This window comes from Glandiceps talaboti, chromosome 5 (genome assembly GCF_964340395.1).
Source record: "Glandiceps talaboti chromosome 5, keGlaTala1.1, whole genome shotgun sequence".
NCBI lineage: Eukaryota > Metazoa > Hemichordata > Enteropneusta > Spengelidae > Glandiceps > Glandiceps talaboti.
The window spans coordinates 10,727,609-10,871,787 of record NC_135553.1 but is presented as its reverse complement, the minus strand read 5'-3'; the positions used below and the strand labels follow the sequence as shown (position 1 = coordinate 10,871,787).

At 34.7% G+C, this 144,179-nt stretch overlaps 3 protein-coding genes across 3 annotated transcripts in view; 2 read left to right on the top strand and 1 right to left on the bottom strand.

Moving 5' to 3' along the window:
• The window catches only part of LOC144435930 (glucose dehydrogenase [FAD, quinone]-like), a 20,803-nt gene extending 13,940 nt beyond the window's left edge, over positions 1–6,863 (top strand). Inside the window, exons 7-15 of the mRNA XM_078124573.1 lie at positions 1,448–1,564; positions 1,788–1,880; positions 2,442–2,507; positions 3,036–3,086; positions 3,351–3,445; positions 3,723–3,912; positions 4,712–4,764; positions 5,501–5,668; positions 6,318–6,863. Coding sequence (XP_077980699.1) covers positions 1,448–1,564; positions 1,788–1,880; positions 2,442–2,507; positions 3,036–3,086; positions 3,351–3,445; positions 3,723–3,912; positions 4,712–4,764; positions 5,501–5,668; positions 6,318–6,450 — 966 coding nt within the window. The 3' untranslated portion in view covers positions 6,451–6,863. The remainder of the gene's footprint in view (positions 1–1,447; positions 1,565–1,787; positions 1,881–2,441; positions 2,508–3,035; positions 3,087–3,350; positions 3,446–3,722; positions 3,913–4,711; positions 4,765–5,500; positions 5,669–6,317) is intronic.
• Positions 6,864–33,460: 26,597 nt separating this feature from the next.
• On the top strand, positions 33,461–40,577 carry LOC144435876 (uncharacterized). Its single transcript, XM_078124515.1, has 8 exons — positions 33,461–33,623; positions 34,439–34,677; positions 35,271–35,334; positions 35,588–35,718; positions 37,456–37,574; positions 37,772–37,904; positions 39,764–39,860; positions 40,449–40,577. The coding sequence occupies exons 1-8, from the start codon at positions 33,545–33,547 to the stop codon at positions 40,499–40,501; spliced, it is 915 nt and encodes a 304-aa protein (XP_077980641.1). The 5' UTR covers positions 33,461–33,544; the 3' UTR covers positions 40,502–40,577.
• Positions 40,578–42,063: 1,486 nt separating this feature from the next.
• Positions 42,064–139,523, bottom strand: LOC144435341 (uncharacterized). Its single transcript, XM_078123937.1, has 89 exons — positions 139,511–139,523; positions 139,014–139,130; positions 138,246–138,587; positions 137,767–137,844; positions 136,710–136,823; positions 135,925–136,038; positions 132,367–132,480; positions 131,930–132,043; positions 131,392–131,505; positions 130,427–130,540; positions 130,095–130,208; positions 128,311–128,427; positions 127,867–127,980; positions 127,633–127,746; positions 127,263–127,376; positions 126,827–126,940; positions 126,382–126,495; positions 125,900–126,013; positions 125,630–125,743; positions 125,241–125,354; positions 124,529–124,642; positions 123,701–123,814; positions 122,910–123,023; positions 122,146–122,259; positions 121,623–121,736; positions 120,993–121,106; positions 120,372–120,485; positions 119,462–119,575; positions 117,881–117,994; positions 117,465–117,578; positions 116,404–116,517; positions 110,198–110,311; positions 108,677–108,790; positions 107,871–107,984; positions 107,301–107,414; positions 106,149–106,262; positions 105,672–105,785; positions 105,136–105,249; positions 104,606–104,719; positions 104,123–104,236; positions 103,547–103,660; positions 102,899–103,012; positions 102,257–102,370; positions 101,643–101,756; positions 95,815–95,928; positions 95,492–95,605; positions 93,494–93,610; positions 93,071–93,184; positions 92,461–92,574; positions 91,816–91,929; positions 91,221–91,334; positions 89,575–89,688; positions 89,051–89,167; positions 88,553–88,669; positions 82,088–82,201; positions 81,646–81,759; positions 81,168–81,281; positions 78,099–78,212; positions 77,427–77,540; positions 77,039–77,152; positions 75,913–76,026; positions 75,015–75,128; positions 73,891–74,235; positions 73,022–73,135; positions 72,469–72,582; positions 72,014–72,130; positions 71,409–71,525; positions 70,599–70,712; positions 69,876–69,992; positions 69,222–69,335; positions 68,368–68,481; positions 67,874–67,984; positions 66,718–66,831; positions 66,014–66,127; positions 54,650–54,763; positions 53,861–53,974; positions 53,319–53,432; positions 52,673–52,786; positions 52,266–52,379; positions 51,401–51,760; positions 50,815–50,934; positions 50,303–50,416; positions 49,602–49,718; positions 48,919–49,032; positions 48,132–48,242; positions 47,415–47,531; positions 46,355–46,471; positions 45,141–45,254; positions 42,064–44,684 (listed from the first exon to the last, which is right to left on the bottom strand). The coding sequence occupies exons 1-89, from the start codon at positions 139,521–139,523 to the stop codon at positions 44,524–44,526; spliced, it is 10,794 nt and encodes a 3,597-aa protein (XP_077980063.1). The 3' UTR covers positions 42,064–44,523.
• Between the last annotated feature and the right edge of the window lie 4,656 nt (positions 139,524–144,179).

The window sequence follows — 144,179 nt, the reverse complement described above, 5'->3', positions numbered from 1 at the left end:
TCTGATGAACCAGTTTTTCAGCAATGCTCTCTTCCCCGGTGTTATTTTGTCTATCCACTGAATCCTGATTGACGGAATCTCTCTGATTTGTTAATTCAGCCTCACCATCACGCTGTATGTAAGGACAGTTTTTCTGTATGTGACCATTGTTTTTGCAGTGGAAACATCTGACTTCATCAGTAGAAATGTAAATTTGATAGTTCTGTCCACCATAGAGAATATGTAGAACACCGCTGATATTGCTTTGTTTCATAATAACGAACACCTGGCGTCGAAAGGATTTCACATGTCGGAGACCTTGTTTTCTACAACCAAGTGGAATAAATCGGAAACTTGTTGAAATCACCTTTCCAAATTGTTCTAGTTTTTCAGCAAGTAAACTGTGAGGAAGGAAAGGTGGAACGTTGGATAGTATTACCTTTGTAGCTGGTTTAACCATCGGTTGGGGCTGGACAAATTCATCGCTTATTGTCAGTCCGGTTGTGCATACTTTATCAACTAAATCAATCGTTTTCAGAAAAACAACCACTGATTTGTTCATTCTTGAAGCAGCTAGTATTTCATTTTCATGTACCAATTCAGCTATCTTTTCCACATAGTTATTAACACTTACACCTTCTATGCTCTCCATCTTTACGGCATTCTTCATGGTCAATTTAACCAAGGTGTGGTCATCACCATTACCATAAGGCGGCGCTCGCACGGCCGCCATATTGGCCGATTGAGAAGGTGACAATCACCAAAAAACAATCTGCAAAAATCTCAGCAATCCACTGATACTTGGCACTGATAATCCTCCAAAAAGGTGCAGTAGACAATAACTCCTCCAAATGTTGAAAATTGTGGCAAGGAAAGTCCAAACTACCGGAAAATCCAACAACGAACTGAGAGCGACTATTAGAACTCCTTCTACTACTACAAGAAGAAGAAGAAGAAGAAGAAGAAGAAGAAGAAGAAGAAGAAGAAGAAGAAGAAGAAGAAGAAGAAGAAGAAGAAGAAGAAGAAGAAGAAGAAGAAGAAGAAGAAGAAGAAGAAGAAGAAGAAGAAGAAGAAGAAGAAGAAGAAGAAGAAGAAGAAGAAGAAGAAGAAGAAGAAGAAGAAGAAGAAGAAGAAGAAGAAGAAGAAGAAGAAGAAGAAGAAGAAGAAGACGACGACGACGACGACGATGATGATGACGACGACGACCTTATTATTATGACTACATTTTATTGTCTGGCTCAAAAAATTATTTCGATTGCTAAATCGTCCTGTCTGGTCATCGTCTGGCACTCCACTCTTGAATATCTCTCATGGTGAGGCCGAGCTAGGCGATAATGATCAGATTTAGTCTAATTAAACACTACCCGGTACATTTTAATATGCGGTAAAGATTTCGTCGGAATCCTTAAATTATTCTGAAATCCCCTTTTATATATGGTCTCTCAATTGTTTTGTTTGATTTCATCAGATTGTATTTGACGGAAAAACAGCCAAGTCTTTGAAATTCCTGAAAGGTGGCATCGAAGGTGAAGTGCTTGTTCAGAAAGAGCTCATCTTGTCGGCCGGATCCATTGCTTCTCCTCAGGTAAATGTGTTCTTTGTTCCCGCAAACAGTGCACACGTATTTTGAATATTTAGTATATCCATGTATAAAATGCCCAAGATCTTTACATTTTAGAATATAGGGTTTACGGATTACGACGTCGACCTAGTTTACTAATCATTATGATAAATGTAATATAACATCTTATTAGCCAATGTACTATGTTCATTGTTGATCATTTTTCAATTTTTTCATTTTATTTTAGTTGTTGCTGTTGTCCGGTGTAGGTCCTAAGGAACACCTAGAGGACATGGGCATACCTGTACTATGTGATCTCCCAGTCGGGGAAAATCTGCAGGTAATTCATTACACATTGAACATATTGAACAATATTAACCGATCTTTGTCAGGTGTGCTTGTTTGAATTTTGTTTTTCTTTGCGTTAATTTGTTTGTTTTTGTGGGTATGTTTGTGTGTGTGTGTGTGTGTGTATGTACGTGTGTGGAGAGAGAGACAGACACAGACAGACAGACAGACAGACAGACAGACAGACAGAGGAAGGCATACACGTACCCGAGTGAGTGAGTGAGTGAGTGAGTGAGTGAGTGAGTGAGTGAGTGAGTGAGTGAGTGAGTGAGTGAGTGAGTGAGTGAGTGAGTGGGTGGGTGGGTGGGTGGGTGGGTGGGTGGGTGGGTGGGTGGGTGGGTGGGTGGGTGGGTGGGTGAGTGAGTGAGTGAGTGAGTGAGTGAGTGAGTGAGTGAGTGAGTGAGTGAGTGAGTGAGTGAGTGAGTGAGTGAGGGTCAGAGATCAGCAGTGTATTAATCAAACTATATATTCAAGAAAATATTTTGAAATTGACAGTTGGCATACTTCTATACCTTGATATCTGATATCATTCATAAACATTCATTATTCCCAGGATCATATATTTTCAATATTGCGATTCAATCACCCAGACACAGACGATTCTGAATCTGCTGCTAAGGTGAGAACCATATTGTATGTGTTTGATGCTGACTTGTTCCTTGGCAATTAAAAGAGAGAAGTAAATTGTTTCATGGCCACTAACATGTTACATTAGGTCGCATCAATCAGAACTTGACGTATTTAAGCTTTTGTGAAAGTGATATGTCATTGTAAGTCCGACCTATTCAACAATCGTCCGAAAATAGTCCCAATGATCGAACAGATGACAGTTATCCTATGTGTAGATCATAAATGAGCATGCAGGCAGTGTTACTAAATCATTACCGTATAATAGAAAGGGAGGGCACATTTTATTTAAAAGGGCACATTTTTATGCGCAATGAATGCTCCCTATCCGACGTCGTTACCAACTGAAGAAATGCCAGACCAGGCACTTACTGGTACGTATTGATATGTAGAAACTTGGTTCTGCTGATGATAGGCATTTCTGAAACAAAACATGGTGGCAAACAATTATACAAACTTGCGGGGATCGTAAATGTGTAAAGCTAATGTCTGTTTGATGTCTGGGTACTTATTATTCCAGGACTATTCTTCAAACACTGGGTCAGATGTTGATGGACTTGTAAGAGTTAAGGTGCGTATTGCTTTATACGTAAGTTACACATTTCAGGAAATGTTTCTCAAAATGAAAGTTTTGAGTAACAGATACTTACTAAATATCCTATTAATGAAATAAATCAGGTCATATATATGCACTTAATTATTTCGTGAAAATATTGTAATAATGTTATTCTGTAATCAAACACAGCTAACACAAGGTTGCGTTGTTTACATGTATGTAGAGGTATATATGTAAACAAAATGCTCATGATCTTATGGTTTACCATTTCCACCATAGGAAGATGCACCTTGGCATGATATACAGGTTATCTATGTTCCATCCTTTTACTTCAATGGTGCGGACGAACAAGAACGATGTAACATAAGCGATAAGTAAGAAACAAACGCGTATGTTGTAATATATTGATTGGATGGGTGGATGGATGGATGGATGGATGGATGGGTAGATAGGTGGATGGATGGGTGGGTGGGTGGGTGGGTGGACGAACGGAGACGGATGGATGGATAAATGGTTTGATGTATGTACACATATATAAACAAATTGATGGTCTGATTGCATTACGTTATTCATATCTCCGTATGCATTGTTGATCATGATTATTCTTGGAATTGACAACACTGCACTGATTGATTCAATTAATTCTTAAAGATTTAAAGATGCACTCCTGCACAAAAGTAGAGAGGAAATGAAAAAGAAAAAAGGCATGATCATTTTTGTTGGGTTGATGCATCCAAAGAGTGTTGGGAAACTGTGGTTGAAGAGTTTGGATCCTCTGGAACCGCCATTGATGGATCCACGTTATCTGGAAGATCATGAGGATGTAGAGACGATGATTGGGGTACGTTTAGACGTTAGGGAATGCATATATATTTAACATTCCAAAGAGGGCTGGTGGATTTTCCGGAAAGGTAAAACATAACCGCATCTCATGCAAACAAAATATTCCTTTCACGGATGGGAAGGTGTTGAAGAAAATCGTTTATCAAATGCTTTTTTGTCATTACAGATGTTATTACAAAATGATGCATTTAGGTATAAACTTCTTCTTAAGTAAATGTTGTCCTCAAACACTTGACACCATACTTACGGTTTCAGTTTGACAGAAAAGTGAAATTTGTCCATCATTTCTATGATGACCTATCACAGTCAAAGTCAATGGTGTCACTAGCACTTTTTGCTAGTACCTTTTTACATTATATGAGAAATTCCCAAATTAGCATATCATATCCAATGTTACAAATTTGCAGTTGTATATGTTTATCATGTAAGTGGGGAGAGGATATAAAACAAACAGGAATCTTAGGGGTCAGCTGTTTTATAAATTTTGTCAAAAAAGTACTCTGTTATCTGAGAGTATCTCTCCCCAACATAACTGGACATTTCTTTCAATTTTATTTCTACCATAGACAGTGGGGATATTGTATCACTGTATAAGACCAGTTTTGATATTTTATCGCTAAATATGATAGCTGTTTCTTATATCATGACATATTATGTTATTTTCTTTCTAATTCGACAACTGGAAATTGCAAGTCCTACTTGTGTGTTTACGACTGAAATAAATGTGGCAATTTGCGTACTTGGCATAAAACATCCGTATCCGTAATACAATTTCCAATACATTTGCACATTTGCAGGGAATACGTATCATTCAAAAGTTGGCCGCTACACAGGCATTTAAGGATGTGGGGTAAGTGGTCAAACACAAAAATAATAATAATAACATTTTTTTCAGATTAAAAGGAATCAAGCATATAAAATATATTAAAAGTGCAAGCCATGAAATGCACACGATAGGTCTACAGAGCTTACCTATGGCAATGCTAAGGCTTTTCAGGTTGACATCTCAAGACCCCCCCCCACACACACACACACACACCCACACACACACCAAGTATAATTTTGGTCACTGTGGATCTCGCAATGTCTGTAAGTTTTTAATTTGACTTGTTCTGGCTGTCATGATAACCAATTACTTATAATAATATCTAACTTTCGTGATACCATCAAACCCAGCATTTTTAAATACCTAGGGGCACATGAATATTATGTGTCACTATGACACAGTTTGGCAAAGAGGTCGAATTATAATGTCAAATTTTAAACAAAAACATGTTTTCGCTAATGGACTCGATCTACTACTTTGATGAGACTACTTCCAGTAGTAGTCTAGACCATTATTTATATATGTAATCTGTATACCGTTTTGACTTGTTTAAAAAATAGCGCTTGTTTTCCAATTTAATTGTTGAGTTTTCAAAATAAGCTTACCAATTTCCTCTTCTTTCACTGGCAAACTTTTAGAGTGGCCATTCGTACATTTTGAGACATAGTAAAGACAAACGGCAAAACACGGGTGGGAATATCAACACTTAATACATAATTGTGACACTCTCCAAAGAATGTTTTCTATTGTATTCTTATAGAATAACTCATGCCTTCTACAAGTTTGACAACTGTCCCCACGAAATCGACAGTGATGGATATTGGGAACATGTCCTTCGACACATTACCTTGACAATTTGGCACGCTTGTGGAACTTGCAAGATGGGAGCTAAAGACGATCCAACAGCCGTTGTTGACCCTTCATTGAGGTAGGTCCAATAAGGTCTAGCAACGTTATAATCATATGATATCGTTCTTTCTTATTCAGTTTGATGCAGTTTGACAACCCATATACGTCATTTGGTCATGGTGATTCCTCATGCTTCATTGTTTAAGGATGGCTAATAGTACCCGCCAACTTCATTATGCACAAGAGAGAGAGACAATACATCACTGAATAGTTACAGATTTTCTATTTTCATGTGGTTTCGCGAAAAACAGACTTGCGTCCGGAAGCAGTCATGAAAATTAAGTCATCCCACAAGACGCTTTTATCAGAAGGATTTACAACGATTATTATTATATGCACAAGCAATATTATTGGCTTTGAACAGAAATTATGGAAATTATACCCTGGTCATTCTGCATCATGACAACACGTGTCTATGTCACCAGTTCTTTGATGCTCGGAATATTAGTCAAATCGTTACAATATCGCCATGTTTTGCAATAACTGACGTACTATCCCCAGCATTTTCTTCATTCAGGCCAGAAAATACTCGTGACCTAAAGCACTCGGCACTTCTCGTCTATCGACACTAAACAAGACCTCTTACGTCAATCATATTTCCTTGGTTGAACTGAGAAAATATTGGGGAGTAATATCTAATTGTTTAATTTCTATCCATTTATCTTTAGTGTGCGAGGTTTGGATAACGTTCGTGTTATCGACGCATCTATCATGCCGAATGTTCCTGGTGGTAATACCAACGCTCCTACAATAATGATTGGGGAGAAGGGTGCAGATATGATCAAACAACGCAAATACTGAACTGCTGATTCTTTTCAACCAGCGTGACTGGAAGCTAGAATATGATAGACATTCATGAATTACCGGACAATTAATATCACAATAACTTTCATTTTCTAATCTAACACTAATTCTCGTACGATAATGATTGCCGAGAAGGATGAAGGCATGACCAAACACAAATAGTGATACTGTATTTTCTTCAACTAGGTGGATGTGGAAACTACCATGCACAAGACACCCGTACCCATACACTAAGTTTATTATAGGCAATTCAGGATAACAATATTTTTCTCACTTTGTATCAATTACTGTATAACTTGATGATAGTTCGTAATATTCCATTGATATCATGTTCAAAAGTGATCGTTTGATACCTTAAATACATATCTTCAGTTAATGCTAGTTCAATCAAGCTGTTTTAATGTGAAATTCGCCGTATAATACAAAACAATATATGTATGTATGTATGTATGTATGTATGTATGTATGCATGCATGTATGTATGTATGTATGTATGTATGTATGTATGTATGTATGTATGCATGTATGTATGAATGAATGAATGAATGCATGTATGTATGAATGCTTGCATGTGTGTATATATATATATATATGTGTGTGTGTGTGTGTGTGTGTGTGTGTGTGTGTGTGTGTGTGTGTGTGTGTGTGTGTGTGTGTGTGTAATAAATGCCGTCCGGGTCAATACACGGGTCAATAGCGTCGGCGTGTATTGCCCGGATGGCTTTTGTCTTGTAATCCGGGAACTTCAATTGTGGTATCATGTTCTTTCAAATATATGTGTGTGTGTATGTATGTATGTATGTAATGTACTTTTGGAGACTTTAAATTTGACCTTTGACATAAACCTTCAAACTGAGTGAAACAAAATAACTATGATAAACTTAAAAGAAAAGACGGTGAGAGTTGGCCTTGTAACAATTGAAAACAAATGCCAAATAAAAAATAGTGTGTTTCTGATAACAACTCGCCCGACCCTAGTTTAAGCCCCAGACCCTAAACATTTGTTTTCATGTAAAAACTTAGTTAACAATTTACGTCTATTTCCATGTACACCTTCATGCCTCTGCTTCATCTGTGGTCACTTTTTAAAATATATTTCCAATATCGTGAACCAAATCGTTGTATCTAATATAACACAATACTTTCAAAATATGTGCAAAACAGACAGCCAAATCTATAATCACTATTATGTGACATGACAACAGTCGACAAATATGCCACATGTGCATACAATCCACAAACTAAAACAAATAAAGATAATGTAGTATGAACCATCAGTCTTGCATATAAAGTATAATAAACGCAGACTACATCATTGGCTACAACATGTTTTGACTAAATTCAAAAATATAAAGGTCCAACAAGGCTTTATAAACCACATATATACAAAATAAAACTATATCTACATAACATCACACGTGGAGAAAATTCCAAATTTTACAGAGCCCCCAAAAATGAAACATGAACCAATAGTCGTATATATCATAAAAACTAATTAAATTTACTCATTATCATGTAGTAAACTCCAAAGTGACTAGTTCGTCTGCCCCGGCGACATTTTGAGAGACCCGTCTCCGGATTTTGGGGTGAAATTTAGGGGTTGGGAGCGGGTTTTCTTTGGATTCCTTTTGCTTTGTTGACATTGAGTTTATTCATGCTATTTCCTTGATTGTCCTGTGGTAATAAACTATTTTGTTGCGTCGTTGCATGTCCCATGGAGACACTGGTAGGTTCAATTGCTGTCCTCAGATATAACTTCGCTCGTGCCATCTGTAAGTTGCTTGTTTTCTGGAGACACTTTAATAGGTATCCTGTCTGCGACGTTTTTGTCCTCATAAGCTGTCTCACCAGGTTTTATGTTCTCGGTTGATTGGCCATCATATCCGATGTCGTCTTTGGCCATACCAAGTTTATTGTTGCTCATAATGATGTTTTGCTCCGAAGTTACTTCAGGACTTTCTTCATTTTGAGGTACTCCGGATAACTTGCGAACATTAGTGATGTCTTCTTGGGTGACGTCAAGTGTGATATTGTGTGTATCTTTCTTCTCTGACGGAATTTCGTGACTTTCGCCAATTTGTGATGAAACCCTTGATGATGCTTTTGCCGTGGGTACTTCATCATGTGCTCGTGCAACACTTTCTTTCCGTGAAAAGTTAGAAGTACTGCACTGTGGTGTACCATTACTTCCTGTATTTTGACCTTTTGGTGGCACTTGCTTCGCCTCTATTCCACGCATTTTGTCTATCATAAGGAATGCACCAAAGCAACTCACCTGAAAGAGCAATAAAACAAATGTGTAAATATTCATAAACCATTCTTCATCATGTGACTAGTCGTCTCAATTGTGTATCTGTTTTCATGAAGCGAGACTACCTGAATGGATTTAATATACATTCTACTTCAGTAGTATAATTTAGCCTGAAGTACTCGTCTACGTAATATACTGTACGAATAGACTATCGTACTACTAGGAGCAAGCTCCTATGCCTATATGCATCAATACTAGATGTCACTGCCATCAGTGGCGGCCATATTTGATTCCTGATTTGTTGCCTTCGACATGTCAACAAGATAGTGGCATGCATCGTTTCTTAGTAAATAATGTAAACATACACGGTATTACTTTTCGCCATAAAATTTTACAAGTGTGAGAAATGTTGAATAAACTATATAATGTTGATTAAATCAATGAAAATATTTAATTCCTACTCAAAAATTACTAGTTTACACTCGTTGCCTAGCTCTGAGGGTACTGGTAGACGTCTATTACGATAAGGGCTGTTACGTAGCAACTACTTCCCAAGACTGGTAGCCAAGGGAAATAGTCGGTAACAGCACAATGGGTAATACGTTCTTGACGTCTAATACTAGTGCCTGAATAAGACCAGGCAATGAGTGTTTTTAACGCATGGGATTTTCGAGCACGTAGTCCTTTGTGTAAAGTTTTAGTCCAATGTGCTGACCACAGATAGAGGTGATACGGGTTTTGATCTATTCTGTTTGACGTCACACAGGTAAGAACTTGAACGTATTTAGGATTTACTCTTTAATATGACAATTTTAACATTATCATAGCACATACGATGACACGTACATCGACATTGTCGATCAAGATATGGTCTCCATCTATATCACCATGGTAACAGTGGCAATCATGAAGAGTTTCAAGACTAATTGATAAATCTTGTAACATTTTATGTACAGCTTCTTTGTTTGATAACTTCCAGTCCGTGAACTCTGACATCCTGATGAGTGACATATCACCGACATCGTTGAATAATAGAGACCAACAGAGTCTTGATTCCTTCAACATTGCGATTTGTACATATTTAAATGTGCCGGGCAAATCTAAAAAAACAAACAGACTACGATTCTTATAGTTGGACATTCACTGTTAAAATACATGTAAATACATGAATAGAGCATCACAATAAATACGATTTCTAAAATAATGTTAATACAAATAAGTAAACATATTCTACACATGAACAGAAGCACAAATCAGTAATCCTTCATTTTTTTAAAAATATTTGATAACGGTCGACTTTTTCAAAACTTAGCTTATCAAAATCACAAAAGAACCCGGGGATCATATTGTTTGAATAGACAGTACGCGGTGATTCCTTTGATGTGAAAAGGCGATTTTCGTTGATTTGTTGGTAAATTTTGTAGGAAACGGTTTTAAAAGAATTTTGAGACAATGCTTCAGAATTTCACTGATTTGTAATTTACCGTGTTTGGGTTCAGACATGACGCTGTTTATACATGTCGCCATACACCCAGTTGTAGAGAATCGTATTATTGCAATAGCTGACATTGGCGTCAAGACAATAATTTAGACGTGCTTTTACATAAATTTACGTCATCTCGTTTCAATAGCTTTTGCTATCATTTTTCCTGAGAATAAGAGACTAGTGATGACGGCATCACATTTTAGATAAGACGGAAGAATGTCATGACTCTACATGTTTTAGTATTTAATAAGATAACGTGTCTGGAAAACAATTGTCCTCAAGGCGTCCCTTTGTTTCAAATTCACGGACCTACGTGTCATTCACGTAATTTACATATAGTCATGTTTAGACAATAGATATTCCAAGTTTTCCTGTAACGTGATTTGTAAAATTTAAGACACTCGGCTTCTGGCCTTGGGGTGAGGGACTCGACTTCTGGCCTTGGGGTGAGGGAGTCAACTCGACTTCTGCCCTTGGGGTGAGGGAGTCAACTCCTGGCTCTGCCCTTGGGGTGAAGCTGTGAGGTTTCAGGGCCTTGATAAATAAAGTTTATGTTCCAGTTCATACCACACATATCGTCTCGTATGCAGTTTATCCTATAACAACAATACTGGCTGATCTTGAAAGATTTGATAGATTGGCATTTTCAAGGTAAAATGTAGAAGTAGAACTCGCTCTAACGTAAATCGCTTTCCTATGATACGTGGGCCCGACGTCACCATGTACGGTTCAAATTAGCTTATGCTTACTTACGAGTCTCTGTTACTAGACCCATACTACAATTATCCAATGTATTTTTATTAATTACCTTTTTGATCATTCTTCTCAGGTACAGGTATGTGTAAAATAGTTCTAACGATCGAGGTCACATCAATGAACTTGAATTCATTCGTCCAGAAGTAATAGATACATGGGTTGGTGACAGAGTTTAGTGGTAAGATAACAACCGCGATCACCGGATAGATAATATTTTTCAACTCAACTCCAGCCACACCAATAAGACTGATTGTAATGATTGGTATCCACAACATCAAATATGTGGTGATGATGACCATAATCCTAATTAGAATTTGATATTCTTCCCGAGACTTACGGCTTGTCTGAAGAGCTCCACGACTTTTATTTGTAGCTCTTTGTATAATAGCGTAACATACAGTTGTCGAAAGTATGAAAGCTAGGTCCAAAATTGTGAACATTGTAATCGAGTATTCCCAGGCATAGGGGTGGTCATGACGAAAATGTAACGGCAAACACACTTTGTTTTTACCATAAAAAGAGACGCCGAAATGTGTTATTCCGGTAACGGGTAATATTATGATGAACAGCAACAGGAGAACCCAAATTGACACAATGAGAGATGCCAATTTTCGACTTACACGAATAAGCTTCATTGGATTAGAAATTACTATTGCCCGTATCATAGTCATAAGAGCTACAGTGAACAAGGACATTTGACTAGAGAATGTAACCAGCATGCCAATAGTAGTACAGACAGGACCTGACCGCCAGCGTTGGTCATGTACAATGTAATCGTTGATGAAATACTGGTCAATACTCGCCAAGGTTATCACATAGACACCCATCAGCAAATCGGCAAATGATAAAATCAGAATCAAGAAGGCGTCACATGACTTAAGAGCTTTTCTGTGCTGTTCCTGTAATCTCCATATTATACAGATCAGGTTCAAGCAAAATGACAATAGACCTATTAGCCACCCAAAAACACGTATTGCTATATGTGATAGAATGTCATCGCATGACAATAAAATGTTAGCTTTCGGCAAACAAGTGTGTTTACTATCTTCTTGAAACCCAGCGATACAGCAAAACGAATAATGATCTGAGTACCTGATAAAAGAAATTAATAATTAAAATCGTTAGCAAGTAGCGTATATCATTCAGAGTGAAATAATAGGATTTTGTTTTTGCGCCAAACAGATCTGAAACCAGATATAAAGTAAATTCCTACCGCAAGGAGCTGAAAAAAAGTCTTTTGTGTCTTGTGCCTACACGCATTACATTTCCCAGAAATGTCCAGGACATTGGAATGTGAATGAGTGTACTACTGTACAGAACACAGTGACTAAATCTTGACAGAATATGACCTCAAAATGTTGTAATAACGGTTCTGAATGCGTAGCTAGTGGATGTATGTGAAATGTATTATGAATTCAAGTACAAGGCTAAACGCAATCCCGAACGAGTGTGATTAGAATTGATATTTATTATTTATTGATAGTTATTTAGATATTTGACAGACAGACAGACAGACAGAGACGGACGGAGGGACGAACAGACAGACAGACAGACAGACAGACAGACAGACAGACCATTAACATAACATCCCCTTACGGATTAAAGTTTTGAATAACATAATTGTCAATACAAATACTAGTATAGTAACTTACAAAATGTTCAATTGCTCTAATCTGACAAATACGTCTTTTCCAAACTGAGTGATATCGTTACTACGGATGTCCCTGTAAAATAATTTTACGTTGAGAATGTAAGAATGAATTAACCCAGTTTTGGTTTTACTAACAGAGAAACACCACAACAACAAAATAACAATAAGTCAACTATATGCGCGAACGATGTTGATAAAATTGGAAATATTCAGCTGACAAAATTCACATCTGCCTTTTGGAAACAAACTTCCCTACATTTAATGAAAAGGGTCATGTTACTTATATCTAGCAGTAGGGTGCTACCATACACAGTTGTACCATGTTTGTATTACTTAAAGCAATATCAGCTTTTGTCGTCCTGTCATTGAAGGAGTAAACCCATGTTGCGGTGACGGAAAAACGTTTATAGTGAAAGGATTATTCTTACTTACAGTAAATGTAATCTTCCTAATCCAGTAAACATATCTCGACTTAAGGCAGTCAAATTGTTTTCCGATAGGTTCCTGTCATAGTGCCATTTTCATAAAAAAATATTAACAATATTAGCAATACCATCGGATATTCAAAATAAGACAGAAAACATTAGGACAACCATCTTTCTTACATTCACAATGAGTTTGTTTTATCAAGACAAAATGTACAGTATATTATAAAACCACAACTTACTAGTAAAATATTAACAAGAAATTGATTCTAGCTTATGAAACACTTACAAGTGAAGTAGATTCCTGAGGTTCTGAAATAAATTTATTGGTAGGTTTATCAACCCAGTCGCGGAAAGATCTCTGCAAAGGAATGGCCACAGATTATAAGTAAATAGAATGTACAATCCTGACATGAAACTTAAAATATCTCAAAGAACTGGAATTAGCATTTCACTTGAAAGCAAATAAAGAGGCATATGCGCATATAAGGGGAAATCCAGTGATATATTTGTTAAGATGTTAATACATGTTAAATGATGGTTTAAATACATGATGCATATGAGAACAATTTCTTTTAAAACCACAATTTCGATCCAAACTTAGCATATATGAACACTTGTTTCTGGTACTTTTAATAGACTAAAATGATTTTGGATCGACCATCTTATTTTTGGCAGTGTTTTATTTTCCAATCGAGTTCAAATAGTATTTCGCGGCCAATTTCGATTATTATATTACTCTGACCACCATTTCAAAATTAGTACAGTGACTTTCTTTTCTTTGATTTTAAGTGACAAAGGGTTTTGAACACGAAGGTAACAACTAGTTTAACATTGCATATATTGAAAGCGCATATTATGTCAAGAGGGTATCAGGGTTTTGTCTACAACTAGCAATGTTACTTACAGATATCCAAGAAATTCCAGCTTCTGCAGAAATGTCTCCATCAAAGTCATGTTGGATTTTAATTCTATGTTTGCCATGGTTCTGAAATTATGCATGTTAAAAATGAGTAACACACTTGTCACGAATTTACCAAATGTGTCTTTGGGGACGCTTTCCTTCTATGTGACTAACGGAATGTACTGTCGCTGACAGCGGAGCTAATAAAGAGGAGATAGAGACACAAGTATCTATAGGTCTTTACAGCATGTATGTATGAATGTATGTATGTATGTATGTATGTATGTATGTATGTATGTATGTATGTATGTATGCATTTATGTATGTATGTGTGTATGTTACTGTGTGCCTTTACATGATATGTATGTGTACGTATTGATGAGGAGACAGTTCCTTAAAAGCTACTTACAGACTTCGTATAGAATACGGAAATTCATGTAGAGATGACGAAAGATTGGTGCAAATCACTTCTAAGTCGCTGAATTGACAACCATCGAAAGCTGTAACTTCTGTAATAATAAGACAAAACAAATATTACCACTTTGGCAAGACATGGCAACATACAGCAATACAGAGTGATCATTATATTTATTATGATGTTAGAGAATTAACACGTTAAATTCACTTATAGTTTACACAATTATAAATAACTGTTCACCACCTTCAAGACAATGTTAACGTTTGACTTCAGTATATTCTTTCTTCTAATGAATATATAATGACATATGTATTTTGCAGTCAGAAAAGTAATAACAATCACACAATTAATGTTACGGATTTTGCTGAATATTGACGCTCACTTACCGCAGTACAACTCATCATCGCCATAAGGGCATTGGGGAACGCTGTCACAGACATACGTTCCACCAACACATAGTTTACTACCTCGACATTTGTAGGATCCTATAGGGCACTGGAAACCTTCTATAGAAGGAAACAAACCTAAACTGTGTTATTCATTCACCGTATTGATAATGGAAATGACAACAATATGATGCCTAAACAGACCATTATACAAAATATCATGATATAACCGATTAAGTCATGGCAAAAGTAATTTTTCTGTTTGAAGCATGGTTGTCTTATTATCTTGGAAAAATGTGCCTAAAACGTGCATATACTACTGACAGTCATCGAACCGCAGATACACCACTGATACTCCACAACTGATAAAATAGAAAATATCAGAACACTTGAAATATTACCACAGACCATGGAATCTTCGTCATCTTTCAGTGGACAGTCTGCAATATCATTGCAGTATCTGTGCAATGGGATACAATAACTACCTTGACACTTGTACTGAAAAGGCTTACATTCCTGTTGTTCTGTTAAGCAAATAGAAACAAATCCATCATACCTTCAATCTTTTCAATTCCAAAGTATATTTTGCTACTAAATTGCAAGAGATACCGTTCATGTGAATGACTGTTACATAGTAACAAAACTTTACAGAACTTATCTAGAGCCAAAATTACTGACGTCACAGCCCTAGTTTAACCAATCAATAAGATTCAGTACTTTTAATCACACATTATATACAGGAAATGTAATGTTTTCGTAACCTTATAGACTATTGTAGAAATTAAGATCAATTATGTATATAAAAATAAATTTACATACCGCATTTATTCAAATGAGAAGCATCTCTACAACCAATGGGATAACCATAACCATCAACGTCATAGGTGCACCATTGGTTACTCTCAACACATGCCCCACTATCGCACTGTACCATGTGAGCAGGGCATTGGGAATCCTCCGTCAAAATCACTGTACATGGACAGTAATATCGTAATTTTAGTCAATAATGAAAAGTGTTGGCGTTTAACATTTATATTGTTAAAACTTAGCGGCAACACCATGCAATTTTAGCTAGTTTTGTGCTGCATTCCTTCCATTTTTTTCAGTTAGAACAGTTCTTATTAACATATACTTACTACAATTTTGTTCATCATCTGACAACTGGTCTTCACAATATACACAGTCACTTATGCCATCACATGCCACTGATGGGGCCAAACAAGAACCATCTATACATTTTATGGCATTACATGTTTCTGTTAAAAAATGTGATTTAAAAAAGTGGTATATTGTTAAATGGGAACAAAGGTGATGTTGATTTTGTCGGGAATTCTCAAATTTCCATATTGTTCAAATGGTACATCTCAAGTATATTCCTTCTTGTGAAAACAATGACTAATTACTGACGTGTAAGGGCGCTGTCTTTTTTGCTACTTTACTGAGTTACATATTAGTTGTAGCCATTTTGTTCAGTTTGTTTATTCTGCCTGTGCTACACAGAGGGAGGAAGAAAACCACAGAAGTTATCGAGCAGTTACATTACAATGTGCAAACAGTTGATAAAGAAGTTGATAAATTAAGTGCAGTTAATTCTACAGAATACCATCCGATCGATCACGTGGTTATGTCACCATGCGATCGTGGACTGTAATATTTTGTATCAGATTATATCGTACTCGTTTCAGTACAATCCCACTCATCAGTCCTGTCCAAACAGTCGAACTTAAGATCACACACTTCTCTAATGGCAATGCATTGTTTGTTTTCACACGCAGTTGTGTCCACTGTGTCATTACATGGCGGATAATCTAAAGAAAAGATAAGGTAATTCATCTACTACTTTAGTGTGTTTGTAACATTATTCATAATATATAACGCTTGCAATGTTGTAATAATGCCACTCAGCAATCTTTGAATGTTTTTTGCCATGTGAATTATTTGGTAAGTTACAACAATCTTTTCATAACGCCAATTCATACATTGAATTTTCGTAATCTTTAGGTATTAATTAAACATAAAGATGACATTTTAAAATATCGACTGACGAACCACAGTGCAATTCATCTGTTGAATCTAAGCAGTCTTCCTGAAAATCGCAGTACTTTGAGATTGGTATAGTTTGACCATTATCACATTCGAACCACTTTGAGGATGCATCATCTGTAGACAGAAACACGACACTGATAGTGATGTACTGGGGCAAAAAATTGTTTTATCTCCTTGGAGTTTTGATATTGATAAATAAATATTCACCAGTAAATAAAATACACTAGTATTTAACTTATAGGCAAGGCGACAATTATAAAGACATCTCTTCTATCACAGGAAAAAGACTGTCGTTTTACTCCCAGACCCTGAGTTTTACCAGTATGACTATTAACTTTTAGATCTTTATATCTCACCGCATGGAAGTGAGTCCTCACTGCTGTAACACATGGTGGTGTTGTCGCACAGGTCACTATAGTGAACACATTCTCCACTAGAACACTGGTGCAGATGAATAGGACAGCGTCTTGACACTGTGTTCAGGTAAAGAATATGGTATTGTACTATATTACCTTTATTGTCTTATTAGGAATCTTATCAGTTGTACATTGCATCAATATGACATTTACATGTACCCCAAAATAGCTTGTTTAACACACGGTACAGTAAATTTTCAAGTGATAATATATACAAAAGCTGTTAGTCTGTTACCAATAAATAATTTTGCAATATTGATTATTCTACTGTTTTTTTTTGTTATTGTTGTTGTTTTGTTTCAAACAAACAGGGTGTAACAAGAGACAGACAGACAGACAGACAGACAGACAGACAGACAGACAGACAGAGTAAAATGGTAGTAAGAAGTACCATACTGATTTATTATTTTAATGTCTATTTAAACATTAAATGCCACTGCACACAATAGGTATATAGCTGGATATCTACCTACATCAGATAATGTAACAATATACCTACCATTTCCTATAGTCTTTGATATCCAGTATTCGTTTTCTGTACAAGGTTTTAAAAAATATGAATATACAATAAATCATTTACAAGTAAATTATAGAGTGTGAAGACGAACATTCTTTAGAATTAAATGCACATAGCCTTCAGTGCAAGCTCTTCCCTAAAGGGTAAAAACACCTAGCCTATGATTTTCCTATCACTGGAATAGGAAATTCAAGACTTAGATAAGGTTTATTCATCTTGAGACGGTATGTAATAATACCGGATTTCGTGATATCAATGCACTGTGTGCTTCAATAGGTACACTGCCTTGTTTTGCTACCGTGTGGTCACAGACAGGGTGACATTGTATCGATGTATTATAATAATATTAAACCTTTACGCATAAGCCAAGCAATGAAACTCACTTGTCCCGGCTGTAGCCTGTTCAACTCCGACTTGCTGTCTACATACAAAGCGATTTGTCAGGGCGGAGTCACATAGTACATCATTCCAGTGATTTGTGGTGTAGAGGTTCGTTAGATAAAGAGCAACACAGTCCTTATATACACTACCATCTGGTTGTGACCTTTAGTCAGAAATTATTTATTTATTTATTTATTTATTTATTTATTTATTTATTTATTTATTTATTTATTTATTTATTTATTGATTTATAGGCCAATACTTCTCATAAAGTAGACTGCTTTACTTTAGTAATAGTTGAATGTACACGTTTCAAGGACATTCTAAACTAAACCAACATACTAAATCATAGACCCTCCACTAGAAGATCTATGACTAAATAATAGATGTTTACATTTCACTTGAAATATTATACAACAATGCCGACTGACTGGCTATGTAAGGATAATCTGCATGAAGCAACGTGTATTATACATATATTTAGATTAGATCACAAACTGTTTTACATGTATTTGACATCACTGGGTGATACATTTGTTTTTTCTATGATGTCTCCACTCATTACGGAGATGTCATCCAGGCGGGTTGGAGTATATTACATAAGGGAAAACAACGATGGATCTTTCAGGTCATGTAGTAAATAATGTTAACGAAATATAACAGATCAGATAAAGTTGATCAACTGTTTCAGAGAATTAAACGTATTCAGAATCCCAAATATTGTTATCAATTGTTGGTATACTTTGGCAAATCAGGTTGGTTATTACTATGGCAATGTGGATTTTCTGTTTCAACAATCTTTCTGTTTGCATACAACACCTTCACTTGACAAAATCACTTGTTTTCTATTTTCGTTATACCATAATCCCTGCACATTTCACGAAAATATATCTTATGGAAATTCCAACAGAAGTATTCGCTGACCTGTCGGCACTCCAATCACTATACAGAAAGCGACGACCATCAGTCCACTCATACAGTCCTTCCAGCTTGATATCTGACAACCCTTTTGGAGTATGTAAATATATTTCATTAGATAGAACATCAATTGATGTACTAAAATAAGATAGGTTATTATTTCAAAAGCTTGGAAACAATGTAGAATACTTTGTATCTACAATTGGGCAATCTAACAAATATAACGCAAATATATGACAATATCACCTCAATAATGACACTTCTCAATATTCCAAACTCACCAATGTAAATCCATTCCATGGCGTTCTCAGAGACGAGATAATGGATAAATAGTGCTTCAGCTTGAGAAACTATACTTGCGAGGGACCCTTTTTCAGCAGCACAAATCTGCTCTGCTTCCAACCAAGTGGTTTTATTGGATAATTCAAACAGCATGTAACATCCATCATTGAATAATTCCCAGCCAAAAGTACAATTATAGTCTGTAGAGTAAAAGAGTTGTGATTCTAACTTTAGATAACAAAACAACTAAAATTGTCCCACTTAACCTCAAAATACTGCTGATTAAGAAGCAAAATAAAAAAGCTCAAATCTCGTGTAAGGATTAAAAATACATAACATATACCTGTGTTATTATCTAAGTGTGCCATTCTTTCGTTCACTGCATTGTATTTATAGTGGGCATAAAATCCAATACTGCCGTCAACTTTCCGATCTGATATGAAGATAACAAGCATTTCATTAAAATCAGAACGTAGTACTTCAGGTGGTCTATTACGATTGCAAAACCTCCTTCGTTGCTTGTCATCAATGTATCGTCCACTGTAAACCTCTACTAGGTCTGATAAACAGTCTCGTGTTGCCCGCCCAATATCAAAGTGTTCAAAGAATAAACTGATATATGAACCAATGTCTGCCTGCAAAATCCAGGAACATCTCATTGCTGGTGGATAGGGTACAGGATAATCTCTGGTAGTGAGTATCCCAGATGTGAAGTTTGAACACAGCATGTTATTCAAACAAATTCTTGATACGTCTTGACAGTTCTGAAGATCTGTAGGAAAGACGAACACTATTATAATATTAAATATTTGAATGTAGTTTTTTCTCATTATTTGAGTAAGAACTGGGCACCCATTTCATCAAACCCATCGAAAATACTTTCAATATGGTACGTACACTACGTCCCAGCGCACCAAGATTGTGTTCACTACCTGAGCATTGAATGAAAGAAATCTGCCTGAGTCTTTTTGCCAGTTACTTTAACCTTTTTTGTGGACTAAACATACCGTGTTACAATTTTAGGGGATTGTTATAGTTGTGGAAATTATATCTAAATACGGTAACATTGGGCACGACAAAATTAAAATCTAGTGTGGCAGTAAAAATTCAAAAACCATATGATATGATTTTTAGGGCTTCAAACGACTTAAAATAAAAATGTTATCGCTGGAAATGCAAAGGTGGAAATGTTGAAACTATTGATTGTAGGGCTCCGATTTTTTGTTTACTCGAATACTGTGTCACATTTCCAACAGAAACATTGGCCACATTATTTTACTCACATGATCGAGTACTAAACCTCACTCAGGTTCATTTTTTAAAAACCTGTTGACTTTAGATTTTTTATTCATTATCCAAAGCATTATGTAGTATTTACTGTCGCATGGATTTACCCATTATAAAATGTTTCCAAAAGTGTTATATTTAATGTCATTGTCGAATATGTGTACGCATCGTTCATGCAGTATAGGAAGTAATTGCAAATGGCATTCTATTGTAAACTACATTTAACACTAACAGTACAAGACGCATCCGATACAGGCTGAATCGTATGGCAAAGTGTTTCTTTTGGCTTAAGACAGGCCATGGTTGTCAAAGGGTTGGATGCAGTGTGTAACGGATTAAGTTGGTACTGGAGATGAACATCATTGTCAACAGTTTCTACATAGTTGTTACATGTTTGATGGGGCAAGGCTTGCTATTACCATAAAAGATAACGAAACAACTTTAAAATATGTATATAAATATTACAATATCAAACTATGAAAGGAAAATGGTATAAAAACATAGGACAAAAACATAGAAAATCTTAAAATGGATCTGATGTGGTTGACTTTGAATTTAGTTGTAGACCCAAAAATGGCATTTCAAAATGTTGATTTTAAACTAGTAATTACCACTGGTTATATAAATATGGTATTCCCACGAATAAGACTGTCTTATAGTCACTTTGTCCTCTTCATCATGCATCCAATGTGGTTTTACTCCGACAAAACATTGTCTTCGCACTTCATTGTACAGTATGAATGTACATCTTTGCAGTTTCATTCGATTGAGACAAAGTATAGCACAAGCGTCACGACTAGATGGATTGGAGATAACACCGCTTAATTTTCCAGTCACTATTCGGTTTGTAGAATATACGTTTTTCCAAAACACTGCTGCGCCTATGAAAATTTAAATTTAAATATAAGCCACCCTTTTCTCCCATACGAATGCGAAGAGATTGCAATCAAGGCTATTCCTCAACTACATCAATAGTGACAACCAGTTGGATCTGAAATTTCCCATAAGGTATTGTGCATACCATTGCCAGTGGAATGTATGTATTAAATATAGTTTGACTTTAGCCAGTCGTTTATGATAAAATTATGAGTCACATCAAGCTGACACCACGGACAGACAGACAGACAGACAGACAGACAGACAGACAGACAGGCAGACAGACAGACAGACAGACAGACAGTAAGTTTTCTGTATTCGAATATTTCAATTTGAAATGTCACTTTTTACGGTCAACAATGACTAAACATCCTTTAAAACTTCGAATATTAATTATGCTTACTATATGTTTATGAATTATCATAAAATTACAGAACATTTCAAATGTTTTGAATGTAAACATAATTAGGTCAATGATCCAACCCCCAGTCCCATCCCCATCCCAACCAATGTACTACAGTGTACTGCTAATTGAAAGAAAATTTAATATTCATCCCTCAAATAGCTTGCAATGCACGGCATAGCACTATGTATGTGTTACTTTCATCACGAAGCGGGTGTCCGTATATCCGTATATGTACTGTAGCCATGTATTTAGAGAGGGCCTGTCCACGTAACATAAGATGGCGTGCAGGTTGTGGTGGGCAGATAGAATCAATCTTTTCCTGCATCGTGTACATCTGTGAAATAAAACAATCATATTGCTTTGAAACAAAATCTTAAAACTCAAGCCACTTAAAGCATAACAAAAACAAACTGTGGTTCCGATGACGCTCAATTTTAGAAAAGGTGGGTAGTAGATTTTTATCTTATTTTTATATATATATTTTTGTTTCGTGAATGTCTACTTATGTTTTCCGTTGTTTTCCATATGGTCTCTGTGTTAAATTGGTTTCTTCTCATCAGATGTTAAACCATTACAGATTATTGGAAACACAGTTTTATAATTATTGTCTTTTTAAGATGACGTCAGTTTCCACTAGTACTTCTCGCGAGACTTTGCGCGAGTTTATTAAGTTTTCTTGAATACATAAAAAAGCCAGTGAAAAACTAGGTGGCATCGGGTAACCGGAACCAAACAATGAAGACCTACGTCACCAGTATTTTGAATAAAGAGAAGTATTAAAATATAATAATGAGATTAGCCGTCCGATGACAAAATGGACCTTATGGGTCAAATTTTCGAAATTGAGTTTGATCCAATCTGTTACCTCCTACTTTTACTGTCGTTTGTTCTTTTTTGGTGTGAAGAAATAGCTATATATACAGACGGCTAATTAGTTACATAACAAATTGTGTAAGTTATGCCTCCAAAATCTCAACAACAACAAATTAATGTAATTTCATTACATGAAAATCGGGGCCAAAAGGTCTGCCTGAGACAATATATGTGGAAATCACTTACCAGCATATTTTTACCAATCATGGCATTTTAAGCCTACTGTATATTATATTGGAACCATCTATCATGTTTTACTTCACTTGTGTTACAAAAGGATGTCTGCGACTCACAAATGCCATGAGCATAGACATTTATTTCCTATATTTTATTTTTTACCGCGTTTTGTATCTATTTTGGCAATCTTCACATTACATTATGATTTTGATTACCATGGCTACTGATATTGACAAAATGACAATTTTATTGAACGCATCATAACAAACAAACCTACTAGTAGACAGACTAGATTTTAGAAAGGCGAATGTGTCACTAAAAAGTTATTGGTATCATATACATAACTTAGCGATTATTATCAATATTACAGAATATATTGTGGCCCAGGCATGTGTTTGCAGACGTCTGTCGGCCGTCCAAAAGGTCAGGCCTTTCTGCAAGCAATGTTTTGCAAACCCATATCCGGACTATAAAGCTATTGAGTGTTAGCTCTATTAGTGCTGCATGTATTTACCTGGTTTCCATCAGCCTCATTGGGGTAGTTCCATTTCAAACCATCCACACTAAATGACATTGTGTATGTACCAAATCTAAAGACGTAGTCCTCAAAATACACACCTTGTAGATATACAGCGCTAATAGTGATAATTTTGGAAAATGTCACATGAGTAAATGATTCGGTTACACCGATATTTTGACGCCATATTAGCGTTTTTATATCGTATCTTCCCTTGTGAAAAAATTGCACTTCCTTTCCAATAAAGTCCCGTCTATATGCTATGTCAGATTTCAAAATGTCGCGTTGATCAGCACTTGCAGCAAATAGATGATCAACAAACATTGCCAAAGTGTTAACAAATACCGCTTTACACATATTCTCAACATCTGTAAAAGAAAAAAAAACATTACATCTGTCTTAAGATATCCAATGAAGTCGAGTTTAATTAGGTTAAATTTGAACAAAGAAGTTGTAAGTCATGGTCAAATATAAAGATACTAACAAAAAAGCGATTATATCTGATATTATAGGGACAGATACTTGAATTAAGTGCCTATGTCTTTATTGTTCTGTACATACTTTTGGATTTTTCTACTAAATAGGACCACAATCCAGTAGTGCTAAATGGAGGAACATGATGCATTTAGGAATGTCCCTTGTTCTGTATCACTTCGTACAAGATTTGAATGACAAACTATCGTAAAGTTCAAAAATAGCACAGTTTGCAAGAAATGGTTTGATTTTGGTAACTGACTCTTCGACATCACCCGAAATAGCCGACATATCATTCCATGAACTGAAAAATCGCATTATTGATACCGACACTAATAAAGCATCACTTTCGGCATGTTTCAGAGATCGTATTCATGATCATGGCACACAAATTTAACCCAATAATCTGAGTGAAACAACCAAATAAGTCCAACGTTCAAATTTTAATAACTAAACACTGGGACTTAATAGCAGACAATGAGATATTAAATTAATTGTATCCAAAAAGACCAATCATAGCACAAAACGAAACAAGAACCTAAAAGACAAATTGGTCAGTACTAAATTAAATCATTCCGAATCTAAACATCTAGCGGGAAAACACCTAGATAATAGACATGTAGAAAGACTGGCAACTATGACTGATGAACAAATATGGGAATGGTAATTCAGTACAACAACTGCGACTGATGAAGAGGCCATAAAGCTGGTTTCGAAACGTTCAGAAAGAAGGATCAACTATTACCGATCCGGGGACGTATCACCAACAATTTACCTACACAAACCAACTCAAAATTATGAGGGTTCCAACCTGTACGTCACAACCATGTATTTGGTTATCTCTAACCTAATTAACTATCATACAACCTGGTTGAATTATGTCCATGTTCGGCGCCCCATCCCCCCTCCCATAACTGTTTTATTGATTCAATACCATTAGGTTATATTATAAAATTGGTCCTGAATGCCCTTTTCTACCATTTTCTTTAGTGTGTAATTGCTGTTCAAACTTACCTGATGCAAACACACAGAATACGCCAGGATATGGTCTTAGGTCTAGTATTATATTGTGCTTGTAGGCAAGATACTCTTCATAAACTAGTTGTGTTTGAATAGCCAGGGTTACAGTTACTAGATGATCCTTTGTCCAGTATCGATTTAAGTCTTCTTGAAAGTATACACCAAACTTCAGAGCAACTTCAATGTCTTCGAGTGTTGCTATTGTAGCATCGAATCCTTCACATGCAGTTTCGGCCTCTTCAACATTTACAAAACTGCCCTTCACGATGAATGCAACAGCTGAAAAATGTCACAAAGTGCAAGGTTATAGTTATATACACAGTTTTGCAAATATATCAAAATTCACAATTCAAACGTGTTTTGTTTGAAAGTTATACCTCTAAATGGCTCCCCTATGACCATATTTCACAACCTGTTCATGCCTTGCAAAACTTTGTATCTTATAGACTTTGAAGTCAATTGCCAATGTTAATCTAACAAAGTACTATTATAATACCAGAGTACCGTTGAATTTTAAATTGCTAGCAGGCGGGTTACCATATATACAATAGTATAAATAAAAATCTTTGTGTAACGTGTGGTGGTACTGATAAGGCTATCAACATTCTAGCGTTTATGTTGGTGGGGGAGCTTTGAAAGCCCTAAGGGTGTGTTTAAAGTTTTGACCAAAAACCTTTCTCCTGAAACCTCCTGCTTAAAATATATGATATCACAACAATATAAAAATAATGCAAAGTAGCATAGTTGATGTCTAACACATCTCCCTTAAAACAATAATTTTGAGATAACGATATTAAATAAAAATCCATTCACTAACTTTTGGTTAAATATGTGATTTACCTGATAATATAAACTTCTATCGGTATTGATACAACTAAAAAGATCTGAAAAAGTAATGTTCTTACCGACTTCACATCTGGAACCACTATAACCTAGTGGACACACACATACATAACCATAAAGTGGTATGCAGGTTCCTCCATTATAACATATATTTGACTTACAAGCTTTAAAGGGAGGTTCATCTAAAAGTTATAATGATAATATTTATTTATTTGATTATTACCATAACATAACAGAGTTATTATGTACACTGTATAACTGGAAAGTACTTGTCCAGACGTGTATACATTACACTATGCTTAATATTTAGGTTGACTAGTCTCTCACGTTTTGTGAACATAAATGTATATTTTATATTCCGGTTCGCAGTACTGGATTTCAATTAACAACCATCATATATACTAGGATGAATCGTAAGCACATGTTTAAACCTCGAAAATAAACAATCCACTTTTTCCCTTCATAATTAGAACAACCAACAATGGGCTAGTCAACCGGGCGTCTATTTATTTCTATATTGTACACACATGGACGATTTGAAAGAATTGTGTTCAATAAACTTTGACGATGCAAAATGCTATGTTAATTAGTAGTAGTACAGAAATGGGACAAGGGAAGTGTAAATGCATCCACGCTATCCATATATCCCATATACTTCTGTCTCTATAAGCAATCAAATATGAGTTTAAACGTGGCAAGTTATTTTAGCAAAATGAATAATTTAAATGAGCATATTCATTGACATGCCATGAAAGAAAAGGAGACAACAAGAATTAAAAAGATAGTAACATTATTCATAAAACGTATTAAAAACATAAAGACAAAGAGGTATAGAGCGGTGTATTGTAACACACTTTTAATTCATCACAAATAATGTTTTTATTTCTACAAATGCGTTATCACTTTCTCAGCGGAGCTCTCATTGGTTTTCTGAATATGTATATACACATTTAGGAGTCCTTTAGTCTATTTGTTTCGATAGCCCACCCGACCACCCCTACCCCACCCCCTTCAAAATTACACAATTATGCAAATTGATCATGCATTGTTCGATGACCAAAGCTAGGACTACTTACGGCAATGTTCACCTGGGAAACCGATATCACAGTTTTCAGCCCTGCCACTTTTCGTAAAACAAACTTTACCGAAGCGACAGAAATTGTCATCGAATTGACCAATCGTTCGATACACTTCCTTTTCTGAATTCGTCAGTCCAAGCAACTCATCTGGAACTGATTCCCAGTTAACGCATTCATCTCCATCGTTGGTAATATTGACAGTTCCACGATAATCTTCGCCAGTTTCTCTCCAATAACATTCACCAGTACCACCTGAAATGCCATGATTATCCATATAGTTAGCTGACTGATAAATATTCCAAATTTATTATAAATGCATATTATGTTTTGCTTTTGTCAAGCTATTTGTATTTTACCGTCAATGCCTAGTCATAAGTATGAATATCATTGATATTTTCGAAATTCTAACCAAATCTGATTGAAAGTTGAACTTTAAGTTGAAGACATACAGCTGTTGCTTCTCCATATATTGAAACGTTACCATACATAAATGTATGCACCGCACCACATACATGCATGCATGCATGCATGCATGCATTCATCCATCCATCCATCCATCCATACATACATACATACATACATACATACATACATACATACATAGTATGATACACACACACACACACGTACGTACGTACGTACGTACGTACGTACGTACATACATACATACATACATACATACATACATACATACATACATATAAATGCAATATAATGGACATTACAATATATAACTGATGTATTTATTGTGAATATTTACCGTACGATGTATAAACTTCTATTTCCAATATATCGACAGTAAACAACATTTCAAATGACATCACTAATTCCAGTGATATATGGGTATCATACCATGGAAATGTTTGTAGCCACACCAATTCTCCCTCATCGGTTTGTGTTGTAAATGAATCATCATAGACCAAGGGTAGCATGGGTATATCAAGCAAACGTTCCCAGCAAATAGCAGTAGCGTGTTTTATAAACACCAAATGCTGCACTCCAAACATACGATTCGCTGTACAAAAGCAAGCAAGTTTGTTTTTTTTAAATGAAGAACGAGGTCTATCGGAAATACAATTTATCTCTCCGGCAAAGCTAAGATGGTGAAAATTAGTTTATGTCGACAATGAATGAGGGAGTGTTTCCTTACGAGTGATTTTCGAGATATTCACATGAAAAATGGTCCGATATCATAATAGGGCCAACCAGATAGATAACGTTCTAAAGCTTCATAAGTTATCGCGTATTTGCCGTGATATTTGCATTCAAATGCATGCATATAATGAGCATACATGATCCCAAACCTGGCAGTTTATGAAAAATGGATAGGTCAGTTAATTATTATTACTTTTTCCCCAGTATTAGATCAGGAGTATAGAAAATAGCACCAATGGTGTTGTAGCACAAATGAATTTGGCTGTTGCTATTGGCGTGGTCTTGTTGCTAGGCATATTTTGCTTGCATTTTTGGAATCTGTATTCACTTTTCTACCCATCCCAGGTTTCACCTTTGCAATACACATCATAATTTGGCTGTTACTGTGGCCCCTGTCTTGTTGCTAGGCATATTTGCATACATTTAAAAAAAAAATATTTATGCACTTTACTAACCGCCTTGTTTTTCCATTAGAATCCTTATGCTGTGGATTACAATAGGCTTGGCGAAGATTATGAGTATGTCATGTAGCTTCGGCCGAAGCTGAAATGGATACGTGCAATACTTCAGATATGAAAATGGTGTCCATGTCGCGTGGTGTGATTCTAGATCTCGACTTTGAAAAGCAACTTCAGCGAACGGCAACAGCTCCGCTAATTTATGGTCTGAATTGACATCGGAAGGTATCTCTGAAGGCGCTGCTATCCTTCCATCATTGAATGAATGTAAACGGTTTGTTGATATAAATTTTGATTTGTAAGCAATATTGTATACATCTGTAACAAACCATAAATATTTCCCACTATTACCCTCGTTCAGCCGAGGAATGTATAAGTGTCGTAGTGACCATGCATGTGTATTGCCATTTCACTGACCAGTTTGTTCATAATGCAAATAGATGCAATTCACTACAGTATCTCTACATTTTAATAGCTTTTTGGCAAGGACATCATTTTCATCCACAGAAACGTCTTCATTGCACATCTTCATTACTATCTCACACCAGGTAATACACTTACAAAGTGCAACATTCTGTGATGCGTACAAATATAATGGAAGTCGCAAATTTAAAGTGGCAACAGTTTAACAAGCAAGCAACAAAAATAGAAAATCGTTACAAATAAAACATAAGCTGACAAACTAGAATGTAAAACACGTAACAAAGGAGATCCAAATTTCAACCCCTGCAATATGGGAAGGGGGTTGTGGGTTAGAGAGCCCCCACCCCTTTGAGAAAAGATTCCATTCAAAGCACCCAGGGCCTAGGGCGCTAACACAGCTCAGGTAACCTACACTAGTATAGCCCGTTTCAAGTTACGGTTCACCAGCTGTGTTTGATACAACCACATGCAGAAACCATTATAAAAACTGTATATGCTACGTTTTATTTCACAACATCAAAATGTAACAAGAAACTGCGATGTGCAGTGTCTCACGTGTATTGGTTTCTGCATGATCGATTGTATCAAACAGAACAGGTAACCGGTAAAAGTAACTTGAAACAAGCTGTAGACCTATATTACTTTGTTTTGATTGACGTAGACAAACACTGATTGTTGGAAATACCTGTAGATTTAAGCTGTACAGTTGACGCATGCAAGACCTAAAAATCAATAGTAGTGAAGCGTATCTGTGCAATTGTGTTATCATTACCTATTTTCGACTTTACGTAGCACACTTGTTGTCTAATATCCCAGCAGCAGTTCGATAATTCACATCTCTGTTGTGTGAATGCAGACACAGGACATGGTGTTCTTTTCTTCGGTGCTACCCAGCAACGTGAACCTATATCAGTTGAGGGAAAGAAGAATACTAGTAATGTCTTCTGCAATTGAGTTTACTATAATTAAAACATGGCCATGACCGTCATGGTGTAACAGACAGACAGCCAGAGAGAGAGAGAGAGAGAGAGAGAGAGAGAGAGAGAGAGAGAGAGAGAGAGAGAGAGAGAGAGAGAGAGAGAGAGAGAGAGAGAGAGAGAGAGAGAGAGAGAGGGAGAGGGAGAGAGAGAGAGAGAGAGAGAGAGAGAGAGAGAGAGAGAGAGAGAGAGAGAGAGAGAGAGAGAGAGAGAGAGAGAGAGAGAGAGAGAGAGAGACTCGGGTATGGCTTTACAGCTGTCGATTTTTTTCAATTTCTTTACAAAAATATAGTAAGATGAGCTGGAAATATGATTTAAGGAATGTCCTAATAAAATATGAAACAGATAATTACCTTTAATTTGAACACTCTCAACACTTCTCATGACTACAAATACGATGCATATTCCAAACAATTTCATATTACTACGTTTAGTTACATATATAGTTACCTGTTGGATCAACGATTTGAATATGTATTAAGTTAACTAATATAAACAAGATATGCCAATATGTCAAGTATTTCTACAGAATGTTTTACCCAATGAAGACCCATACCTTGCATAAATCCACGCAAAAACACTGAAAGTTTACTTTGAAATTGTAAAAGTGTTACTCACTGCTTCATTGCTACAAAACCAACAGTTTCAGTTGCTATGAAGATTTCGTCTCTTTTACTTTTAATACTTATTTTTTTTAAACATGATGGGCACTCTTGTTTATATGATCGACTGGAGGCAGATATCATGTTGTCTGCACTTTACTCTACCTTCTATGCCCATATTCTCATAGATCATATCATATTACATATATGATATGTATATGCGCAGCTGAGTAAGGTAAAAAGCCTATAAGCTGTCCAAACATTGTAGTATGGAAGTTTTGTTTTCATTTGTCCTTTATTATTATTAAAAGAAATTTGAGGGTTCATGGGTTGTTGCCAAGGAGACCTACCATTTTCACAAAGCTACAGTTAAGACAGTAGTATTAGGCGGCGATTTCAAAATTTTCATATCATTTCAGGCTTTCAGCTCTATTTTTGAACATTTGCATTTGCATCAGTAGTTGTATTGTTTTTCAGGAGTCATTTCAATGTTTTTATGTTTCATTTCCATTTTACACTAATCTTGCTTCAATCACGTGACCAGAGTTCTTTGCCTACCGCCATGTTGAATTTTTGAAATCAAGGATCACAATGGAAATAAGTTTTAAATGTTTTGTTGTGTTATCCTAAATAATAATATCCTAAATGTACGTTTTTACTATATTTTATTGCCAAATAAATTCAAATTCAAATTCAAAAAATCTTAACTCCTGATCTTGATCTACGTAACACCATAAGTTTAAAAACTTTTATTTTCGAGGTGCACACTAAATGTTAGTTTTATTTTCGAGGTGCATGCTAATTTTATATTTGATAATGACGTTTTGTAAAGCATAATGATTTATTTGCTAAAATAAAAAAAAATTCGGTTAAACAGTTTTGCCACATCTTGTACATCCATTGAAAATATCAATCAAACACCATTTCTAAAAACGGACGTGGTTGTCAGGGAACCAAAGCGCTTAAACCTTTACTGCCCGAAAGGATATACAAATACACACATGTTAACTTTCTAAAACACCTGAGTAAATAGAAAAGTGATGTTGCCAAGGTTTTGCGTCTTTGAAAGCACATAAAATCTACTCTTGTTTAATAAATATTCCATTGTGGCAAATGCTTGAGGATTTTTCATTATTATTTTTTTCGATATCAATATATCATAAAGTAACAAAACCCTATTATCACTAGTAATGACCAAAATATACACGACGACACAATTAATTCATGAAAGTTGCAGTTCATTTTTTAAACAAGAGTTGCAAAATAAGAAGGCAATTTTTTCAAGTCATATATATATATGAATCTGAATGATAAACACAAGACTATTATTATAATTAAAAAAAAATAATTGAATCTAGTGTACATAAATTTTTAATCAAATTGTTTTTGAGATATTATCTTGTTTATAGATATCAACCCTTAGAATAGAAGCCATAAGCCAAATGGTATCTTTTCGCTCAAGTAGTGAAAAGTGAAGTAGTAAATGTACAATATATAGATATATAAGGTATTTAGCGAGAGCAACATAACTGCCAGCACTTTTTCATGCCTGTACTAAACGGCTATCATGGTAATTAAAAAGAGTGTATACAATCTTGTCAGGTTAATTATTCCTTACTTTTTGAGTGTTTTTTTCAGGATTGGCTACCTGACTACTATAAAGGTCGTTTGTTAAAAACATGAAAGTCCCAAACATTGACATATTCGTTAATTTCATAGAGTAAAAGATGACTAAACTAAAACATCTTGTTCAATTTATGTCGTCTTTTCGATTTGGAAGTTTCTACCTAAATATATATATGATAGAGATATTTCAAATGTAGTTTCATCGACAAAGAGCAACCAAATGAATTACATTGTCAATCACTGATAACAAAACTACTTACCCATTATTAAATTGGCTCACACGAAGCTAGTAGTGAAGCAATGTATTGCTTCCATTCATAGTTCTCAGACAGTTCTAAGGGAACAGAAGAGCACGGTGTTAACCACACCCTGATACTCAATCTGATTTTACATATGTCCGTCAGGGTAGGGCCTCGCATTAGATATCAGATGATACATATTGATTTCAAGACACCAGCATTCGTGGATGCCTCGCAGCATGTATGTGTATCATTTGAGCTTATATCGTGAAATTGTATATAGCACTTGCAACTGTTCCACGGGAAATCGTAGAAGTATAAGTAGGGTATTTCAAACCACTTGGATATGATTGACATTGCTCCCAAAATATACATATTGAAGATTAATTCTATTGTTTGTTATTATAATGCCAGCCCTGACTGTTTTTAAGTGCTTGATATAAGGGTCACTGTACTTTATTCTGTGACAAGATGACACAATGCAACTCATGGCATGCAATAGCGAGAAGTCATTTCTAACAAATAACTGTTGCTTAAAGGTGGCCATGGTGCAGAGTTGTGACGCCATACCATATGTATTGGGTGTATCAAGAGACAGAGTTTATGTTATATTTGAATGTATATTTTATAGCTATTTGTTTATAGTTTATTTTATGCACATACATTTTTTTGTTTAAGAGCTCGCACAGTGCCCGCAAGCGGCAGCATAGCGACTCAATGACTAGTACGCATGCACGTCCTATATGCTATGCGATGTTTTTTGGTGGTTTTACACAAGGATGTACGATGTGCAATCTCCATGCCAAGGGTGCTATCTATGATATCATTGTGAGGCAGCCACTCACAAATGAATCTACCCAGCTGTGCGAGCTTAGGGGCTTTGGCCTAGTTATGATATTAAATGTATCAAATGTATGGACATTTAAGTACAGGAGCGTGGCTCGTGATTTTGTTTAGTTGAAAACAATGTGACCCCCTCCTTTATTCACTTGGTAAAAATGATGACCCCCCCCCCCCCATCCCCTTCTTTGCGTCCCAAATTAAGGTGCCCCCCCCCCCGGCCGTAAAAACTGATCGCTCCCTTAGCACGCCAGACTAAAAATCACCCTGACACTGAGGGCGCTGTTCCATGAACGGAAGTAGCAGACAGAATTCGTACCTGACTTATCACTTGACGAGTTCGACTTTTGACGTGGATTCCGCTCCATATTCATACACCAAGATGGCAAATGGCAGTTCACGAAGCTGGTCGACACATATGTTGGAAGTGGTCAAATGGTGCAATTCTTTTGATTTCCCAGGTTAGATAGTATTTTCAAATGCTGATTGTATATGTGATTGAAATGCAGTACTTTTGGCTCGTCGTGTTGTTTCTGAACAGTCGCTAAATAATGTTTACGTTTTCGTATCAAGTTGTCGGTCCGCCCACATATTCTATATACAATACAACTATTATTACAACTATTTGTATCTATTAAATAATGTATGGTCTATCTAATGATCGAAAACCGTTCAAAAACAACTGCGCTGGCGAAGTGTTCAGGGAGTTACTTTTTGTTGTCAATAATGTGTCGATCTTTCAGATTCCAGTGGGATTTCACACACGCGATTATGCATGACCTTGACCGCATTCGTGCATTTTTTCATCGCATACAATACATTCATTGCTTAATGTACTATTGTGTGTCTACATAGTAGTTAGTACACAATAAATTCGAATTTTGATAGGAAATGTATAGGATTGTTGTGACCTTATACAGTTAAATTTTAGATACAAAACTTTTCATAACTAAAGGTATATGTATACATAATGGAGTGGGGGGGGGGAGTAACTTGCCTTTCACTGTGTCAACAGTAACATGTCAGGTTTGTAGCCTTACTGTCACTGCCAGTGTTGATAAAGACTGCCATCAGAATTATTTGTCAAAAACGCCTAGTCTGAACAAAATGCAAATGAGAAGCCCTAACACACTAAATGATTCACCAGACCAAAATGAAAATTGGCTTTTTATCTATACTACATAATATATGCGATTTGCTAGTTGCACCTCATTCTAAGAGACAAAGTGTTACTTATGAATGAATGTATAACTTCTATAAAAAAAATATTATGCAGGTTCTGTAAAAGACCAGTGCATACCTTTCCATATAGACGGTCAACAAGTGGGGGTAATATCACCAGATGTAACAGCACAGCTAAAGAAATTCCCCGAAGTCTTTCTTATAACAGAAAAAGTTGTAACATTATCCCCTGAACTGCGAACTTATCAAGAAAGATCTGCCAAGGTACATCATGTTCTTGAAACTCTTCGAGAACAAAGTGTATTTATTGCTTTGAAAGGTTGGAGAAATGAGGTGAGTTGACCAGCTTGACAAACATTAATAGAATCTTTTTCTTTTGTTACATCAATGCAAATATAATGTACATATATGTTGACTTTCATAGTTGTCTGCTCAGTCATGAAAAGACTTATAATTTATCACTGAATCACATTTTCTAGTGATGCAGTAGAGCTGTAATGTAAATGGATAAAAAACATGTCAGTAGATAAATTATGCCCTCTGAGGCTCTGTAGTGCTAGTGATGGGAGTCGAACAGTGATATAAATGGGTGAAAGACTTTTTAATGGGTCCTTCCAATGAATCATGTATGTACACACCTTCTGGTGATGCAGAAGGGCTGTAATGTAAATGGATGAAAAACATGTCAATAGACCTTTTTGATAAATTACGCCCTCTGATGCTCTGTAGTGCTAGTGATGGGAGTTGAGTAGTGATATAAATGGGATGAAAGACATTTCAATGGACCCTTCCTTTGAATCATGGTAGCTGATGGAAATATAGAAAAATGGTTGAAATTTTCCATGTTGATACATTGGTAAAAGTTTACTGTTTATTTCTCTTGTTTTGTATTTCTTTGTAAAAAGTGATCTTGCTTTGTTTTCTAGAATTACAGAGTCCAAGAATCATTCAAAAGTACACCCCTCATGGAGATAGAAAGATCAGCTGCAAGTAGGTTCATATTTCTAATTCCAAAGATGTATATGTGGATGCTAAACACGCACTTATTTTGTTAATTTGCTTCATAGTTATGTTAGAAACTACACCACATTTCTTTGTAAGTAATTTCATTTTGTGGTAATTATTCTGATTGTCAACAAGTTTTCAAAAATTGGAAATTAATTTTTTTTTCTTTTAAAAAATCAAATTCTAAGCCAAGATGTGATCACAGGCTATACTTATTATAATCATTGTCTCCTGTCAGGTCTGTTTGGTATTATGCAATATGGAGTTCACATCAATGGTTTCTGTAACCATCCAGATAAAGGACTGTGTCTATGGATAGCAAGAAGATCACCAACGAAACAGACCTTCCCTGGAAAACTGGATAATATTGTAAGTTTCTAATCAGGTTCTAATCTCACATTGTTTAGCTTTTACGCAACTGCAGTCCACACTCTTAATGAAGTAAATTAAGTTATCTGATAGCGCAGCAATCTTGAGTTAGGAGTCCTCTACACTATGTTATTTCTGCTATTATGTTGCTTTTGTAAACTTTTCAATGCATGCAAAATCAATACACATTTCATTGTATATGTACCATTATATTATATCATGCTACTGTATGTGCCATTCTGATTGGATAATAACGGCTGGCAGTGGTAAAATGGGCCCCTAAACTAGCATATGAATAGTACATACAAGCTGAATGTGGATACCAAAGGGGGGGGGGGGGGGGGGGGGGGAGAGGGGGGGGTTGACTATTAGGAAATAAATAAATAAACAATATGTAATATATCAAACCCAGCTGATTTACTGTCTCGAGCTTTCTCCGATTCAACTGATTCAACGCCGAGACATCTATTTTTAGCAGTGTACAAGATTGTATTGTACTTATGCAAATATCCAAACAAACATGTTACTTTCTTTGACCTCTTGCCCCGTTTTCTTTGTTGCTAGTTTTCAACGCGTTTTCGTTATGCATTATATGATGTAAATAAAGTAATTTATCAATGCAATGCAATGCAGTGTATGGTTTGTGTTCATGCAGTGTGTGTGTGTGGGCGACATGAACATATCCACTCATCAAAATATGCTCGTTCCCGACGATCTATTACCGACGATCTTTTTCTGTATGTGCGAATTCGCCTTTTCAGGCATATAAATAACCACAGAATCACATTTAGAAGAAATAGACACATATTTTGATATAATATAATAGCAATAACCCCCGCCGAAGGCGGGTATACACTCAAATTTGGTACAATTCGCTCGATATAGCACTCGCCATTCGGCTCGTGCTATATTGTACCAAAATCTCGTGTATACCCGCCTTCGGCGGGGGTTATTGCTTAAGTATATATATGTGTGTGTGTCTGTGTGTGTATGTATGTGTATATACATGTATACATTATATACATGTATACATTTTATATATATATATATATATATATATTTATATATTTATATATAATATTTAAATATATTTATATGTATATGGCAATAAAACAGTCATATTCAAGTTGATCAATATCAGATGATTTAATAAGAGTTGAACAAAGATAAATGTAATATAAATTTTGCATGCATAAATTTGTCTTTGTTTGAAGAAAAAAAAAATACTACAATAACTATGTGAATTAGAAATTCAACCAAAACACACATTATAATAAGCTGAGAGCTTTCACTTTCAAAGTGTCAGTCTATTTTGTTCACTGTAAGATAAATGGCGCTGTGTACCGGTATTTTGATCATGGACTCTGGTATCAATCTTCAATGAACATGTTATCTCTAGTTAGTCATATTTTGAAGTCAAACATTACATGATACTAGAAACATATTAAATAAATTTGAAGCATTTTTCATGTCAACAATTGAAGTAAATCAATTTTTTGTCTAGGTATTGACATACTAAGGCTATTTACTTGTAATATCCCTGTACATCAAGAATAAAAGATTGAAAGATTGAAAGTTTCTTTACTCTCATCGGATCGTAGACTAAAAGTTTCACTGTGTTTTGGTCAGAGGTATAGGGTTAAAGGAATGGGAACCCAGCTCACTTTAATGATGAATATTAAATTTTGCATTATATATGACATAAATTGCATCATACCTGCCTCTTTCCCATACAAGGCTGCAGGAGGTCTCCCAGCAGGTGTGCCAATACTTGAATGTCTAGTGCAAGAATGTGGAGAGGAAGCAAGTATTCCTGAGTGCATTGCCAGGACAGCAGTCCCTACAGGCACTGTCAGGTAAGTGGCAGACATACAACCCGCGAAAAAAACACTGTTGCTTTTGCTTGCACATGGTTGGCAGGAATGAGACAATTAAGTTTCATGCAAAGACATACAATGTAATTTGTGTTGGTAACTTATCAAAGCATAAGCACCACAGAAGCCAGGATATAAAAAAAGGGCATTTTTGTTATATACTTTTTTTTCCTTTTCAGTTGTTGCTATGTAGATGAAAGAGGAATCAGTCCAGAAGTAGACTTTGTCTATGATTTAGAATTACCAGTAGATTTTCAACCCAAGATATGTGACGGTGAAGTGAGTGAATTTCACTTCTGTACTGTTGAACAGGTAAAGACACTACACTATGACGCAATTAGTGAGAAACCAGGGTTATATTTTCAGCACAACTGAACTATAAAGGTTCGTGTTAAGCTGTCTGTCTCTCTGTCTCTCTGTCTCTCTGTCTGTAACTGTGTGTAAATACCTTGAAGTCAAAATGATATCCCATTTATCATACCATACAGAAATACTTGCATGGTATGCAGTTGAGCTTCAATGCCATTGACACTAGTTAATATATTAAAATGATAATTAATAAGTACATGGAGTGATATGGGAATTGTTTAGCAGTGCTGTTTGGGGAGGGGGGGACCCTCCATACACATCAAATTCGCAGTATAATCCTGTTAGAGTACCACTCCTAACCAATTTAAGAGATTTAACAGCCAGTGACAATTTTAGGATAAACATCTTAGTTGTTTCGTCCTTGTAACATACATTTGCCCCAACAATGTCTTGTTATTGAATCAAGTAAACCATACTAGCCAATCAGATTTCTAGATTAAACCAGTACTGAGTCAGACTATCCAATCAGATCTCTAGATTAAACCAATATTGAGCCATACTATCCAATCAGATCTCTAGATTACACCAGTATTGAGCCATACTAGCCAATCAGATTTCTAGATTAAACCAGTATTGAGCCATACTAGCCAATCAGATTTCTAGATTAAACCAGTATTGAGCCATACGAGCCAATCAGATTTCTAGATTAAACCAGTATTGAGCCATACTAGCCAATCAGATTTCTAGATTAAACCAGTATTGAGCCATACTAGCCAATCAGATTTCTAGATTAAACCAGTATTGAGCCATACTATCCAATCAGATCTCTAGATTAAACCAGTATTGAGCCATACTAGCCAATCAGATTTCTAGATTAAACCAGTATTGAGCCATACTAGCCAATCAGATTTCTAGATTAAACCAGTATTGAGCCATACTCGCCAATCAGATTTCTAGATTAAACCAGTATTGAGCCATACTATCCAATCAGATCTCTAGATTAAACCAGTATTGAGCCATACTAGCCAATCAGATTTCTAGATTAAACCAGTATTGAGCCATACTAGCCAATCAGATTTCTAGATTAAACCAGTATTGAGCCATACTAGCCAATCAGATCTAGATTAAACCAGTATTGAGCCATACTAGCCAATCAGATCTCTAGATTAAACCAGTATTGAGCCATACTAGCCAATCAGATCTCTAGATTACACCAGTATTGAGCCATACTAGCCAATCAGATTTCTAGATTAAACCAGTATTGAGCCATACTAGCCAATCAGATTTCTAGATTAAACCAGTATTGAGCCATACTAGCCAATCAGATCTCTAGATTAAACCAGTATTGAGCCATACTAGCCAATCAGATCTCTAGATTAAACCAGTATTGAGCCATACTAGCCAATCAGATCTCTAGATTAAACCAGTATTGAGCCATACTAGCCAATCAGATCTCTAGATTAAACCTGTATTGAGCCATACTAGCCAATCAGATCTCTAGATTAAACCAGTATTGAGCCATACTAGCCAATCAGATCTCTAGATTAAACCAGTATTGAGCCATGCTAGCCAATCAGATTTCTAGATTAAACCAGTATTGAGCCATACTAGCCAATCAGATTTCTAGATTAAACCAGTATTGAACCATACTAGCCAATCAGATTTCTAGATTAAACCAGTATTGAACCATACTAGCCAATCAGATTTCTAGATTAAACCAGTATTGAACCATACTAGCCAATCAGATTTCTAGATTAAACCAGTATTGAACCATACTAGCCAATCAGATCTCTAGATTTGCACCATCAATATACTGGTATGATTTAATAATAAATAACATATTCATATTTCATACACTACAGATAATGGAAAAGCTTGTTAGTGGTGACTTCAAACCTAATTCTGCTCTTGTAACCCTAAACTTCTTAATGAGAAGAGGAATTCTTCTTCCAGATTCAGGTATGCATTTTCTATTTTGTTCAGGATATCAAGTCCTTTTGCTTGTCAAGTTTGTAGGCATAGTTACCCCAGTTGTTATTAAAATATTTTAGCAAGATTAATGATAGTAGTCTAAAGCTATCACTAAGGTACTATGTACTTATTTTTGTTCAGTTTTAACATGGAAGATGCATACTAATTTAAAAACAATTTAAGTATATGTATATAATATAATATAATTAGTATATGAGAGGGGATTAATGAGTAAATACATGAATTAATTAATTAATTAATTAATTAATTAATTAATTAATGAGAAAGATTGGATGAATAAATGAATGAATGAATGAATAAACGAATGAATGAATGAATGAATAAACAAATAAATGAATGAATGAATGAATGAATGAATGAATGAAAGAAGTCATATACCAACTAAAGTTGTTAAAATGACTTTCACCATCTTATAAACAGCCTTGAATCTCTTTAATGGTAACTTCAAAGTAATTACCTCATTGACCTATAGGTATAGGTCCATTCTCCTCTATAAAGTCATCTTTCTTACATGCATGATCTCTGACTTGACTTTACAATTTTTTTATTCTACAGAACCAAACTACCAACTGTTTATGGAAGGAATGCATAGGGAAATACACTTCTAATGCTGGGCTATGACATCATGTGTGTGTGTGTATGATATCAGTGAATATATCATCAAACCAAGCATTCATGTATAACACATGAACTGTAGTGTACATATACAGTACGGAAGTGGAAAGGCTGGCTTGAAAAATAGATGAATCTCGTTTTATATCAACAACTGAGAGAATACCAGCAGATGATTCATAATTGCCTAAAAGACATGCATTGGCATGAATATTTTACCAATGTTTAGAGTAAAGCATTTTAACTTCCTTTTAAAACATAATAAACTCATCTCATCTCACTTTAACATCTAAATAACACTATGTTAGAAGTTAGAAGTTTTACATGCCAATGTATCTACACACACACACACATACACACACACACACACACACTTACACACACACACACACACACACACACACACAAAGTTTTAAAAGTGTAACAGTAATAGCTTTATCTTTTAACAAATGAAAATAATAATAACTAATATTCAAATAGAACAGAACTGACCTAACAATTAGGGCATCCATACTTTTAATAATTCTGCCTTACATCGATGGGTCAGTCTGTTGGTCGATTAAAAATTAAAAAATGTTTTTAAAAAAGTAAGTGTATATGTTGGTGATGCTTTCTCATTTCATAATCATACTTTAACAGTCTGAATAACATAGAAATTACCTATCCCTGTTTGGTTTTTTTAATATTGCAATACTCGCCATCATTTGACTGTTGCTATGGGCATGTTGTTGCTAGGGACATTTGCATACAATTGTGGAATCGTTATTCACTTGCCCATCCAGAAATGTTATCTTTGCATATTAAACATACTTCCATTTGGTTGTTGGTGGTCATGGTTGTCAGTATGTTATGAACATTGTCTGCGGAATAACAACTCCAGAAACATCTAGTCATTTACATACATATATACATACATACATATATACATATATACATACATACATACATACATACATACATACTACATGCATACATACATACATACATACATACATACATACATACATACATACATACACACACACACACACACACATACATACATACATACATACACACACACACATACATACATACATACACACACACACATACACACACATACATACATACATACATACATACATACACACACACACATACATACATACATACATACATACATACACACACATACATACATACATTGTACATACACATATACATACATACATACACGCATACATACATACACACATACGTACGTACGTACATACGTACATACGTACATACATCACACACATACACACACACACACACACACACACACACACATGCATACATACATACATATATACAACACACATTCATTTCATTGCATGCAGGCAGGCACACACACACACACATTTATGCAGAAAGATTGACCCACACATACCACAACTAACAATTACATTTCTTTGGTTGTAAGGTGCCAAAGGCCCCCATCCCAATGCAAAGATAGTTGAAAACAGATACATATAAATGGCAATTTTCTTGAATAAAATTTTATTTCCAGTTTATTAAAAAAAAAAATCACTTGAATATTAAGATACAATGAGTTACTTGTACTAGTGCAAGTCAAACTAAAATGTTACGCTGGTTTATCATTAACAAAACTTCCATTCCTGTATATTTTAAAACGATCAAATAAAAACATGACAATGACTGCTCTAAGTAATTGTTGACGTTTGGAAAGAAAAAGTTACGACCAAGATTATCGTCAACATTGGCCTTTTATTTTAGGGGTTATAATTAATTTCTAAATGTATGCTGATTCATAAAACAACACTGAAGTATATTCTACAGTTGAAGCTACAGAGCTACAAAACCCATGCTGAAAGCCAAATCACCGATTAATGATATTTTCACCAAATTAAATACAATACCTTATACAATGATTTATTTCCCCAATTCACAAAGTTTGACATGAAATCAGCCAGTTTATATATACAGTGTATATTTACCTCAAAAAAACTTTACATATTAAATACACAGAAAAAGTTAAATATATTCATGAAATTGTAATAATGCTGTTTATATGGCATAAATAATACCACCCTCTACATATTAATGTTAAAAAAATTGTTTGCTTTTATTTTGTCTGGCCCTTGTGGGTGGATTCTGTACATTATTAAATGATGACCTAACACAGTAAAATTAATCATATACTGCCCTCTATGCACTAATATAACAAACCTTTTGTTTGTATTTTAATAGTGCATGTGTGGCTGAATTCTGTATATATATATGTATTATCAATCTGATTAAAATCCGGTGAATTGTACACTTCACGATTTCTTTTTTGGCTGTTACGTTTACTGTCGTTTGTTCTTTTGTAGTTACGAATAGCCAATCAGAATCCATCTTACAATATATACACTCAACGTTTGAAATTGAAAGAAAGAGAACCATCAAACAATAATGATAACATCATTATCTGTCTGTTCTCATACCCTTTTCAAACAGAGCGCTCTGAAGAACTATACCTGTATGGTTAGGCACATTGTGTGTTCTCATTCATCGAGTGAATTCACTCAGCACTGAGAATTGGTATGGGAACACCTATGGTGTTGTGTCATAATATGTACGTAACAAGTGCTTACAAAAGAACAAACGACAGTAAACATAACAGCCAAAAAGAAATCACGAAGTACAGTACTTCGGATTTTAATCAGATTGATATATTAAATGATCAACTAAGACTTCGAAATCATAGTATGTTCATTGCCCAGCAATTCACAACTGAAACTGATTCACTGAGAGCACACAATAATAGATGAAAAAATTATGACAATACTGATATTTGGAAGCTGAATTATACTGTGTAATACTGAAAGTGACTAGATTAAATTACATTGCTTCTTGCTACACTCTACAGATGACCCCGGGTCAAAGGTCAAATCTACCAAAGGTCAAATCTACCAACTTTGACAAGCTGCTACTCAAATGTATAATGGAGCATAGCATCTTTGGAAGTTTTATTAGAAAATTCACTTTCAAATTAAGCCACATAGCACACACATTCCAATGGCAATAGTTACATAAAACTTGGGTAATACATTAAGCGTAGGAAGTTTGTTTTCTTGTTTTAGTTAAAAATGTTGGAATCATTGCTTGTGTAAAGTGTTCAAGTATATGTGTCCTGAACACATTTGTTAAAAAAAAATTGTATTTTTTGATTATCACAAAATTTAATTGCATAGTTATTCAAAATAGTTGATATTATGATGTACAGCATCATATGCATATGTACTTAAGCCACAGACTTTTATGAAGTTTCTCCATGACTGGGGCGACTTTATCAATATCAGTTTGTTTGTTTTCCATGACTGAAATTATTGTCTACACATAGAGAGAGTTGGAAGAACCAGCTGACATTTTTGTTATTTCAAATCATCATAAAAATTCACAATTCTTTTACCATGATTCAAGATTGAAAGAATTTCTGATGTCATCTAAAATTTGCAGGCATTATCTTTACATTTATTTAGGTTTTTACCTGAAACTTCTGTAATACTTTGAGGAGATGACAACCACTACAGTTCTTATAAACCTCCAATTACTTCTCCCTGGATAACAATTTACTTGCAGTAGGTCTTTTAAAATAATTGTTGACAATGAATGCATAAATAAATACATTGTATCAACTTGGTACGTCTGACATTACACACTAAGTATTTTACTATGATATTTTTCGTCAACTGATTCATTACCATTTTTTCGGTACTGTCAAAAATTACTTGAAAGACCTGACACTCAAAAACTGTTCTCCCAATAACAGTAAATGGGAATTAGGAAAAAGATCAGATTGGCAGCCTTTAGGGCACCACAATATCAACTATCCAAGGTTTTGGAGTATTTCCATTTTTTTTTTATCATTTCCATTTTTAGGCACAGTGTGAGTCAATATCACTGGTATATATTTATAAAAAAAGGGAGAGTCAATGAACTGAGACCCTACCTTACTGTAAACAAAACTAGAAAAAGAAGTACATATTCTTTAATAATTTGATGGTTTTTTGTTTCTCCGGACACAGACCAGGATAACAATAAAAATGATTATGAGGGCACAAAGTGCTACAATTATTGCAATCCACCATGGTTCTAAAGCCAGATTATCTGACGCTGCTGCAGTATTTCCATTATCCACACTAGTAGGTACTGTAAAGGAACGATAAACAGAAGTTGGTTAAAAATTTGCAGACTAAAAAATATGAGCTTTTAGTTGTATGCAGTGTTTTCAGTTTGACAGAGGTATCTGAATGTTTCAAAGAATACTGATACAAATAGCTGATGTACGTTAAATGTGTAAATGTATTTTTGGTACCTAGTATGGAAGTCTAATATGTCATACACACTCCCCCCCCCCTCCCCTGCCCATGCATTGATAGTTATTAACTACATGTATGTCTATGTATCCTTGTCTTCCTTTTGAATTTAAGCTATTTGTCTAGTTCTCTCCTTCCCCATATTTGCTCCCTCCCCCTAATAGCTGATGGATATCAAATTACTGTATCCTTGGCTTTTAGTGAAAGTTCTGTTTTGTCTGTGTCCCCCCCCCCCCCCGCCCATTGACCCTGTCCTAACATCTGAAATATCAATTGTGTCTTGACTTACCAACTTCGCAATTAACACCAGAGTAGCCCTGTACACAAATACATGTATATCTGCTCATACCATTGATACAAGTTGCACCATTCAAACATGGATTACTCTCACATTCATTGATGTCTGTAGTAAAAGAGAAACAGGAGATCTTTCAATAGTGAACAAAGCAGCTGGTTATCGATACCATAAATATGCTGAAATTACAAGAAGCCCTGTTTACCTGTACTTGGCTGTTTATGTCCCATTTTACTCTGTTTTAGAGCTTACTATTTTTAGTTTTCAGCTCTATGTTTTCAGTGTTATTTTGCACTCAAACTTTTTACATTTTAGTATACGAATCCTTTTCTGATTCCACTTTATTTGGAAGTCATTTTCTCTGCCACACTGCACTTCCATTGCCTGTATTTTTACCATTTTATCCTCAGTATTTTTCTGTTTTTATTTATATAACATCTTCATTTTTCCTTTTACTGATTCAGCCCTTGGGCTACAAACGTTGGGTCGTATTTAATAAATGCATAAAACCCTGTACCTCATGTACATGTTTGTACTTCTCTTTCTTGAACTTTTATTTAAAATTTACCAGTCAAAAACACAAACTTAGCAACAATAGCTCTTACATTACTTCATTAATAGAATACATTGAATACACAATAACAACTAAGAAAAACTGCTCATAATGATGCACCTGTGGATCAATTTTTTGGCACAAATATCTTTACAGTGTTTATGTTACGCGCACCCTTGTATCTGTTGAATAGATATTGCTATGATCTCACTCATTTTATTATGAGTGTATCAATTAAAACTTTGAAGGTGCTGAAAAGTTTTCTCCGACACACTTTCAAAATGACATAAATTCGCAATCATATTACATATGCTCATAGCAGACAGCAGGATGCAACATATATATATACAAAGACAAAATACAACTTATACAAGTCTGCAGTGCTTGACTGTTGGCGTGAAGAACTTGCGTCTATAATACAGGTTGCATTCTGCTGTGTGCTCTGTCGTTAAGTAAGTGAATTCCTATCTGTGTGATATAATTGTGGTAGGGAGAATTTCCCTGGCACCTTCAAAGCCAGTTTTTTAGTTGTCAACCATTTGATAAAACAACATTCAGCCCACAGCAATTTCTATCAAAATACTGCAACAGTTGATTCTGTCCAAGCAAACAATCAAATGAAAATATTAAAAGAAACCATCTTCTTGTGACCTACCTGTCTGACAATTATCACCCATCCACCCTGACAGACAACTGCATTGATAAGAGTTGGGGCCAGTATCAGTACATATACCATTATTCATGCAAGGCCTTACTGCACAATCGTCATCATCTGAAATAGTGAATAACACCAACAAACATGCAAAGTGAATACATTGTGCAAAAATACCACTCCCACCTGACAGCAAATTCAGTATATATAGTAACTACCTCTATATTGACCTTGTGTGCTAATATATAAACCCTCATTTCTGTCACAGCGTTCATTGAAAGCCCTACAGTCTAGTCTGTGTGTATTGTTTTTAACATTCATCACTTTCACCATTGAAAGTGGAAAATGCTCTTAGATTACCTAATTAAGCATGTACATGTATGTGTATGTATATAATAAGTATGTATGTGTATGTATATAATGTATGTGTATGTATATATATGCATATTCATATTCATAAACATTACTGTTGTTCTCACATTTGCTGAGCCGATGATGCTCTGTCAACAGGGTGAAATTTAGTCAGAATTTTTTGTAATATTTTGAGTTGAGTTTTGTTGCAACAATCCAGGGTTTGTACATGTTTTTACATAAACCATATTCCAAGTCTGTTTTTTTTTCTCAGAGCAAACATTCAACACTTTGATTCTCCATGGCACTTTATACTTTACTGTATTGTGGTTTATATGAAAAGTAACTTTAATTTCAAGAATTCATAATTTGGACTTGCATTTTGTCATTTCTGCATTTAAATCAGAAAAAACACCTATTTTATATATTTTCTCTTTTCACTTTTAGAAAAGCAAAGTCTAATGTCTGAGAATTTTTTATACAGGGAAAAGGATGGTGGTGTTTTAAAGTTACCAGTGACTGCATACCCAAACAAAGTACCCCTAAACATCACCATCCTCATTCACTGGTACATGCATCACCTGTGTACATCTATGAGAAACTAGAGTCACTGAATGTAACTCCTGAGAAATATTGCAAAGTGAAAACACCTTATAAAGTACATCTTATCTCTGCAATTATTTCATATATTATTATCATCATTACAACATACCTGTTTGACAGTTTTCACCGGTGAATCCAGGTACACATACACAAGTGTGACCAGTAGTTCCTTCTAATACACACTGTGCACCATTCAGACATGGATTTTCGTTACAGCCAGAGCCACCTGTTAGTAACAAAATTGAGAGTTACGGTAACTGATCACAAAGAAATGTTAAAAGGCCTACTCTGTATATAACTTGGGGTCAGATTAAAATAACGTTCATTATTCTAGATGACTTTGATCATGTAACACACTCACAGAGTGCCTATGAAACTCAAATGAACTACTCTAAATATATACTGTACACTTAGATATTTTCACTACTAGAAAATATTACAATTTTAGTCTTCAGCAAGTTCTCAAAGTCTAATTTTAACTTATTACCAGACTAGTACATTGTGTTCATGTACAAAAGGTGTTTTAGTCACTACTTATTTTGACTTTTTGTTTTCCAGCAAAAATTTGTCTTTCAGTGAAAATTTCCGGGTTTGCAGTACCTTTCACACGATAATAACATCCCATAAGATACCCATTTATAGAGCTGGATAAAGTGAGGCACTGAGCTTATTAAAGATTGGTTCAAATCTCAACCACAGATTAAGTAAATATGCATCAAACTATAGTAGTTGGGATCGAACTGACCATGTACCTGAGATTATGAACCAGCCACTAACAAACCCAGGACAGAATACTATTTACAGAAAGCAATCAGATATCACTAACCTCCTTCACAATTGGTGCCAGTGAAGCCAGTTGGACAGGTACAGGTATAGCCACCATTAGCTGTGCTGGTACAAACACCACTATTCACACATGGGCTACTGTTACAACCAGCTACAACATAAATGCAATATTTTATTTTTAGTTTAAATTTTTTTTTTAAATTCTAATGAAAACTACACTATAAAATCACAACCAGCAAAAAGAATGCAACATAATGTTTAACTGTTGAAGTTGCACAAGATGAGTTCATAAGTTGTTTTTTTATAATTGACTTGTTTACAAAAACTTCTTATCCATAAAACCTTGTTTAAACTATTCCTGGTATAAGGTCATGCTGATACATGCTTTCAATTATTAGAAACAATGTTCTGGTCTTGTTAGCACAGTTAATGACATAATACCTCAGGAAGGGTTTCTTTGACTGTTTTGGTATTGGTATAATGTATAAAAAATAAAAACTATGCCATTGAACTAGCTTGCCATAAGCAGAATCTTTTCAAAAGCCAAACCGTGTTAAAACAAAAGCACTGGGCCAGTGCCCATGTGAGGGCGCTAACACATATTTAAAAAATATATATACTACAGCAAGCTTCAGAATCAGTAATTCAAAAACTACCCCAAAACAGGCATAAACATGCATTGTGTCCGTTTAATTCTGTTGTCATTGAAAAACCTCTTTGAAAACATTATGCTTATTCAAAAATTCACATAACAAAGTTCATCTATGAAATATTGACCTCTGACCTTTTCGGTTATAATAACCACAGAGAAAACCATTTATACTTACTTTCTTCACAGGTAGCACCTACAAAGCTTTGTGTACAGAGACAGACAAACTGGTTTATGCTGTCTACACAAGTACCACCATTCCTACATGGATTACTGGCACATTCATTCACATCTGGAATAGATAAATAGCAAATATTAACTATTTAGTAATTTCGGCAGCCTTATTTGAAAGCTCGCGAACTTAACAGAGATTTTGTATGAATGAATTCTTTTGATTTTCAGGAGTTTTCAATGAGTGATTTTGCACAAAGTTTCTATGATCGAATACTGTTTTTCTTTTTCAACTGAATTCTTTCCAGAAGTTTTACATGTTTGATCTTGCACTAAGTTTCTTTGATCATAAACTTTAATCACTTAGGCTAATCAATAGATAAATTGAACTCCTCTTTCCGTAGATTAACTTATTAAGGTTTCATTCAACTGCTATGTAACCACTGAGCAATTACAATTAAACTGGGAAATTATATATGAATGTTACTATGACTGCTTTTGTGTTCCATTACGATACTGAGAATAATTATAATTAAGATACCTTTTGGAACAAAAATGTTGCCGTACATGTGAAAGGTGTACCGCAGTTTTGGCCATATCTCATGGCTGTGATTCACCACCAGGGTGCGCCCTCTGTAGTTGAAAATTGGAACCCATGTGAATGTGATGTGAAAGTTAACAAGTACTTACTTATTTCACAGACAGTGCCAGCATAACCTGGAGGGCAAGTACAAGTGTATGCTGTACCGAGTTCATTACAGGTTGCACCATTAAAGCATGGGTTGGATACACAGCCACCTAAAGATGCTGTCAAAAAACAAACAAATATATAGTGTCTTTTCATTGGCAGAAAAAAAAACTTGTACAAACACTAAGATATGTAGATGTCAAAACAAAGTGTGTGTTTCATTGGCAGAAAAAACTTGAATGAAAACTAAGATATGCACATGCTACAACAATGGCATGTAAAGTGTGTTTAATTGGCAAAAAAAACTTGTACAAACATTAAAATTTGCAAATATCATAAAGCATTGGCAGAAAAAAACTGTATTGTATGAACACTAAGATATGCAGATATGTCATGACAAAGAAATGTAAAGTATTTTTCATTGGCAGAAAAAACTTGTACGAACACTAAGATATGTAAATATCAAAACAAAGCATCAGGCATAAAAATAAACATGGTATGAACACTAAGATATACAAATGTGAAAACAAAGAAATACACGATAGTGCAAACATTTGTATGCATTCTTATTTTTTGACGTGCTCGTGTTACTGTACTTACTAAAGCATGCGTGGTAGCCTTGTGTTATTAAAACCTGCCCGATTGCCGAGTGATCAGACAACACTGTCATACAGATAGTAGACATTAGGATGAGGTGACTTACGTGTCTGACAGAACTGTCCAGCATAACCCTCTGTACAGATACAAGTATAGGTGTTCTCAGCAGGCACACAGGTAGCACCATTGATACAGAAGTTATTCTGACATGTGTCAGTGCCTAAAATAATTCAAAAAAAATATTATAATACATTTCTCTGTGTTGGGTTTATTTTATCTCATGGGCTGGTCAAATACCATTCAAAACCAATTTTTGAGGACAATAGTAAAACGGTTAGCAATTAAATTTATCCTAAATCTCTGTGCTTGCAGAGTTTTTACAATCCATCAGACTGAATATAGGAAAAGTTTTAGATAATACTCAAACACAGTGAATTTAAAATTGTGTGTGTGTGTGTGTGTGTGTGTGTGTGTGTGTGTGTGTGTGTGTGTGTGCATGTGCACGTGTGTGTGTTGGGGTGGGGGTTCACGCTACTACTTTTTAATAACTTGACCTTGTTCTGAAAACCTATTATTACAAATACAATTCGTCTGTAAGTGACAAAATAATTGCTTTACCTGTTGGAGTCTCACAATTTGTTCCAGCCCAGCCTGGGGCACAGGTACAAGTGTAGTCGATACCATTTGAGGCAGTCGCACAGGTAGCTCCATTGAAACATGGTGCCGCAACACAGCCGACTAAAATAATAGAAATATAAAGCAATGGAATGTCAATGAATAAAATTGTGTATTAAAATGACACAAAGTCAACTGTATTATCAGCTGTGAAGCATTGTGATGAAAATAAACTGTTACAATAGTTACTGATTTCTAAAATATTTAGGCTTACTTGTCACGATATATTTCTAACACGTCTTTGGAGGATATATGATTTTCTGTAAATCTATAATGTAATACCTATGGCTCTACTGATCCAAGACCATGGGATTCAAAAATTTGGAGTTAGACGATAAAGGTCTATTTAGGATAAATATTCAGGTTTGAAAAACAATTGTCTGGCAGACCATCAGAGAAAAATTTGTTCTGAACAAACGACTGACCTATAACTCAAGTAATAAAGTAATGGTAATGCAAGAGACTAGGACTGAAACATGGGCCTTTAAAGAATGATGTCTCACTAGATAATCACCTACAATCAACATACCTGCTATAACACTGTCCATGACTTCAATCATAAAACCTCTCTCAGCTTTCTCACTATCGGTTTCAAACACTACCCACATCTGATTACTAGATGATACAAAATTGGGAGGGAATTCTCTGCCCGACTGACGTATCCGACGTGTGGTGGTGTCTGCTGGATTGTGACCATTTCCAGCACTCAGCCAATCATAATGTAATTCTGTTGTAAAGTCACGGACAACAAACTGGATTTTCCTTCCAGAGTTGATGGAGAATAGCCAGCGACAGTAATCGTTATCATTGTAGCCGGATGGATAGTTGGGAGAACGGATTTCAAGACTACCCTCATTTGGAATGTGATATTCAGCTATACATCCAAGAACTGTAAATATGAACATATGTCATGTTATCAAGTTTACAATTGTGCTACATGTCATGATCACCACATTACTTTAACCAGGAAAGTACAAGGAAAGTACTCTGTAAAAAGTGAAAAATTCCCTTACAGTTTATCACTACAGCTGTTCCCTACCAAGTTGCTGTTGATCTTTCTTCTGTTTTAAATCCAGGGTTGTCTGCACACTAGTAATTGTTTAGTAAAGTAAAGTAATGGCAAGACAGTTGCACTAAGCACTATGAAAACCTTGCAATAATATGAGGTGCTTTTCTCAAACTACCTGGAAAATAACTATGTACTGCAACTGAAGTTACTTAATATGATGAATTCCTCAATTCTGATAGTTATGTCATCTCCAACCCATCACCTTCATCCCCACCCCTACTTTACCACTCTAACCACCATATATACATACAACAGAGTTTTACGTATGGAAGCTCTCTTTTATTTTTGAACTGAATAACTTAGAAGTGCATGTACAATGACTTACCAATTTCACAGTTGATGCCACCAAATCCAACTTGACATTGACACTCATACAAGTTAATAAGATTTTCACAAGTACCGCCATTCTGACATGGGTTACTGGCACATTCATTAATGTCTGGAAAAATGAACACATAGACAACTTTGACCTGGATTCTTAGCGTACACAACACTCCACTTCTGTATGTTCACTTTTTAAAAAAAAAACTTTTCATACACTAGCATCGGACTTTAAAACACCATACACTTAAAAGGCATATTCAGATTTCACAGTGAAACACACTACAGTATCATGTATTTGAACAATTCAGATATCTGTCCATCCAAGAAGTTGTATTCAGTATTGCGAGGAAAAACAAAACAAAATATATTGTGGACTTTGAGGGCGCTATTCAATAGCTCATTTCCTACCTGCTTCACAGTGAACACCTGTCCATCCAGGGAGACAAGTACAGGAGTAGAAGTTGACAAGATTATTGCATACACCATTGTTTTGGCAGGGACTGCTGGCACACTCATTGATATCTGAAAACACAAGCATTACAATGTTCAGTTTCATATTCACCTGTCAATGCAATAATGCCATTAGTTATCATGCCAGGTATTACCCAAAAACATCAAATTTGCAATATTGATAAGTCATTTTTGTGAGGCAAGGGTTTGAAATACCCAGAATGAGATATCATCAGTAACCAGGAGAACAAGAATCAGTCAATGACAACAACATATGTGTTTACAAATATACCGGACAGTTTCTCTCCACTGTTTACAAAACACTAATTCAGTTGAGCAAAATAAAATTGTTCACTTTAGAATACTTTTAGATGTGATCATGATTTACAAAACTTACATCCGCACACATGTTTAGTTGCTGTTAATGTTGAGCATGTAAAAGATTCACAAAAACATACACCTTTTAAACAATCAGGCTTTAGACAATGAGAACAACTTTAAAAAGAGTCATTCCTACATCAACTCTATCTATTGCTGGTTAGAGTGATTAATAAACAAATCCAATTCTTTAGATTCGTATTTATAATTTTAGAGTTTTACTTACCAAATTCGCATTCCATTCCGGTGTAACCAGGAAGACATGCACATTCATAGCCGTTAACTAGATCTGTGCAGGACCCACCATTCTGGCATGGGTTACTTCCACATTCATTCAATTCTGAATATGGGAAAATAATGTCAATGGTCAAAAATATTAACCAAAGGCTGAAGATCGTGCTAGGGATTCTACAGCACTTTAAAACTGCAAAACATCTATTAATCAAAAAGGCATATCAAAGAACCACCCACCCACCATAGCACCCAACACAATTTACCATCACTCCCCACCTAAGATCTACTTGCATGCATACTTGATGGTCGAGTGTGGTAGTTTCAATCTGTACTGCATTGATCACTTGTTTAGTGCATTTCAAATACCAACACAACCATGAACATTGTGTGTCCATTGCCTAAAACGTCTGTTGTATCTATTATTTCACGGAGTCATGTTTTAGAAAATTATCACTTTCAATATGTTGTCCTCTTTACACAATTCATTGAGTCAGTAGGAAAATGTGTTCTGGCTTGATTTGTGATGACACTTACCTTCTTCACAGTTGGTACCTCTCCATCCATCAACACACTGACATGAGTAGTATGTTTGATAGTTGGTACATGTGCCACCATTCTGACATGGTGCAGATATACAAGTCTCAATAGCTGAAATTCACAAATGATTCAATCTAATTAACTTTCTTACAAATTTTAAATACATTGATTTAACTCATGCAAAGTTTTATTGTATCGAGTTACCTGTTTTACAAATTTTGATTGCACAGAGCTAACTTTCTTACAAATTCTAATTGCACAGACTTATCTTTTTACAAAGTTTGATAACATATCAAAGTAAATTTCTACCAAAGTTACAGTTCCCTGATTTGTAGGAAAGTTTTGATTAAGTACATGTATGTAACTACTGTCTGCAAGCATGTAACTACTGTCTGAATCAGAGATAACAATAATTGTTATTTATTATACAAGATGAAAATATTAAGTTAACACTTTTCCTACAGTATTCACCTAGAATTGTTTTCAAAAAAAGGGTGCAAACACGTTAACACTTCCTATTCGTTCACCAAAGCCTACATGTATGTTGTGCTTTAGCCATTCAGTGCTACTGAACAGAACAATTTCACTAAAGAAATTTGATTGAGTGATTGATTGATTGATGATCCCTGCAATTGCCAATTAGAGACCAGAAAGAGGGCATTTCAGTGGAGTGTATACATGGCAAACCCTATTGAAACTCAGAGCAAATGTAGCTTAGACTTATACATCCTAACTACCAACACATTCTAGTCAGATATACTACAGACAGCTTATTTGTTTACTTACCAATCTCACAGTGTGTTCCAGCCCATCCAGGCAGACAACTACAGCTGTAGCTATCTATCAAATCATTACAGGTAGCACCATTCTGGCAGGGAAGGCTAGCACACTCATTTATATCTACAGACAAATGGCAAACAAATTATAGATTTAGAGAGAGAAAAAAAACAGCCATATTGGAATATGGATTCATTAAACAAAATAGGTATACTTACCTTAAAGTTTATATTTTAGTATTGAAATCAAGTGAAAAATTTCGATTCAAATTCTTCAGTCATATTGAGATATTTTGAAGTCCACCCTAGACAGTGGAGAAGTCTCCACTGTCTATGAGTCCACAAAGAACTTTTATTTCATGGGTAATTTTCAATTTTCGAATGATTTGTTCATCAATACTATTTTTAAAACAAAACATTACAATTCTGCACAGCAGATGAAACTTGAGTTACATGTCAAACAGAAACAGAAACAGAAACAGCAATGAAAGCTCACAGCCTCTGGGTTCAGAGTATCAAATGAAAATTTGCACTCACAAGAGTCAAACAATACCTTGGAAGTCAAAATTTGGAATTCGCTTCCAAGAAATGTACCGACTTTGTGAGTAGAAGTAAACAATAATATTTATGATACAGCAAATCAAATAATATGCATATACCACAGAAATGAACAATTGTGATGGGGGAAAAGGTAGTCGAGAAGACTGCTGTGGCTGTGATATTTCATTCTGTGGACTTCACAACCACTGCAGCTCGATTTATCAACAACAGGCCTTTGATAAGGTGTAAAGAAGAGAATACTTATACTCATCAGCCAAAAGAAAATCAGTTCTGATCAATAAATACATACTTATATTGTATTTCACTTGGTACATGTATGTCTTTCATTTACAATATAACATGTATACACATCAGGTATAATACATTGTTATTAGAGTGGCCACTGGGTATTTATTTTGGAATTTTTTAATTTATAAAACAATTTTATAATGGCTTTCTACTTGAAAAAGCAATGTGAAACAACATTAACCAAGTCTGTGTTTGTAAGTCATTACATTGCAAAAACTAAAAAATGTGCTAAAAAAGTTTGTAATTGTACATACAATAACGAACATTGTATTAGTCTTTTGTAATTTACTTTACGAATACAGACTTGGCATATGTTGTTCCACATTGACTTTCCAAGTAGGAAGCCATGATAAAATTGTTTTATGAAATAAAAATCCCTGCAAAATAAATACCCAATCCTCATCCATATGGCCACATTAATATCAGAAATGAGTGAACAGACTTGATTTGGGGTTTAGGCTTACAAAATGCCCACAAATGTCTAGTATGAGAAAGTAGTGGATCATTGAAAACACGATGGCGGACAAAGCAAATATCTGTCATGTTTTCAAAAGGAGAAGGGGGGGGGGATGGGGGGACATATGAAGAAGGAAATATATGTTATATACTTTTTTTCAATACACACATAAGAAATCAATATATGTATATCAAAAAACCACTCTAAATATTTAAATAAAAACAAAATAATAAACACTAAATGTTATTGGAATCTCACAGCAATACAAGGCAAACTTTGAGGTTAATTGCAAGGAAAATATTAAAGTGTACACCATTGTTATACCTATTTCACAGTTTGTTCCAGTCCAACCAGATAAGCATTGACATTCAAATGCATTTATCTGATCTACACAGACACCATTATTCTGGCAAGGGAGACTGGCGCATTCATCAATGGCTGCATGTCAGGGAGTGGAAAGTTAATATAGTTTAGCATAAAGTGGACATCCTCAAGAGATAATCTCTCAACTTGCTAGGTTTCTGATTTAGAGCCACAAGATCTTGAATTACCAATTGAGTTCTTTAAATAGTCAAATTGCAAATTGTTGATGAAGTAAGTTTGATGAAAGGAGAGTTCCTCTTCCTCTATTTACCTCATCACTAGTTATTTACCTCATCACTAGATAGTTGACATGATGGTTGAATCCATGGATAAACCATTTTGAGATAATGAAAGGGTTATGCAGACAACCATAAAAAAGTCAAAGGTTTGTCACTACAGGATATTATCAAAATATCATCAGCTTTCATATCGCTTCATATACTTTTAATACATTTAACTTGTATCAAGTATGAGCTAAGTGCCCAGGAGACTTATTCTACATACAATACATTAATCCCACATGAGTTCCCTACATTTAAGTCTAGCATGGAACATGAACGCCAAACCAATCATTTTTTTCTGTTGGCATCCATATTTAGTTTAATTGCACTGTCAGACATCAAAGCTGACATGCATTTCACACACAAAAAAAATTGTGTGTCATTTCCATTCATTGCTTTAAGCATGCATACTTTTATTTGGATATCTATACCTGCTTGACAAAAAGAACCAGTCCATCCAGGCATACAGTTACAACTGTAGCTATTGAAGTGGTCAAAGCATGTACCACCATTACGACATGGAGAACTGGCACATTCATTGATGGCTGTGAGTATTAAATAGTTGTGTAGAAGTCAGTATATGAACGTTCCTTCAACCCAAGACAACAAACAGAAAGGTGTCGCATTGAGCATCACAAAAATTTACTAAATAATGTATTAATTATCACTTTTATAAAATATCTTATATATGGCTCACAATTCATATGATATCAAAACTGATACCAATCATACAATGTCTTACATAACCTTAAACTTTCAACTAAACAATCAGTCACATATCATATAAACAATCTAATGGTTTAAGGCTCATCTCAGATTTGGATTACTTTTTGAGTGAGAAAAATAGTTGTCTGGTAGAGCTAGAGGAAAAGTTGGTCTGGAACTAAAGAATAATCCTATCGTATGTCTACAGCTCCAATGACAAGATTTCACTAAATGCAAAAATCTGAGAATAAATAATGCAGCTTTAATAAAATACCTTAAAGTTTATATTTTTATCAAAATTGGTTGATATGTAAATGTAGATATGTAGCATATAACCATCAGATTGATCCTGCCCAGAGCAATAGTCTTAACTTTGGGTAACAAATGACTCGATAGATAAGACTGTAGTGACCAATACCTGTTTGACAGTGAGTGCCAGTATAACCAGGGATACATGTACAGAGATAGCCACCATGGAGATCAGTACATGTACCATCGTGTTGACATGGTTGGCTTTCACACTCATTAATATTCACAACTGAGTCATCAGGGTTAAACATCATATACAAATATGGTTACACAGTGAATTTAGGAATGATTGATACTAATATAAATTACTTATTATCAATATGAAGATTAGAGAAACTTATGGAAATATTATCCATGCATAATTATTGGTTTTCATTTAAATTTACAAAAAGAAGAAGTCATTCAATATTATATTTAGGAGTGTTAGAAATTAATCAAAATAATGAACCAGATTTGTTATCAAGATACAGTTTAAAATTAATTTTGTTATATTTTCATACATAAATATTGGTTTTAAAATATAAATTTGTAAAAATGGAGAAGTAATTGAAAATTATCTATTAAAATCACTCGATAAAAGTTGAAGGATATCATCAAGTGAGAAATTGTATTTTACATTTTATACATGCTACTGATTGAAGGAAATTGAGATGTTCTTTGGAACCACATTTATCATAAAGTTCAAGGTTATCACATGTATTTCACTATGACATTATGTGTTATTTCCATGCATACTGTTCATTTTATAGATTATATAAACTTTCAGTGCTATTGCTAATTTTTATGATGATTGTCAAAATTTGTTCAGTTGATATCACAAAGCAAATATCATGCTAAATTTTCTAAGCTTGTGTTCATATTCTGTTAAAGCCATGCATGTTTTAGAAGAAGATAGCTAGTATAGAAACACAGAACAATCTAAATTTGCTCAATTTTAAAAAGTAGCGAAGGTTGCAGTATAAGTGAATTATTTACCAATTTCACAGTTAGTTCCAGTCCAATATTGTGGACATGTACAAGAGTACATATTAAGCATATCAGAACATGTTCCATCATTACGACAAGGCTGGCTATCACATTCATTGGTCTCTATCAAGTAAATATGGACATTGTCAGTTTGAGGAGATATACTTTATGATAGACTATATAATCAATATTCATTTGTCATGAATAGTTTTCATTTGAAGAATACATTTCACAAAAGTTTGTCAAGGTTTTAGAAACTTTTTTGAGTTGATTTTTGTGAAGAACATCTACTTTCTGTCTTCTTTTTATCAAGTGTGTTTTAGTAAAGATATTCTTGTAACAGCTTCTGCAGATGCAACATGAAATAATACTATGTCAGGCCAGGACATATAAAACTTTCTGAGTTGAGTTTTGTTAAGGAAAATCCACTTTTCTCAAATTCCGTATTCTTGTTTATCATGTATGTTTTTTTAATAAAGTTAGACTTGTTCAGCTTATGTAGATACAACATGAAATAATACTCAATATTCAGAATGGTAGCTTTGATATATCAGGCTAGGGCATTCGAAGTTTTTTTTCTCTAAATATTTGTTTTTGTTTGTATTATTGTTGTCATGCTGTATACGAAAAATGTAACAACTTTAAGACGTAACGAAGTTCAGAAGTTCTCCTAAGGACTTCCAATATACTACAATGCCAACTTGATGTTATCGATTACAATGATCAATAGACCTTAGGACATTCTAATTATTAGTACCGTTGAGTATGAACGAGTATCAAAGATCAGAATTTGACTGAAACTTGAAAGTGTATTTACTGTGTTTTAACATAGAGAGAAGGAATACAAACAATGAATGTGTACCTGTCTCACAATGTGTCCCAGTATATCCAAGCACACAAAAACAACGATACTGATCCACAAAATCTTCACATGTCCCACCATTATAACATGGACTACTTCTACATTCATTGATTTCTAATTCACATCTTGTGCCAGTATAACCAGACCGACAAGTACAATAAAACTCATCGATTAAATCGTGGCAAGTTGCACCGTTCTGACATGGGTAACTGTTGCATTCATTAACGTCCAATTCACAATGCGTTCCTGTATAACCCGATACGCATGTACAACTGTAGCCATTCATTAAATCAAAGCATGTCCCAGCATTGCGACATGGATTACTCATGCACTCGTTCACTTCCGATTCACAAAACGTTCCTGTATAACCAGACACACATGTGCAATCAAAACGGTTGAGTAAGTCATAGCAAGTTGCACCATTTTGACATGGAAAACTGACACATTCATTGATGGCTATTTCACAATGGGTTCCAGTTAACCCAAGCAAACATGTACAGAAGTAACCATTGTTCAAATCGGTGCATACCCCATCACTTTGACATGGATTACTCGCACATTCATTGATTGCTTGTTCACATATAGTACCAGTATACCCTGGTACGCATGTACAGTAAAATCCATTCAGCAAATCATTGCAAGTGGCACCATTCTGGCATGGCAAACTATCACATTCATCGATTTCTAGTTCACAGCGTGTTCCAGTATAACCAGAAATACATGTACAGTAGTAACTGTTCAGAAGGTCATGGCAAGTGGCGCTGTTCTGACAAGGGTTGCTGTTACATTCATTTACAGCCTCATCACAGTGAATTCCAGTGTATCCAGTTGTACACACACAACCGTATGCATCATGAAGATTCAAACAAGTTGCACGATTCTTGCAAGGGTGACTGTCACATTCGTTAATATCTGAAGAAAGTTATTCATGAACATCATCAGTATATGTTTATAGGTGTATATAAGCTCGTAATCTCTATAATTATATAAATTAGATTAAGTGAGATTATTTCTAGAAACAGGTTATTAAAATTTGGATTATGTCCATTATGAAATTTTAAGCAGAAAGGTTGAACCCAAGAGAGTCAGCACTCAGTGGAGTTCTTGAAAGACAAGTTTATAAAAACTTAAAGAACTACCCGTATTCCATATAAATTTATAAATTTAATAAATAAAGGTTATTGTTATTATTATATATTCAAATTGAATAATTCAAAGCTTATATAGATTCATAATACTGTCATATTTTAATTTTATTTTTTAGGTACATGCAATGATATAGGTACCAAAATACTAACCAAGATATAGGCCAATATACAAAGAAGGAATTGGTGTCACTTATTTTGATCTCATGCTACCATGACTACCATCTGTACAAGTAGACCTGTTATACTAGCATACTAGGTATTTTTTAAGAAATCTAGAAAGAATTTACTTCAAAGTGCACTTACCCATTTTATAAATATAAAAAAAAAACTTACAGTAGAAAGAGCAAAAAATCTGGAAAGACTTTACTTCAAAGTGAATGTATCCATTTTAAAAATTTAAAAACAAACAGTCGATATGAATAAATGTAATCTAAGCCAAGTATATGGGAACAGCATTCCATTACTTACAGAGAGATTGTGATTATAATCATTTTAATACATGAAAATTTAGGAGATATTTATCATTTTTGTGTAATATCACGTACAAAAAATGCTTAGCATCCAAACAAATTTTGATTTGTTTATGACCAGAAGATTATTAAATATTTCAAAATATGACCATGCTTATCACAAACAACATTGTACCTGCATCACAGTTTTTACCCGTCCAGCCAGGTAAACAGTTGCAGTGATAATCAAAGACCAGATCACTGCATGCAGCCCCGTTTTGACATGGTTGACTGACACACTCATTTATATTGATAGCTGTACCAAGTTAGAAAAAAGATTAGCATGAGTGGTTAGTATAGAAATATTACATATCGCACTGATGATTCATAGGAAAGTATGGGAAAACCAAACATTTTATACTTTCTCTACAATGTACTTTCTCTACAATGCTAGTCAACAAAAGTGACCATAGTTGTTCTTGCATTAGATATCTTGATAAAAAATGTAGCAATATTAAATTGAAAGCTTTTAGATTGCCACTCCATAATGCTGAAGACTCCAAGACAGTTTATTGGCCATAGAAATCTCAAGTGAACAGATTATTAAAACTCCTCTAACCAACTAAAAGTCAGATTTTGGTAATATGATACAGAGTAAGTGAAATATAACCAGTCTCTTTTCACAGTATTCCCAGTGTATTTAGAGTTGAATTTTAAGGATTTGTGATGAGAACAGTGAATTTGATACCTATTTCACAGTGAGTTCCCATCCAATGAGTTGGACAGCTACATGTATAACCATCCACCTGATCCTGACAAGCACCTCCATGCAGACATGGAGAACTAACACATTCATTGATTCCTGATAGGAGAAAGTGAAAGATTCAGTGCATGTAGGGGGTCAATTAAAAGTTAAATTGGAACTAATCCCCTTTGAGGTCATGATAGTAAGAAAGAAAGTTTTAAGAACTACACTGGAAGAATTACCATATAGGGAGATAACATAGGATACACTGTTGTCTCGGTTGTGAAATGGGATGAAGATCTATAGTGACCCAATTATCATATATTTGAACAAAGATGTCACACACACACACAGTGTATCTCTCAGACTCTCACTCTAAATTACATTCACTCATGCACTCTCTCAGGAGAAGGTAAACTTCAAGAAAAATGGCTGCATGGATTGAGAACAACAATAACTGTCACCATTAAGAGGTAGATAATCTATCTTCTCCCAAAATGTAGTATTAGTAAAGTTAACATTTAGTCCTCATGATATACATATACATGAAACATTTCTACTCTATAAATGCTATTCCTACAAGAAGAAGAGGGAGAGATAGGCACCTAGTTGACAGTTATATCCTGACCATCCTGGTTCACAGTTACATGTGTATTGAAACTGTCCATCAATACAAACACCGCCATGTTCACATGGCCCACTGGTACATTCATCAACATTCATTTCTGAGGAGTGTTACAACAGAAAGAAAGGTAGACAAATGGATAGATAGTTTGTAAGGATTGAAGCATACAGAATAAATTCAACCTAGGAATATATTCAGTATTTTTTCTATAAGGAAACAGTTTATGGATGAAACAGTCTGGGAGAAATATTGCTTGAAATTCAAGAGCAAGACTGGTCAAAATAATCGCAGAGAATTTAAATTACTTGCAGGTTTAATAATATAGCAACTGTTTAGTAAGCTAGTATATATGTGTAGTGGGTCCTTAATTTGGAGGAGAAAGGTGAAGTTCATTGGCAAGAAACTTTTGTAACACCACAGAAAATCATCTAAAATTTATTTACAGCATAGCTTGGCTTCGTTATTGGCAAAATATAACACAGTTTAGAATAGATTCTAAATAATCACATGATTGTTTCTGCTATCATAGAAATACCATGTCTGAGAACAGTGAAGGTTTCATGCAATGAAAACAGTGGTAGAATAGGTACATGTCTACATTTGCAAGCATTGATTTGAAGGAATGAACACACGACAATATTTGACACAAGGTTTTATACCTATATCACAGTGGGTTCCTGTCCAGTATGACAAGCAGTAACAAGTATAACCATTTACCCTGTCCTCACATGTCCCACCATTTTGACATGGGGAACTCACACATTCATTGACACCTGATCAAGTTTTCAGAAGAGAGTAAAGTTAGAAGTTTGTTAATATGAAGTACAAACTAAGAATTTGTTACCCATGCTGTCATGTTCATTAGATGGAACATTAAAAAATATGAGAAATGAAATGTGATTGAATATGTTAAGACATTTGAAAATTTTACTAATTTAACTCTAATTGCCTTCATGATATAATTTAACTGAATTGTATACATGCATAACTGGAATGACATGTACGATGTGTGTGGAACCATTTATCGAAAAACCAATGGTAATATTAGCTTAACTTTTCAGGACGTTTTGTGATAGAATAAGATTGATTAACAGTGAGAAAAAAAATAAATCAAGAAAAATTGTTTGCACATTTGGATTTAGTTGTAGATGCTAGTCTGTAATGTACCTAGTTGACAGTTATTTCCTGACCATCCTGGTGCACAGTTACATGTGTAGTGATATAGTCCATCAATACAAACACCGCCATTCTCACAAGGCCCACTGGCACACTCATTAATATTCACCACTAACGAGTGCATGGGGTCAAAGAAATTATGGAAGATTAGATATGTTTAATATAAGTATTTCACATCACACTCAACAGATGCAATTAATGCATTACAAGATGGTGACTGAAAAGCCATGGTAAACACAACTTACAGAGAAATAAAAGCAAATGGGAAACCACTTCAAATAACAAAATATTAAAAGTTTAAGACAAGCAGTAAATAATATACAAAGTGCTATACATAGCAAATGCACACCAGACTGAGACAAGTTCAAATGCTGACTAAAGCATATATTTACAAAAACAGAATCCATAATGATCGTTAAGCAAAAACAGACCAACAGTATTCATCCGCTGGGTAAATCAAATGAATAAAGCACAACCAAGCAGTTAAACTTAGTTAAAGGTATTCAGCTTTACACTTATCCTGGTCAACAGAATATGCAAAAGCTCCAAATAAACATAACCTCACCCAAAATACAAATCTCTGAAATCAACAGCAACTGTAAAGTTAGCTTTCTATGGCAAACACATTCAGAATTGATGTGTATACATCATCAACAAAATATGAAACAAAAGGCATCCATGCCTTTGTACAGCATAAAGTTCCAATTAGAAGCAGGTTTTTTTAACACACAATGTCATCATGCATTTGACATCATGCTGTTACTGTATGTAATCAATGTCTGTAGGGTACCTAGTTCACAATTTGTTCCTGTCCAGCTGGGTGGACATATACAGGTGTATCTATACACACCATCCTGGCATGTACCACCATTCATACAGGGACCACTGGCACACTCATTGATATGTATCACTTGGACAGCATTAAATAGGAATAGAAAGAAAGACAGAAAGGATAGAAAAAACAGAATGATAACAATTTGGAGTTAGTATAGTTTGGAGTTAGTACAGTTTGAAGTTCTAAGTACAGTGCAGAGTTGGTGCAGTTTGTATACTTCTACCAGGTCTGAAAGCACAACATTCATGCAGGTTTCCATAAAGTTCAAAGTACTACTGAACAACAACTCATTTTTCACTTTGTTCTTTCATACAGGATTTACAAATGTACATTTTGAACAATCACTTCAGCATGCATGCACAAGTGAGGTATTAAAGTGATGTACATCTGACCTATCAATTACTGCAACCTATGAATTCTTAATATATGTACGTACTTGATGCATTCAGAGAGTGGCTGTAGTTGACTGTTGAAAATGAAGCAACTTTTCTCTGAGAATGTCTAGATTTATCACATCACTGACAGGCATAACATCCAACAGTGGGTAAAACTCAAAAAGTGCAGAGGTTTACAATCTACCAGCAAATATGAGCAAGGACTACATCTATGCCTATGTACATGATATATGAACCATGAACGTTTCTAAAGCTATATGCCACACCTTTGTTTGCCATCACACAAATGGAACTTAAAATGAGCGAATTATCACAACAAACACCAGGAAGCATTCACTGGAAGACAACACCAAATCAACACAATATTTCAAATAAATACAAGTTGCTGCATCACCATATTCCTGGATAGTTGGTGAAGGTATTAGTACCTTGTTGACAATTCTGTCCAGTAAAGAGAGAAGTACAGTCACATCTGTAGTCACCAGGACTACTACTGGTGAGATCTGTGCATGTGCCACCATTGATACATGGCTGACTAAAGCAAGCTAGTCCTAGTGATAGGTATATAGATAGGTATACAAGATATACTGGAACGTCAATTGAAAACTAAGAGTTGTAATTCTCAATCTGATAAATCAGCCTAAACTGACTAATTACACACATAATCCACTATCTGTAACATTTGTTTTATGCTTTTGACATAACATCAGGAACAAGTCTATGTACTACTACTACAACTTCCTCCAAAGAAAATCATGATATTGGCTCAACTCCTTTGTTTTGAAAACTGTAGCCAATAATGAACATTATAATTTTTTCAGAAGGAAACATTCCACATTGATTCCAGATGTTAAATCATATTTCCTAAGCCATGTCAACACAGGAATTAAACATGTCATACTACATTTAAAGTAACACTTTAAATGCACTGGTTCATTTTTTTGCAGACAGACCTGGGTATGATGCCAACATTGATTCAAGTAAATCAATCTTCAAGCATTCTTATAAGTCTCTTGAAGATTCTTCTCAGTTGCTCTGTGAAGATAATCATCACTTGCAATAAATTTGTCCTGTGAAATGAACTTTTAAGCCTCGATATGCTTTAGGTCACATATGACAGGGAATATTTAGGAGATTTAGAAGTATTGGGACAAGTTGGGCATACTTTGGGGAGATTAGCCCAATTGAAGTGGTTAGGGAAAGACTTACTTAATTCACAGTTTGTTCCAGTCCATCCATCGGCACAATCACAGGTGTAGGCAATGAACAGGTTATTACAGGTGGCACCGTTTAGACATGGGTTTCCACTGCATGCATCAAGTCCTGTAATAAATGGGAAAATAATGTTATGTGATGTGCAATTATTGACTGTTGCTTTCATTATCAAAACTAGTAAGTCAATGAAACTTCAGGTCAACTGCAGTAGATCCTCAGTAAGTCACAGGTTTGGGGTACATCAACACAACCTCAACTTAATTACCAAGGATGATGATTTGGAGAAGTGATAATTATAATACATTTATTAATTAAATTACAGCTGATTGAAAAAATTACTATAATATGTAAATTTTCTATTCCAACTGATGTCAGAAATATTCTGAAGGATTTGAATGCAGAAATGCACAGAGTGAAAACAGACTTACAGATATATGGTAAATCATAAGATTTCATGTTGGTGTTCATTATCCAACCCGTAGTGAAAACTAGTGAAAAGAACACTCTAATGATACACATGCTAACAGAAGTCTTGGTAACAGACATTGAAAATTAATTGCACATTTCTCTAATTACTAACTAGTACAGTTTAAAACATAGGGTATAGATGGGTGTGTCAGTCACATGTTTTCTAGGATTCCTGGGTTGTGATTTGTATAAATATGATGCAGCTCATCAAAAGATTTTATAATACTTACGGCTTTCACAGTTGTATCCAGTGTACTCAATTGCACATAAACATGTGTAGTAAGTTTGATAATTTGAACAAGTTCCACTATTCTGACATGGGTTACTTATGCAAGTATTCACAGCTAGCACAAAATGAACAGAGAAAAATAATTAAAAATACATGTTTACCTCAACCAAACTTACTTCAAAATAAGCATGATATCATGTTATTTTACAGCTAAGATTTTTTTTCTACATATTCCATACTTATAATGATTTCTAATTGATGATTTATGCTAAGTTCAGTGCCTGAACACATCTACAACACAGTTGGTAATTCAATCTTCCATTTTTGGTGGAATTAACAGTTTGACAAAATTTAAGGATTATCATGCACATGCAATAGAATTTACTGTAACTCTGAACTGCATTGAACCACTTGATTGGCCAGGCTTTCTTGTAAATAGTCAGCCTGGCATGGCTATTGATCACATTTGCAATGTATACAAAAATACAAATGACAATACAGCTGATGTTCAGTGTTCCTCATCTACATAAATAACACATTTCACTTTTAAAATAATGAATACAATATAAATATTATGCGTTGAAATTAAATGGCAGGATGCAAAATATTATAATTTACATAAACATTGACAAACTTGCTTATTCATCAGAAAGTAAACAGAAAAAGAATTACATGTACCAGTAATCAAGTATACATAACCTTCCATACAAAAACAACTGTAAAAATATTACAATCATGCACCTCATCGACAAAAATACATATACAAAATATCAGCATTTTCACAACCCCTTATATTTAAGGTGTAATCACATAGAGTTACAGAAACCAAGTCATTAAAGGTTTAACTGATTAGATGCTTAGAAAGTTTTTTATTAGAAAGATATATATATAATATTTTACTGTGATGTTACTATACTATTTATGAAAAGTTATCACACACAAATAAATTCTAATACAAAATATGACATAAATAAAATGTCAAGCAAAAGTAAATAAGTTCAGTTTATTTTGAGGGGTTTATATATCAAACTATGTCCGGATCTTTATGTCAGGAAGAGGAAATTATCATTTCAGATATTGTCATCAAAATGCAAATTTTAAGTGTTTTCCTAATTGAAAAGAAGCATTCGATGCAAACTAATGTTACAAGAAGATACCTAATTCACAGTTGTCTCCTGTCCAACCAAGTGTACAGAAGCATATGAAATCTATTTTTGTCATATAACATTCTCCTCCATTATGACATGGCTCATAATGACATCGATCAACTTAGAAATAGATGGAAGTGTTAAAATTAGTATAACATTTTCTTTACGGACCTCATCTTTAAATAACTACTTTATGTAAGTTTCACATTTCTGAATATAAATATCAACCTATCAACATTAAACAGCTGTTGAGATTCCATAACTTAATTCTCTTAGATGTGTATGGTTATTAACTCTGTACCTCTTCTAAAATACATGAAATGCAAATCTGGAAGTTAGTGTTAAAGTATGTAAAATCTACTGTACATGTAGTTCCTCAGTCATTTTACCATGTAGCCAAAATCATGGATCAATGTATAATGAACAAATATGTATAAGTTTTAGCTGATTCCCTTATACTGTTACTAAGTTTAGCAAAAACCGCTTAAAAGGACAACACTTACCCTCTTCACAGTTAGTTCCTTGCCATCCTGGTACACAACTACAGGAGTAGTACGAGTTGAAATCATTACAAGTTCCACCATTCAAACATGTGTTTACACCACATGCATTCAGTCCTATGGAGAAACAAAAGTATACCAAACCATTGTCACTATCTATTTTTTTTTAACTCCAAAAACAACAAACACATGACCAACTGTGACCTTCAACTTGGGGAAAAAGAACTATCCTTCAATATTTCAGAGTAAAAGATCCCTTATCGTGAGATTTTTTGATTCAAGGAAAACTAGGTTTCTTCAATATTTTTAAGTTTACGATTTTTTTATATCAATATTGAGGAAAAACCTCCTTCTTTACTTCAATATAATATATATTATATATTATGCTATGCAAAAGACAAGATGTGCGAATTTCGCATATGTTTATTTCTGGTCATTCTACATCATAACAGGAAACACATGTCTACGTCATTGATTCTGCAGTACTCAATTTAATAGCTGGAGTCAAAATGTTAATGTTCACTATTATTGACTATTTGTTTTCTGAAGTAAGTTTGCAAACATCTAAGTACTTGCTCCCAAATACTCACTTGCTTCCTTGAAGTAAGGGAAGTTTACAAACATCTACATACTTGCTCTCAAATACTTGTTTGTTTTCTATCTCATTCATCTCATTATTCAGAAAATAATCATGACTTAGATTTTGTCACTATTTGACTTGGTGACTGACAAGGCCCCTTTCACATGTCACTCATGGTCATCAATCATTGTTGAAAAACACTCCATCAACATTTTAAATGATTCAAACAATTAATTACATAGCTATAAATTTCGGGTGAAAATCACTAAATACTCACTTGTTTGACAGTTTGTGCCAGTCCAACCAGGATTACACTTACAAGTGTAATAAGTATAAAAGTTGGTACATGTGGCTCCATTCTGACAGGGATCGGGATCACATTCATCGAGAGCTGATAGACGAAAGAAATAAACAAAAAAGAAAACCATTTATTGGTAAACATGATATCACACTGGCAACCAGCTGAGTTGATGCATTTTTTGAAAATATTTTGTGTGTGCCATTTTTTAGGTGGGCAGGGGGAGGGGATACAAACTATTAACAGGTACCTGTGATATTGTTCTACATATACTTTAATATACTGTTCAAAAGCAAATTTTATAGCCATCATTTGATATTAGGAGAACTCAAACCTTACATTCGGGCATACTTATTACAATTGAATGTCATAATTTAGTATGGATACTACACATTTTTAATACTAAAATTCATTGACATTATTAGTGTATAGAATAGTTTAGGTTGAGTTTTTATGCAAATCTTTTCACCTGAACAATTATAAACTGTGCTTTTGACACTTCAAGATGTGTACATAATGATTCAGATGTTAAAAAGCTATCACAAACATTAGCTTCATATTCAAATTCCATGTAATGGAATAAATTCTGGTATATTTCAAAATTTGTTGTCAAACATTAAATGATTAACTTACCTGTCTCACACACGGTTCCAGTCCATCCTGTGGCACAAGTACACTCAAAGTAGGTGTAATAATTATTACATGTTCCACCATTAAGACAAGGAGATGTTGGTGCACATGGGTTTTGAGCTAAAAGAAAAAAGAAATACATGGGGATGTTGAGTTTTGGAGTTTCCATGAAATTTGGAAATCTTCTATTAGGACATCTAAAATTACCAAATCCTAGAATTATCAAATGTGTCAACTTTCTAGTGGTAAGATTTCCTGTTATGAATGAATTGTTAATAGTCATGTGGGTTATGTTGTCCAGCAGAAAGATAGGAAGACTTGATCATGAACAAATGATTTATGATAATACACAATCTGATTAAAATCTGATGGGGTGAAAGCGGCTAGATGCCTTCGTTTACTTCTATTTCCATCGTTTTGTATCGTTTGCTTTGTTCTGGGTGATCGACGCCTTCCCACCCAGAACAAAACAAATGATACAATTGCAAAACGATGGAAATAGAGGTAAATGAAGGCATCTAGCCACTTTCACCACATCAGATTTTAATAACATTGAATAGTACAATTCGTGCAGGTAGCAATAATTCATGACCATTGGGGTTGAATTTATCAAACCACATGCATAATTATGTAACTAACTTAAAGTCATGATACAATACATAATTAATAATGTTTCTTCATCATATTTCATACAAAATTTAATCAAATGAATTTCCATGTACTCACCGTTCTCACAGTTGTATCCATCATAGCCCAGTGGACACTGGCAAGTGTAATAGGTCCTGAAGTTAGAGCATGTGGCTCCATTCAAACATGGTGTGGTTTCACAGAGATCAATGGCTGTTAAGTTTAAGCAGAATAGATACATCAGTAAAAGATTTTACCCACTTTCAATGTAGTAAGTCAATGAAAAAAATGTCTTTTACTACAATATGAACCAGAGATAAGAATCAACTTTCATATTCAGAAAGGCGATATAATAATATGCTGCATGATGTCCGAGAAATTCTAATGTAAGCAAAAATTTGCCTGTCAAAACCCTTGTCACATTTACGACATGAAAAACCATTATTAAAAGTCACACAAACTGATACAACTAAATGAAAGTTCCAATGGCATTGAAACACAATCGATAATCAAAGATCTAATGACAAATACTTTCAAAGTAACATATTTTTTAGCAATTCTGACATTATTTCACCCAAAATATGGACACCTACTCTGATAAACCTTATTTTCACAAACTTCTTTCTTTATATGTATATGTACAAGTTGGTTGATTGTCATTACTTGGTGATATTCGATTTCAGAGATGTCGGAAGAATTATTGACACAAAAACACAGAAACAAATAATGACATTTACTGACCGTTTGTTGCAGTTGTGCTAAAAATCGTTTTTAAAGTGTATATAAACACAAGTGTGAAATTCATCAGAACACAATTCTGCAAATTCTGTCGACAGATGTTTACGAGTTTCAAATGTATCATGTATAAAATATACCTCTGAATATGATAAAAACAAAATTTTGACTTACGTTGTTCACAGAGATTTCCAGTGTAACCAGCAGGGCATTGACATGCGAAATATGTTCTGTAGTTGAAACACAAGCCATTATTCTGACAGGGGTTGTTTGGTTGACACAAATCAATAGCTGAAAAGAGAAAAATACATCAGAATGATCACATTTCAAGTCAGAATTCTCCCTTCCTGCTCTCCAACCAGTAAATTCCAGACTGTGTTATTGGTATTTGATCCTTGCTCAAAGTGTTGGGGAGAATTTCGCTCTGGCTAAAAGTCCGACAGATAATAATGATAATAATGAACACACAGCATAGTTTAATATCACACTGTAGGGGCAGAAACTCTGATAAGTATCCATGGTATATCACATACACTCTTTGAAAAAGAGAATATAAGTTGAAATCTAAATGTCCAATGAGCTAAACTGCATTAATTTATAATAATCTTTGTGTGGCATTGGACAGGATGTTTGGTGGGTTACATCCAGGTTCCCTCACTTCAAAGTAGGAATGACTCATCTTCAAGTAAATTTTGTTTAATTTCACAAATTTGACCATGAAACACTTAAGGTCAGATATCTGTGACTTTTGACCTAGACTACCCATGAACTTGACCTACCTATTTGGCAGTTATTTCCTACATATCCTGCCAAACAATCACACTGATAGGTAGTCTGGAAATTGGTACATGTGGCTCCATTAAAGCATGGATTGGTTGGACCACATAGATCAGTGGCTGAAATAAAATAACAAACAAATCAATCAATCTAACTTGTAATAAATGACATTTGATTGCCTTAATGTTTCACTAACTCATCTTCTAACACTTACTCTCCCAAGATTTCACACAACCAATCACACAGTCACAATCATAAACTTCTGACTTTAATTGTAGTTCCTAAAGAAGGCATTTAGATTGTAAAAGTACAATGAATTACAAAGCATTCCCAATGAGTACACAAACATTTTTTTTAAAGAATATACCCATCATTTCTAAGGTGATATGATGAGAAACATAAATTAACTAATAAAGAATGAGTTTGCCACAAAATAATTGACTTGAAAGAGTCTTACCAACGTCACAATTGTAGTCTTCCCATCCTAGTGCACAGGTACATGTATAAGTTGTGTAGAAGTTGTTGCAAGTTGCACCATTCTGGCACAAGTTTGGAGAACAAGCATCAAGTTCTGTAAGACAAATACCAGAGAAAGGAATGATTATGAATTCCTCCTTGGTACACAAGGACAACACTTATTGATATAAAACAGTCAATGGTTAGCCTGCTTAGAATCTCCAGATTGCTGGTTTGAACCTTAACCACTGTCATTCATTTGCAGTTGCTGTAGATCTTAAACAAAGGTTGAACCACAACTGTACCTAAAAGTCAAACAAGCTGTATAAATGAGAACCTGGCAGGACACAGGTTACTATGTGAAGAATGTAATCCCCTGCACTACTAGAGATAGCAGGGACTGTACATGTCGAGATTTGAGGAATAGTAGAGGAACACTGTGCAGCTTTTGGTCCTAACATGGGTAAATATATTATTATAAAGTGCTTGAAGCTGTATAACTCAAATCATTATTACAACAATATTTTGTCATATTTGGCAAAATTAAGACCTACTTGTTTGACAAAATTCTCCAGTCCATTGAGGTGGGCAGGTACATGAATGATATGTCAAGTAATCGGAACAGGTGCCTCCATTTAGACAGGGGTTGGATTGACATGCATTGCGAGCTAAAATGAGAGAGAAAAACATGAAAGTACTCGTCAGATAAAACATCACAATCTTTTCTAATCTTTCATTTCTGTGATAGTATGGTATTTTTTAAAGTCTGGCATAAAAATTGCAGGCTAGTAAAGCTGAAAGCAGGTTTACCTCACATTGCCAACAAGCTTACTGTACTGTAGACGTTCACAAATTTCATGATTTAACAGAAACAAAGAAACAATTGCTGCATCAATTATTATTTTTGATTGTCGCAAGTACCCATTGGCTTTGAATCTCTTTAATAATGTCTTTCATACAGCATATCATTCAAACCCTTATTTACATACTTGATGTAGATGATTACTGCTGACTGCAGCAGACACCTCTTTGTATTTTAAAAAAAAAATCATAATTCTGGTTGATGCAACTGATACTATGAACTGTTACATAACAAATGCTTTCCCTGGTAACTATATAATACTAGCATGTCATTGCCAAGTTTGCAATATCCAATGATTAGGGTGCAAAATATTTTGGGTTGCCAAAAAATAAATTAATAATTTTGATGTCTGAGCTGAAAATTTTGGTCAGTTGGATAATGAAAAAAAAATTGAAATGAAGAAATGGTAATAAAGAAAAATTGAGTCACCCTATCTAAGGACATTATACTCATTTAAACATTTGGAATCTAGTTTAAGGCACAGTGTAGGTTCCACAAAAGCTACTTTATCTCTAATAACTACATGAATAATCTAGCCCAGTATCAATATAATTCACTTACTAATTTCACAATTTGTTCCAGTGTATTCCGGGAGACAATTACAGGTATAATATACCTGTGCATTAAGGCAAAGACCGCCATTCAGACATGGGTTACTTGTACACAAATCAACTGGGTCTTGGCAAGCGAGTCCTGTCCAGCCTGGTAAACAGGAACATATGTAGGAGGTCTGAAAGTTGGTACAAGTAGCTCCGTTTTCACATGGATTCTCTGGTAGACATAGATTGACTGCTTGCTGACATGCTGTGCCAGTCCATCCAGGTGCACATGTACAGGTGTAATAGGTTTGGAAGTTGTTGCAGGTGGCACCATTCAGACATGAATCGGTTAGACACAGATTAATGGCTATATAAGAAAAGGTACACAACAAATGTATCAAGTGTTATTATGTTTTGAAATGCTTTGCATATACAGGGTGATTTATATAATTATATTATATATATATATATATATATATATATATATATATATATATATATATATATATATATATATATATATATATATATATATATATATATATATATATATATATATATTGAATTGAATTGAATTGAATTGGAATTCCTTTATCACAAAAGAGCTAACCATACAAATAAATGGCAAACATTAAATTCCAAAAAAGAAAATGATTTAAAGTTGTGGGTGAGAGACTATATACTTTTGAGTAAAACTAATCTAACCTAGCCACTTGATTTAAGACGAGGGTCAATATTTTATTTACCCTCTACTTCAAACTTCTAGATAAAGCCCACTCGGTTCAAAACTATAGATTCAAGCCTTTTTTTGTGCTGAATTACCACTTAAATATATATTTTACATCACATATGGATATGCAATCTCCAAGAATTCCCTACAATACCACTATTTTAGCTTTACTTCGGATAAATCTTACTTTTCATTGTATAAAGATTTCAGGAGCACAAACAAACGTGACTAGTCTTACCTCATCCAATGACCAAAGTTTTACAATGTACATGTACATTCATCCTTCAATCAACAGCCAGTGTGTTAATGAATCTGTTTATCTATATGTTATCAAGTCAATCATTTCAATCAGTAATATTGACCTTTTATTTTCCCAACAGGTTGTAAAAACTGGAGTGCAAATGACTTTTACTTACCAATTTCACAGTTGGTTCCAGTCCAGCCAGGGAAACACGAACATATATACATGCCAATCAAATCATTGCATGTTGCACCATTGCGACATGGGTTGCTTGAACATTCATTGATGTCTATGGAGAAAATGTACAATATACATGAATTAGAAATAATCATAATGCAGTTTTGATTGACATGAACGGCTGGATGACTTACCATGGAAATCCAATCAATGGCATTTGTTTTCAACATCAGACTGCAAAATTTGTCATCATGGGCACTGTCGTTTTAATACAATAACACTATGAGGAGTGCAAACTTTGAGTGAATTTCAACATGTGATTCAACGCAGCTCTACAAATAGCCATGTTACACTAGACAATGGGTGATGGATTCCAAGCTTTAGATTCCATACTACAGAAGTGGCCAGAATGGATTGCAGACCACAAATATAGCCATACCATACTGCAAAACTAGACGGCATGGATTTCATAGCAGATATGGCCATGCAGTATATGTACTACAAGAAGACTGCATCAATAATCAATAAGGTTGAACTTGTGAACCCATCATCTTAAAAATCCAAAATGGTGCATCATGGGTAAAGTGATGATAAAAATGAAATCAATCACTATTGTAAACAATATTGTTACATTGTTTGTAACCACAAATAACCTAGTCATGGTTACCCTGACCATTGTAGTGGGCTTATTCTATCTATAGCTCCACATATAATCCCATAGTGCTTTGCATCTGAGCATGCTCAGTCTGGATTTCAAGTGCCCTATTATGATGTATAGTACAACTAGACCATGACAGGAAAAGAATTCAGGTATGTCCACACACCAATAAATGATATACATAGTATGATTATTATTACTACATCTGCTATCAGAGTACGAGCCCAGGTATACTTACTGAATTCACAGTGACTGCCTGTGTATGCTGGTGGGCAGTTACAGGTGTAGGAAATTTGGAAGTTGCTACAAGTAGCCCCATTCATACATGGATTAGGTTGACAGAGATTAATAGCTACAGGAAAAGTTTGTATTTGGTGAGTATGACAGTGGACAGCACACATGAAAAATGGTGAGTAAGTACATGTAATACAAAAACAGTGAAGTTTAGAATATGTAATGTTATGTTTCAATAACACAGGGTTTTTAAGACAACATGATGACAATTCAGTTACATGTGAAGTTGAAAGATCTTCCCTGTAGTGTATTAATTCAACAGATGTGACAGCAGAATTTCCAAGAAAGTGTCATTTTCATATACATGTAATTAACAATGCATTACATAAATTTTCATGAAAGATAGGCTAAGGTTGATAGCATGCACTGGACAAATCACACCAAGATAATTGTATGATGATACAGTGAGAGGAAACATCGTAGTTCAGTCACTGACAACTTGAAGTTGAGAAAGTTCTGTGGTTTTGTGAAAAGATCACTTGGGCATGCAAGATAAACATGAGAATGAAAAAACTGCACTGCAATGCTAAATGAAGTATGTGTATGTGTATAGCAAAACATCACATACAAGAAACTAGCACAACTTAGATACACATTACAGAGGTCTTAAAAAGAGCAGATTGCAAAATCTCTCAACATTTCAACCATGATATGATGAACACATTTATGAAATATGAAGAATAGCTCATGCATACACTAATCAAACACTTGTTTTGTAGGAAATTACTGAGAGATACATGAACTATAGTACTATAGCCCAGAGACTTTGCTTTATAACATGACATAACATACTGGCCGATTGCCAGGCCAATAGCAAAATCCCTGGGGTAAAGTAAACACTGCCAAGTTTACAGAAGACCTGGGCAGAAACAATGATACTGAGAGTTTAGCAGACGAAAGTAAGTTTAATTGTATAAAGTTGGACCTTAAAGAGATGTAAAACCAGTAATTGTGAACAGAAACAATGCATTCTTAGCCATCAAACATCCCCATGCTATTTTCACTTCCACTCAAGGGAAGACAATATGGTGTCGCTATCAGCGCATATTTTGGACACCAAGTATTTTTACCTGTTTCACAAGTTGTTCCAGTCCATCCATTGGCACATGTACATGAGAAGTAATTGATATTATCAAAGCATGTGGCACCATTCTTGCATGGTTGACTGCTACATTCCTGGATATCTACAGATAGAACATAAATATTCCCAATATCAAAGTAGAACATGAAGGTTGCCTATTGCCACACACACCTGTAGACATTCTTAGCCATTCTTGCCACAAAAAAAAGACAAAATCAAACTTAAGGTTTTTAAAACACATGTCTCATTTTTTACATACAACCGTCAGACGTAATTTTCACTAACCATCGGCAGAAATGTTTGGGGGTTTTTTGTGTGTTTTTTAAGTTCTTTTTGTTTTTGCTAACTGAAAAATAGTTTGATTTCTTTTGACTTACTTGTTTCACAGTGAATGCCATTAAATCCTGGTTGACAAGTACATATGTAGTAACTCTGGAAGTCATTGCAGGTTGCTGCATTTTTACATGGGTTACTCTGGCATGCATCAATAGCTGTGGGCAAATCAGTGAGTATTATTATATCATCCTTTACTTTGAAAAAACATAAAAATCACATAAAATAAATGGGATCAACAAAAATGGACAAATTTCTAAAGACTGATTAGTGTTGACCAATGTTCAAAGAACACCATCAGAAATTTTCAAAAATGTCTCACAATTATGTGCATTGAAAGGAGCAAAAAGTCTTAACTACAGTTTAAATTTTGACCATAAAAAACATGTACCTTACATCTACACATTTAATTGCATACAAAATGCTGCTAGGACTGTGATAAATGAGCTAACTACACAAAGGTTATCGACAATACAATCCTTACGATCTAAACATTAGTCTTTTTACTACTTTTGGGAATTGCATTTTTTGATGAAAACTTCTTCGGGATTTGAGATGAAATTTAATTATAATATTACTACTGTTATTACTAGTCCGGTAATTATTTATCATCCTTTACCTAACATAATTAATCTCTGAAAAAATTTTCACAAAATATACTCCTACCATTTAAAATAAAATCATGAAAAAAACACAGAGCTATAAAATTCACAAACCTGTTTCACAGTAAGATCCAGTCCAGCCAGGTAGACAGGTGCATGTGTAGTAACCTAAGTTATCATTACAAGTACCTCCATTCTGACAGTTATGGGTCAAGCATTCATTAATTTCTATAAAACAAAGTAAAAAGAAACATTTAGTATGTAATTGTATTTTTCAAAATGAAACACTGGATATCATGAGATCCATGAACTGGGGTCATGTTTCTGTGCCAATTTACAGAAATTTCAGTGTCACTAGAAATTTGTGTGTGTTAGTGGCACATCAAATTAGCTTTACTAGAACTTCAAGGTACACTGATTACTATAAATCAGGAATCTTAATAGCTCTCGCTTGCACAGATTGGTATTTATATCTTTTCCTTTATTCTGTCAATTCAATCATATGAATTGACAGCAATAGAGCACATAACTGACATCATCTCAAACCTTTCAGAAAGTAAATGTTCCCTCAAGGGTTTGCTGAGGGTCGTTAAACTTTACTGATTTAAGTGTGAAGTTAAGTTGATGATGTAAGTGACAGGGTTAGTAAAGGGTTTCATATTAACCTGTCTGACACAGTTCTCCAGTCCAACCAATGGAACAATAACAGGTGAAATCTTGATTGTTAAAGTTACTGAGACATGTTGCTCCATTCCGACATGGGTTACTTTGACACAAGTTGATGACTAGTGGTGTTAAATGGGAGGGAATTTGGTTTTGTTAGTAGCAAATATTAGTAATTTGTTACTTTTGTATGTTAAAACAGGAATTTAAATGTAGCTGCACGACACTTTTTATTAAATGATTAGAGGTATTAAAAAAACACAGTTAAAGGGTATTTTTCCATCTTTCCAAAAATTCATACATGAATTCACAATTTTTAGGAGGAAACATTCCATGGGCCACTCAGTTTTTTGCCTCATTTGCATATCTGTTGTCTTTTTCTTTCCTCCCGTATGCTTTCATTGAGTTTTATTACCATATCTATTATGTAAATATGTCATATAAAATTTGTTATGAACAAAATATATGCTAATAATGCACTAAAAAGCATAAACAACACCAGATGTGCAAATGTACAACCAACTGGAAGGGTCCACTGAATCCCAACTGTCAAAACAGCCAAAACCACGATACAAAAGATGCAAATTGCGAAAGTATTAAGTAACACTTTTGAAAGTTTTATAACATTCTTTAGGACAGTTTTAGCTACATTTAAATTCCCCTCTAAAATGTAACATGTAGTTAACAATATCGATTATGTCATAATCCATTTATTTCAATTCTCGGTACCTGCAATAGCATTTTACCTCATTCTAGAGGGTCAAAGTAGAAGAAGGTCGACTTATTCTCACCCACGCCTAGATAGTAATGCATCTGAAGTGTGTGGAGCAGAAGTTATGGTGTTGACCAAGAAATTGATTGTTTGTTATTTTCATGATGCGCCAAGGCAGTAATATCCTATTTCAGGTACTGAGAATGGTTGTTTGTCTAGTTGCTTTGTATAGTAACATGTTGTCATATAATTGTCTGCAGTGTACTGTCATGCACTCAAATGTACTGTGATGGCATATGTGATGTTATGTATTAAATATCATTTAATTGCTTGTGATGTGATGTGATGTGATGTTGTGTTATGTTGTGTGATACTGTGCATTGTAACATAACAATTGTATGCAACACAACATAATGTAATGTTATGCAATCTACTGTAGTTTTGAATTACAGGAATTTAATAACAGTAATAATTACAGAAGTGTTATGTAATGCTATGTACTGTAACAGTGATATTGTAATATGGTGTGGTGTAAAATACCAATGCAGTCAACATACATGTAAGGCAATGTTGCAGGGATATATTAATGTGGTGTTATTTTTGGGGGATTATATTATTATGGAAAATAATGTTAGAAAATGAACAAATATGTCACACTGCATATACTGCAATCTGTTAATAAACACTGAATTCAAACTATACAAAAGTATGACACACATTAACAAAAAGTTCATGAAAAACAGTAAGATTACGGAAAAGAGTTCATGTATTAGTTTAGGGAGATGCAGACCATACATTTGAACAAAAGCAACATGCCTGTATTCATGCGAGTATACAGATAGACATTTAATTATAAATGTTCATATTTTTTGTGATACCTATAATTATTATAATTATTCATTATGCTTCGATTGTTACAAATAGATACAAATAACTGCCAATTAAGGGACAGTGCTTTTGTACAATGTCGGTAGAAAGGGGTACCCAAACCTTAGGGCAGAAATAATCTGGACATAACAAGGAAGACATGCACGAAATCGACACAGTGCAGCGCAAATATTAAGATGCAGGTATTTCATAGCGGATTTTCTTTTTATCAGAAATAATTGGCCAGTAATTCAGCACACCATGCAAACACAGCAGGCATGTCACATCTACTTCTACCTAATTCACAGCGTGTTCCTGTCCAATTGGGTGGACAGACACAGAAATAACTGTTGCGTTGATCTCGACATGTGCCACCATTTAAACAAGGAAAACTGACACATTCATTGATGTTGAGTTCTGTGTGTGCAACCAGGTTAGTGAAAGAGTCACAAAGTAAGTTTACATGTATTTGAGAATAGTTTTGACACAATAAATGTTAGGATATAATTAAATTTATAAATGAATTATAACAAGGAAACTACGTTTATAGTAGTTGTTGTAGCAGTTCTACCAGTCACATTATATGTCTACCACCTCATGGTGACTAATTGCATATGAAATGCATATTAAATAAACATATTTTTAATAACTGGAAATCAATAGACTGCAAAAGTGTTATTGTGTACACGCCCTCCATCGCATGTTCAGCTACGATAACGGGCACACCAGCAATGCCAAATATTCCGGTCTAAGAAACCAACTAATGTACGCTAATATGTAACTAAACTATCAACACAGTGCACTCCAGACAATGTAATAACACTATTCATCACTGGACTCCTCAAAAATCTGTCAAACGCATATATTCTTATTAACCTAAGGAAAACTTCTCTCGGATGTCATTCAGTACAATTTCCATTGAAAGACGATATAACACGTACCTGTTTCACAGTGGATTCCAGTATATCCAAATGGACAGGAGCAGACATAACCATTGACAAAATCAGAGCAGGTTGCTCCATTCTGACAGGGACTACTAGCACATTCATTGATGTCTGCAAAAAACAAACAATTTCATAATTTACATCTGATTCAATATTGCCATCAATATGAAATGTTGTCTACACGGTATATTTTTCACTAATTACCAATCATATTGTACACCTTTCCACCTTTTATGCTGATGGAGACAATTTACTTCTTAACTCTTTCTGTTTTATTCTTTATGAAATTTTCCACAAAATTTTCCCCATATTGCTCTGGGATTTTAAATATGGGTGTCTGGCAAATCAATAGAGAAATTTGACCCTCATCAAAAGAATGGCTCCCAGTGTTAATCCTCATGGCTCCATAGATGTAACAAAAATGCTAGAACCTGGGATTGAATCCCTAGATGACCATGAGATGAACTGAACTTACTGAATTCACAAGTTGCTCCAGCCCAGCCTGCTGCACATTCACATTGGAATGCATTGATTAAATCAGTGCATGTACCACCATGCTGACATGGATTGCTGACACATTCATTGTAGTCTGGAATACAGAAAAACAATTGCTAAACTATAATACAACAAAGGATACAAGAATGAATGATAGTAAAAGATACCTAACATATATATCTTGATTTTCACCTGAATACTATGTCTTGTTTTGATCTGATAGGAAATCGTGAATTCTAAAAAAAAAAAATGTTTCCTGAGAAATTTCCCAAACATGATTGTGTCATTTTATTCGGCTATCCCAGGCCTGAACACAATTATACTTAGTAAATATACTGAGGAAAGTATAAATTTTACAAGGTTTCTAAACCATTCTGATGACATTGCATATTACCAGTGGGTACCGAAATGGTAATACTTACTGACGTCACACACTTCTCCTACATAACCAGGTACACACAGACACTGGTAATAAGTCTGGTAGTTGACACAAGTGGCTCCATTCAGACATGGATCTGGTGTACATTGGTCAATATCTACAATTATCAGAAAAATTAGACACCATAAATATGTTGTTTACTGCTTAGAGTGACTATAAAACAGAAATATTTTCACAGCATATAAGACATTGGTACTGTACTGTATTGCACTGTAATGTACACATGCAATACAATGGAACAAAATGTTTGCATATATTTAGATGAATCTGTTTACAGTTACTGAATACAGACAAATCCAGAAGAAGAAGAAGAAGAAGAAGAAGAAGAAGAAGAAGAAGAAGAAGAAGAAGAAGAAGAAGAAGAAGAAGAAGAAGAAGAAGAAGAAGAAGATTTTTGATTTTCACAGATACGTTTAATGCGACTATACAAAATTTACAAATACATTAAAATTACATCATCTGCAAAGGTAAACAAAGAATAAATAAAGAAGTTCACAACGACGTTCTATATACAGAAAAGGATATCATTGTTTTTGACCTTACAGAGGGCTGAATTCATTGCCCAAAACGTTTGGAAGTGTAACAGGTTGCCGGTAAATTGGCAATATTGGAATTCAACCATTAAACGCGACTTAAGACGTGATCTAAATAAGTCAAGAACATCAATGTTTGATTTCTCTTTCAACTTGTTGTAGTGCGAAACATGGATGGCAAGTTTAGCATTTATGAAAATGAAGTTTATCAAACGCATAACAGCTTTTTGGCCTTTTCTATATGGAGGGCCAAAAATATACCAAATTTGAGGAACTATATCGTCACCGCTAATTTTCTCCACCAGTTTCTCAATAATGTGGAGAAAATTTTGAAGCCTTACGCATTCTACAAACATATGAAGTAAAGTATCGCGATTGCTGTTACAGAAAGGGCAGTTATCATTGTCAGTGTAACCAACTGAATGTAAGTAAGTACCCGTGGAGATAGCACCGTGAAGGAAGCGCCACTGTATGTCGCCCTCTTTCTTGTAAACAGGAGTGTCATAAATAATGCCAAAGTTAGGTTTTATATTTAGGGGGGTTGACAATAAGTCTACCCAAATACTACTTAGTCTGTCGGAATTAGCTAGAAGATTTTCGATTAGAAATTTGTAAATTACACCTCTTTCGAGCTTGTAGAGACAACATTGGATGTCGTGCTCTTTACCTTCAGTTGTAGTACTAAGTGTGTAGTGGTAACGTATATTCCGTGATGAGAGATCGTCGGTTGAGATTTGATTAGCAAAGAATGACTTTACTTTCTCGTCAAACCTATTCAGAATGGCTTGCTGAAAAATATTTAATTTCAATGTAATAATGCGACGCGAATGAATTGTAAGAGAGGACGATAGCTCCTGTGGAGTTTTCCACCTTCTTTCAGTTAGATGGATAAGGTCTGTAACTTTAGTCAAGCCAGATTCTGCAAATTTGTCTGGAGAAAACGAATGTCTTGTAATTGGATTTATAATCAAATTGTTCAGGAAAATTGGTTCATTTAGAATTTCTCCAATTGTTGTGGGTTCACCGTTTCGATTGATGTCAATCTCTTTACATGTTACAGTCCTCCACAGTTCGTGATAGAAAGTTGGAGAATCTCGATCTACGTGTAACTTGGTTAGGTCAACGCAGAAAAGCTGTTTGTCGTAACCCAGCATCCCAACTTTTCCTAAGTAGTAGTCGGTAAAGTAGCAACACGGGTGCTCTTTATCCATGTACAGATAACGTTGAAGATATTGTAATCTGAAGGCATTTAAACGAGACTGGATATGAATGAGACCTTGTCCTCCTTTCTTTACGGGTTGATACAGAGTTTCCTTCGCCACCCAATGACGCCCCTGCCAAAAAAAGTTTTCAATTTTCTGTTGAAGGATTTCGACAACTTCCTTAGGTGGAGACATGACAGCTAAGCGATGTAAGATCTTAGTAGCGGCAAGCTGATTAGTCACTAGGACACGACCACGATAAGATATTGCTGTTGCATAACGTTTCCAGTTATTTAATTTTTCATCAATTATTCGAACTACACCATCCCAATTCTTTTCAGCGTATGAATTCTCGTTACCAATGAAAGTACCCAGAACCTTTAGGCCTTTTGATGACCACTTAATGTCCATGGGTGTATCACTACGCTTTCCCCAGCGACCACACCATAGACCCTCAGATTTGGAGTAATTGATACGAGCATTGGAAGCCTTCTCATAAATATTAAGCCAATGCTGTAATTCTTTTAAGTCATTATCATGTGTAATTAGAAAGTTAACGTCATCTGCGTATGCTGACAAATGGCAGCGTTTTCCGTTAGACTTAGGAAGTTCGAGTCCACGCATGCTACTCTGCGAACGTATTTTATGAAGCAGAGGCTCAATGCAGATTGAGTACAGTTGACCAGATAGGGAACACCCTTGTCGAATTCCACGACTGAACGATAACGGAGAGGTCAGCGAATGATTTAATTTCAGTAAGCTCTCTGTGTTTGAATATAAAAGTTGGATGTAGTTAATAAAGGTTGGACCAAAGCCAAATGCACTTAATGTATTGATCAGGTAGTTATGGTGGACACGGTCAAAAGCCTTTTCTTGATCCAACGACAAAATAGCGAGAGGTATATTTTTTTCATTTGCATAGTGAACTGAATCACGCAGAAGGTTAATGTTATCAGAAATATGTCTGCCAGGAATGCAGTATGTTTGATCAATATGAATAATACTACTGAGCACTGTCCGGAGGCGTAACGAAAGAGCTTTGGTCAGTATTTTATAATCCGAACAAAGAATCGAAACGGGACGCCAATTTTTGATCAGGCTATTGTCTCCTTTTTTTGGAATCAAAGTCAAAATCGCCCTTTTACATGATAGAGGGAGTAGCCCATCATCGATAGCGCCGGTAAAAACGTCGTGGTAATCTTTCCCAATGAGATGCCAAAACTTTTGATAAAACTCTGACGGTAACCCGTCGATACCTGGAGAAGCGTTTCTCCCAAGTTGCTTAAGTGAGTCAGTTAACTCTTCATAAGTAATTGGCATGTCTAGGGACTGCTTGTGTTCTTCATCTAGTTTTGGTAAATCGTCCAAAATGAGATTTTGAGCTTCAGTAGAAATTTCATCCGGAGAGTACAACTCAGAATAAAAATTTCTTGCAATTTGACGGATTTCCGACGGATTTTCCGTAATTTCTCCGTCTGGAAGACGTAAATGTGTCATAAGTTTTTTTGTTCCCCTGTACCTTTCTAAATCAAAGAAGAACGAGGTTGAAGTGTCACTTTCGTTCAGCTGTTTGAATCTTGACCTAATCACTGCTCCTTGCACCTGTGATTTCATGATTTTGTCCAATAGATTTCTCTTTTCATCAATAGCAGCAGTGACATTGTCTCCGTTTGTACGCGACATTTCAAGATTACGTAATTCGGATTCAAGATCGCGCTTTAAATTTTCTTTACGATTTTTCCTTTCAATACAATATTGTTGTGTCAATTGCTTGATTTTAAGTTTCCCCATGTCCCACCATAGCTGAAGTGAATTATACGATACTTTACAAGATTGCCAACGTGACCAAAATTCCTCAATTAAATTACAATATTCTTCATCTAATAATAACTCAGTGTTCAGACACCAACTTGAACTACGTTGTTTAAATTGTGTCTGTGACATTACAAGCTTTACCAAAGCATGATCAGAGTTGATACCAGGTTCTATAGAAACAAACTGGGTTCTACTACAAAGGTTTTTAGGTATATAGAAGCGATCGAGTCTTGCTGCACTGTTCTGTCTCCTCCAAGTGTAGTTGGCACAATCATCACCATGGAAACGTCTCCAGACATCAACTAATTTGAATCTATTGATGGTATTCGACAGGAAGTCTACACATTTTTGATCTGGTTCTTTCCCGTTTCGTCTATCTTTACCTGCGTCTATCGTACAATTGAAATCACCCCCTAGTATAATAGTTTCATTATTTCGAAGTTCATTTAAAAGTCTTTTTAGTACAATAAAATTATTTAGTCGTTCATTATGATCAACCGACGCATAAATGTTGATAAAGTTACAGATGTGGTCATTGACGACTGCTTTCACGTAAAGAAGTCTGCCTGGTATAACAGACCGGGTTTCTACAATATCAACTTTCATTTTGGGTGAAAACAATATCGCAACTCCTCCGCTATTTGAAGCTAAATGTGAGAATTCAGCTTGTCCACGCCAGACCAATCTCCATACATCTTCATCAGAAGGTTGAGAATGGGTTTCTTGGACATAATAGACATCCGATTTTTGATTATTTTTCAGAAATTCGAAGGTTTCGTAACGTTTCATAGCATCCCTGCACCCACGTGCGTTAAATGTTGACAGCGTCAGGCACACCATTGTTATTAGATAAAGTCTGTTCAAAGCCATAGTTAGTTCGTATGTTTGAGGTGGACTTTGATTTTCTGTACCAATTTCCCAACTCGGGTTTTCTGTCGACTGGAAAGAACACCTGATTTATGAAGGTGTGACAGGGATTTTATTAGCAATTTTAAATCGGAACAATATTCCTGTGATTTTTCTATAGCTTTCTTTGAAAATTTGATTTCTTCGATGAATTCAACTAGTGATTTCTGGGACAGTGTCACAACTGACTGGTCAGATACGTCGCTGACCGCCGACAGATCGGAAAAAGTCGAGCAAAATGATTCAGCATCATCATCTTGACTTGATTCTTCAACATCGGTGAGAACAGAAAATGAATTCTGTATTGGAATCCCAGATGGAGGAGGATATGAGGACGGAAGGCTACACGGTATACTTTGATGACTGTTATCAGGTTCGTGGAGAGATATCACTGGCTGACGTTGCCATGACGTATCCTCTTCAAAAGACACAGATTGTTTTGCAGACGGAGATACAAACTCCCCTGTAGAGCTTTCATCAATGCCGTTTTTATTTGAAGGAGGGGTGTTTACTCTCTCTTCATCAGGGTCACGATTCTGGGTTGATTGCGAAGGAGGGGGTCGTACCCTTTCTTCATCGGCAGTTTTAGTCTGTTTATCTTCTTTTGTAGGAGGGGTACCTTTGTCATTTGACACTTCGTTCTGATCATGCGATGTTGTAGGAGACGGTTGTACTGATCGATCGTCGGGTTCCTTATCCTTGTCACACCGCTTTTTTTCAGAAGGAGTTACGGATGCATAGCTTTGATCGGGGCTAGGGGATCTACCACGTTTGTTTTTCCTTGTGGAAGGTTGAGACATGTTGTTATATATTTGTTCAGTTATCATTTCCCCGATGTCAAATTGTGAGTTTGGTTCGTCTCCGTCGACGATGTTACTAGCACTTTCAGTAGCGTTATCCAGATCAGTGTCGTCTCCGTTAATGTCATCTGTTGACTTTTGATTCTGATGAACCAGTTTTTCAGCAATGCTCTCTTCCCCGGTGTTATTTTGTCTATCCACTGAAACCTGATTGACGGAATCTCTCTGATTTGTTAATTCAGCCACACCATCACGCTGTATGTAAGGACAGTTTTTCTGTATGTGACCATTGTTTTTGCAGTGGAAACATCTGACTTCATCAGTAGAAATGTAAATTTGATAGTTCTGTCCACCATAGAGAATATGTAGAACACCGCTGATATTGCTTTGTTTCATAATAACGAACACCTGGCGTCGAAAGGATTTCACATGTCGGAGACCTTGTTTTCTACAACCAAGTGGAATAAATCGGAAACTTGTTGAAATCACCTTTCCAAATTGTTCTAGTTTTTCAGCAAGTAAACTGTGAGGAAGGAAAGGTGGAACGTTGGATAGTATTACCTTTGTAGCTGGTTTAACCATCGGTTGGGGCTGGACAAATTCATCGCTTATTGTCAGTCCGGTTGTGCATACCTTATCAACTAAATCAATCGTTTTCAGAAAAACAACCACTGATTTGTTCATTCTTGAAGCAGCTAATATTTCATTTTCATGTACCAATTCAGCTATCTTTTCCACATAGTTATTAACACTTACACCTTCTATGCTCTCCATCTTTACGGCATTCTTCATGGTCAATTTAACCAAGGTGTGGTCATCACCATTACCATAAGGCGGCGCTCGCACGGCCGCCATATTGGCCGATTGAGAAAGTGACAATCACCAAAAAACAATCTGCAAAAATCTCAGCAATCCACTGATACTTGGCACTGATAATCCTCCAAAAAGGTGCAGTAGACAATAACTCCTCGAAATGTTGAAAATTGTGGCAAGGAAAGTCCAAACTACCGGAAAATCCAACAACGAACTGAGAGCGACTATTAGAACTCCTTCTACTACTACAAGAAGAAGAAGAAGAAGAAGAAGAAGAAGAAGAAGAAGAAGAAGAAGAAGGAGAAGGAGGAGGAGGAGGAGGAGGAGGAGGAGGAGGAGGAGGAGGAGGAGGAGGAGGAGAAAATAGGTAAAATCTAACCTGTTTCACATGTGTTCCCTGTCCATCCAGGTGTACAAGAACATACAAAGTTTGTTCTAAAGTTTGTACAGGTGCCACCATTCAGACATGGATTGGTTGGTAGACATAGGTTGATTTCTGAACACAATAAAGCAATTTCAATTAGCATAAGGTAGTCAGTAAAATAAAACATTTACTACCAGCATTTTAATGTAAGGAGGGTGGACATTATTTACTCCTTTGTTTCTCATGACCAAACTGACCCTATTTTATGGAATCTTGTTGAAAAATATGCAAGAAATTATGAACTTTGGCCAGATAAGGAAAAAGTCCCATCACTGATGGAAAGATAACAATACCACAAATATATATCTGAGAAAAAATTATCATATGATGTTTCACTGAAATTTGAGTCTTTTAATGCATCACATATAACACATGGTAAAATCTTATTTCTGGAAACTCTGCTGACTGACCAAGGAGACAACTTTGATTGGTTTTAATAATGGCATGACATACCAATATCACAGGTAGATCCAGTAAAACCTGGTGCACACTGACAGCTGAAAGAAGTCCTGAAGTTGACACAAGTGGCACCGTTCTGACAAGGATTGACAGGCAAACATAGATTGATCTCTGTAAAATATAGAATATAGGGAATCAAAGTTTAATAATCATAAATTTACAATTTCAGGGTGCATAATGAAAGGACAGTGAGATTATAAACTCTTGGTACAAGTTGAAGTAAATCAACATTTCACTCAGATATTATTCCCCAATATTTTCCTTCATTCAGCCAAGAAAAATTCAAGTGACCTAAGGGGCCCTTTATTAACATTTGATTAGATGAAGTTATTGGTTTTATGTATAATAGCTGTGAACCAAGTATTACAAAGATGTTAATACTTAGTGTAAGTCAGCTGAATTTCAACATGATAAATGGGGCTTTGATTAGCATTATGTGTATGCATGGCTACAATAGACAGACTAGCTGGTAACAGTTCATATAGTTTGTGTGAGTGAAAATAACACATTACACGAACCTATTTCACAGTGTGTTCCTGTATATCCCGGCACACATGCACAGTTATAGCCACCAACTCTATCAATGCAAGCTGCACCATTCTGACATGGACTGCTGGAACACTCATTTACTTCTACAGTGATTTAAAAGTGAAATAAATAGAAATAACAATTAGATAAATCAAATAATTTGTCTTTACCAATGCTGCACCCAAACATGATAATATTGTGGATCATAATCATTTTCTTGTCCTAATATTTTATCTTTATTCGTATATAATTTTTCATTGCATGCCTCTTTCATGTTCGCTGCTTCTTTTGGTAACTTTTGAAACACTTTCATCACTTTCAAAGTAATAAATGGATATGTACCAACCACTCTCATGATAAGTGCAAAAGTGAGGTGTCTTTATATATGTCCATGTATGTACAAATTTATTGCAAAGCTAAACACCATGCCAATATTCCATTACTCTCAGGAAAGCATAAACAATTGTTGATTTAACACTCTTAATAATTGAGTCGTTTTCAACACCAACATATTTCATTCAGGCTATGTTAAATACACAATTCATAAACATTTATAAACAATTCACAAACTCAATACAAGTGATTAAATACTCCAAAGATGTGAAAAAGCACATGTTAAAGTAACTGTATTCAAAAGCAATTAGTAACATTTGCTTGTCTTCAAAAGCAAAAGTATGTAAACTTCAAAAGTATGTACACTCATCATATTAATCACATACTATTAATAACATTGACAATGGAAATAAACAAGGCATGGCCCTCACGGGACTTCTGGGAGACAAGTGTTTATATACTTAAAGAACTGTCCAGTATAAATAAAGATTATTATTATTGTTAACACTAAACTGTAACTATAAAGAGAAATGTTTGTTAGTTTACAATGTAAACTGTACGATTTGTGTTGATTTGGGGAGATATATGTATACGTCAAAGTTTATCATGAAATGAAAAGGCAAGACTTAGCATTATAGACATCAAGTGGACAATAATGAAAAAGGAGGAGTCTCTGAAAAAATATTCTGAATATAAGTCATTTTTGTATGAACTCAATAAGTGTTAAATATTACAACATTAATACATAAAATGTGTTGTGTCTTGCATATATGAAAATAAATGTATTAGGTAAAGCTACATATTACAAGGAAGAGAAAATATTCATTAGAAATAAATGATATTTTAATCGATATTATTACTTTTTACATTTGTGAGTATATGATCTGTATGTGTACATGTATCCTATACATGAAGTTAACGATGTACAATTGATTTATGTGTACATGTATCGTATACATGAAGTTAATGGAGTACAATTAATGACAAAGTTTAATTAACCATGGACATGTCAACATCTAGATCACTGGAAAAAAAGGGGATAGAAAGTAGATGACAATTAAAATATTCACATGTAAAAACAGATAATATAGTATGCAAATTATCAATGGAAAAGTTAAAATGTTGTAATCTGTTAAATGTGTGGAGCTATACAAAAGAGAAGGAGAGAGGTGTTAAGAGGTGTACAAAGTTACTTGCTCTTGGTTACAGCATAGACAAGTAAGAAAATTGTATGTGGTTACAGACACGTTGAGTCTGACTATCATTAACTTCTGATGTTTTTTGACATCTTGCTGGGTTTTACCTATTTCACAGTGAGTACCACTCCAGTTCAATGGACACAAACAGACATAGCTGTTCAAACTTGAGGTGCAAAGACCATTATTCAGACAAGGGGTACTATCGCAATAATCTATAACTGTGGAAAAACAAAAGGACAAACAAGTTATTCATCAAAAATAAAATATAGGATGTAAAAAATGTGTACCCTATCAGAATTATAGTGAATATTATTATGTACATAATTTTTCAATCCAACCTTTATATCCATTTGAAACAATTTGGTAAATTGAATAAATTTTGTCCAATTTGCACAAACAATAAATATCAAATAACTCTAATTATGAAAGCTTGATATAAATACTAATTAGTTGCATAAAGCAATAACATTAATAGAGAAATGAGCAAAAACATTCACTAATCTGAGTAATATATTTATTTGTTTTAGCAATGTCATTCATGAGCACACTTTTGTAAATAGTGTAATTTAGCTTCAAAAAGTTGGAATTTGACAAATTTTATCATGATTTCATCTGATTGGAATATCCATCATACAAGCCTTCAGTGATAGCTCATACGTTTATACCAGGATCTATTCCTATTGTTAGTGTTTTGTTTACCTGTTTCACAGTTTGTTCCGGTATATCCATCAGGACAAGTACAGGTGTAATAGGTTTGGAAGTTGTTACAGGTGGCGCCATTCTGACAATTGTTGGGCTCACACAGGTTTACAGCTGTAGAGAAAACAAAAATATACAGCCACGAGTTTATTATTCTGAGCAAACTTTACTGCATTCAACTGATTCCTTTTCCGTAGATGCATGACACCTGGGGTGGGTAATCTTGGAATAATGGATAAGTGGCGAGTAGACAAAATCCAAACAAGTTCACTGCCAAAATTATGCTACTTCCCTTACTTGGCTGAGGTACATTGTAATCATATTTAGTACTACTACACATACTGTCCACTGGACTATGCATTGCCATGTAATATCATAGACAGTGAAGCGAATGGCATTTCTCTCCAGCATTACATAAAGCAAAAACTGTGCACTTTATAATATTCATAAAATAGTGTCACATCTCATGAGTTTCTTAGAGTTGAAGCCTGCAAAATAAAAGTGTCTCTGAATCTAGTTCTGGTAAATTGAGAAAAAATATGCACTCTGGTGTACATTTATGCACAAGAAACATAGGCAAAGCGTCAACAGAAAAGACATCAAAACAACTCAAGAATGACATCATTGCAATGAGTCTGTTCATACCTATATGACAATATGTTCCAATCCAACCCTCAATACATCGACAATAATATCCATTCACTTCCTCCAGACAAGTTCCTCCATTCTGACAGGGGTCACTGACACACTCTGGGATATCTGTTCACAGAAGAAAAGGGTACAGGCAGAGTTATGTATAAAACAATATCTCTTGAACAAAAGAATTATCCTTTTATGGTGCCACTGATAAGGCGACACTAATGCAACAACCTAGGATAGAAACCTTGGCCTTTAAAGTCTAGTCTACTGTATTTTGTTGAAACTACAATTTATTACCTTATCTACTGATGTATTACAGACAGCTTAATCCCCTACAGCCTTTTTGTTTATCCATTAGGTAAAAGATGCATAAAACAGAATGAAAATGATGATGGAACCATAAATAAACTAAATATAGTCTTCTCCTTAATCAGATTTTAATCAAAATGAATACAGCAGATGTGGTAAGTACATGCTTTCAAGTCTCACTATTCAACATTTTAACCTAAACTTCAAATCTTTGCATTTTATTTTCCATAAAATTTTGTCGCAAATCATTATTTGTTAAAAGCTTAGATCCTAAATCTGTATATACAAAATGAAAGTATGTACTTACCTATATCACAATTGGTTCCTTGCCATCCAGGCTGACATAGACACTGATATCCATTTTCCAGTTCAACACAGGTGCCTCGGTTCCTACATGGAGCACTAGCACATTCAATCACATCTAGTATTTCAAAAAAAGAAGCATATACCTTATATAGATGTTCACTTAACAATTTGTTTTAAGGCCTATGCCAGATCAGGCTTAAAGTTCGGGTGAGATAAACAGTTGTCTGGCAGAGAGCTATGGAAAAAGTTGGTGAGGTTTTGGTCTAGGTTGATATTTGTTAATATGGTGAGAGCTCAGTAGTCAAATATCACTAAATAATGACACTTAAACTGTTTGATTTAAAAATAAGAAAAGAAACATTTTTGGCTTATACCAATTGTAAAATGTTTACTTGTTTTGAAAAAAAAAGTTTAGTATACATACCTGCTTCACAGTGTAGTCCTGTCCAACCAGGAAGACAATCACACACATACCCAACTGCACCATCTTCATAGCATGTTCCACCATTCAGACAAGGTTGGCTTGTACATTCAAGAGTTTCTGAGTAAAAATCATACAGTCCCAGTGATAACTATGAGATAGTGACATGTTCTACAGGTTGTAGCACAGAATTTCTAAGTTTGCTATGATCAAATGTTTGTAATGGCAAAATAATGACTGACAAGTCATATTTGATGATTATACATACTCTGTCCCTTGAGTGGCACCACCTATAATGCTGAGAGCTCGCCAGCACCAGTGAAAGTTCCTGCACCAGTGAAAGGGCTTTCTTCAAAACATGTAATCTTAAATCAAACCAATTCCAAACTAAATTATAATACCCGTGAACCAAATCTGCTCCAACAACAATCACCTACAAGCAACCCATTTCACTAAACAAGTACATGCTGTCCTAGTGTGCTGAATGTAGAAACCCTTGCAACAACTTCATTTTACAAATTACCCAAGGTACCGATCTTCTTGCATGCTACTACCAACAGCTGGCACACAAATGGTGTGTACTTTGTGACAAATTAAGATACAAGTTCCATACTTATTTCAATAAAGTGGAGTGTCTCTATGCATGCAATAACCAATAGCAACAATGCACTACATGTACAATATCGTGCACTTTGTGACAAAGACCGACATTCCAAACTTATTTCTACCACCACAGTATTAGCTTAAGGTACAAAAGTTGTTGGCTGATACCCAACCTACCAAATTCACAATGGTCACCTCTATATCCAAGTGGACATAAACACAAAAATCCATATGACATTGCCACACACAAACAAATGATGCCCCCCGAAACCACATCACCATGGCAATTGATTCTAAATCACTAATTGCCCAAAACTATACCCAATAAACCAATCCACATGTCACCTGAATGTGTAAGATATTGCTCACCATCACGATTTCACCCATACAGGTATCGTGCAAAGCAAATGTTGTTTACACCAAAACCAACCAAAGATATCCCCACTAGCCACATTAACAATGGTTTCTCAATCTCCACTTGCACAAACTATACCCAATAAACCAACCCACAAATTGCCTGAATGTGTAAGACCAATGTATCTAAAAGTTCACCCCATCATGATTTCCCCATTCAGGTATCGTGCAAACCAAATGTTGTTTCCACCACAACCAACCAAAGGTACCCCCAGTTATCACGTCACTCAATCACCACTTGCCCAACTATACCAACTAACACGACACAACACCTGGATGTAATTGTGTAAGGACCATCTTATCTAAAACTTCACCTTTCGAAATTTCACTACATGTATCTCCTACCATGCAGGCAAGCATGCATATTATTAAATACTGTTTGTTGTTCAACATGACAAACCTACCAAATTCACATCTGTCACCACCAATTCCAAGTGGACACAAGCATATAAATCCATTTGATGTCTCAAGACACAAGCCATTGTTCAGGCAAGGGTTGGGGTCACAGAAAAGATCTTCTTCTACAAGTGGAAAACTAAGCTTTGAATTGCTTTTTTTCACAATTAGTTTTAGTTTGAACTAAGTTTACTGTGAATGTAAACAACCAAACTAAAGATAACCCTAATAATTACATCACAAATAATGCTTTCTATTATAACCACTGACTGCCAAATACATGTTAAATTAGCAAACACATCAAAACACTTCACCTTTCATAAAATTACTGTGTTCTACAAAACAAAAATGCATATCAAATATTGTTTTTTAAAGTACCATTTCTAATTCATAACTGATGTATTGAGGCAAGAAATTGGCTGCAAATGCAATGAGATTATACAAGCACATACAATGAGTGTCTGTGTAGCTAAGTACATATACATCATGTGGTAAACACTATTAAGACAATATGAGTCATTATAGAAACAGTCATAAAATGTTGGTCAAGGACATTAGGAAATTCTACTTTATAGATGGAAAACTTACCAATTTCACAGTGGGTTCCACGCCATCCAAGTGCACACTGGCATTCATAACCATTCTCCTGTTCATCACAGGTGGCACCATTCTGACATGGACTGCTGGCACATTCAAGAATGTCTGTGGAAAAATGATTGAATGTCATTTGTAGCAAGTTGGTGTTGTTCTAAAATACCGCAATTTAATTTCCAACATGTGATGCAATACACCCAAACAGAATTGATGCAAAACTTCAGAGTAATATGTAATTAATATTTTACTGTAAATATGTATGCCAAAACTACATGTACACTTACCTACTTCATAATATGGCAAACCTATACACCTACCTATTTCACAGTTTGTTCCTGTCCATCCTGGTTGACATCGACATTCATAACCATTGACTCCTTCCAGACAATTACCACCATTTTGACATGGATCACTATCACATTCAAGGACGTCTACAGGAAAAGAGATCTTACAGTTTTATTCACAATCATTAAGGACTAATTTACCAGACTGCTGACAGTACAAGTTATGTAGAATCATGTACTATGTTGTTGACATGTGTTTGAGTCATCTCATCAGAGCAGCCAGCGATTGCAGCAGTCAGCAATGATCAAGTGGAAAGATTCCAATTCAATATCGCTAACCATTTGATCACACTTCTATGGCTGTAAAGAATTAAACCACTTTCACCTAAGGATAAAATCTGAGACAGCTACATACTGAAATTACAGTGCTGTTACAATTCATCTACATCATTCATACATCTCACATAATAGATCTTCAACAAAAAAAAGACTTCATAGTAAGTTATGAAATTTTTTTCACAAATGCCACAATATGTTGAACAGTAGAATAGTACCAGTGTTACAGAATGTAACCAGTAAGCATCAGTATGTTATTACAACTTTTAATATCGGTAAAGAGTTTTTAGAACACAGGTGTGTAACACATCCTAACAATTCTGTGACTACATTCACAGTACACTGATTATACTACACCATTTATTTCCTGTCCACCTCATTCCATGACTAAACTTTGTGCAAAGCAGCAATTTACAATGTGTGGCTGAAACGTTGGAAATAAAGTGATCTCACCAAGGACAAATGGACTTGTTCACATTTCAAACTCATTATCCTTTACCCCTCCAGTCCATGTCTCCTATCTGGTGTATCAACCTTGTAGTTGAACTGATGGTAGTTTCAGTACAAACTCAGCAATTTACTCCGTCCTTCAAGCCTTGCACTACAGTTTATATTTAGTGTCTTGTATACTTTTTTCACATATGTGCATTAAACATTATCAATTGTCATTACATGTGTATGTTAAGTAACTCATTATGCCAACTAAAGTCTACATAACATTTGAGAAAATACAATCACGTTGGTTTGAGGGTTTTTCAAGTAAGTAAAAGTCTGGTCTGAACTTTTGTAAAACCAAGTAGCAATTGTGCAATAAGATGTAGCATCAAAAGCCGATAAGACTATAAAGAACATTTTTTTGACAAACAACAGATGAGAACAAGAGTTTTGTCTGTACAGAGTAAAGATTACGATGTTACATAGGAACTTAGCTTTAACTTTCAATTATTATACATTCACATATTTTTACTTTTAGGTTCATTGTTTGACTGAAATCTACACTTATATAACAGGAATTTGATACATTGCTGAGTTTGGACAGGGTCTCTGCCAGGAATGCGCTATTATTCCTTGATGTCCAAATATTTATTTCTCCTACACTTTATTGGCTTACAAATATTTACAGAATTAGAAATATATTCACACATCACTGTCAATACAATTGGAAGGACATTTTTTTGCTATTTTTCAGTTTTCATGTGTATTTATGACACATGCTAAGATAAACCCTACTGCTGAATAAGTTTTCATCAAACAACTCTACCTGTTTGACAGTGTGTTCCAGTCCAGCCTGGCTCACACTGGCATTCATAGCCATTGACTTGTTCAATACAGGTGCCATTATTTTCACATGGGTTGCTGTCACACTCAAGAACATCTACAAGGAAAGCACTTTTTGATGATGAAATCGAACACAAACGCATTTCTGATGTTAGGATTTTATCATGATTTGTTTTTAGTTTTCTTTTCATATTTTAAGTGACACTTATGTTTATGACTGTACAAGTACTTTCACACACAATAACTGACAATACAGTTTATGAAATGGTATTATTAACATACATTTTTATCCATATTTTTACATAACGATACAACACACCATATATACTCCAGGTACACCATTCATGACAAGTTGTTAGTGGGGGAAATTTCTTTGGATAATTATGTTTTCTAAGGTTCATTTGTTTAATTTTAGATGATGTAGTTAGCGATCAATCAATCACTCACAACTGATTGATTGATCTATTGATTATAAAAGTTCATCTCTTCTTTAATTGTTAATAATGTTATATTTTAATGAACATTTTTATTATCCCTCTCCACATGGACAAAACATCACAATACGATTTCCACATAAATACAATATTCGGCTTATTTCTACCTGTTTCACAATGTGTCCCAGTCCATCCTAGGACACATTGACATTGGTATCCATTTTCTTGTTCAACACAGGTTGCTCCATTCTGACAGGGGGAACTACCACACTCAACTATGTCTGAAAATTTGACAATGCTTTCAATTTAATTTCAACACTCTCATACCAACTGAAAATTTGACAATGCTTTCAATTTAATTTCAACACTCTCATACCAACCTCTATATACTTCACTCCTACTTTCACTTGAAAACCAGATTTTCAATCTGACATAAGAGATTCTTTTCATCCTCATGAAACATAAATGACTCTGACAAATCGAATTTCAAAGATGAATCTTTCAACTTGTTTTTGAATCATTTCCAACACTCAACATTTACTAGATAAGTCGATTTAGAGATATAGTGCTTTAAATTATCAAAAGCATTTTTACTGAAAGAAATCGGATATTGTGCATTTTATGATATAAAATACATTAAACTGTTGTCATTCAAATAAATTTTTCAAATTATATAGCATAAAGTACACCTTACACCAAATCTTATCACCACTAAATTAGATTCTATGTGCCAGTGAATACTTTATTTTCACATGATTTCATTTTTAATAATAGTTATAATTCATTTTTAATAATAGTTTTAATAATAGTTACAGCCACTAGTGAAAATAGCTGAAATATGTTACCAACAAAATTTCAAAATAAAGTATTTCATAGCATCAGATTTCAGTGTTGTATGTATCTACACCCTTTTACTTATACAATTTATCCCCAATATGAGATTTATTACACAAACTTTAGCACTAATATGATTAGTTACTGTTACATGTTTATGACTGACAAGAATCACATATCACATACATGTTGGTGAGATTGTTATATTCACAGTTTTTGATTGGATTGTCTGATTGGCTTATTACAACATGCATGCTATCAGTATCAATGATTTATATAAAAACAACAATGTAAGAGTAGAGAAATCCAACAATGTATGTCAACATGTAAAGACTACATTGATTCTGGTCAGCATAGCTTATAATTGTATAGCTATAGTTCCTTAAGATCCCTATAATAAGTGTTTTTTCTAAGAATCCCCAACTGAAGCATCAAAATATATACTATTAGGTAGAACATGTTGAAGATTTTAAACATCAGCTTAATACTTTATTGTTATTCAACAGATCACCTCAACTCCAAATCTGGGTATTTTCAAGATCGAACTGAAGATACCTATGTTCAGGCATGCATTCAGTATGAATTGATGAAAGTCTGTTAGAGTCTAGCACTTCTGGAATTCATATGATGGATTACTTTTGCTTATATTCCAGAGAGATGAAAGCAACCAAACTTTTGATGATATCAATAAAGAATCACAGTAATATTGCTATGAATATTGCAGGGAGCTTCAATTGGGAATTTGATGATGTAAAAGTTATCTCTAAAGTATAAAATTATGTATACAAGTATTTGACGAGTAATAATATCTTATCACCATATTCCCTTAATATGTTTTATGCAGCACCATTTGTCCATTCAGTTAGTAGAGTTCTTTTACACTTAACAGTTAGTTAGTCAAGTCAGACAGCACACTAAGCTCCCGAGAAAGAAATCTACCTGTTTCACAATGTACTCCTGTCCAGCCTGGCATACATTTACACTGATAGCCATCCACTTGTTCAAAACAAGTGGCACCATTCTCACAAGGGGAACTTTCACATTCAGGAATGTCTGGATGGAAATGTTGCATCTGTCATTTTATATCAACACTCTAATAACTTACTTACTAAAAATATATAACTTTGTATTTTATTAATATTAAAGTGAGTCTGATGAGCGATTGCCAATTATTACTTTTTAAATAAATAATGGGAAACTTTAATATTCAGGAATTTCTGTATGGAAATTTTGCATCAGTCATTTTAAAACATCACTCTAATAACTTGCCTATAATAAAGATGAATTACTTAATGTATTAAAATGAGTTTGGATGATTGAGTGATTGTCAATTATTACTTTTTAAATGAATAATAGGAAACTTTAATATTCAGGAATGTCTACATGGAAATGTTGTACAACAGTCGTTTTGAATTAATCACCAATTCACTCCTAACTTAATTACCTTGTTTAAAGTATTTCACACCGTGATTTTGGTTCTTATTGCATAATTAACTTCCTGCATCTAAATACAGTTTGCATCTCAGTTGCATAGAAAATACCTTTTAATGTTACTACATACATGAGTTTTAACAACTCTACCTGTTTGACAGTATAGTCCAGTCCAGCCTGGCTCACATTCGCATTCATAGCCATTGACTTGTTCAACACAGGTGCCATTATTTTCACATGGATTGCTGTTACACTCAAGGATGTCTACGGGGAGAACACTCGCAATTTACATACTAGTACCTCACACATCTATGATGTGATTTTTTTCTTATAATTTGATCATAAAACAAAAGTTTTGTATTATTTGAAATTTGATATTGAGATTCAAGCATCTGCCTTGCTTTATTTTATTTTATAGTTTATACAAGTTTACAGAATTGATAATGCTATTATTTCACAAACATTCCTATTAAGAAAAGTACTTCTCATTGAATTCTTAAAAATGTAACTGATTTTGATCATATTTTAATATTTTTGGATATTAATATAATATTAAATAATATATGTTTCTGCATTTCTTTATTATTCTCAGAAATTGCTGTAATACCTGTTTCACAGTGTATGCCTGTCCAGCCTGGCACACATTCACACTGGTACCCATTCTGCTGTTCAACACATGTGGCATCATTTTCACAGGGATCACTTGCACACTCAATAATATCTATGATAAAAAACTTAATACTTAAACATTTCTCTGTTTATATATACTGTTATAGATATTAATTCACATACATGATGTTATTTCCAGTAAACCTTAATTATTCCTTTTTCATTTCACTACACCTTTAATAGTCTAAATTATGGTTAATTTTACATTAAAAAAAATTTTTTTCTTTTTAACAAAATTAGTTACTTTTACATAGGATTAATAATTTTTTCTTTATACCTGTATGTTTAGCTAGATCTGGTTAGTAATGTTAGTTTTTTCTGTATAACCAAATTTCAAAATTATGATCACTTCTCATGGCTTGAAATTAACTTTTTTTCCTTGGTAGTCCCAGCGGGCTACCAATTTCAGAAATTGGTAGCCCAAGGATGGTGACCAATAGTCTCATATTCCTGAATTGAAAACAGAATTCTTCTATTGGAAATACATGTGTGTTACTAAAATAATGTTCATAAATCTTTCATCCTTGAAACCATGCATAATTAGTGGTAGCCTGAATGGGCTACCAGCTGTAAATTATGGTAGCCCCATGACAAGAATTAGTAATCTTTGGACACAGGACTACTGTTAATTTTGATCCCAGCTTTTGACCCCCCATGTTAGTAAAACACAGTTTTATCATTACCTGTACTAATTGAATAATTGTTTGCATGTTAAAGAGACAATTTATACAACATTTAGGTAATGAGTTAAACTATTTAATATATTATTAACATGAATACAGTAATTTAGTCTATTGAGGTTAATTTTAGATTAATTTCACAAATAGTTCATGTAGATAAAATGATAAGTCTGATTGACTTTTCCCTTAATTTCTCTACCTTCTTCACATAATGTGCCAGTCCAACCTGGACCACATGCACAGATGTATCCATTCAGCTGTTCAAGACAGATAGCTCCATTTTCACAGGGGTCACTAGCACACTCAAGGATATCTACAGGAGGAAGCAGCTGGTATCTTACTCACAGATCTTGTTTTAGTTTCTTTTACTTTCAATTTTAGGTATGAGGGCTATCTGGATTAACATTCACTTTATGCAATGGAGCAATGTAATGTACACTGTGCATGTGTACTGTACAGTGACCAAACACAGCATTTTAACATCATTCTTTAATTCTTTTTCATGATAGAAAGTTAAGTTTTAAAATATAAAATTATATTAGATCTGAAGACAATGAAACCATTTAGTCAAATTATACAAATGTGGTCACACCTCTAATTGGTAAACAGACTCAAAACAGCATCTGAATCCTTGTATTAACGTCAAGAACACACCCTTTGTCATTTTTTGTTGAACACAACTTTTTTCATGCACCTCCGAGACTTTTGAGAGAAAAAAATCCATTAAAACTTGTTTACTAATGTTTAAACTTTACATTTTACTTTTCCAATAGATCTAATGTTTTAAGCTGAAAGACTGTTAAGACTGTATACCTGTTTCACAATGTACACCTGTCCACCCTGGCTGACATTTACACTCATAGCCATCCAATGCTTCAACACATGTGCCATCATTTTGACAAGGATCACTGGCACATTCGACTACGTCTGAGAAAAAAAACACCCATTCTTTAAATCATTGTATCTCAACACCTCATAATCATGGTATTACCCGTTAGATTATGTTTAATGATGAAATGTTATTCATTAATAAACTTTAACTGATGGTTATTTTGGAAGCTGTTATTTTTGACCATATCATCCACATGTAAATACAACTCACCATCGGTGAAATCATGGAGGAATTAGCTAATTGTAAAATCAGTGAGTACAAAAAAGTTATATTACAAGTTTTTTGGATCTGATAGTCTCGCAATATTAGTCTTGTACGACACTTTACAAAATGATGTTATATTGTAGCTTTTTAAAAAGGTTAAAATGTCTGTATTGAGATATATTTTTTACATTTTAATAGTTAGTTTAATATTCATATAGTTATGGTAACAGTTTATAAATTCCTCACACTGAAATGATCTTCGACCAACTGAGGAGTTTAGTATCAGAATGAAACTTTTAACAGTTAAAACTTACAATTATCTATACAATATTGTTAGTGTAAGTGTTTTCTAAAGCTACCTGTTTCACAATGTATGCCTGTCCATCCTGGCACACATTCACATTTGTATCCGTTCAGCAATTCAACACAGGTTCCATCATTTTGACAAGGGGAGCTATCACATTCGGGTATATCTGAGATAGAAGCATTACAATTTCAATACAATCTTAATTTCAATAACTTTACCTTTTAGGTAACTTTTAGATTCAAGAGCTTATATGTCTTACTTCAATTCTATGGTTCAGCTGTTCAAGTATGACTAATTTTTAGAGCATATATATTTTATTTGCCATATCAATATAGCGTACTGTGAAGTACAAATGGTACAGATATGTACCTTACAAGTAAAGCAATTTGTTCACCATGAAAGCTAGCTGCAACACCTGACAGCACCCCTAAATCACGATGGAGGCCAAAATTAGTTTAGCCATCAATTATTGGTTTATGAGGGTAAAGGGAAATCATTTGTATGATTGTAATCAAAAGATCGTGAAGTTTATTACAGACAAGTTCTTTCAAATGCCTTGCAAATAGGTTAATGCACTCAACTATGAAAATTTCTTCCGTGAGAAATCTATCCATATTATAACCATACATCTTTTTCACATTTTGTACATGTATGTATTCAGAACCTAAGCCTGTCAATTCACAAATTTTAACAACTCTACCTGTTTGACAGTGTGTTCCAGTCCAACCTGGCTCACACTCGCATTCATAGCCATTGACTCGTTCAATGCAGGTGCCATTATTTTCACATGGATCACTGTCACACTCAAGGATGTCTATGGGAAGAACACTTTTACTTTTACTACATCACAAATACTGATAAATTTGTTTTTAATTCACTTTACTAATATATACATGTAGAAGGGAATTTGTCATCATATGATGGATATTAAATATTTGTCCATTAAAGTTTGTTTTAATATTGACACTTTTCTCAATACATTTCCATATAAGATATCCCAATGCAGTAATGTTGATTATTGTAAATTCCATGCTTTCTGCTCATTTTGTTGTATTTACTGGATTTTCATTCCTTATTTTTTGTGCACTATGAACCACAAGCAATGAAGTATGTGTTTATTAAAGTTTGGATTTTACAAATTGATTACATGATACTTAAATAAAGGGAAACTAATTCCATCTCAGAGTGTACAAGTGTAGTTCTGAATATTACCAATATTTTATTCGTGTTGTACTTTATATTATGATTTACTTTTGATCTTTTATTTCAACTCTACCTGTTTCACAGTGTATGCCTGTCCAGCCTGGCACACATTCACACTGGTACCCATTCTGCTGTTCAACACATGTGGCATCATTTTCACAGGGATCACTTGCACATTCAACAATATCTATTACAAGAAAACTAATATCTTATATGCACTGTTTCATTATTCCAATTGTTAATTTATACACAAATTTGTTAATCTAAACTTACCATTATTTATCCCAAAAAAGTAACTGCCATATTAGGTTTGCTTTGATACCGACTGTTAGATTTTTTTGTTTTGTTTATTTTCAACCCTACCTTTGATATTAAATTATATATGCCCAAGTAAATGCTGTTAGTACTATTGGATATTGCAGTTACTGTTAGGCTCATCAAAAGTTACACATTTTACTTAATGTAGAACAATAATGTTAGGTATAACCATACCAATTTAACAATTTTACTATTCACGCATTTATAATACACATCTAAAGATTGAGAAATATTCTACCTTCTTCACATAATATGCCTGTCCAACCTGGGCCACATGCACAGATGTATCCATTCAGCTGTTCAAGACAGATGGCTCCGTTTTTACAGGGGTCACTAGCACACTCAAGGATATCTACAGGAGGAAGAAACACTGTCACCTTATTCATGTCCTATAATATAGCTATATTAGTACTTCAAAACATTGTAAATCTGTGTCTTACTGTCATTAGAATTTTTAGTAGTCTTTTGTGAATATAAATATGTCAAGTGTACTATTGAGAATGTTGAGGTCTACTTCTACTACTTTGATTTACTTCTTGATAATTTAGACTTTGTTGTCAATGCCATGTATTGTCCTGTTCACTGTGACTGTGATGCCAAAGTCCACACAAAAAAAATTCTGTTTACACTTTTTAAGACATCAGGTGAATTGATAAAATAATTACTTATTTTGTATGATGATTACAACTAACTGTAACAATTCCATGGAAAATTCTACAAAAGTTCTGTTTGGTTTTGAAATTCTATGAGTTTTGTGCAACTATGTACCTGTGTCACAATTTGTTCCTGTCCATCCAACCTGACATACACACTGATATCCATTTTGCTGATCAAAGCATGTACCGCCATTCAAACATGGCAAACTGGAACACTCGGCAATATCTGGGAAGGAAAAGGTGGTCATTACTTTTTCTTATTTTTGGCTTACAAACATATACTGTCTTTATTACTATTGTTTTCAAATAGAAAGACATTAAAGTATTCCAAATATCAATTCAAATTCAAGTTAAATGATTTGTGATAAAACTTACAGAAATTATCTTATAAATGTTAATTAATATCATCACAAACAACATAAAACAGTATTAGTATGTCTCAAATATCAGAAATAATTTTAGTTAAATTATCCAAAATTTGTGTTCATATTACTTTTACATTCAATCAATCTCACTTTAGTCATTATCATTATCATTAGTTTACTCACACCTACATTACCATGGATTAGTCTCATATTATCAATTTTATTTTAACATTCTTAACATTTATTATGCACACTTTTTCAAGTTCAAATTTTCTAAAGCTACCTGTTTCACAGTGTACGCCTGTCCACCCTGGCACACATTCACACTGGTACCCGTTCAGCTGTTCAACACATGTGGCACCGTTTTGACATGGAATACTAGCACATTCAGGAATATCTAAAATACAAATATTGCAAAATACAAAATTGAATTTGATATTCAACAAAAAGGGTCTTGTCACATGCAAGAAGTTTTGGGACATTAACAATAAGATATTTGTACTGCAACATCAGTGTGCCATTTGACACATCACAACTGCATTATTCTCATATAACACACAAGATTATGTCTTTCCCTAGCCTTTACTATGTGGTGACTCACAAGAAATCAGATTTTCCATCATTTTGATGCAGAACAACTATTGTTGGGTTTTTCTTTAAATAGAGGGCTCACTACATGTGCAGCATTATTTCACAGTTGCTGTATTATTATGCTCTCACACATCAAGGTTGGAGGGATTTCTCTTTAATTTGTAATTACCTATTTCACAATGGTTGCCTATCCATCCTGGCACACACTGACATTGGTAGCCATTTTCTTGTTCAACACATGTGCCACCATTTTGACATGGACTGCTTGAACACTCAGGAACATCTAAAATCGATAAGAATATATAAAAATAAATATCTCACAAAGTGTTAGCTCAGTTTCACTTCCTTTTTCCATCCAGGTTGCTGATATAGAGACAAACAGAGTTGAATTAATTATAGTTTTTATCTACACTGACCAGCAAACATAAAGACTGATAATTAATGGTTGTCTTTTCTGTCTTTTGGCAGGATCATGGCTGACCTTCATTGTCGTTGTTACAGTACATTTTTCTAATCATTAGCATCCACAATTTGATAATACAGTTTCATACAATCATGTACATGTATTGACATTCATAAAACCTCTTATCACTGGCAATTTTGCCAAGTATTTCACTTGTTGCTGAGCTACATCGAAAGATCCTTGCACAAGATATAATTGTTACAGTCTGTCTGTATAACAACTCTGCTATTGATTAACTCTAATATACTTGTACTACAAAGAATAATAAAATATATCCTGTAAGACAAAAATTGGCTTTGTTTGACATGAGAAATACAAATAAAAATTATGATATTCAAAACAAAATCAGGTCATTCAGATAATGACAAGTCCAACTTTCATATACTTAAGGTGGAGATGCACAAAAAATCGTTATTTTGACCATTTTTGAGATTATGTGTTCTTTTGTCATAGCCGAGCCACAACTACCAGGAGAACCAGGTGAGAGTGTGTTATCAGATTTTCTGTCATTGTCACAACATTCTCAATTATATCTATTCCCCAACTGGGTAAATGATAAATCATTGAGAAGTACTTCATTACATGAATAACTGGAAATTAATTCTTTAACAAATACATGTATATGTACCATGTATTATACAACATTTGTCACAAGTCTTTGACTGCTGGCAATTTAACAACACATTTTAAATTGTAGCTGAGCTATATGACTAATAGACTGAGAGCCTTTTTTTGTTACACTGTACATGTCAACCACAAGAAATTTGCTTCACTTTCTAATTTGTAACTGAGCTTAACAAGACTTTAAAACTGGTAAAAAAATGTTGTCATATCATACACAACCACAAAGAACTCTACCTGCTTCACAGTCTCTTCCAAACCATCCTGGCCCACATAGGCATATATATCCATTCAGTTGTTCAATACAGGTTCCATCATTTTGACATGGATTACTGGCACATTCATCAATTTCTGCATGGGGAATCAGGTTGTTTTTTTAATTTTATTATTCTCTGGATTTGTTCAAGCTGATTTTTAGATTTTTAACACTTGTTATGTACAGTCAAACACACACAAAGTTAAATGGATAATTACTTTTATATTTACTTTTAATTATCAAGGTTTAAATAGTGAGTCAATAAAATAAAGATATTTCTAAATTTAAGAGAATTTAAATTATGAAAGATTAAATACATTCAATACAAGAGACACAAACTGAACAAAAGACTGATTGAAAGACATACACTTCAATTATTAAAATTTAGAAAGTCAAATTGACAAATAGCAGAGTAAAATCAAATTAAAAACTATTAATGCATTACAACAGTTATTAAAAAAACAGGAAGAGTTTAACATTAAGATCAGAATTACTACACAATTCACTTCTAGTGTTAGATTTACACATAGGAAATGTTCTAAGAAATGCACCTGTTTCACAAAGTATTCCAGTCCAGCCGGGCCCACAGACACAGATGTATCCATTCAGTTGTTCACTACATGTGGCACCATTAACACATGGACTGCTAGCACACTCGAGAATGTCTGCAAAGGAAATGATTTGCATTTTGTATCACTTAACCATAACTATGAATTATTGAAATTCGTTTTTCCATTTTTGACACATAGCATTGCACATACAGAAACAATGCATTTTAAAATTACTTGTCACATATAACTCTACACACACACATATTATATGCATTATTTTTAATAGTCGCCATTTACTTAAAGAAATTAGAACACATATGTATAATCACAAAATCAATAATAAAAATAATTATGAGGAAATATTTGTAAACCGTGAATTATCTCTAATTAATAACAGTTTACAGAAGCAAATATTTATCAGCTAAATATTACATAACTCACTCTGATAGGGTTAGTAATTACGTTTGATAAGCAGCTCTTAGTATTAAGATTATATCTTTCTAAGTCTATTATTCTTCAATATCAAAAATGTAAATATGCTATAATGTTGCTATATTCACTCTAAATTATCATAGAAATACATTATGATTATCAAATACACAAAAGAATAATGATTTTATGACAATAAAAATATATGTTAAGATCAGAAGGTGTATATTTTTAAAGTTACGATAGGGTGAACAGATATATTAGTTATAAAATAGTAGCAAATTAAAATTTAAATAGAAAAGATATATTTACAAAGTTTAAGAATCTTTTTAACATTAATTGAAGATTATTCACTTCAAAAGTAATGAGAAGTCTACCTGTTTCACAATTTTTGTCTGTCCAACCTGGTTGACAGTTACACTCATAGCCATCCAAGTCATCTAGACATGTGCCGTCATTCTGACAAGGGTCACTGGCACATTCTACTATATCTATACAATGAAAGAGATATATAACAAACTATAAACATCATTGTTTCACAGTTTAAACTTAATTCATTTTCAAAGCACTCTACAAAACACCACAATTTTAAATTTTAATACCATATTCATTGCTACTTCGTCGAATCAGATCTGGTATGGTATTATACATAATAACTTACCGTACTCGATCAACCGAAGTGAGCACCCCATGGGTGCTTTTAAGAACCTTTCATCTTGCCTACATGCGTGCTTGCCTTAGTTACAACACTGGGCTCTAGCCCACATAATGGTGACACTTGTAGGTAAGTTAACTGTAGACTGAAAGATTCATTGATGCAGGAAATTCTTTTAAAGCAATCGCATCATGTGCTACAATCAAAATAGTATCCACAAAGTGATTAATGCACTGCAATCAAACACACAATCTAGAAAAACCTGAGCAACACATATCAGTAAAAACACAACCAAACCACTCCACTATTAATAAATGTCAGGTGTTTCTGCATTCCACAGCACTAAGTTGTACTGAAATACAGTACGAAGTTTCCACACTTTTATACCTTGTTCACAATGTTGTCCAATCCACCCCGCAGGGCAAAGACACCAATATTTGTTCAACATGTTGGCGCAAAGTCCCCCATTCAGACAGGGGCTGCTTACACATTCATTTATATCTGAGCGCAAATTCAAAATTCAGAAGTGAAAAATTATGATGGATCAAATCATAACATTTTAGAGTAAATAATACAACCCATAACACCAATAAAGTAAAGCTTTTTCTGTATGTACCACAATCGTTTATAGCATCCACACCAAGTGTAAAATTTACTGTTTCATTTGCTAATTGATCACATTAGAAAAGCCACATGCTAGGGTTGTAATTAAACCAATTGAAACAGTATATTTTTACATTGGATATGAATGCTATAAAGGAGTGTAGCATTTAAAGAAGTGCTTTACTTCAGTGTTACCCATTGTCAAACGTTTATTCACTGTAAATTATAATGTGCAACAAAAAATAGTAATACCAATGGTTACATTTTGCATGGCATATGGCATTAGGAGAATATCCATTCTTTCCAAGCAAGAACACTAAATATAGTATTAGATGCCTCACACATAATTCGATTCTGTATTATCAATATTACAAATTCCTCCTTTCATTCATGAAAATTCCCTTCCACTGTTTTCCCCATCCCTTTCCATCCTAACATAATGTGTCCATCATGTAAAGTGCTGTGTTTATAAAATCAGATCTCACACCACTAAGAGATTTATTCAACCTCCAAGATTTTCTTTGCAGGGTAATAGTCTATCCAAACAAGCTAGCAGCTGTATCATTTACCATGGACATTACATTTTTCTGCAAATAAAGCATTATTATAATAAATATATAGTAACTGTAAAATTCTTTACCTGTTTCACAGTGTATTCCTGTCCATCCAGGCACACATTCACACTGGTACCCATCCACTTCATCAATACAGGTGGCACCATTTTCACAAGGATTGCTAGCACACTCATCAATATCTGTCAAAAAATGTCAAAATGGACTACTATTTAATGCTAATTACAAAACAAAAATTACCTTGTCCACAACACCAGTAATTGGTATTGAAGCCAACATGAAGCTTTCTTTGTTGTGAAGTTCTCAACCCACGCGTAGGACTATACATAATCCCAAGCATTTGAAATCCATCTTCCACTCACCAGTATTGCACCAAAATAATGCTAAAACAAGAAATCATGGGTAGAAAACATGCATATCAAACATGTACACTATACATATACACACCTATCACTGATGTTTAAAAAAATAACCTGTGAATCAAAATAAAAATATTCATGCATGATTGATTCATACGCCTGTGGTGTTGCAAGTGTTCAAAAATATTCAGTGCCACAAACCTATCCTGTAAGAGACACAAATAACCATTCTAGTGCAATGAAATCAGCTTCAATGTAGAACTTCCTATGTTTGTGGAGAAAAGGATAAAGTGTGAATCTATTACAGTGCAAACTAGGATCATTAGACCACTATATTCACACTGTGCATTTAGAGAACTTCAAATCCACTAAGATCCCACATTTGAGCCAACTAACCAACCAACCACCATCAAACCCAAAAAAAACAAAACAGACAATGGTTTACTACCTGATGTACAGTTACTTCCAGTCCAGCCTGGTTGACAAATACACTTGTGTCCATTGACAGTTTCGTTACAAGTGGCACCATTCTCACATGTGGAGTTGATACAGTAATAAAATTCTAAGACATAGGATCGGGTGTATGAATATTTATGTATTCCTAATTTTAATATGCTACAATACCTTAAATTCTAAGATTTGGTAGAGTAATTAAACAGGGTCACATACTGAAGTCCATACTCAAATATAAAAGTATCACTTTGTATAAAGTAATACTCATTCAAATCAAAGTGCTACCAAATTAATGCCATTTTAGCATGGCAAATAACCACACCTAATGTGCCGAGTTTAACCACCACTTAAATATAACTGTTTGACAATGCTGTCCAGTCCACCAATCAGTACAATTACACTGATAACCATCAACTAGCTCAAAACAGGTTGTATTATTTTCACAAGGGTTGCTCAACCCCTCTATTACATCTAAACAAAACAAGATTTTACTATGCAATGATAACATTCCCATCACAGTAGGTATATATTTACGATATGATTTTGGTAACTTCCTTTTAACCAAGATGCCAGTTGCTAAAATATCTGCATGCAAATGTTCAAAAGACTACACTTTGTATGCAAAACACTTTTTATCACAACATACTTTGCATGTTCATACATGGCTTTCAGGTTTAATACTAGCATTAAATGTACTATAAACTAATATTCTCAAGAAATATTTGCAAGTTGTAAAACTTTGACAAAGCTAATGTCAAGCACAGCAACATAATCCAAATTAAACCCATACAAGGAAACAAAACACTCTAATACTGCAGTGGGGTTAACAATCATGGAAATATAAATCAAAGTAAAGTTACTAACTACTCAAATGTCAGATAACAGATTGCAGAGTGAACAAATATTAGCAGGGGTCAAGGGTCACAGCATGTCATTAGTGTCAAGTTCTACAATATACAGTAGTATACCTGTTTGACAATTTGTTCCTGTCCATCCTGGTGAACAGACACATTGGTATCCATTCACAATGTCATAACAAGTGGCACCATTCTCACATGCATTGCTTGAACAGTAAGAGACTGTTGAAGGGAAAGTTTGTCAGTTTTATGACAGGAGTATTTCTGAGTTTAGTTTTGCTTATGTCAAACATGTCAAATTATATGTATACATGTACATTGTACATCAATACATATATGTGCTTTATAACGTTTCCTTTCATTTTCTTATTATTGAAGTTTGTTAATATTCTGCAGGTGCAAGGCACTTCATCATATTCAAGCCACCATGACTATAGAACTACTTTTTTTCAGTTGTGCTTAATCAAACTAATACTACTGAATTTGTGAATAAAGCTACCGTCAGTCCAACTACAATATTGGTGTGCCAGATAGGAGACATACTACTACTACTACTTCTACTACTACTAGTAGTGTATGAGTATCTGTAGTGCAGGTGAGGTTGAATCTACAGCTACAAAACCAGCAATACTACACCAGAAAGAAAGGACAAGTGATGATTATACTTTGAGTCCATAGTTTGCAAACCTATCACTCAAAAGTATATCTGAAAACACCACACAATAATATATCCTTCACACTTGCAAAACCCAGATATGTTTTTAAAAATACCTCTTTCACAGTGTTGTCCACCCCATCCTATGTCACACTGACATACATAGCCATTGACTTGTTCAACACAGGTGACACTATTCTGACATGGATTGCTTATACATTCTGAAATGTCTGATATGTAAAAGCAAATGAATGGTCAGACAGGGTATCACTGATTTTTGCATGTATGTAACTTTCAATTTGTACTTTTAAAAAACATGAAATTGTGATTTCTGTAGCTCCATTAAAAATAAGATGTTGCCACACTTTTCTCCTCAACTGCCTTTATGTGTCAATGATCATATTTCCTGGACTAGAATTAGTTACACAGACATTGGTTATGTGGTAAAAAATACCCCAATTAGGATTTTCATGTATTAAAAGTCTGGTGTTGAGCACTTTAATATGTACCATGTGTATTATTTTGAGGAATATCCCTCCTTTCTGTTTATTGATGTCACTTTTGTAGTAACTCTGAAACTCTAAAACAAATGCAACTGTTCTACCAGCATGCATACCTGTCTCACATTCTGTTCCAGTCCATCCTGGGGCACATAGACATCTGTATCTACTGACATAATCTATACATGTTGCCCCATTCTGACAAGGCTCACTTGCACACTGATCTAAGTCTATGCAAGCAAGAAAAGGTACAGGATAAATCATTAATGGTTTCAGTTTTGCCATACCAAAAAGTATGAGTTTGCAAATGTTATGCAATTTCTATTTTGAAATACATTTTGAAATGGTACCTTTACCAATCAAATTATGAAAAGCATCTATTTGTGTCACATCATTATTCACAACATCAAGATGAATTCAACTTCAACTTCAAAAATCAAATTTATGCAGTCAGATTCTAAAGTTCTAAAATGGTGGACATTTCCAAAAATGCATACAAAATTTGAAGTCAGCTATTTGTGTGTGTTTCCTGTGTGAAAAAAAGTTGAAAAGAATATCAAATTTGAAAATTTATTTAGTTTTAAAGTCAAAGCCAAAAGGTTGTTGTTTAGATGTTGCATGTTACTACTCTTTGGTTGATTCATATCTGTTTGTGAATAATAACTATCCTGAATTTTGAATTTTCAGCTTACTGTTGTTCTTTCTGTATTTCTTCAAGTTGTTGCTGCTGTTTTTAAACTATAAAACTATTTCTGTCCTACATAAATCTGCTGGACATTGTTTCTCAAGTTTCAAGAGGTAGAACACTATCAACTGGATTAAGTTTAATTCTACATAAAAAGCCTATGTCAAGTGATAACATGCTGTGGGTGGACACACTGTATGTGTATTTACCTATTGGTATTTCACACCGTGTACCAGTATACTCATCCGTACACTGACACTCGTAATCACCAAATTGTCCAACACAGGTTGCTCCATGGAAACATGGATTGCTGGCACACTCATCAATTTCTGTATTTTACATAAAAATATATGTGATGAGAAATTATCAAATTCATTGAGAAGTTAAATTTTATATTTTCAAATCATTGTGCACCAAAAACCTTCTTGTGTAGTGATTTAATAAAGGAAATTACTTTTGATGATATGCAAAATTCCATGTGATATCAGAGTCACATTTGAAAGTAATCAATACAAACAAAGTCATCTCATGTTAGACATTGTTATGGCAAACAGTTTCAGGTAAAAAATCGAATTCAATGATTTGCTAACTACACATTGCCTGAAATATGGAAAGATGAGTGCAGGACATCATGTGGCATCATCACCAATGTCAAATTTATCACAAACACTTTAAAGTAAAAGTTCCATGATTTGCAAACAATTCTCTATCTGAAACACTACAATGACAGGTGCAATATGTGTGTGGTACCCACACCCATGTTAAGGTTTACCTGAATCACAGAACAATCCTGTCCAGCCTGTGACACAAAGGCAGACATATCCATTCACTAAGTCTACACAGTCAGCTCCATTCTGACACTGGGCATTTTCACATTCATTGATGTCTAGTTAGAGATTTGTAAAAGAAACTTATGATATATCAGGATGGATGTACAACCAATATTACATTACATTCTATATGTACACCATAAGCAAATTTGCAATTTCACAGGTTACATAACCTACAAATCTACAATGAATTACTGTTCATTTTCTCTTCATTTTTTGATCTTTTTGGAGGTACTTTAAGACAGTTTGTCTCAACTCATAATATAATTTGTTTGTCTTCTTTTTACTAGTTTAAGAGTAATCCCACACCTTATTTTATTACTGCAGGTTATTGTACTACATGTATAACTACATACATTGTAGTCTGAATGCATTACCGTTCACTACACCCTACAACCAAAAACCGATGCTAATTTGTAAACATTATCTCTTTACCTATTTCACAGTTAGTTCCATTCCAGCCAGAGGCACAGACACAGCTATAAGTGTCATTACTGTTTACACAAATTGCCCCATTCAAACATGGGTTACTGCTACAAAAGACTTCATCTGTTTCTGAGTACATCATATACAATATAAATATTTACGCTGCATCATCTTCATCAGGATTTGAAGTAACATCTAAAACCCTCGTGCAAAACTGTACACCACCACATGAAAACCATGTCATTGTGTATTCTAAAGAGTAATTAGGTGCATATGGATTGCTCTACATGTATGTATAATAGAGACCAACATTTGCCATATTTAAAGTGGTCCAATAGATGAGGCTGACAATATTATGATTGTTTTTATAATAAAATATGGGTTTGATGTTTTAGGGTACTATTAAAATTAACATGATTCATTGATAACTTCACCAGTATTCACGTTTACAAAGTACAATCTCTCCCTAATACATTTACTGTTTTCATTGCAAAATATGTAAAATCAACTTTAAGTTTATGTGCTCATCCTTTGGACACTTAAAGTATACCAACCCACAATACCCCCCAAACCCACAATGTCCATACAAATGTTCATTGAAAAATTCAACTAATTTATCCTATGTATGTATACCAACCTTGAGCACCTCTAAGCCATACTATTAAGTGTGCATTATTCTGGTGCCAGTGCTGTCTGAAATTATACATTTACTTGTGTCAAGAATTGCAGTCAAGTGCTACTACCAGTACAAATATTTTGAATATCTAAGGCGCTCACAATCTAGCTAGAACCAAGTGTATTGTATCTTGAGAGTAAAAGACAAGTGACTTGTGTCCAACACCATGACACACAGTTGTCCCATTAAGACTTCAACCGCCTATGTCAAAATATTGAATAGTTCATACAATGAAGTATACCTGTTGTGCAGTTTATTCCACTCCAGCCAGCTACACAGAAACATCTGTGTCTGTCCACCAGATCAACACAAGTTCCCCCATTCTGACAGGGTTCAGTTTCACATTCATTTATATCTACACAAGCATAGATTTAAATTTGAATAGAGAAATAATACAATGATGAAACATCACCCATAGGGTGACATGTTTACCACTGCAACATCACACCACTGCACTAAAAATAAAACTATCATGAAAGCGGTCACACGCTTGACTCCAATTATGCATACTTTACATGTGTACAAACAGAACATCAAATACACCAAAAAATACGAAAATGGTAAGTTTTGAGTACATGTCTGTGTACATATAATTTGATACCCCAAAACAAACCAGACTGAAAAATACAATGTAAATTGAAAAGCAAATTTGTATAACCTGGAGAGAACTGCAAATTGGAACAAAGAAAGTATGCACTAGCATACAACTTCATACAAGAATGTTGTAAAATACAACACTGGGTTTAATAATACAAAATCAACAAAACACAAAAGAATGGCATGTGTTTAAAATCACATCCCAACATAAATATGATAATTGATGACAAAATTACCTTCTTCGCAGAAAACACCAGTCCATCCAGGTTGGCATTGACACTGAAATCTGTTGATTAGTTCTTCACACACGCCACCATTCTGACATGGGTTGCTTGCACACTCTATGATTTCTAAATAAATGCATAATTTACAATTTGTCAAAAAAAAAACTATATATGTTATCTTTCACATATGGTTATATCCAAATAAATACTTTTAAATGTGACACTGTTTGTGATCAATGCATTTCTATTAGTTTTCAATGTATCCATGCTTTTGTTCATAGTTTTGTTTCATTTAATGGCTTTGAAATTGTGAAATGTAGTCTTCATCAGCACATAAACTATTGGTACACATTCTTATTAATTTCTTGAACTTCAAACACACGACTATAACCAATGTTATATATTTGGTGGCATAAGTTCAACTACTGCATTGATTTGTGATGATATAGTACAATATAAAGTATCAGTGTTAACTGAACTTGCATGTACATGTAAGGATAACTTAGTCTATATACGAGTACACCTTTATTCACATGTAATTAACATGTATGTGCATGTAACCACAATAGTTAGTGTATATTTAAGTAACAGTTAGTCCCCATATGTGAGTACAATGCAGTCCATATGATTAATGTGAACGACATATATTTATTCCACCTGTACCACTCACTCCACATGTACAAATTTAAAGTAAACCTCATTAGTCCACATGTAAGCACAACTTCATACGAGTATTATCATTTATTTATTTAGCCAAATAATTAGTTCAACAGCAACTATATTCACACGTAAACACAACATGTAAATACAACCGACTCCACATGTCCGAGTCAATGTGTAAGTACAACATAGTTCATATGTGAATAATTAGTTTATGTTGTTAGTACAATTGACTCCATGTGTAAGTACATCTTTGACCCCATGTATTAGTAAAACCAAGTCCATAAGTACAAGTACACCATTTTAACACAATATCCGATAGTACAATATGTATACTAGTAGTTCATATACTAGTATGTGCAGTCACATGTTAGTCAATACATTAACATATAACCATATATTCTGATCTATACCTATTTCACAGTGAATACCACTCCAACCAGGAACACAATCACAGAGATAGGAATCTACCTGGTCAATGCAAGTAGACCCACGATAACATGGGTTGCTTTCGCATTCATCAATTTCTGTGAAAAAGGAAAATTAGCATACACCAAGTTTATTCATTGATAAGCCAACTCGACAGTAGATGGTAAATATATTTCCAACTTGCAGTAAAACTTAGATAAATGCCACCACTTGCAGATTCAATGCCCAACACTGCAATGCATATGATCTATACCAAAATATACCATACAGCAGCAGTCCTAGAGCAAGTAATTATATACACGGTCATACTAGCAAGACCCAGAGACAAAATAGAGCAGCAGACCTGGACACATGAATATCAAAAGTTAATATTTCAGTTCACTGATTTTGATTCACTTACCTATATCACAGTTTGTTCCAATCCAGCCTGGTGCACATGTACACTGATAGCCATTTATTCTGTCAGTACAAGTACCTCCGTTTTCGCATGGGGAACTTTCACACTCATCAATGTCTGATTAGCAATGAGATGTAACAAATAGAACCAGTTGTCAGCATTTGTATTGCATACATGTGTCTGTGTATCACACCAGTCTATATGTTACATACAAGTGAATAACCATAACGACCCTTCACCTTCTTAGACAGAGCAAAAATGTACTCAATTTCAAACTTTCAAACTTCAAAATGTGATATTTTTCAGCAAGGTAAGCCAGTCTGCCATTAAATATGTTCTTCTCATCACATAACATAATGTGATTACACTGTCACATATTAATGCAATCTATTGTCTTAAAGAAATAAAATATCTTATAGAAATCCATTACAAAGATTTCATGAAAAAGCATTTGTCTCTTTATTTCAAATATTTGTCATAAAACAATGCAGAATATAACCCTGTAATATGTTTGTTGCTATTTGAAAATTTACCCATATGTACATATATCTGTATGTATAGTCTAAGGTCAGACAGTTGGGGATCATATCTTACAAATAGCACAGTTCAAGCAGAACGAATTTTTTAAAAATTTCTATGCTTTCAATAAACGTCAAAGCAGTTTAACTAATTCGTAGTTACAGTTATATTTATCATTACATTGTTAATGTGTAGAACAACTATGACAGTAAGGCTACAAAGCTGGGTACTAATTTACGAGGTGAGTGCCTACCTTATTGATGTCTTGAGATGATAGACTAGTAGCAGATTAAGAGTATGATTGACAGTCAATGATATCTCCAATGGCATGTACATTGTATGATAATGTCCATGGAGCATAACAGACTGACTTGAATGGAAGCAATGTAACATGTACAGTCATGTACACTAACATCAATTAATATAACTGTGTTATTTCAAAGCACAATAATAGAGAAATTTCCAGTTTTTTTAGGGAGAATTTCAAAAAGTAACCCAGCTCATTGGACAATATGCTGTTGCATAACAAAATTAATGAAAGCATAATAAGCGATTTTTTTCTTTGGAGATAAAACCTACCCATGTCTCACTCTCAGTGTTTGGTTTCTGTTGCAAGCAATGGTTCAATGTATGAAAAGGAGTTAATATTATGAGGGTGCTAAATCTTTGGACAATTGATTGGTCTTGGTCAAAATATATCTCATTTGGTAGGTTTTAAGTTTTGAATCTTTAAAATGAAAAAGGAAGTTTTCTCTCTTATTTTGCCTTGTGCTAATCATACGATGATAGGTCTGGAGAAAAGAACATTATCATAAGTATGAAAAGAAAGTTTATGTAATTGGCTGTAGATAGACTGTTATGCAGTATGTAATTGGCTGTTGACTGTTAAATGCTATGTAATTAGTTGTAGATTGTTTGTTACATGGTATGTAATTGGCTGTAGTGTAAGACTGTTCCATCAATTGGCTACAATATAAGACTGTTAGTAAGATGACAGAATTTGACATTACATTACTACATAGCTACAGACAACTGTTGGACAGTACATCTGGTGGATCTCTTTACCTATTTCACAGCGGTCACCTATCCATCCAGGAATACAATCACAAGTGTACCCATTTGTTGCCTCAATACAGGGTGCCCCATTTTGACATGGGTTGCTGGCACATTCTTTGATATCTATGTCAGAATCATGAAGGTTGTGTTATTCATAATGCAAGTCATGCACATTATAAGAAATAATATAGTTGTATTCAAAAGTACAATCAATACTAGATGGTTAGTAGAACATGTGTTGCAAATAGGTTTCCTTGAACATCATATTTAATCTGCAAATGGTACAAAATTTATAGATCAAACAACAATATGAACATGAATTATTAAAGGGGCACAAGCTGAGTTTATATGCTTTAAAGGTTTTGAACTGCATTTGACATGGTACTTGTAGTATGATTCAATGACATCATATAGCATACGATACTGTAGACTTAGATTTCTAGGAAACGTGTACTGACCCCTCCACTGTGCTAACAATGTCTGATGATGGCCATCAAAGACATTCATTGATGTTATGATCATATTAAAAATCAATAAAAATAAACTCAACTTGTGCCACTTGAATGATACTTTTTGTCATTGCAGTGTGTTATCCATTAATATGTAACAGAAGTTGATTTGCAACTGAAGGAAATTCTTTTGTTTAAGAAATGTTGAGATTATTTGACAAGTTCCTGTATGCAAGGACATTTGCTTTATCAGCACTGCACAGCGATCCTGAACAAAGTGTACAATTAGACAGGTTACTTAATTAGTCCATGTACAATAGATTGTCATCGATTAATCATAATGTTCTTAATAATTGAAAACATGGCAATTCTATCTCCTAGTAAACCTTGTATTATTTCATAGTGGTGATCTCCAAGCAGGTTCTTGTCCTGCAATTCAAGGCATTACAAGCTGTAATATAAATGATTACCTGTGTCACAGAGAGTTCCCTGCCACCCAGCTAAACATGTACATGTGAAATAGGAGTTGAAGTTGTTGCATTCTGCATCATTCTGACAGGGGATAGACTCACATTGGTTGATACCTGAAATCATGTTTGTTTAGTACACAACACAGAATAGAAGAATAATGAAGCAACATCTATACAGGACTGCTGAAATCATAGAAATCTGAAAGCCAGATTTGCAAAGCGATGTCTCTGGTATGCTTGGATGAAAAAGAGTGTTGATGCAAAATGTGCAATTTCATTGTAATGAGTGAAGTCTGAAAGCAGAATTTGTTTTGCAGTACATTTTTCTGTTTGTATACACAGTAAATTTTTATTCTAAAGTATACAATGCACAAAGAATACATCAAAGGCCTGAAAGCTGAATTTGTAAAGCTACATATTTTAGGTGTTTCCACATTACTGATGTCAAATCCAACAATTTTTGTACGCAAGTCTGCGGGAAAAGCAATGACATGTAAGTATTTGTGGTTGATTATCAAGTTCAACACTGAACACCGACAATGTTGCTAAGAACAGAGTGTGTGAAAGATATAACATTAATAGGAAGAACACATTTCTGGACTGATTTGTATATGAACTCACCAGTTTCACAGTGAGTTCCTGTGAACCCAAGTAGACATAGGCACTCATAAGAGGTTTGGTAGTTACGACATAAACCTCCATTTTGACATGGGCTTGATTGGCACAAATTGATAGCTGAAAATATATGAGAAATGATGTCTTAGCTTTAGCATTGTTGCATACAATGAGATTGATTTTCATAAAATTAAAATATAGAGCAACTGTGTACAATGTAAAATAAATAATAAATCCAATGACAGCAGTATCACAGATCTAACTTTCAAAAACAGGTTGGGTCAGTATAGATAAGTTCTTTGTTTTTTATTTTATAGTGGTCTCTATTTTTTATTCTATGAAATCATCCTGACATCTCTATTGTTGTGTTATTCTATCTAATGATGCAATAACATTCATTATTTTTTGTTATTTTTACTGGTTTTTTATTATTGAATTACAAGGGTTGGCAGTGAACAGGTAGTTAGGGCACAGACAAGTAAGAAATTTCATACTTGTCTGTGGTTAGGATTATGTAATCTGAATCGCATAATGTTTTTAACTGGGCTGATAATGAATATCAATACGTCATAGTCATTCAACGGCTGACTCATCACTCCCTGTGACTATAGTTATCATCCATGTACAATTACTTACGAACTGCACAGTTAGGTCCTGTCCATCCTGGGGCACATTCACAAGTATATGAGGTCCTGAAGTTATTACAAGTAGCACCATTCTGGCATGGATCATTTTCACACAAGTCAATTTCTGCACAAATAATTAAAAGTAGGGATTATATGTATTTGTGGATATATTTAGATACACTAAACATGGATTAAAAATTCAAATGTTAGTAAGTCAAGTTTACTGATATTTATGTACAAACAATTAACAACCACTTTGAAAATATGGGCGTCCATTTTACAGCAATTAAAAATACTTGCCACTTGAAAATGTGATCAGAGCAGATTATAAGAGAAAGTCAAAAGAAAGTTCTGATTGTCTATGAAAGTACTGTCTTTAGAAAACAACATCAAGTTTGGTCAAGTTTAAGTTCTGTTTCTCTAACATATATGGTAGTTTTCATTAAATATAATTCAAAAATGAAACTCTGTAGAACAATAATGAAATTCAGTAAATAGATACTAGTATAACTGAATGTTATAATTTTACATACCATTTTCACAGTTGGCACCAGTATACCCAGCAACACAAGTACACTGGAAGCTATCAAACAGATTGTTGCAAGAACCACCATTCTCACATGGGTTACTGGTACATTCATTGAAATCTGAGGTAAAAAGTAGGAATAATGAAAAACAGTAATTTTGTGCGACAAGAACTAAATGATCATTTGCAAAGAAGGTTACTCAACATGTTTGTCAATGACAGAATTCAAATGTGAATATAAAAATCATGTATATGTGTATGTGTACCAGTGAGTTTTCTATGCCAAACTCATACACCACGAGTTTTTCACACGACAAACTTGATATTCTGGGACCCTTTAATATCCAACTATGACTTACTCATTACTGAATACACCCTTACTATGTTTTGACTTGCAAGAAATCAAAGATTTATCATGTTTATACCCATAAGAAGGAATACGACAAGCGGAATACGACAAGCGTGAGTCCTCTGCGTACTCATCGAAAATTAGGCCAACTACAACTTACAAGAGTATGACGTCACTCGTACTTGAGACTTACGAGCTCGTAACTCTGCCCGTACTTGGTCAGTTTTGGGCGAATTACATACCTCCATATCTTGTACATTTATTCACCCTTTTATCTTTACCTTTATTCTTGGACAAACTCTACCCTTTTTTCAATCGGCCACAAACTTGATGTAATCAATTTAAATAAGATCACATTCTATTTGCTTACAATCTGTTAAAATATTTGGAATGGTTTCTTCTGTGCCCCCAAAAGTACTTACCATTTTCACAATTTTGTCCTGCATATGCACTTGAACAATCACAAGTATAGAAGGTGTAGAAATTATTACACGTACCACCATTTCTACATGGGAACGACGTGCAGGGATTCAACTCTGTATGTTAACAATGAGTAAAAAGAAATACATTAACTCCATGTTAACTCAACACTAGCACTGTATGTAGCAGGCTAAACGTTGGTGGCGCATAAGTCCGCCTAATGGCGCAGGTGCACTACATGAAAACCGTATTCACGGGGCAAATTAGTGGGGGTTTTGACAGAAATCGTCAAAGCAGTATATTTAGAAAAACTGTAAGTTTCCACTTGAGTACCGTAAAGGTTGGTAAAGTTGAAATATCACGTTACGTTTTTCCACAGTATATGGTATCACTCAGGGAGTGGTGTTTGTCTCTGCAGCGTGTTTACTGTTCACATTTCAGTATTTCCCTATTCACATTCGAGTTGCACTCAGAATACATTTTGAAAGTTGAAAATAATATTTAAAGATGGGAAATGGTATAAAATTTTAGTAAAATATGTTACGTTACCGAGAAAATGTTAAATGTTTCAACATCAAAGGCAGTGTGGACCCGGGAGACTAGACGCGTTACAGACGAGAAGTAACGTTCGCGCTTTACATATCCCATAATGCAATGTATGGCACCACCCGGGATCGGACTACTCGTTATTTTGACATGTGAATTCGTAATCGATTCAAAGAGAGAGAGAGAGAGTGTGTGTGTGTGTGTGTGTGTGTGTGTGTGTGTTCCTCATGCATGAGCAGAAACTTACCGATTTCACAATTCTGTCCGGTCCATCCTTGTTCACATACACATTGATAATCTGTCCGGTAATTCACACATTGCGCACTGTTTTGACATGGGTCTGGTTGACATAAGTCGACCTCTGTTTGGACGAACAAATATAGAATAATGTCAAATTTTAACAATTCATTAATTTCAAACTGAAACCGTCCACCTTGTTCCTTTTCTATCTTTGAAGTACAAAGTTTAATATGACTGGCCTGTTGATTAAAATGTGTACATCTATTTCTGGACAATTAATTTTGTAGAATATTATTGCGACGTTTTTGTAGTTATTTTGTAATTTGTTTTCAATTTTATTTCAAACCAAATAGTCGGAAACATGAATCATTTATCTGAACATCTGAGTCGCAATTTCGTGAGCCCTGTCATTTACAACAACATTAATGCTGTAAAGAGTGTTGCAGTGCAGTGGTGAGTTCTTCATGTTGACAGGCCCAGCAAAACCATGGGTGGTTCCCAGAACATCTTTAAATTATTTTTTATTAATATTTTTTTCATTAGTTTGTCCATTTTTTTGCTTGTTTGTTTGTTTGTTTGTTTGTTTGTTTGTTGCAATGAAACTACTCATATTCAATTGTCAGAGTCCAAGTGATAAAAAAGCAACACAATCGCGTGAACACATCATTTATAAGCAACACTGTTCATTGGTTATAAAATACTTGATTTCAAATAATACCATTTTATCTCGACAATGTTCACAACATGTCTACATCTGTTTAGGGTAAAAATGGACAGAAAGAGATTATCAGAACCACACCTCTGGTTGGCTCGTTCCTAAAACTATTAACATTACCTATCTCACAGTGAACGCCTGTCCATCCATCCACACAAATGCAGTTGTAAGAATTGATCAAATCCTGGCAGGTAGCGTCATTCAAACATGGGCTGCTGTTACACTCATCAATGTCTGCATGCAGCAATACCAACAGCAGCAACAGTAACAAACAGTGCAATGGTAGGCAAGACACAACACAAAACGACACAGGTAAGCCACACACCAAACTAGAAATTCATGCTAGCCACAGATATTAGTTTTCATTAATTTGGTTTGCCTTTCTTTCTTTTACATTGACTAATAATATCACATACCGCTCCAGTGGTCTAAGATAGTTCTAGGTCCAGACTTTTAAAGCAGTGCGTCTTGCATAGTAATTATTTATAATCTTCATCCAACCTTTACCACGTGGTCATCACATAATCAGAGATGATTCATTTATGAGAAGGTTGGTGATATTGAAAGCATTTCGTAGAGTTCGATTGATAAAAGAATTTTAATTCGCTTCGTTTCTATTTATAAAAAACCATCAGGTTTCCTCAATAACAATTTCGTGATAACGAAAGCATGTCAGTATATAATATATATCTGCATTCATTGTTAAATAAGCCAATACTACGACGTGCAATCAATGATGCATCACTACAAGGATGACTTATAGGCGGGTCAAACATGCAGTGGTAAGATCACACCGTGCTAATTGTTATTGCAACGTGGTGAATTTACATACCTGTTTCACAGTCGTTCCCAATGAAGCCGGGTACGCAAGTACATGTGTAATATGTGAAGAAATTATTACAAGTTGCACCGTTCTGGCAAAAATTTGGATTGCAGGCATCGAGTTCTGAAAAGAAGTGAAGATTTTGTGTTAATTCTTCAAAAAGGGAGCATTGGAGAAATAAAATATGTTTCTGATGGAAAATATCAACTTAAATATATTCTCCATAAACTTAGTTAACTTGAAAATACTACAGTTGTCTAATTTGTGAAAAGTTGTTACAGGTATCAATCAATCAAAGGTAACATACTATTTAATGAAATGAATGGTTAAAACAAAACATGGTGCGAGGAAATAGTGTTATGAAATTGTAGACAAGTGACTAGAATTCCAACGTTTACCTGTTTCACAGTTGTCACCAGTCCAACCAGATGTGCATACACATTGATAAAACGTCTGAAAGTTTCGACACGTTGCACCATTCAAACAGGGATCGTTGACACACAAATCAATTGCTGTGAATGAAAAGTGTACGTACACAATCATACAAATATCGGGTGATTGTATTAACATGTTGTGATGTACAAAGGTGCAGAAATCGGTGTGTCACCAACAGTTAGGCAACTCATATAAGATATAAAGATCATCAAATTTCACTCAGTTATACTTACGAACAGCGCAATTTATTCCCGACCATCCTGGAGCACAGTCACATGTATAACTGTTCTGAAGGTTGTTACAGGTACCTCCGTTCTGACATGGTTGGCTTAAGCATTCGTTGAGGTCTGTATGAAAACAAATAATGCAAATGTCAAACTATAATGTATTTAGTTATTCCTTTCATCAAATTCGTGCACATAAGCAATGAAATGACAGGTTCTTAGTGACCACTAGTCATGACACATACACTTTTGCCTGGTAGAACTAGGGTCAGATTGAACATATCGAACGTTACTCTACACATATAATAAGAGTGAAATGGATTGTAAAATAATTGTAATGCTTTCGTCTTTATGAAACGAAATGAAGGATAATGGATCCTAATAAATAATATTAATTTCCAAATGTTGAATGTCAAGCTGGCCACAAGCTTACATCAGTTCATTTAAAATAGTTTTTTGTTAAAAACACTGTAACATGTTATAATAATTACCGTCACTGCAAGTCTGCCCTGACCAACCCGGAGCACATCGGCAGATGAAATAGGTATAATAATTTTCACAGGTTGCTCCATTTTCGCATGGATCAGGGTCACATTCATCCAAATCTAAATATACGAAAAAATATCAAATACTAAGTACACACTGGACAATTTTGAAAATAAATCTCTCCCCCCCCCCTCTCTCTCTCTCTCTCTCTCTCTCTCTCTCTCTCTCTCTCTCTCTCTCTCTCTCTCTCTCTCTCTCTCTCTCTCTCTCTCTCTCTCTCTCTCTCTCTCTCTCTCTCTCTCTCTCTCTCTCTCTCTCTCTCTCTCTCTCTCTCTCTCTCTCTCTCTCTCTCTCTCTCTCTCTCTCTATATATATATATATATACACACACGCCATGACATCAGACTGAGTTTACTAGTAGGCGTAAGTTTCTTGGATTATAACACTTACAAGTTTCGCATATTGACCCAGTGTATCCAAGTGGGCATTGACAGATGTAATAGGTCTGGTAATTGCTGCATGTTGCCCCATTCAAACAAGGTTCAGGTTCGCACTTGTCAATTGCTGGAGAAGAAAAGGGAGGTATCATAAAATGTTTTGAAAAAAATCCAATCCAGGAAAGTTTTCTGAAACAAATGCAATTGCTTCTTAACTGTCTGTTATCTTCAGTTGGTATGTGTTATGTATTCTTCGTATGTACACAATATGACTTTGGTAGTTATTACCTGTGTTGTGTCATTTATCCTCATCAGTTTCAAAAGTTAGAATACAACTTATCAATAACGTCCAGTACTACCAACTCATATGCATACTAATGAAAAAATATGATTGTCATCAGACTTTCAATAGAATATCTAGATTGGCCTGTGCATGTAGATTCACTCACGAATTTCACAGTTTATTCCTTCCCAGCCATTTAAACAAGTACATGTGTACGAGTTGAAGCCATTCGAACAGTAACCACCATTCAGACACGGGTTAGATATGCATTCGTTGATATCTATAATAAGACAAAAAAGGAGGACGGTTATTGAAAGTAAACTGAAATTTCCTGGAAGTAAATTCCCACTTTAATATAAGCTTTAACATACTCGATACATTTGTTAGCTAACTTATGTATTTGGTTATCCGGCTAGACATCAAGTGTCTGGGCTATAAGCTTAACTTGAATTATATTGATGTACACTTCTGATAAAGATAACATATCAATACCGCTTTATAGATCATTATCATCAGTAAAATCTAACAATTCTTACCAGATCCGCATCTGTTTCCTGTCCACCCAGGAACACATATACATTGATACGAACTTTGATAATCTACGCATGTCGCACCATTCAGACACTGGTTGACCTCGCAGGCATTAACGGCTGGTAAAAAAGAGAAAGTATAATATCATTATGTATAAATTGTGGGGCAGATAGCAAAAGATTCCTAGAAATCAGATGGTTGCGGAACGTATCATCTAGCTATTACAAAATGTAACTTACCGACATTACAGTTTTGCCCAGTCCATCCAGGTATACAAGAGCAAGTATAGTACGTCTGAAAGTTTTGACAAGTAGCTCCGTTTTGACAGGGATCATTTTCACACAGATCAATTGCTAAAGGAAAATTTACAGAAAAATCGTCATAATTTGCAAAATAAAAGATTGGTAATTGTTTTTTGTATTAAGGTTATTTTAATGTTGACATACAATTTAGATATTGGCTTACAAATAATAAAGACGAAATTTTGATATCAGGGATCTGTTATGGTACACAATAACCAACACTATCTGTTTTGTTTTGTTTGTTATCCCATTTTGAAATCAATGACTTTAAAAACTCAAGACTTGCCACAGTAAAACGACAGAATCAATACTTTAATTTGTTTTTATAATTTGAGGAAAATATGATCTTTGTAATGCAAATATCATGTTTAGTGGATATACCTTCTGAACAGTCTGATCCAGTCCAGCCGGGTTGGCATATGCATTCATAGTCAGTTCGATAATTTGTACAGAATCCGTTATTCTGACAGGGGTTCACTGGCTGACACAAGTTGATAGCTGAAAAAGAGAAGTAAGATCACAGTTTAGTAATCTCAGCCTAGGCAACAACTGTAGCTGGTGTTAATTCAACATCAAACCGTATATCTGTGTTTTGCTGTCACAGCCGATGTTAGCAACAAACCATATATCTGGTGTGTCGTTGTCTTAACTGATATAAGTTGAAACATCAGACCTCCTACTAATGTCGTGTCATCGAAACATTCCCATTGAGATCTATCTAAATATTTAAAACGTTAACTGTGCTAGAGAATGTTCCCATGACAACATATTTTTGGTATTGACGTAATACTTTCACGTAAAAATCCCATATCCAAAAACCACCTGGTCATTACCATGTGTACGTTCTAAACACACAAAATGTGAAAAGAAAATTAACATTGGAGACTACAACCATGCTTTTTGTATCTTATACAGATAAGATAAGGTTCTGTACATGAACACTTGAACCACGACGTCACAAAGGAAGACAACGTGTTAGGAAATTACCAACACCAATTATTTTCACACATTTAGTAAGAGACACCACATCCTCATCTTCATCAAACAAGCTCTGGTGAATACACAATTAGAGCATGGAGTATTCGTGTAGAAAGGATGCGTTATACATGTAATCTTTTTCTCTCTCTTTATTTTTCAGTTTTTAGTTTTATATAGGATTTCAAACGCTTATGACTAGTGTATCTTGAATTTATCGCAATTCAAGTAGGTTAGCCTTTTATCCAACAGATTTACTGCTGTCTTTTCATAATGCTTCCAAAAGTGATTTATCAAAACTTGTTTGTGATTTTACAGAGTGCAAGTTGAGATGAGCAAAGGGTCATATTAAAAGACATTTTAAAGACTTGCACACCTATAATACCCGAAAACGATAATTTAAAAAGTAGTGTTTCACCCGGATTAAAAAGCATGCATGTGCGTGGTTAGGTAATCCGGATGTTAGCTGTAACTATGAGTGCGTACGCATCTTGTACATGCGCATCTAAAATGTTAGCAGTTATACACATGTAGGCACCTTATTACATCATGTTTTACCTATTTCACAGAAAGTGCCTTCCCAGCCTTCTGCGCATGAGCAAATGTAAGATGTGCGATAATTCTCACACGTTGCACCGTTTAAGCACGGGTCACTGGTACAAAGGTCAACAGCTGGGAAAGTGGGATGAAGCAATGCAAAACACACACCATGAAGTTAGAAGCAAAAACTAAGCGAGGATATATGCAAAATTAAAAATATTAAATGAATGTAAACAAAAACAAACACTTCTGCATCAAACACACTTAAGCAAATTTGTATGTGCTGCACAAAGCAAACGGCAGGTGGCAAAGCACTCAAAGACATGAGAATATCCGCAGAATAGCTGTAAAAATTGTACATCTATCTTTTAGTTGATGCTCAACATTCTGACAATAAACAATGGTCACTATTACAAGATATTGGTATCTATATATATAGCTATTAGAATATTTGGTTTGAGAATCAAAGAAATTATATGATGAAATATTATGTCATTTTGATAGATAATCCAAACAGTGACAATTTACGGCAATGTTAAAGACGAACGAAATGAGCAATAATGACTGTAATTTGTATAGTTTGTGATTTGTTATCGAACAAGTTAGGTGTTTATTTTATAATATACATATATACGAAACAATTTGCTTACCTATCTGACAGGTTGTTCCCATCCAACCAGCTTCACAAGTACAAGTATAGTAGGTATAGAAATTGTTGCAAGTTGCTGAGTTCTCACAAGGGTTGCTGTTGCATGGATTTTGTTCTGGAAAAATACAATATTGCACTTACAATACAACTAGAGAGAATGTACTGAATGTCTTTACAGAAGTGAACGAGTGCTTTAAATTTCAGTGCATTTTACCATCTACAACTTTAATTGAATAAATAATAAATGCAGAGCATAAAATCGTATGGTGTGATATTTCAACATTTGTAGAAACAGTAGAATGTGTAAAAGAATCAATAATTTTGTCTACATACCAATTTCACAGTTATTGCCAACCCAGCCCATTGGACACAGACATATATAGAACACCTGGTAATTTGTGCATGTGGCACCATTTTGACATGGGTCCGATTCACAGAGATCAACGACTGTAGAAAAGGGAACAGATGCAGTTTGTCACCTCCAAATCATATATACGTGCCATATGCAAGTAACGTACGTCGATATCAGTAAACATGTCTTTGCTGCAATGTATACTATATCAATTTATACGATAAATTTACATGATGAAGTCTTATCTAACATACATTGATAGACATAATGTGATTGCTTGCCTTAGTATGCACACATAGACTTGTTCCTGATAGGAACACCCGGGGTACTTGTCGGGCTCAACGCTTAATGCCCACTTTCGATGTATGACAAAAATGTATTATTTAGGCCTAGCAAAACAAGTTGTGTGGTTCCGATTACGCTAAATAGAATAGGTAGGGTAGGTAGATTTTGTTTTGATATTTTTATCCATTTTTTTCATATGTGAGTGTCTAGTTCAGGTAGTTATGCTTTCCGTTGTTTTCCATGTGGTCTCTGTGTTATTGGTTTCTTTTCATAAGATGTAGAGCCATTAAAGATTGGAAGAACAGTTTTACATTCAATTTGTCTTTTCAAGTTGATTTCGGTTTCCACTATTTCTTGCGAGACTTCACAATTTTCGCGATTTTATTATTTATTTCTCGAATACTTTAAAAAAAAAACAGTTGAGGGTCGGCGTGAAAAAAACTAGGTGGGATCGGGTAACCGGAACCAAACATTTTTTTTATTAGGCCTTAGTCTAAATCGTGATTTTTACAAGATACTTTCAATGTCACCAATCTAACATCACGATAATCATGAATATAAAAACCAACATATAAGGATATGGTTACAGGATAGACTGACGAAACTTAGTGTGATTTGTTTTTAATTTTCTGTTACTCAATCGTAAAATGGTCATTTTTACCTTCCTCACAAGTGTCACCCTTCCATCCATCTGCACAGACACATGTATAAGATGACTGGAAATTGTTACAAGTGGCACCATTTCGGCAAGGGTTACTGATGCAGGGGTTTGCAGCTGTAAAAATGTAAAGGGGTGAGTGACGTTATTTCTCTCGCAGATCTAATGAAAAGAATTTATTATGATACTAAAGGAGAGTTACTGAACAATCTCTAGTCAATAGGCTATTCCAGACTGCAAAGAGATAATTGAGAATACAGCGCCCTCACTCAAATTGGGGGTATGGACCATCACCTCATAGTACCGTCCCAAGTTGGTATTCTGTAGAAGTGTAAACCGGGGATGTTTTTTTTTGTATTGTTCAGACATCAAGGAAAGCAGCAGTGCTCTATGATTAACCTATACCGTGTATACCCCCAAGGTACACACAGTCAGGAAGTAGAGTGCCACCATGACAAATTTTGAATTTGGAAAGGCTTATTTGTTATTTCTCATAACAGTCAAACTATGTTACGGGACATGTAGAGAATTGAGAACTTACGTGTTTCACAATTATCACCGTTCCAACCCTGCGGACAGTTACATGTATGGTAGGTGAAAAAATCGTTACAGGTTCCGCCATTCAGACAGGGATCGTTCTCGCAGGCATCAATACCTAGAAAGGGAACAGAAATGAGAATCAATCAATCATGCAATAACGTCCACATTGAATTTAAATGATTCAGCTTTTTCTTATTTACTGATGACAAAATGTGTCTCAATTTGATATCAAACAGATACAAAACTATCTCAAGTATCAAAACTGCGTCAACCAATCAGGGTAGTCTTCTTTTTAAATTCCGCAAATTTTGCCTGATTTATAATCTGAGCTATGAGAAATTTCAAAGATGTGTTAAATAGTGGTCATAGATAGACAAGAGACAGCGCATCTCTTCGGTGATCTTTGAAAAATGATAGACAAATTTGATGGGGACTTACGGATATCGCAGTCATTTCCAATCCAGCCTGCTACACATGTACAGGTATAGAATGTACGGAAATTTGTACAAGTTCCTCCATTCTGGCAGGGATCGGTGTCGCACATGTCTATTTCTGTGGTGAAAATATATATTGTCATGTAGAATCTATAAGACGAGGTTGTGGCATGGTACAGAACGACAGCGCGAGTTTTTTTTTCTTTTTCACCATTTTCGAGAATGTTTGTATTCAGTCAGTACACTCGCATGATTAGTCAATATACTAGTCAATATTCAATATACAACTTTTAGGGCGTTGTTGTGGCATTGACGCCGAACCAAAGGCATGATTTTTTAGACTCTGTTTTCAAGCCTGTAGACTTGCATGTTCCACTCGCTCACGACAGTTATATCATAGTTCCTCGCACAATAGTCACTGTACAAATCTAGGCTCAGTTTTGGGGCAAAGACATTACATGGCTAGGTCTCTCACAGACTGGAAAACATTCGTGACTATACTTTTAACTATTGTAATCATTAGATATGATTAGATATGAATAAATCACATCATATATCATATCGTAGTAATTAGCAAAACAGCCGACAGGATGATACTTTTGTTTCCTTTGTTGTCTATCCAGTAATCAAAATAAACTTTATACACTGCTTAGGGCGGCCCTTTTTATTTTTCTGTTTCTCATCTCCCGACCGACCCTAATTTGCAGCTCCGACATTAGAAAAAAAAAAGTTTTTTTATTTCCGACCGACCCCTGAGCACAGCAAAATTGTAAGGTTCCCCATGGCGTCTTAGGCCAGTTCTGCCGAGGCCACGACCTTGCGACATTGGCCCCCTAAAATTACAAATGAAGCAATAATTTTCCCACCTTGCGTCGCTTTGGCGCATTCATTTTACGGCAGACATCAAAATTATCTAAGTCCACGGCCGGACCAGGCCAGGCTCTGACTCGACGTGAATCCCACAAGAAGTATACTGACTGCGTAAGGGAAAGTTTTGTTGACATCATATAAAGATACAGTGACAACGCGCAGTTCTATTGTTAACATAAAAAATGCCACAAAAAGATCAACTTTGATAAACTTAATCTACAAATTAAAACATTAGAGGGATTAGATGAGACGTCGAAATGGACGTCTCTCGTCACATGTTTTGTCTACTGTCACTGTCGTGACCTCTGACCTAATCACTGACGTGTGCGAAACACTGAACTTGCTACCGGAACATCTATCTGCCATGCCACAGCTCAGAAGCCTTCGTGAACCAAATTTATGGGAGAGGTTGTGATTTTCATTTGTTGATGAGTACATGTGTATTTTGATTCCGAAAAAGCTGTGTTAGGGGATCGTGTTGCATGAGTGCTAGTGACACATGTGAATGTTGGGCACTGAATCAATGCGTAATCACTGGCATGGCCACTATAGACGGCCGATGCATGTGCGCCCGGTCAGATATGAAGAACGAACTTGTTGTGCAAATCAGAAAAAAATTAATGTAATATTTACAGAGCATCCCAACTTTGACTTTGTTGATAGTTTTAGTTAAAGATTCAAGTTCTGAGTTTCAAGGACACCTAATGTCAGCTTTCCGTATCATTGCAAGTTTACGGTACGTAACTATGCTGTCATTTGATATAGCAGGACCAAATCATGATACACAGCCAGTAACGGTTAATTAATAAAAAATAAATTATTTTAAAGTTTGTTTGACTATTATTTGTAAGTTTTTCGTTCACATTTAGTACTTTTTAAAGTCAGGGATTTTTTTTCTTCAAAATGTCATGAATTTGAAGAGGGAATGATAAACACAGCAGTGTACTAACAATTTTAAAAATGAAACAAGTGGTTACAAGTTTAGGATTTCTCAAAGTTTTTATTCGAGATCATATGTTCACTGTGACTTATTTTGAAGTTGGTCATTGTCATTGTCTGAAAAAAGGGAATTATAAATTTTAGCACTGCTATTCATTGATATTCAGATTAAAAATTGTGACTACCTGGCTGTCCAATCTTTCTAAACAATATATCATTCATATATATATATATATATATATATATATATATATATATATATATATATATATATATATATATATATATATATATATATATATATATATATTACATAATCTTAATTGCCTTCTTTTTCTAAGGTGTAATGTGTAGTACACTATTTTCAAAAAATAGCTTACTGGGAACTGTTATTATGAATGGAATTTTTTTATGTTGTTAGTAATGGTCTATACGTAATGGAATATCTCAGACCACAGTATCTCTATAGTGGTCTGAGATAATTTATATGAATATTTCATAAACAATAATAATTGACCCCACTCCCTGTCAAATGACACCACTTTTTGGAACCAAGGGGCCTGTGTCCCCACTTGTTGGAAACCTTGGCAGAACACCGCCGTCTAACCCCCCCCCCCCTCTCACCCACCCACCCACCCAACCCCTTTGTTACGTCAGAGCAGCATGTGTCTTTCATCATGGCAGAAATCATTGAGGTTTGATGAGGGACAGGGCTCAAAATTAATACTGTCACGCGGTACATTTTGCTGCAATGCAATAATAGCTCAGAATATTTCCATCATTTTCAAAATTATGCTTAAAATTGGTAAAAGTCATACTGCATTCCAAATTTCTTGACCAGTTTTTAGCTTTAAATCAGTTGTATTATCAGGGAAATGACCGACTCCATAGCCGTTTCATGACCCATGACATGCATGACCTTTGAAGACATTCCAATGTTTACATTATTACTTTTAATTACTTTTAAACAGTAAATCCCAAAGGGGTTCTGAGTTCTAGAAATGCTTGACATGTTATCTGGTGGATTATTTTGACAAGTTCACACTGAAGAAAAATGTTTCATAGAAGTAATGGTTTATATAAATGAAAATTCATCTAGCACACTGATCAGTGACAATCACGTACGTGTTTCAAAAAGTTACACACTAAAGTTCAAATTGGATAACTTGAAAACATTGTTAGCGATGGCAATGCCACTTTGATTAATAGGACGAATGTATTAGTACTCCTGATAAAATCACACAATAGTTCATGGCTACAGATATACACCCATCAGGATGATAAGTATTTAATCATCTTCTTACAAAGTTGTTCTACAGACTTGTCAACCTTGCTAAAATGAAGGAAAGAGACTTGTAACAAGGAAATCAATAAAGAGAAGAGAAATGAAGTTGTATACAGACTAACAGGACAGAAAGGACAGAGAATAGAACTGAAAAAATACATTTTTTTTCTTGCCCCCCTTTTTTTTTTATTTCGCCCGCCCGACCCGCCTGACTATTCCATTGGAGATGAGAAACAAAAAAAAAAAAAACCTCACCCTTAACATGATTGCAACTTTTACCAGAAATCTTTCAATTTGAAATTACATATAATAAATTAATATAATCATAATTTTAAAAAACGGTACACTTAAGTCACTACTAACTACAATTTTCAACAGAACAAGCAACAGTATTTAAACTATTTTAAACAATTGTTCAAACTTTCCCGTCTTACAACATATCACCTATATAACCAAATACGTGCTTACCTGTTCCACAGTCACTTCCTGTGTATCCTGGGCTACATGTACATCTGAAATACGTCTGAAAGTTCACACACGTAGCGCCATTAAGACAAGGATCAGGGTCACATAAATTGACCGCTGTTGTAAAGAAACATTGGGTATATATCAATGTAACATGAAACATGAAAAGTGTAAATGGTACAGTGTATATAGTTGTAGGATCTGAAAACACACACACACACATACATACACGCATATATTATATATACATTGCAGTGTAACGTACTACTAAAATTAGCGCTAGCGGAATCATATTACCCCGATTCAAAGACTTAAGTTCGTTGCTCATCTTATCTTTGCTCATCTTTATTTCTGAGTACTGCGTCCATGAAAATTAATTTAACTTCAAACCACATTTCATTTGATTCATTTTCTGTATTACTTATGCCTAAAACTTGTGTGGTTCCGATTACGCTCAATTTTAGAATACATGGGGGTAGGTAGATTTTTCCACATGTGTAAGTGTCTAGTTCAGGTAGTTATGTTTTCCGTTGTTTTCCATATGGTCTCTGTTTTATTAGTTTCTTCCCATCAGGTTTACAACCATTATAGATTGGAAGAACAGTTTTATATTGTCTTTTTAAGTTGATGTCTGTTTCCACATCCACTATTTCTCGCGAGACTTCCCAATTTTCGCGATGTTATTTATTTTGTCCCGAATATATATTTAAAAAAAGTTTAGGGTCGGCAGTGAAAAACTAGGTGGTGTCGGGTAACCAGAACCAAACAATTGTTGTTTTAGGCCTTACCTATGTCACAGTTTGTTCCACTCCATCCATTCCGGCAAGTACATGTGTAGTAATCTATGAAGTTATTGCAAGTGCCACCGTTGTCACATGGATTGCTGTTGCAGGGGTTGACAGCTGTAATGAAAGGTAACACTTTGGTTTCAATTTCAAGATGGAGAGCATAAGCAACGTGTATACGTTTTGGGGGACAAGGTATTTTCGTATTGGAATGTAGGAGCCTATCTACATACTGAAGCAAACCTTAAAAGAAGAGCAAACCTAGCCTTCACTTGATATTTGAAAGGATGAAACTTGGTATTCTATCACAACCCGGTATCGACATTGATTGGAATGTTATGAGAGTATTTTCCTCCGAGTAAAGAAAAGTTTAGTAACTCAGTTTGTGCAACATTGATTTTTCAAGTAGCAAGCCATGATAAAATTGTTTTATAAATCAAAAATCCAAAATAAATACCCAATCCTCATCCATATGGCCACTTTAAATAACCAAGAAATATGCATCACCTTGGTAGATCGAAAAACTTACACATGATATCATTCAAGGTCAAGGTTCAAGGTCTTAAATACTTACGCGTCTGACACCTGACACCAGACCATTCTGGTGGACAATTGCAGCTGAAGGCATTCTCCAAATTAGTACACGTACCCCCGTTTAAGCAAGGAGAACTGGAGCATTCATTAATATCTGCTCGACAAGGAAATAGAAATAGCAAAAACCAAATACGGATAAAACAAAGCAAGCGAATTATGCCACATTTTCACGTCCGATAGACCCATAGGCAATCAGCAACAGATAACTAATAGTAATTACAGCCAAGATTATCGAATGTAAACGCTTTGTCTGCAAAACTTTATCAGAGGCATTAAGTGAGAGTATAAGCAGTGTGTAAGGTTGTAGTTAGCAAAGTTGCAATTATAAAGTAATTTATATTATGAGGTACCGTCATAGGCAGTAGAATTGCAGATACATATGCATAATATGCAGAGTAGAACAACTGTAGATGGAGCCATTCTTTCGATTACTACTTGTTGTTGTTACAAATCTTATAAAACTTACCAATACAACTGTATGAAGCGAATTCATCGATGCATACAAAACCATCGGCACATGGGTTGTTGGAACATTCGTCACCATCTAATTGAGAGAGAGAGAAAAATGAAATTGCTCCGGTTCCAGTATTTTAAATATTCAAATAGTCATATTTAGAACGCCGGAATCATACTAAGCAGTGTGTTAATGATTTTGACAATCCAGATACTAGATTCTACTGGTTCTAAGAATTCACAATGCTTTCACCATTCTTTAGCAGTTCTTGATTTGGTAATATAGGCAAAGCAGTTTAAATCTTTGCTTTTCATGTGTTTCTGTGTTGGGATGCCGGTTCCTTATTCCATGTGGAAATTCTAAGCAACAGTTTTTAATTTTAAGTTGAGATTTGTACATGCATTGCAACTCATCAATGGATGCTTCGAGAAATGAACATATTCGTATATCTAAATTAACTGGAAAGAATAACAGATTTGGTTGATACATACCTGCTGTATAGGTAAGAGAAAATCCCGTTCGTACAATATTTTTATCTGTGGTCCAGATTACGAATATTTGATTAGTATCAATAGTGAATGGGGCAGGAGCTGTATTTCCTTCAAATTGTCTTACTCCATCGAGAGTATAATCAGCGACTGGTCCTGGACCGATTTCTACAACATCTTTGTTTAGTTCAACATCAAAAGCTTCAGCGAAGGTAATTTGTATAGCTGTAGCTGTTGGTACTCTGATCAAGTACACGCAGAGTTCCCTATCTCCATGATTCCCGGGATAGTTAGGAGACGATACAGTACCAGTTGGGCCATAGGAATTTGTTCCACAATTCTGAGCTGTTAATATAATAAGTTAGAAAGGTGAATTTGTGAACTAGTTACCCGTGATAGGCCTAGACTTGGGGGGTCATAAACTAGTGCAAATTTTGTTTTTTAAATATCACAGACCTTTGCAGACCATCTTACAGATCCTATGATATATGGACTATTTCTAACAAGTGGCGATTTGACAAACAAATTGCAGTTAGATTCCATGCACCCTGACGAAGTAAATATGAACCATGAAGATATGAACTGTTTGGTATCGCTTAAAGAAAGTTATATACCATTTCGTCGACATTGGATGAACCATGGAAATTATAACGCCATAATAAAAAGTTGCAATTGATACCGTGTTTAGTGGAAGAATAAGAGTGTGTACAATGTTTGACATTCAATACAAATCTCCACGTGGGTCAATTGTTACATGACTTTTGTACTTACCTGATGGGGTTTCACAGTCCTGGCCCATCCATCCTGACGTACAAAGACATATATAGCCGGGGTCTAGAATGGCTTCCTGACAAGGAGCTCCATTTTGACAGGGATTGACCGCACAATCTATAAGAAGAAAGCCGTATTGGAATTAGGGAGAAGAATTACAGCATGGCGAATGATTATCAATTTTATGATTTACTATTATTGTACAAGTAGCTCATGAGACAATTTTAATTTCTTATGTATATATATATTTTATTTGTAGTCTTTTTTCCAATTTAACAATTGTGACTTTTTAAAACATGAATATTTCATCAATTAATTCCAGTACTCTGAATACTTGTATTTAAATGCTTTTTTTATCTTTTCAAAAATGTCGAGACATTGTGTACAACCCACAATATTCTCTACGCCTACAATTTCGAAGCGTGTCACATGTTGTGACTAGTTGGTCATCACCTTGACAATGACTGGAGTGTGTAGTTGAAAAAAAATCCACTCACTTATTTTTCCCATGCTGTTTAGAACATAGGGACGCCTTCATAAAGCGTTTACTGGAGGCAGGTTATATTTAATCGTATAATTACATTTTCGGAGTGAATGCTTTTGGGTCACGTATCTTTTCACGCTACTCGGTAAAACAAACAAGTATACGTCTTGGAGAAGGTTGTCTACGACTGGTGATATTATAGGGAACGACAATGGACTTTAAGCCACATGTCTCAATTTCGAGTAAGTAAATAACGATGACAAAAATACACACATGGAATTCTAAATATGATTGTGTTGTTCCCTTTGGCGTTGTGCAATACGTTGAGTAAGTTATTGTTTGAAACGTTGATTTGCAAGTACAAACATAAAGTTAGGATATTGATGTACTATCACTGGTGGGCAAAGCATCCATCCAAAGAGAGAGGGGTGATTAATTCTAGTTTATGTCTACAATAAAAGTACCATGTATCCTCGAGCAAGACTAACAGACAGTGGACTCGAATACAAGGTCATATACACAAATGTGGCACCACCCTACCCCCACCTACCCCAGTAAATGAAACTAAACACAGGTACACCAGATGAAAAACCCGATGGCTACAAGCACACTGCACCCTGTATCGATCAATGTATGTATCTGTTTTCCCCGTTACCAGTTGAAACAAGTTGAAACTGGTTAGAATCGGAGAAATGTATACATGTATACGAATGTCGTTTAAATTGACATTTCCAGCCACACTAATCTTCTGTCAGTTGTTCCTATTTTAACCCGAACAATGTATGGGCTTATTGAGCTTGTTTACACAGACGTCGTTCTTTAGAGTATGAAGGTCGGTTGCAGACATTTTACTTTACTATCATAGTTCTATGTAAAAAAAAATTCGGAGGAATTCGGTGACCAGCCTCATAGTCTGGTGTACGTAAAAATGAACTACGGGGGTGGGGGGGGGGTTCAATTTACTAAAGATGTTCACGCACACCTATATATAATCATTGCATTTTCTAATCATGAGATTTTGATTGCACGTGTACTTGTCATATAAAGCCTTTACAAAGGTGTGTAACTTAAAAATCACGAAATCAACTGGATGTTAGAATGCAAAGACCTTCCAGAACGGATAATATATCAGACACCTATCGACAACTTATTCAAAATGGCCGAATTATGCTGTATGTATAGGAAAATAAAGCTCGTCAATTTCCGTAAAAGTGAAAATTGCGCAATATCGTCATCGTTGTGAAGAACTCAATCTGTTCTTTCATCCGACTGTTATAAAACATTTCAGGTATTTTTATTTTATTTTAATCGGTCCCAGGTGTTAATTAAATTTTTACTGATTTTAAATTGTTTTCCATTTCTCTGAATTCCATAATATTGTGTCGTCCTACCAATTGGTCCCTACCTCAATTACGAAGCAGTTAACTCATTGTAACGAAAAATGTGTGTGCTAACAGGTTTAAATCAACAGGTTGGGAAAGTTTGATTTGTATACCATGTCTGTAAACGGTGACAGTTTGATTAGCAGGTTAAATGGTTCCCTTTAATAAGTGACGTTTGATCTTTAAAATGATCCTTAATTGATTTGTAATGCCTTGGGTAATTATGACTGAAATTAGCATGATAATGGAATAGTTCTTTGGTGAATGCATTGCTTTAAAAGCAAAACCCGAATTATTTTGTAATTGAGTTTTCATTACGGCTAAGGCTCTGATGATATACTAGCGGTATACTCGTGAACGTAAATCAATTAATGTTATTAAAGATACGAAATACTACGAAATTTTAGTCGTGGTCGTTGTAGGAGTAGGAAAAGGACATTCATCTGCAAAATACATTTCTTTCTCATTCCATTTCGCCTTTTGTAAGGACACGACAACTATGATGGTGATCGTATGTTGTTGGGGTTTTAGTCACGTCTTTAGCTGTGAACTAAACTGTCTTTCACAAAACAAAAATATTGCTTTGACTTACTTATGTAGCTATCCCTGAATGCTGTGATTAAATAAGCATTATAAAATCAGGATTGTTTTAAATAATTATTAAGGTTGTGAGAAAGCAGCTGTCTGGTAAAAATTTAGAAAAAAAATGGCCCTGAACACGTGTTATCCTATCATGCCCCGTGTCACCCTTTAGGACTACATTGATAAGACAACATTAATGCAAGAAACTGGGATTAATCCATGGCCTTTGGGAAACTACGTAGAGACTTGGTTATGCATTATCGTAGAAGTATTGTGTACGTAAGTAAAGACATGGTCGTTATATTGTCAAACTGTCAAACACAAGATACTAACAATTGTAATTTGTGGAAAGACTGTTGAGCAATTGTTTTGACGAACTAAACTTCAATGGCACAAGGACATCATGCAGCTAACCGACTCCCATGACGCCGAGTTTTGGCGTTTTTTATAATTCAACCCGCTTCAAGGTGCCATCCTTTGTATAATTCTGTCATTCAAAAAAATCAATTAAATTGATTTTGCCTTTTTTGTGATTTAAAAGGAAGCGTACTTTAAGATATTTCGTCTAAGCAAACATGTTTCACGCTAATATAGAAATCACTTAAAACGGAAAAATTATGAATGGTGACAAATTATCAATGACAATAATGGAATGAATAAAAATAAAGCCCGGGGCAAAGGCTTTATATTGATCATGAAACACGGGGGGAAAAATTGGCGTTCGCGTAATTTACATTCATTGTGCATCCACATCGATCTGGCAATTCATGCAGTAGTAGCGTCGTCACGTAGAAATGCCACGGCTTCCCTAGTCAGGAGTCATACAAGAATCGATAAATACCGTGTTCATATGCATACTTGTTGACGTTATGTGAAAATAAATTTCTACCCTGTACCCCCCAAAAAAGTTTTGTTAAATATATCCAATACTGATATTGTCCAGTATTGGTGAAATACAATACTAAGTAGATATATAGTCAAAACAAAATAAACAGAAGTAACTGAACGGTTTGGGTTAAGGGCGTTGCTTAGTTGTCGATGGTAATCATTTTACTGCAAATACTTGGTACAGTGGTGTAGATGTTTACTATGTACGATGCCACTGACGGGCAATCTCGCAACTTAAAACTCCAACAGTACATTACTAACTACGTATAATATAGAACTTCAAGGTGTCTTTTTACGCTGTGCTGTTTAAATGGTCACATTTCTAATAAGGGTCTCAACTTTTTCAAGAAATTGTAGTATTAAAGAACATGAGTAGGACGAGGGAACGAGAAAACAACAACATCACCTTCAGTAGCTACGATCGTAAATCCCACGGCAAACAGTAGAAATAGTAGTACCAGCTTTGCCATCTAGAACAAAGTGTCGCTCAGCTATTGTGCATTGAATAGAACTGTACAGTCAGTCTTTTCACCGTTGATTAGGTTACAAAGGACAGTTGTGTTTTTTCCTCCGAAGTTTACGCAATCTCGCGATTTTGAACATTCACAGTTATAGGTTTTGTCCTGGCATCTCATTCCTTAGGTCCGTTATATGCGTAGTACATCCCGAGGTACGGAACAGAGCAACACAGAATTATGAGTTGACAGTGTAACTATTGACATGGAAATACAGCTATCCAGGTCGCCAAGAGAACAATAGTCAACGGGGTATTTAAATAGCTATGGATTCCCAGTGAATAGCTCAGGTATAACAGACTACACGTTCTTCCTTTTGTGATGTTAAAGAGATAAATCGATGGTTTCCTTGCTAATATCCGGGATACAACGTGATTTCCAAGTCATGAGTCGAAAAACCACCGTCGTCGTAGTAATATCCTCAGACGAATAATACGTGTCGAGATTCCGTTCACCGTTACGCGTCACAGTTTCTACGGAGTAGAAATCCAATATCAGCGGTATGGTTATCCGAACTGACCTATGTTCAGAAATCTATGTGGTTTCAGACGTTTCGTTTTTCCAGGCACTGTAACTTTAATACGACAGCGAGTATACTATTCCGTGTGTACTATAATTGCTATACATCCAAACGCTTTCAACGCAAACGGACTGATCAAATTACGATACATTTACAGGTGAATATGTATGTATGTACAATAGCGCGGTTAACCGCTGTCTGATCACCGGTATAGCCTTTCCACACACACGTAGACGCAGAAGTTAAACGACTTTGACACTTACAATCCGACACAAACTCTACGGCTTAGATAACATGATATTTGATACTACAAAACACCTTGTTGACGCACAAATTCAGTCACCGCCCGATTTGTGTAATGTACAGTATCGCTACATCATTATCTCACACTGGTAATAATAAAATACCGATTATATGCATAAAAGTTAGATTTAATGCACATGTTACAGGCCATTCATATGAATTCGTTACACTGTTAACAGATACAGTTAGAGATGCTATGTAAATAGCTGTATTGAATAGCAATGTGTGGTTTGCGTTCAGTTATAATTTACTCACAAACATTTACGAAGCCAGCACACAATTTACTTCAGACAAATAAGCTAGTCGCAGAACTTTTATCACATCACAAAACAAAAGTAGGTCTCTGGTTAAATGTTAGTCTCTAAAAGAGAACATGTACATTTACCTGTAGACCCGATCTTGTACGTAAATGATTATAACTCTATATAAACACTATTTTACTTCTAAACGACAATGACATGCCTCGCTACAAGTTTAAGTTTTGTTTCTTTT

What these genes read in the sequence shown, in the direction of transcription:
- LOC144435876 (XM_078124515.1), top strand. Translation starts at nt 33,545, where the DNA reads ATGGCAAATGGCAGTTCACGAAGCTGGTCGACACATATGTTGGAAGTG. An exon ending in GATAGAAAGATCAGCTGCAA is followed by an intron (nt 35,335 to 35,587) that starts GTAGGTTCATAT and finishes GTCTCCTGTCAG; the next exon opens with GTCTGTTTGGTATTATGCAA. An exon ending in CTGGAAAACTGGATAATATT is followed by an intron (nt 35,719 to 37,455) that starts GTAAGTTTCTAA and finishes TTCCCATACAAG; the next exon opens with GCTGCAGGAGGTCTCCCAGC.
- LOC144435341 (XM_078123937.1), bottom strand. An exon ending in TGGAAATGACTGCGATATCC is followed by an intron (nt 132,044 to 132,366) that starts GTAAGTCCCCAT and finishes TTCCCTTTCTAG; the next exon opens with GTATTGATGCCTGCGAGAAC. An exon ending in AGGCATACACTGTGAAACAG is followed by an intron (nt 103,661 to 104,122) that starts GTAGAGTTGAAA and finishes TTCTTCCCATAG; the next exon opens with ACATCCTTGAGTGTGACAGT.